Source organism: Solanum pennellii, chromosome 8 (genome assembly GCF_001406875.1).
Source record: "Solanum pennellii chromosome 8, SPENNV200".
Taxonomy (NCBI): domain Eukaryota; kingdom Viridiplantae; phylum Streptophyta; class Magnoliopsida; order Solanales; family Solanaceae; genus Solanum; species Solanum pennellii.
In genome coordinates, this window is record NC_028644.1 from 67748670 (window position 1) to 67858655 (window position 109986).

The following is a 109986-nucleotide window of genomic DNA, read 5'->3' on the forward strand; positions in this document are numbered from 1 at the left end:
AATTTTTAAGTTTTTTATTCATCCAAATCCAGAGAAGGGTAAAAGATTACTATGAAATATTTCTATTTGTGAATAATTATTTTAAAAAATTTGTCTTGAATTGTTTTTCTAATATTGTTCCAAAAAAGAGAACCTTTCTTTAAGAAGCCAAGGCCTGTGGATCAGAAAGATTTATCTGGCCCAATTACATTGAATAGTTGGGCTGGGCCTATTTGAATATGGGCTTGAATGGATACGAGGGGGAATCAAAATTGGGCTAGAGAAGAAGGGCCCTTTTCTATCTCCAAAACTTTTGCAATTACGGGGAATTTTACGCAAAACTCATAGCGTAAAGAGCTAATTATATTATATTTATATTTTTTTCAAATTATAAAAAAATCTTAAATTTTATGGAATCTGGATACATCACAAAGCATCCTGATACATCGCGTCCCGATTTCTAATTCATCGTCCAACATCCTAATACATTGTGTGCATCCTGATACATCACGTAAAGTGATTTACCCGAGAATAAGAGAAAATAATTTTTTTATAATTTTTTCAGATGGTAGAGAACTTAAAAAAGCGTGTTTAGGTAATTTTTCCTTACTATTTTTTTTTTATTTTTTTTTTGCTATTGATGGATTTATATAGTAACTAATTGTAACTGACAAATTGTAATAACTTATAATTGTTTTATTAGTAGTTGTCATTAAAATATCGTGTTACGTTATAATTTTAGGATAAGGTTTTATTTATGTAGTTTATAATTATATAAATAATGAAGGTAAGTATTATATAAAAGTTTGAGATTAGTAAGTATCAATATATGTCATGTTTTATATATTTTTTATCATAAAAAAACAGTATAATTCATAAAAATCATGATCAAACATATTTTTAACTTCGATCTAAACTTGAATCTTTCAGAATATTCGATGGAAAAATCAATATCAATATTACGATTTGCGTCCAATCAATTAAATCTGCAATATTTTCTTTGTCAAAAATGATGGGACAATTAGAAGAGAGGTCCACATGTGATTTCACTACAATAAAGAATCTCATATCTTCAATCAATTGAAAACAGAGTACCCACAACTTTCCTATTTTGGGATAGTGGAATTGTGGTGGAATTATGTTTTGTATCGTTTCGATTTTGATTTCAATTTATATAGACGTATTTAATTGAACACAAAATTTCAAAATAATTTTTTTAAAATATTGAATTATAATGTTAGATTAATAAAAAAAATAAAAATTTTAAATTAATATCGCATTTATCATATAATAAAAATACAATTTTATGTTTCCTATGGAGCGTAATTATGCAAACTTTGCTATAGCATATAAAGATGAAATTTTTTTTTGCTATATGTGAAAGTTGCCCAAAAAAAAAATCGTATTATTTGCAAAGAGTTTAATTATTGGGTACTAACTTTAATTTTAGGACCATATGTGGTATGATTATAAAGAAGGGCTTTACTTTGGCCCCAATATGTTTTAAGTAAATTGCCACCTTTCTAAAAAAAATCAGACAATAGTTATTAATTATTGGCCCCAATATGTTTTAAGTAACAAGGATGGTATTTCTGTATTATCATTTGGATACATTAAATTTGATGTTTTGGAAAATGAATTAGATAGTAACAGCAAGAGTAAAACAGGCACAAAAGGATAAATTTTTTCTTGATTTTTCAAACTGAATGAGTAAACAATTTTTAGTATAATGAACGAGTAAATATCAGACATATGAATATTGTTATTATTTTATTTTATTTGAACACGTTTTTTCCTAAAATTTCTTCAAAATATTTCATACTTTATGCCTCTTGGATCAATTCCTTCAAAATATTCTAAAACTAAGTTTGCCTTAGTATATTTCATTTACGTCAAATTCTTTTAATTTAGTAAATTAATCTAAACAAAGGATTAGATTAATTTATGTTACTTATCATGTATACTTCTAATCTTACATATTTAATTCCCATCATCTTAATTTTTATCATTTGCGTGACCTTGAAATTAATTTTTTATTTTAGTTTGAGATAAAGAAGTTCCAACTCATTTTTCAAGATAATATGTCCTTTCTTTAATTTATTCTTATCCTAGAAGATTAAATTAACCATTTAGTGGGAATCTATGTTCATTAAATTTTAAATTAAATAATCAAAAGATTAGATTAGCTTGTGCATATCAGATAAGCATGAATGAACTAACAAAAATCACTAAACTTTTTGATCATGGTGGTAATTTTAATTACATGACTAGGAAATACCACTAAATGATTTGATTAATTGAGTGGTGTCACCTATTGCCATTAACTTATTATCTATTTTGTATTTTCTATATTTTCATATTAGTTTTTAAACATTATTATAAAGATTCATTTTAAAATATTTGTCATATTACAAAGAAAAATACATTCATTAACTTTTTTCCATTTTGCATTTATGGTCAATGTTGTTACATGCATGCATTATTAAGGGGAACAAGTGGAGAACAAAGTTACATGGCCAATAAATCTATAAACATGATAACATATTCAGTATAATTTTATAAGTAAAATTTAAAAATATTTATATATTAATAAGAATATTTTCGACACTCACAACTTAAGAAAATAATAATTCAAAACATTCATCAAAAATATTATTAAAGAAAAGTCTCTTAGTAGTAATCATATAATAAACAAATTAATTAATTAATGATTTGATTCTAGCTCTTTGAGTAGCTCTTTTTTTTCCCCAAGAAAAACTTTTATAGTGCATATTTTTTTTCATGTTGAAAAGCTGACCAATAATGACTAAGATTATTCTTTTTTTAAAAAAAAAATTACTTTATGAAACTTTTTATTTTTTTTACTTTTTTGGCATTTAGCTTGATTATTTGATGTGATGTTTGTTTTGCAATAATTCAGTATATATATATATATATATATATTGTGAAATATATTTTTTCATTTATTGAGCAACGCATCGTTACATTGATTTATAGATTTTATAAATCAATACATGCTATATTATTTAGAAAAAAAAAAGAATCATAGATATATTGATCATTGAAACAAGAAATCATCAAAAAAAATTGCAATTCTTTATAAAATTTGATTGAAGGTCTAATTTTGAAGAACTCAAAATAATCAGAAGATAAATAACTTGAATAAATGAAGTCCCTGCAAATTAAAGAGAAACATTACAATATAATTTACACAACATTATTTTATAGTACTCCTTTTCAAAGATTAATTGGATATCTATCTTTCATCTTTATGGTTTACCCTACTTCTGTCTAATGTCTAATTTTATAACTTTTTAAAATGATCCCCACCAATTAAAAAAAAAAAGATTCTAAGTGTTCTCAATTTCCTTTTCTTTTTTTTTTCTTTGGGTAGGGGAAGAGCTCGACTTATAGCAACATATTTAGTAAAATTGTATAACTGATGTTTGAGGAAAATATATTATATGCAGGTCTTATCATTATTTCGTAAAGATAGAAAGATTATGTATAATTTTAAGCAGTCATGTACGAGACAAACTCTTTTTAGAAAATGTACATAAGATATAATGGCATATTCCAACACATTAAAATATTCTTTAACTTTTATTTATATAAAAAAATTAATAGGCAATCCAACCTATTTCATATGATTTTCCGATATCTTATATTAAGTTGAAAAGTTTCCAAGTATTGAGGGGAAAAACAAGAATTTATTGGCACCATATGCTAATTCTTGTTCGAATTAATATCTTACATATGTTCCTTTTTTTTAATTTATATATGTCTCCATGTATAAAAAAATTAGCAAACACTTAAAAAGTATAGTTTCGAGAAAAGAAAACTTATTATATTTGACCATTTTTATCTCTTTCTTTAATTTTCCTGTAGAAAATTTATGATTAGAGAATAGAATTCAAACCTTGTAAGAAAAAAACTTATCTCTTAATAATGAATTATATATGATTTTGGGAGAAGTTAAATAGAAAAGTGGACACTAGAATTAAAGTCACAAGTGTAATTTAACGTGTACCAATAGAATATACTACTAGTTGATATTTTCAAACTTATCAATATTAAAGATATACAATATTTTGCACTTAAAAATTTTAAATTTATGAGTTTTAGATTCTCGTAAAAGAAAATTATTAGATTTTTTATACAAAATTGTATCAACATTAAAATTATTAAGTTCTGTCGAATCTCTGATAAAAAAGGCTAGCTCCTCTTTGAGCTAACACAATTATTTTAAAGATTTTTAAGCTATGCTTTTATCTTCCTTCAATCAGCATCTTTCTAACATATAATTGATTTGCTTTTGCATTCTCATCTCCCACTAAATAAGCAGTGGATAGTGTTACGAGGGACCGCCTAGGCCATGTATATTAACATAATAATACATTAAAAAAAATACTCAGAATGAAATTAATATGAACCTACTAAATTCTTTTTCAATCTAATTTAAGTCATATATACTAATAATATACATGATTTTTAAATTATTAATGCAAATTAACCAACTATAATAGGTAATTGTTCAACTTTTAAGTTTGTTATATTAGACTTGTATAGAGGAGATGTGATTAAATAGGACATGACACAACTTAATATTATTGAGGACGCGATCTTAGATAGAAGATTATAAAGGATACATATAAAGGTAGAAGGTTAGTAAGTAGTTGAGTCTTGTCTCACTTATCTTGCGTACCAATAATCACGGTATTACTCTTGTAATTTATGTTATATCTTCGTATTATTTTGTTTTTCCTTCAAAATTCTTTGTCATACCTTATTTAGTATCGGAAATGACTTTTCTACCTACCAGGTTAGGAATAAAATCTACGTATATACTATCTTTCTCAAACTCCACTTATGAAATTATATTGTTGTTACAGAGAACGTGATGATATAAAAAATGAATATAAAGAATACACAAAACTTAAAACTCCTGATTGCTTTTTTACCTAATTGGCCGTTACAAAAAGGGCCATTCTTTTTGTGTCATCTTTTACAAAAAATACAAAACCTTCACGATACTAATCATACCCCTCATGCACATTATCAAATTGAATCATCAATTATTTATTTTATTATAAGATAAGAAAAAACTGAAACAAAAAAAATCATTAAACTATCTTTGCCAATAACAGGAAAAAAAAATGCCATCTTCACCACCAAATGTGTCACAAAAATGGCCAAAATACTCAATCCTAATCCAAAATACCCTTTCAGAGCTAAAATTGCAAAGAGGAATATTACTTCCTTTGATTGCTATGAACTTTACATGGTTTGCAAAAACAGCCATTACAACTGCATTTCTTGGTAGGCTTGGAGATGTTTATTTAGCTGGAGGTACACTTGGTTTTACATTTGCAAATGTAACCGGTTTTTCGATCTTGAATGGCCTTTGTGGTGCCATGGAACCAATTTGTGGACAAGCTTTTGGGGCTAAAAATTATAAACTTCTTCATAAAACACTTGTTATGACTACTTTGTTTTTACTATTAATAAGTTTGCCTATTTCTTTCTTATGGCTAAATGTTGATAAGATCTTAATTCACTTTGGCCAACAAGAAGATATTTCAATTATAGCCAAAAGTTATCTAATTTACCTCCTCCCTGATTTAGTTGTTACCTCTTTTTTATGCCCTTTAAAGGCTTATTTAAGTACACAAAATGTTACTATCCCAATTATGTTAAGCTCAACTTTAGCAATTGCTTGTCATGTACCAATAACCATGTTGTTATCAAGAAGTAAAGGGATTATAGGAGTGTCAATGTCAAATTGGATAACGAACTTCTTGATTATGTTATTGTTGGCTATTTATGTTGTGATCGCGGAGAATAGTAAAGGGGGGAAATGGAAAGAAGGAGGATGGTGTGAACAAGGATATCGCGATTGGATCAGATTGCTCAAGTTATGTGGACCATGTTGTCTTACTACATGTCTTGAATGGTGGTGTTATGAAATATTGGTTTTGTTAACTGGACACTTACCAAATGCTAAACAAGCTATTGGTGTTATAGCCATTGTGTTGAACTTTGATTATTTGCTTTTCTCTGTTATGCTTTCGCTATCAACTAGTGCATCTATTCGTGTGTCTAATGAGCTTGGTGCAGATAGTCCTGGCCTTGCGTATCGTGCAGCCTATGTATCGTTAGCTATGAGCATTGTCTCGGGGTTTGTTGGTGGCTCTGTTATGGCAGGGGCAAGGGGTGTTTGGGGGCCATTGTTTAGCCATGATAAAGGGATAATAAGTGGTGTTAAGAAGATTATGTTGATAATGGCATTGCTTGAAGTTGTTAATTTCCCTTTAGCAGTTTGTGGAGGTATCGTTCGAGGAACAGCTAGGCCATGGCTAGGGACATATGCAAATATATTTGGATTTTATCTATTGGCATTGCCATTAGGTGTGGTTTTGGCATTCAAGATTCATGTTGGTTTGGCTGGATTGTTGACAGGGTTTGTTGTTGGTGTAGCTTGTTGTTTGGCCTTGTTGTTGGTGTTTATTGCTAGGATTGATTGGGTTCAAGAAGCTAAGAAAGCACAACTACTTTCTTGTAATCTTGAAGAAATTGTTAATAATGATGAGAGAAGTTAAAACTTTACAAGTAACTGAGTAGGACTCGTGAGTCGGGACTATAGTCATGTTTCACCTATAATCAGAGGCGGATCTAGAACAGAGGTGAATATAGAGCAGGTTCAGGTTCAGTTTATTAGTTCAAGTGAACGTGTTTGCTTTTGACTCGAACTATGTATACATATGTAAAAAATGTTTATCCTTACTCCTCTTGAATTCACAGCTGCCTACAACTATTGTTAGACGAGACAATGTTAAGGGAAAACAATTCACAAAAAAATACCAACTGTTAGTATATTTCTAGTAATTATAAATTTAATGATGAGTCGTGTTTAATTTTCTGCCTAAAACTATTGTTAGACAAAACAATGTGAAGGAAAAACAATTGACAAAAAAATATCAAACTGTTAATATATTTCTAGTAATTGTATATTTAAATATGAGTCATGTTTATTTTTCAGAAGACTAATTACGTAATCTTGTGCAATCAAATAACTACGCATGGTTATATTATATTTTTTGATCAAGTCATATCTTCATACCTTATTTTCGTTATTAACGAGTTCTTAAAATTGTGTACATGATAATCGCACAAATTTTTATAAGATTTAACAATTTTATAACTATACAAAATTAGATTGAAGAAAATCACATCACAGAGAGGCTAACCAAAAAGCAAAAAGCTAAAGCATACAATAGGTAAATGCTTATTTTGAATTCATACTAGAATCCGTAGCAGTATGAATTATCTTATTTTGAATTCATACTATGAGATCCGTCGTATGAGTTAGCGGGACGGCTCAAATAAATTGTTGGCATAAAGCCAAAATTTAGAAAAGAAAGTTACGGTTATTTAATTTTTTTTATATATATTTTATGCTCATAAATTCTAAAAAAATATTATAATTGTTCATAATTTAATAATCAATTTTACTTTTCCAATTGACAGTATAACATTCTGTAATATCTTGTAAGACAACAATAAACATATATAAATTATTATATGTTATAGAACAACACAAATGTTTAAATCTCTCTTATTAATTATATTTTCGAAAACTTTTTCAATAAAATAAATTGTTACATAAACTAACAATATTATTTTAAAAGTGATTTTTTTAAAAATTAAGACATCACTACATTGAATATGCCAATCAAAGTATCATCTTTTTACTTATACAATATTTCATAATATTTTTAATTACAAAAACCAACATTATAGTAATTGTTACCTTAGAAGACATTCAAAGTTAAGACAATATTTTTAAAATTTAATTATTTGATAATCTAATTAGTTTGAGTTTGAAATGTTTACTATAAAACATTTCAAAGAATTGAAGACAATCTTACAAAGTCAATATTAAAGTATGGTTGATTCAAATTGAAGTAGATTAGTCAAATTAAGAAATATAAAGTAACTATAAATTTAATTGTCTACATTATTCAATTATAATTACATCTACCTATAATACTTTGTTCGGATGATTATTACGTATTGTTTTATAATGTATCGTGTTGTATTATATTGTATTGTATTGTTTAATTGAATACAATGTGCGGATAGTTTGTATGTTCTCCACCGTTACATCGTGCCACATATTCATAATTTGAATGATAAATTTATATAAAAAAACGTAGAATACGGATAGAGCTACTATGAAACGGTATAATATGTAATTATTAAATAATAAATAAAGAAAAAATGAAAAGAACTTGGCAAGGTGTTTCTTTTGGGCCTGCAGTAGGACCAAAGAAGTCAGTCGGGTCGCCTGCAATAGGGCCAAAGAAGTTGGCAAGGTGTTTCTTTTGGGCTTCATTAATGGCCCAATTAAGAAGGCCCACTGGAAATTAGCATGTCCGCGGGTTGTGAACTTCTTTTCCTGGAGAAGAAGCAATAACGGTATCTTAGGAATAAGCATCAGCTAATTCTGTGTCAGCAATCGCGGTAATACAGAGTATACAAGTGTTATCCAGAATGATTAGGCTCAAAGTGTAGGTGGCTTTTTAAGTATGTCATCAATCCCAGGGCTCAACCATGAACAGACGATGTGAACTATCAAGCTGGAGTTCGGTAGGGGTAAAGGAAATTTTTGGTGGAGCTGTGGAATGCATAGAGATCGAAAAAAATACCAACGGAAAAGCACTATGCTGGCCCAACATGGGTGGCCCACTTCTCGGATAGCCCATTTACCTTTACTCAGTACTATTCTGGGCCTAAATAACAAGCTAGGCCCTTCGTACTTGTATCTATTTTTTTCTGGGCCTGAATCACAATCTAGGCCTCCTCTACTCCATCCCTTTTTAAGGATATTATTTGAATTTTTGTTCATATATCTTAAAAATGGAAAACTACCTTATTGCACGTACATCCACATCATATATATTCATTCTATCTATACTTTCAAATAATTATGTATCTTACTACTTATTAAAAGTTTTTTAATATATATTGAGGAAGATACACCTAGATATGTGTATTTTTGTTGCTAAATACACTAATAGGGAGAGAGCCGAGCGAGATGGGGAGGGAGGCAAACAAGATAGTCATGTATTTCATATACACATGAATTACACCAAATTCATGTATTTGGAATATCATATACATTGGAAAGTGATGAGCGCGATGGCGGAGTAGAGCGAAAATTGTCCATATATCCCAAATATGTGATAATTCACTTGGATACAATATATTTATATTAAACTACACTTAATTTTAACCTCATATATCCCCAGTTACATGTATCTAGACGCACTAAAATTTATTAAAATTCACAATACTATAAATTAGAGTAATTAGCTTCTAAATTAGTAGAATCTCTACAATTTTTCCTCTAAAAATTGTGCAAACACAACTTTACGACCGACAAAAATATCAAACTATCGTCATTTATAAATATTGACTAACGTTTTCTCATAAAATTTTCAATTTGCTCAAACGAGATTGTTAAACCATGATCTAGTAACAAAACATTTCTGCACTTAAGTACCTAAAATACAGGCTTTACTAACTTTTATGCCATAATATGATGTCATTTCAACTAACAAACAACTAGACAATATATGCCCAACTTTATTTTCTTTTCACTGATACTTTAATTTGGACACTGAAAAAGTCTCTCCATATCAAAATACTTTTTTTTTATCAGCACAGATTTTAAGGTTCTTGTTTTGTATCCATTTTGTTGCGCATATTTGTCATTGAATCAGCTTTTGTGTACGTTAATTATTTTATCAGATATTTATTATTGAGTCACACTTCTATTGATTTAAATATGTGTGATTTTTTTATATGATTTTAGACAATTTTATTTTTTACGAGCAAATCGTCCCAAACATAGGTATCTAAAAAAATTATTGAAAATCTTGTTGACATAATTAAGCTCTAGGACATATAGCAACAACGGCTCAGAAATTATTTTCAATTCCAATTATGATATTCCTACTTTTTTTTAATCATCTTTTAAATAGTGTAATTTTTGGCTCTATCTTAGCTTAAACTAACATACTGACATGACCTATATATAGCAATCACTCATGCATATATATTAGCCTTTTTTCTATAATCATCATCATCATCATATATATATATATGTTGCCCAAATCATTATAAATAGTTAAATTTACCAAAGTGTAGCAAGGTGTAGTAAAGCTAAATCACTATATTAAAAAAGATTATTAGCAGGAATTAATTTTTAATTATTGTTATATATGTATTTTTAATGACAATTAGCATTTTTTGTGTATATTCTTAAACTATTTAGCGATATTAATTTTAATGATACTCAACTAATATCAATAAAAATTTAAATAGTATTTATTAATATCAATATTTAATTCTGCTAAAAATTATTTTTGTTCGGGTGAATGAAGGAACCATGTGACTATTGGAACTTTTTAAACAAAAATTGCTTTAAGTGTTTATTAACTAATCTTGTTGTCTTTTCAAAAATTATGATGACCAAAAGTTCCCTACTTTCTACGTAGCTTCTTCATATATTAAAACACTTTCTGCTGGAATAATAATTCTGTTACATTTATATATTATAATGATTCACTTTTAATTATCATAATTTCAAATAATAGTAATTTAATTAATATTTGTTATATTTTTATTATATTAATATGTAAAAAATAAGATTTATAGTACTTTTAGTATAATTTTTGAATATTTAAATTTTTATTCAGAATATTGAAGTAATGTAATTTAATTTAATTTTAAAAATTAATTAAATTGATTTTTAATAAATACAATATAACAATTAAAAGTGGACATACGAAGTATCAGTCAAAGATAATTATTAGTAATATACTTTGTTATCAAAATGACTTCTTTTTTGTGTGTTGAAGTGACATAAATTTGAGTATTGTCTCTGAATTAATGTTTACATGTTACCTTAACTTTTCTGTTTCATTTCCATGTTTTTATTGAAAATGTTCACCTTTTTTAGTCTTTGTTTTGCTGATTATATTTTTAAGTTGGCTATTGAAAGTTCTTATATCCTTTATAAATTTTTCAACCTTTTTTCATTGCATCATCCCTTAAAGAAAAAAGACGATACTAATTTAGTCGAATGAGTTTTAGAATTTAAAGTTCATGAGTTTTTAGAGATCTAAGATTGTTTAATTTGTTACTCGATCCTCAATATATATTTTTTATATTTTTTAATATAAATATCAAATATGGGTGAAAGTTACTAAGGTCAAAGCTCTAGATCTACATGCACTTGTATTTAGGTGGATGTGATCAATTTAAGTGTCTCGCACTCTTGTCCGAGTTATAGATGGAATTAAAATTTAAAATTTTATTTTTTTAGGGGTTTTATTGAATTTATGTCTTGTTTTAATTACTAAGTAAGTTAGTTATTAAATATTTTACAAATTTAATAAATTATCAAATAAAAATACAAAAAGTCAACTAAAATTATTGAATTCATCTGAACTCATGGTTCATCTTTAGTTTCTTTTCCAAATGGTCTTGGTAAAATTCACATGCACTAGTTCGTTCATTAATTGTAAATGAAGCCGTTGAGATGGAGTAAATGATCTTCCTATATACATATTTTTATAATTTTAGAAAAGACAACGATCGTTCATATAAAAATATAATCTCTTATATTTTACTTATTTATATATCTCTTTGTGTTATTTATTATCAATATTCTTAGATGGAATGAAAATGAAATATGAATAGGGGTATGTGGTCCTTCCCATGCTTTGAAAGTGTTAAATATTCTTACTTTCGTATTTTAAAAAATTGTCTTTTTCTTTTGAGTTGTCTCGATTGTTATGTTATTTTCCGTTTTTAAATTGATAGTTTCTCTTTAAGATGACTTAGTTAGTTTAGAGACTGATCATTTACATGAATAATTCGAGATTGATTTTCCTTAATGTCTTCTAATTTGAAATTGCCGCATAGGACTTACCTAGTACGGTATACATCCTCTATGATTTGCACGCTATTACATTCTGGGGGGGGGGGGTTAATTATTCGGTGCACACAGAGTACTCACTTGAAGGGCAGAGGGTTGTATATCTTGTAACAGTTACGATTATCTTGGGGTTCCAAAAATTAAAATGATTATTTTATATAGTATAGTAAGTACCACCAAAAAAATAATTAAAGGCTCGATATATCTATTTGTTTTTATTATTATTAGTGAATTATTTATATGTATGTCAATTGATCAAATTGTGTTAATTTATCATGCTTCTTGTTGATAGTTTTCTCTTTTTTATCTTATGTATCATTGTCCAATATGATTGTGTTAAATTTTCACATGACACCTAATAATTTTAATCCCCGCAGTCCGTGAAAATCTCTAATATAAGGTAATGTTGTGTTGATGTTGGAGTTACATTACAAACAAGTCTAACGATGAAATGTCTACATAAAATTAAAGATATTAAAAGAGTTAGAGGGGTGGTCTTTTTAAATCAACCAAACCTATTTCCATAATTAGGTTCGCGTTTGAACACAAAAAATGTGAAATTTAAAAAAAAAAAAAAAAAAAAGGGTAAAAGTGATCTTTAAAAATTAAAGTTGTGTTTTGTACTTTTATACATAATATAATTTGAAATTATTTTTAAAATTTTTTATAAGTGAGCAACAACTTTTTTAAATTTATTCAAACTTTAAATTAAATCGAAAAATTATCCTCTATAATTATACATCCAAATAGTTTTTCGAAATAATACTTCGAAAAAGAGGGGAAAATATTTATGGACAAATAGACTACTTAACGTAACAAGGATGACAAGTTGGACAACTCATTTTGGTTTCTAAATATATGAGCAAATTAAATTCATTTCCAATTGCGTATGATTCTAAAATTATTTTATTTTAATTTGTGATATCCTAATATGTGAACAACTTAAATCACTTTTCTAATTGTGTTAGATTTAAAAAAATTTACGTTACTTATGGTCACCATATATATGTATTAGGTGAGTAGTCAATTCTCTTCCTATCATAAAAAATTCCTTTTTTTTCATCTATCATAAATAAATTCTTGATTGCTTCAAAATTCGTTCATTCTGAATGAGGAGAAATATTGAAAATTTCTATAAATTCGGCGTGAATTATTAGTTTAATTTTTGAACTATTAACAATCTTAAAAATATATTTTTACTTGACTAAATATACTTAAATACACTCGCGATCTTGAAATAAGAGTGAAATACACCCTTAAATTTTTGTCAACACTTCTCTCGATTTTTTATCAAGAGTTTCAATGAGACCACTTGCTATGTCTAGTGATAGATCGGGGTGTATCTAATTTTAGTTAGTCATGTAGAGAGGTTTTTTTAAGGCTGTCAATAATTCGGGAACGAAACTAATTAATAATTTGCGTTAATTTTAGGAGTGTTTTCTATATTTCTCTCCTCTAGATACATCAAATTAATATTACACTGATTTTTACATGACTTAAAAGGAAAGATATATATATATATATATATATATATATATATATATATATATATTTAGATAGTAAACATGAAAGAAATAACTAGGTACTCCCTCGTCCCTTTTTACTTGTTCACTTTTACTTTTATAGTTGTCCGTAATTACTTGTCCATTTTGACGAATCAAGAAAAGACAATTTTTTTAATTTATTATATCCTCACTTAAATGACTAACTACTTTGAAAAATGTAGAACTTTCGTCCATTATATAATCAATAAAGGTAAAATGGTAAACTCACTACGTCATTAATTATTTTTTTAATAATTGTGCCAATTCAAAAGTGGACAAGTAAAAAAGAACAAAAGGAATATTAAAATTTCATTTAAAGCCTAGTGAAGGAACAATTATTTGATATTTATATTGATGGAAGATAGTAGATATTCAGTGAAATTAGCAGAGTTTTGAATTCTTAGCACCCAACGGCCAGAAAAAGTTTAAAAATTAATTTTTAAATAATGTTCCTTCCACATAATGGTTGTCCAATTACAATGAAAAAAAATAAATAAATCAAATTGACTCCAATCAATCTTCTTTAAAATTGATGGGTCTATAGATAGTTATTGTTTGATAAATACTTAAATTCCTTAGAACAGTGTTTGTTAGTATGTCTTTATACCCTTTTATCTACATTTATTACAAATTTATTCATTGTCAAAACAAATTGACAATTTAGAATATCCATCTTTTAATATGTTGTTATTTATTAATATATAATATCTGTGACATTATATTAATAATTGGAAAAATAACTTAAATACACAACTATAAGTTTTATATTCTCTAATTTTCCCTTCTTTTTTTAAATATTACATAATTCCCTTTTTTTTAATTTTAGTATAAGTGTATAGATACATAACATTCTCTCTCCTATAATACACAATTACCCATTTTAATGCCTATTTTTTCTCCATTAAAACACTCAACCTTTTAAATCAGTTTTTGGATTTTGAATTTTCTCCATTAAAACACTCAACCTTTTAAATCAGTTTTTGGATTTTGAATTATTAATTTTAATTAATTTTAATTAAAACACCCAATTTTGAAATTTTGAATTTCAAAATTTAAAAAATTTGAAATTTCAAAAATCTGGACAATTTCTCTCCCGTTCAGTTCTTACTCCATCACTTTTTCAGTTCTTCTCTCCCGTTCAGTTCTTAGTCGATGCATTGATACATGAATTAGATGTGTATCATATGATTTCCTATGTATCAAGAGCTTTTGAAAATTGTTATCATGTATCAGTCAATAAGTTTAATAACTGCCCCATCAAGTGTGCTTGCTGATACATATCGACTCAGTGTGTTATAGTGTTTAGACGATGTATTGATACATGAATTTGATGTGTATCATATGATTTTCTATGTATCACGAGTTTTTGAAAATTGTTATCATGTATCAGTCAATAAGTTTAATAACTTGATGTTCATAAAAATGTCTTCAAACTAGATGATATAATCTTGAATTTTCAAAATTTGAAATTGTTATCCAATTACGTGCTGAATTAATGCTTATTAATGAACTGTTACCGTAATTTAAGCTGATTTAGATAACAAATTTAAATGTTCCATTTTTTCCCCTTTTAATCTTAACAGTTTTAAGTTACTGTGTATCATTTACCATGTATCACAACATACTAATGTATCACGCCACAACAATTATAAGGGATTATTAGTAAATACTAAATTTGTCGGGACAAAATGTAATTATTGTATTACACTATGGGATTCCTTAAATTTATACTTAATAATTTGGGAAGAAAAATCAGTGGCCCAAATCTATCCCTGTGGTCATGTTCACTGTTTAGCAATTTTCAATTGGCACCCATTTATAAGCACCCATCACCTACCATATTAAAAAGGAATTCTGATATATTCAATACATTAAATATTTTATTACTATTATCTTTTTTATTGTATTTTGTAAAATATTTTACCTAAGTCAAGGGTGTATTAAAAATAGAAAAAATAATCAAAGTTATCTCTTAATTTTGATTTATTAGTTGAATATATCGTTATTATTAAAATAAAGTTATTTTTAACCTCATCGCTATTATACTTGTCATTTGTACCACTCAATTAGATGGAAAATTCAAATCAACTAAAATTACCCAACTTCAATTAAAATGACTGATTTTGTATATTAATTCAAACCCGACCCACTAAATCAAATTAAAATTTCATACGCATGCCTATCCCTTTAATCTCCGTCATGTCCTTGACACCGTATTACTAAATTGATATCAAAACAGTATACTACCGAATTGATATGAGTTATCGTGTAGTTGAGAATTTCATAAAATTAGCATCTCGGCTCTTGATTTTATAGGTATATAATACCTTCCGCAAATAATTCCATTAGTTAATATAAATTCAAAGCATTATGATATAATTATTCTCTGTATTAACAATCCAAAATTTTTATTTAGTATAATAAATATTTGATATCCGAACATGAAGTTAATATCCAAAAATCTATTTAATACAATAAATATTTGATTACTATCGTTTCATATTTTTTTCCCCATATTTTATAAAACTATTTTCTTGAGGGAGGACTCTAAGTCATTAAAGTCAATATTTATTCCTTATAAGTAAAATAATACAATTTATTTATATTTCACTCTTCACAAATTTTAGTTATAAAAACAAGTAAATATACCTCTATATCTCTTATATTTTTTTTCTATATCTCTTATATTTTTTTGAAGTGGTATCTGAGGCGAAGCTAGATGAAAGTTCATAAGTTTGGATGAATTTATTAGTTTTTTCGTAGATTCTATATTTGCATAAAAAATTATATATATTAACTTGTGAATCCTTAAATGAATTGATTTAGAACCCTCAAACATCTAATTTTAACTTTATATCTGCGATTCCGCACAATTAATTGTTTAATACTAAGTACAACTACTCTAGGAACATTTTTTTGCATTAAAAATGACGAATGAAAGGAACTTGAGAGAGACAAAAGGGGACCCTTTTTTTTAATTTCTTTCACAGAACTTTATAAGTAATAGAGAAACTACAAACCCCTTAATCCCAATTGACTTTTCTCTTTTTTGGAATGAACTTTATCATTACCTTTTAAAGCCTATTTTATCAATTATAATCAGGAGTATCAAATGATGGGTTTTTATGTTAAAATATTTATTGTATTTTTTATTTATACATCTCTTAAAAAAATAATTTAAAAGAGTTTGCTCTTGATTGTTGAGACATTAATAATCATGAAAAAAAACATTTGCTTTTATCATTTGTATTATTCTTTTTGTCCTATTAAGAGACAAATCTAGAATTTATAGTTAATTATTTTAGAATAAATGTAATCTTATTATATATTTTTAAAAAAAGATTCTTGAATATGTACACATAGGTGTGAACTGAAATAATGTTAAAACCCATCCTTGGTGAAATATTGTTGAGTCAATGATTCTTATGAGGGGATTTTCACACTTGTGTGTATGTTGATTTTGTGCATTTGTTTATTTTAGAAGTTGACTCTTTTACATTGTCTAAGTGCTTTGTATCTCTTTTGACCTTATATGTTATTCTCATTTTAGTTTTAATAAAAAAAAAATTATAATCATATAAATATTATGACAGGTTTATTATAAGGTTCAAAGATTTTCTATGTATATAAATATTATTATTTCATATTTAAATTATTAATTTCAAAACTTTTTTACTTACCTTGTGTTGATTTAAATTATGTCAAATAAATTAAAACAAATGAAATAGAAAGTTTTTGTTTGACAATGTAAATTTTGAAGTTGAAACTTGAAAATTTGAAGTTTGTGAATGAAAGTCACAAAAACTGACTTAAATAACAAATCAGTTTTCAAAATATTTGAAAATCAATTTTTTAAAACTAATCGAATTTCATAATCGAATAAATATTTAAAAATATATTTTTTCAAAACCTATGATAAAACTCTAATTAAATATCTAAGAAATAATAGGGACGTAGGCCAAACTTACTAAATAGTAAAAGTAGCACATAATAATGACCAAAAAAGGTCTTGGTGAACAGAATGCAATTAATCTTGACTTAATAACGAGAATAACTTTTTTTTCTACTCAATATTTAAAATTCACCTTGAAACTCTGACTAAATTCAGATCGTGCTCTGCGATCCACCCTCACAGAAAGAGTAAAATAAGAAAAAGAAACTTTTATAAGACTCATTCAATTCAACCTAATTTTTTTTTTCTTTTTTTCCATTTCATTGATCTTTTAGGTATCTATCTGTCTATAAGGAGTGTCTGGTGTGTAGTGATGTTAATGGTGGCTTGGTTGGTGAATAGAATAAATGCTTCTGTTCTTGCAACAGACCCTACCATATGATTCATACTCACACTGTGGTCATAGTGAACCATGACATATAACAAATTGGCTTCTCCTTTTGTTTGTTATCCACTTGAAAATAAAACAATTTAAGTATATATACTAATTACTTCTTTTCTATACTAATCCATCAAATTTATAATCAAAGAATTAGGTGAGATAGTTTTAAAATTGTTGTTGCACTCGTATCGTATCTTTTTAAAATGTAGTACTATTTTTAAAGAATCTGACATGTATCTGTGTGTGCTTTGTGTAATTTTGTCTACGTACAATTTGTATAATCTTGTTATATACTTTTAAAGGAATATACATATAATACATTGACATTTTTAAAGAGCAAGTGAGTCAAAGATTATTTAGAATCCATTAGTTTGAGCGAACTTGTATATATACATCAGAAGACATGGTTAATGCAACCTTGTTACATGTATATATATAATTTACTTTTGAAGAATCTCACATAAAGTTACCGACATTGTTAGAGTTATTCCATCAATCGGAGTGATATCATGTGTATATATACATGTATTTTTAATTAAAAATAGAGAAAATGCATAATTATTCTCAATCTATGTTCAAAATCTCAGAGACACACTTATACTACATGAAGGTCTTATTACCTCTTGAATTTATTTTATAATTAATTTCCTACCTCTTTTCGATTTACGTGGCACTATCTTGTGGGCTCAGCGCGTGTTGATATTTTTTTCGAACAAGTATCACGTAGGCCGAAAGGGATAAAAAATTATTTATAAAGTAAATTCAAAGATAATAAAATTTTAATATACTATAAGTGTACCTCTAAAAATTCAGATATAAATTAAAAATACTTATATATATTTTCTTAAAAAATAATAAATTCAGTTGAACCCGTAAAACTCGCCCTGAATCTTTGATTCTTGAGTGTGGTTAAAAGGAGAGGATGACCATGTGGAGACAACCGTCAAAAATATTTCAGCAGTTTCTCTATTAAATTAAAACAAAAAAAAAAAACTGGCAGATCAACAACCTTTTTCAGCAAAGCCAGGCATTTTCACCTTGCATCCCACTAGTTTAGTACTCTATTTTGCATGTCATTGCCAGCCAGACTAGTAATAGCAGCTCTAAAAATCTCATTTTTTTGTTTTGGGGTTCTTTCTTCTTAAGCCCACTTTCTTGAAATCTTCATTTTTCTTGAAATTCTGCAAAATTATAGAATTTAGGGTTAGTAACTCCAACACCAGATGTACAAAATACCCAAAGTTCCAAACTTTATTGTTTCATTCAAGAAAAGAGTACCAAATCATAGAATTTTAAGCTATACCCAATAAATGCACTTTAATTACTTTCTTGTTTTAAGAAGATACTGAGTATTAAAAATGCTTTTGTTTAGTCAAGATCGAAATCTTGTATTTTTGATAATTGAACCTCATTTGAGAAAAGGCAAAAGGGTGTCTGGAGAAGTAGAGATCAACAAGTTCCAAGATTGGATCCAGCTATGATAATGTTTGAGTGTTTGTGCTGGGGAACATGAGAAAATTAGGTACATTTGTTCATTGTGTTGTGTTAGTTTGGTGTTTTTGTTTGCTTGAATTGGAATTGGTATCTCCCATCACTGAAAAGGAGATCCTTCTTCAATTCAAGGGTAACATTTCTACTGACCCTTTTAATAGTTTAGCTTCTTGGGATCCTAATGGAACTCCTTGCCTAGACTTTAGTGGTGTTTTCTGCAATTCTGTTGGAAATGTGGTGAAGATTGTGTTGTGGAATACTAGTCTTGGTGGGGTTCTCTCCCCTGCCTTAGCAGAACTTAAGTCTTTGCGCATCCTTACCTTGTTTGGGAACCAATTTACTGGCAATATTCCTGCAGAGTATGGGGGGATTGATTCATTGTGGAAGATTAACTTCAGCTCTAATGCCTTTTCTGGTTCAATTCCTGAATTTCTTGGGGATTTACCTAATATAAGGTTCCTTGATTTGTCAAGAAATGTGTATAGTGGTGAAATTCCTGTGTCTTTGTTTATGAATTGTAACAAAACAAGGTTCATTTCCTTGTCCCATAACAATCTTTCAGGTTCAATTCCAGCATCAATTGGAAACTGTCAGAGTCTTGAAGGAATAGACTTATCTTTTAATGGTTTAAGTGGAAGTTTACCTTCACAAATTTGTGACATTCCAGGATTAGTGTACTTGTCTGTGAGGAGCAATGCACTATCAGGACTAGTTCAAGAACAGGTTTCTCCATGTCAAAGGTTGGAACTTTTGGATCTTGGTAGCAATGAGTTCTCTGGTTTGGCTCCTTTCGGGGTTCTTGAGCTGGTGAATCTTACATATTTCAATGTTTCAAATAATGATTTTGAAGGGGAGATTGTTAACTCTGGGACTTGTAGCCAGAGACTGGAAGTGTTGGATGTTTCAAGGAATAATTTTTTTGGCGAAATTCCCTTGAGCATCTCGAAATGCAGCGCGTTGAAGTACTTGGACATGGCATATAACAGAATTAATGGAAGTATCCCTATTGAGCTTGCAGATTTGAAAAGCCTTTCCGTTATTCGATTGGGTGATAATTTGTTAGGCGGGACAATCCCAGCCGAACTTGGTAGTATCGAATGGCTTGCAGTTTTGGACCTCCATAATCTCACCCTATTTGGTGAAATCCCATATGAGATAAGCAACTGCAAGCTTCTTCTTCAACTGTGAGTATATTACCATCTTAGTTTAATTTGTTTATTTCGTCATTGCTTTGAACTGGAATTGAAATGTTGAACATTTGCTGCAGGGATCTATCTGGGAATCTTTTAGTAGGAGAAATACCAAAAAACCTGTACAACTTGTCAAACCTTGTATATCTTGACTTACATCATAACCAACTGAATGGAAGTATTCCATCAACCATTGGGAATTTGTCTAACTTGCATTTTTTGGATTTATCACAAAATCTGCTGTCTGGGTCAATCCCTGTTGCTCTTGGGGATTTGCAAAATTTAACTCATTTTAATGTATCTTACAATCTTCTATCTGGTGCTATTCCCTCAATTGAGAGCATCAAGAAGTTTGGACCCTCAGCCTTTTTTCATAATAGTGGTCTTTGTGGTGATCCTTTAGAAGTTTCATGCACTGCCAGTGGCACTACTCTAGCAAAAGGGAAACCAAAATTGAGTGTCTCAGCTATTGTTGCTATTGTAGCTGCTTCAATAATCCTAACAGGCGTTTGTTTGATAACCATCATCAATATGAAGGCTCGACGGAGAAGGAGGAGAGAAGATGAAACATTTGTTCTAGAGAGCACGCCACTGGCTTCAACAGATTCAAATGTCATTATAGGAAAGTTGGTTCTTTTCAGCAAGACTTTGCCTTCAAAATATGAGGACTGGGAGGCTGGCACAAAAGCCTTGCTAGACAAGGAGTCTTTGATTGGTGGGGGAACAATTGGATCAGTTTACAGAACTTCCTTTGAAGGTGGTGTATCAATTGCAGTGAAAAAGCTTGAGACATTGGGGCGAATCAGAAATCAAGATGAATTTGAGCATGAAGTTGGCCGGTTAGGGACCCTTCAGCACCCCAATCTTGTTGCTTTACAAGGGTACTACTGGTCCTCTAGCATGCAGTTAATATTGTCGGAGTTTGTTCCGAATGGAAACCTATATGACAATTTGCATGGACTTAGTTATCCTGGAACCAGCACTGGTGCTGGTAACCCAGAATTGAATTGGCCAAGAAGGTTTCAGATAGCAGTTGGAACAGCTCGAGCGCTCACATATCTTCACCATGATTGCAAACCTCCTGTCCTTCATCTTAATGTCAAGTCCACTAATATACTCCTGGACACAAACTATGAAGCCAAATTGACTGATTATGGCTTGAGTAGGTTCCTTCCCCTGCTAGACAATTATGGACTAACCAAATTTCACAATGCAGTTGGTTACGTTGCACCAGAGTTGGCGCAAAGTCTGAGACTAAGTGATAAATGTGACGTTTACAGTTTCGGGGTGATTCTGCTGGAGTTGGTCACTGGGAGGAAACCAGTAGAGAGCCCAATAGCAAATGAAGTGGTGGTCTTGTGTGAATATGTTAGAGGATTGATAGAAAGGGGTGCTGCTTCAGACTGTTTCGACAGAAGTTTGAGGGGCTTTGCAGAAAATGAGCTGATTCAGGTAATGAAGTTAGGCTTGATTTGTACTTCTGAAATATCCTCAAGGAGACCTAGCATGGCTGAGGTAGTACAGGTTCTTGAGTCCATCAGGAATGGCTTGGGATCATAGTAAAGAATCAGTAGAGCCATAAGACTATTTGAAACAGCATCTGTTCATAGAATGAGAAAAGAGTAGTCTGGCTAGACTCACTACTTATGAGATTCGACGAGGGAATCAGAAAGGGTCTCAAATAAGAGAGGCGCGCGCAGACCAATTAATAGTATCAGCCATGTTCTTGAATTTGGAATCAGAGTTATTAGGAGATGACAGCTTTTGGTACAAAGAGAAGATTCTTTAGTATTTTGATTTGTGATTCTTTTAATCAATTGGTCATTGTAAGTTTACAATAAAGTCATTCTTTTCCTGTAAGATCCAAAGGCATTTTGTTGTCTCATATGCAGCTTAACAACTGCTTTTTATAACCATACAATATTGCTCTTCATTTTACAGTTAAGAATTACCTTTGACATGCATATATCAACAACCTTAGAAGGGATGAAAGAAATTGATTCATTTATCGAATTACATATCTAGTGCCAACACAAGAATGAATGTGAACAAATAATGAGTCCATACATCTACCTGTAACTATACAACAATGAGAAATAATAAGAAAATATCAAGATTTAAGACCTTACTTATTGACTATGCACAAAGAATTTGGAAATGGATTTCATTTGAAGCCATTTCTATATGCTATATGTTTTTCCTTGCATAAACTTTGACTGCTAATTTACCTATCTTCAAAATCCATAAACTGGGAGAAGAAATGCATTTGTGACAAAGTTGGAGAGGACCAAGAACACACTTCTGGAATCATCTGCATACAAATTTGGCCTTTTAATTTTGTTTTCTCTGCATTTAGTTCTCAGAGCTGCTGCATCCTGACCTCATTATCAGGACATTGATAACTTATGGATCCATTAAAATCACATAACACGCGACCCTTAAAATCTCTGCAGAAGTTTTGGACCTATGATTACGGTTGACTACTGTAAGGGATCATATCATTAGCAACTTAACTCAGAGACTTACGTAACTCCAAAACTTTCTGGATACGTTGCATAACTGCGGAAATGTCCTTCTCACTTAATGTTGAAAAACATAACCTGAACCACCCAGGTTCAACACAGTGGCAGGAAGAACCAGGAGTTGCATTGATCTTAGCTACATTTAGTAGATTATCCCAAAGCTCAATCTCACCCTTCTCATTATACGACCGAATTAACCTGCTCATGTCAGCCCAACAATAGAAGCCCCCACTACTTCTGGTGCACTCAATTCCCAGCTGCTTCAATCCACTGACAAATAGAGAAGACATCCTTCTTAGCCTCTCTCTGTTCTTTTTGATAAATTGTTGTACAAACTTTGCATCTGATAGCATTTGGATGATTAAATGCTGTGTTGGGGCTGAAATGGATGAGAATCTTGTCAATTTTTTCGCAGCAGCTAGAACATTTTCATTGCAAGAATAGATGACCCCCACCCTGAACCCAGGAAGAGAAAGGTCCTTAGAGAGACCATACACAATGTGTACCCTGCTCCTGTCAAAATCTTCAGAATCAATTATCTCTGCCATGCTGACAAATTCTTCATTTCCATAAGTTGACCCTGCCAAGATTTCATTGGATATTACATGGATGTTCTTCTCAGTTGTAAAGTCTAAGAGGTTATAAAGTGTCTCCCTAGAGAAAATATTGCCCACAGGATTCGAGGGGTTAGAAATGATAATCCCTCGTACTTTAAGACCACGTTTCTTAGCTTGGTTAAAAGCTCGGTCAAGAGCATCAATGCTCAAGTTAAAGTTGTCTGCACTGCGGCAAGGAACAGGTATAATCTCCACTCCAGTTCTCCATTTGACATCCCTATCAAGACTGCAAATGCATTGAGCTCATTTTATACACTAAATACGTAAAAATGACCAAAAGATCGAAATTTCTTTGAGGCAGAATGAGACTTACTCAGGATAATATGGTGAGGGAACAAGAAAAGCATTTCCAGGATCAGCTAGGCAGAAGCTCAGTATCTCAAGTGCAGGAGTTGCACCACCGGTAAGAACCATTTGTGAGGGGCTGAAGGACACTGATCTCTCTAGAGCTTGAGACATAAATTCTCCCACAGCCTGCATACAGGTGAGAAAACATAAAAATCATTTCAAAGAGATACCATAATTATGTAGAATCACACAAAACACTTATTGTTTTTATGAATCAATCTTCATAGTGACTCAAAGATAATTACATATGTTGCTGTTATACAATTCTCAAACACACAATTTTATAAGGCAAATCCATCAGATCATCTCCCACCCATATGATACCTGATGACAAAGGTAGCCAACTGATATTTCAAAGAGGCCAAAATTGCCTTCCATCTTCAACAGGCAAATCTAGCAATAGATCCTTCGACAGGTTACACAATGATGAGTATCAAGGTGAGTATTAATCAAGGAAATAATAGGCCACCTCTCAGAACAACTGAGTCCATTATTCACTATTAACTTGCTCAAAACAAAAACCATGCAGAATAAAGCAGGTTAAACTATTTTCTAATGTGCTGAAATATCGAAATCTAGATTTTTTTATCATATCACACTGCAAGGATCCTATTGTTCTGGTCAGCACAAACATCACCGTAGACAATTATCAAAAGCTTAAACAACATAAATATTTGAGCTAGATCAACAACAATTATGTGTTTCCACTCAAGTTTTACCAATGTAATGTTCAAGTAGGAGAAGTTTTAACAATAATTACCCTCTGGATACGGTTTTGGTGCTTTGTCTGGTCACACACTTTCTCAGGTTTCAAAATTTTCCTATCATTTCTATAAAACATTCAGAGCCGTGTTTATTTTTCCAAAATGATAATTAGCGTCGATAGCGTAGAAGTTAAAGCGTTGACAAACTTTTCAGAAGTTAATTGGCAGTTGCACTGTAAAATGAAAGTGAAGCTTACCATTGCTTTTCCTTATGTTTGTTGTACTTTATACACTTAGAAAGCTCAAGATGGGACATACAATACCCTTGTATACGAAAGGTAACTTTGGGATTGTCAAATGCCATTACCGATCCACAGCCAGGGATTCACATTTCAAATTAAATCAGCGAAAAAGCACACAGAACTAGAGGATGGGTGATAATTGATATGGAGTAACTGTTATACAAGCATATAGACATGACATGAGTCCGTCCTAGGTAATAATTATAAACTAATACCACCCGAAAAGGTATCTCATTGATTTATTCCTATAAAGTCTTGATTCAAATTACCAACTTTAAGTTTTTATAAACCTTTTCAAGCAATTTTTTTGTTCAATTTCCTTCTCTAGCCTGTAAAAACTATTAACCATATGAACAACTACTAGTACTTGAGTAGTTCAAGAAGAACCATCCCTAGTATGCAAGGAAAAACTAAAAAGCTTACCACTTTCAGCTCCAATAACCCGTCAAATGGCTGATAAGTAGCTATTCCGGTTATACTCGAATCTTGAGTCATCATCCATCTTGACACATTTTCTGCTAGCCATTCTTGAACTAAATCCAGTGACAACTATAACCATACAAATAGAGACAAAATTCAAAATCATCAAAACAACAAACAAAAGTAGAAAGGAAAAAAATTCACTTCCCCAACAAGAAACGTATTGCATTTGGTACATTTCTCTAGAAAATGATTCAATATATCCGAACATTCAAAATTATTACCTTGTTTTCTGCTAATCCTAGCTGAATAACACCATCTGGATTACTTGACTCAGCATAAGGGTCCTCTGAAGCTCTTTTCAATCCAACATAGTAAGGGCTACTATCAACTTGTTTAGAAATAATCGAATTAGCTCTAGCAGATACTTGAGATTGCCCAGTAGTTCCCTTCGGTGACAATAACAGACGTGAATGAACCCTTTGTAACCCAGACCCAGAAGACACTTCTGGCAAATGGGTCGACGATGGTGACCTCGCCGGTTCCGTAGATTCGCCGTTATTGTCACCACCGGAGGAACGATTTCGTTTTAGGTAGAGTTGCCAAAAATAAAAAAGAGCACAGGGTATTACTGAACCTAAGAAAAGACCACCCCGACCTTGTACTACACCTTGTAAGGGTACTATCACCCTCATCGCCGTCGTGGCTCCTCCTCCGTCTCTGCCGCCGGCGCCGCCAGTTGAAATGGTTGTTGTTGTTGTTGTTCTGGTTGGTGAACGGTTCCGTGACCTTGTCATAACTGTGACATAGTGGAGGCGTAGAGAAAGACGTCACCTTGTCGGCGTATGACGTCAGTCAGCTACCTGGCCGGCGAGATGGTGGTGGACGGAGAGTACAAAGGGAGGTGAGTGATGGAGAAGAGATTTGGAGAAAATGGTGGCAAATAGTTGGTCGAATTATTATTATCTTTTTGTCCGCCTAAAGTTTTTTTTTTTGTTTTTTGTTATAATAAGAAAGAAATTCAAAGAAAATTTTAATTTTCGCGCTTTGTCTTGCTTCTTTTGTGGCATGGAGTTGGTATTTGTCTCGGGGTTTTAGGTCACATATTTGAGTCGTGTGAATTAAATTTTCATTCTCAATTAATTATAAGTTCTGAAAAGAAGTTAAAATTTAAATAGTTGGTGATGATAATTATTAATAGTCATCGTTAATGATGGTAATTAATAAAGGTGACAGTTGATTAAAGTGATTGACAACATAGTAATAGTTAATATTGGTGAGCAATATGATAACTGATAAATGAATATAATTCGTGAAATTCTTTGAATGAATATTTTAGTAAAGATTTTATCATATATTTTAATCATTTTGATATATTTAAACGCATTCAATTGTTTGTAACATAGAAAGGAGAAAAAGAAAACAAAATTGATGATTTAGATCTAGATAAGTAAGATTCAAATCTAGAAAAATAAATAGATTTAATAACCGAGAACCGAATATTTTTTTCAGATAAAATGCAAATAAATGTGCACTAATTATCCCTTTAAGGTTCTTAACCCCACATTGGTCTAACTATCTTTTGTCCATCTTGAATGAGTAATAATGGCCTAACTATCTTTTGTCTAACTTGAATAAGTAACTAATAAGTGTTTGAGGGACCTTTTAATTAAATTAAGAGGAAATTCAAAAATAAGAACTAAGAGGTTTTTAATTTTCTAGATGCTTATTTGAACTAATAATTTTTTTAATAGATAAAACAATATTTCTCTATTACTTTGGAGTTCAAATCTCTTGAGTAAACATGCCAAAAAGTGAGGCATATCATTTCTTTAATGTGTGATGACAACATAGTACTAATGTACAAGTAGAATATGATGTGTTTTATGAGTTGAGATCCCAAAGTAAAGTTAAGAATATGCCCATCATTTGGTCATGATCAACAAGTTTAATTTCAAAGCTAAACACTACTTCTACTTAAAGACAAAAAGAAAATAAATTTTCGTCATCTTCCAATCTCAATTGTAAACCACAAAGCTAGAAATAATAAAAAGATCACTAATCCAATCAAAAACCATTTCTTATCATCATCTATCTATGACACATTCTTATCGTTTTATCAAAAATTTAGGAATAATGTATAAGTATCCTCTCAATCTATATCCGAAATCTCAGAGACACACTTATATTATATTAAGGTCCTATTACCCCTAAACTTATTTTATTAATAATTTATAACCCCTTTTTTGTCTACGTGACACTATCTTGTGGGTCCAACAATGGTTGACTTTTTTTTTCAAGTTAGTGCCATGTAAGTCGAAAAGAGATAGAAAATTACTTATAAAATGAATTCAGGGGTAATAGAATCTTAGTATGGTATAAGTGTATCTCTAAAATTTCGGGCATGGGTAGAAGGGGTACTTGTGCATTTTCTCAAAATTTTATAAAAATTTGAATTTCATTTTTTAAATTTAATATTTATACTTCGGAATGAATGACTCAATTATTTATATTTTTGTATCTTTGTTATTAAGTAGGTTATATATTGTACATTTAAAATTATAAATTTGAAAAAAAATAGTATGTATTAAAACAAATAATAATTTATTTTACATGTATATCTTATGTTATTTTGTTTCAATGGCTTGAAATGACCATAAGATAAGAGGAATATTCAAGTCCTATAGATTGGAGCCACAAATATTAATGGTGCGTATGCTTTGGATCTAGGGCTTTTTGTCACGTGCTACCATGTTCTATTTATATATTCTTCATTTTATTTTATTTTCAAGAATTTAATTTATAATGTAGTACAAAAAAATAATAAAAATTGCTATGTAGGACGGAACGAGACGTAAAGAAAAATATTATCTGAAGGAAGGTAAATTAAAGTCAAAGTTGAATCGAACTCGCAAACGCCTCGCCCCGCTTCATTGTTGTTTGGTGTAGGTTTTATTTTTTACATTAATGTTTAGTGTTTGTATTTAGTACTTGAGTTTATTTAATACGAATCTATGCATTAAAAGACTTATTTCTGAGATCAATATTTTTATAAAAAAAAACTTGCGATTAATGTGCGGGGTTCTAATCAATAAGTTCCTCTTTTCTTTATGATTTCCTTTTCTTCCTGTCTCCAAAGTTGAAAACAAAATCAGCTAAAGAGTTTTGAATCATATTTTGACTAATTGGCCATAAAGAATATTTTGAAAAAAAAAATCAAAATAACTTTCCACTTTATTTGAAAATTAGTATTTAGCTATAAGAAAAATTCAAAATTCGATATATTTAAAAAAAAAATTTAAAAAACAATTTATAATTTACTGAAGTTATGAAACTTCATTAAATATGTTATTATTTGAGGTATTAAAAATTGTTAAATTGTCTCAGAGTATGCACTTTTTTATTTCACAATTTAGTGGACCTATAGTACTACATGATATTTACTCCTAGTACCAAAACTGTCATTTATCTAAACTTTTTTTATATACTCCATATAGAATATCCACAAATTTTAAGGTCCAATTTCTTGTCATTATCTTTTTTTATTATTATTATTCCCAATATATATTCTGCATTTGCCAGAATTGTGTTTGTGTACGGCTAAATTTTTATTTGAATTTCTTCAAAATAAAATATTTATCTATAATTTAATTACAAACATTTTTTGGTACTATACCAAACAGTTATGAAAAGTTTTCTTGTATTTCAAGAACAATGACTTACACCACGAAAATTCCACCAAAGTAATATATGGGATGTAACTCATGTAAGTATTTAATTATAAATTTATACGTAATTGAGTTATAATACAAAGGTATTTAGTATAGTTAACCCTTTTTTATATGATTTGTTTATTATAAAAACAAAAAGAAACAAGTTAGAAGATTTGTACGATACCGTCGTATTAACGAGGATAACAATTAGGAGGTTGGAAGCAAGTTTTTTTTAGTTATTATATATTTACGCTAATACGTATCACTATCAACTATCATAATTGTTACGTTGCTGGGGACTATAAACAACTATTAGTATCCACAGGTGTCAATCATAACCATAGTTATCAACGTGTCTAGTATCATTTACAATCATCACTATCAATCATCATTATCATCAATCACTATTATCAATCGTACGAATACATTGTAAATTGCCCATAATCGTTCACCATCACAATTAGACATTACATATCATTATAATATATCATCACCAGTCACCACCACCACCGACCGCCACCATCACCACTACTACCTACGATCAACATCGATCATCCCAATTATCGGCACAAAAGGATTTGCAAATTAGATACTTTGGGCCAACGTTGAGTTTGTTGTATTGCATTTGGCCCAAACATAAGATGGTCCTCAAATTATTACATTTTACATTTTTATGATATTTGATTTTGATTTTTTTTTGTTTTCTAAAAATATAGATTTAACAATTTTATTTTTGGATTAAAAATTGATATTAAAATTAAATAAAAGAAATAGCATTTAATTGTTTTTTTTTATTTTGACAATTATGTTTAATTATTATGGTTACAAGTGCAACACTGGTAAAGAGGAAAAATACCAAAAAGTAAAAAAGACAAAGCAATAAGTTAAAATTAGCCGTGTAAATCTAGTAAATGGAGAGTACAAGGGTAAAACCGTGGGGTAACTTTCTGACTTGAAAAGAAGAGAATCCTAAGAAGCACCTTAAATGATAAAATAAATGCATTTCTATGTCGATATCTAGTTTGGTCTCACGAATCTTTCACATCTTTTTATTTAAGATTATATTTTCGATAAGTTATAACTGTGTCATTTTTTATCTAATCACCACTTCTTAATACTTATTCCGTCTACATCTATCTCTTTTGAATCCATCCTTAGTCAACTTCTCATGCCTTCACAATGAAACATTTTCATTGTGCATCTCCCTCATCACATGTTGAGATCATCTCAACCTCGCTTTCACATTATGTCTTCCACAAAAGTCATACCCAAAAAATAATGAATACATTTATGATATAATCTGTTGCAATTATACAAAAAGTAGGATTAAATTTTACGTACAATCTATACAATCTATTATTCTGAAATGTAACTTCATTCCTAAAATCACGCTTAATATATTGTTTTTGTTATAATATATGCTCAAGATCAAATGAATGTTTCTTTTGAAATAGCTCTGAGAAATTTTACCAACTAAATATAAATGTCAATATTTATTAGATTTTTTTTACACAATAATTTTCGTAGTATTAATTGCGATAGCCATTATTCTGATTTCTGAATTTGATTTCATTTCCAAACAAGTACTACCCTAGTAAATGCCTTAACCTTTTAGAGCCAAGACATAAATGAATAATCTGAAAGGCTTTAAACTTTTACCCCAAAGTAGGTCATGTAATTGCATAACCATTAACATCTACAATAAATTTCTCATTTGAAAGTTCATAACGTTTTAGGATTCAAATAATTTCTAGTGTCGAAAAATTATATGATACATATAAAATCAATCTTTTATGAATATATAATAAATCTTAAATTTTTAGATAAAAAATTCTTCTTTGTTATCATCTAATTCTAATCTACATTTACTTACTAAACCTCGCAACAGAAATAAAATTACATTTTCAAATAACTCAAGACTATTCATTGGGAGAGATCTTATTATCGTTTTTATTTTTAGTCAATTATATATACATTTCATTTAAATTTGTCTATTATTAGCGCTTGAATTATGATTTCTTTTTTAAATTCTGTACGAACGAAAAATACTTTGTGCATCTAATTTTTTTTTTAAAAATTGTTAATGTCCTGGATGTTGCATTCACAATTTCACACTGTTGCTATAATATTTCTTTCACGATATAACATAAAAGTCAAATTAATATTCCAGTATTTTCATATTCAATTAAACTTATATAGTTTACAATATAATAATAGTACTTCTGATCTATCTTTTGATAGTTTTAAAATTATTTTTCATTTGAAATAGATAAGTCTGGTGGGACCCACATTTGAAAAGCCTGACAAACGAACAAACCGTTAAGGGGTATAATTGCAATTAAATTGAAAAGAATGGGTTAAAAATGAACCCATGTCAAAATTATGAGACTTGTTTTGACAGATTTGAGCCGCCCGAAACAGAGCTCAAACTCCAATGGGAATTGGCTTTTCTGCCCAAAGACAAACAAATTATCCTATTTGCCCCCCAAAATGACAATCCAATCCCTATCTTGTTTTAAATTTCAAAAATTCACATCCGTTTCTTAAATTTCAATAATTATTTGGAACTTTTTGTTGAAAATTACTTGTCACTGCTCTACATGATTTTTGAATGATTTTCTCCACTTCTGAAATTAAATGTTTTTCTAGTTTATGATACTAATAGATAAATTATTAATGAATAAAAAAGTTTGTAAATTATCGTTATAATCTTAATAAATACGTTATTATTATACCAATAATCCTCCTATTTGAAATCAAGCTTTCAGTGTGACAATTTAGGTGAGATTCATCTTTCAATCTATTTGTGAGATTGGATTTATTCGAAGGAGACCACCATAATTCCTCTTTCTTTCAGAATTGATACATCTCTTATTATGTATATCTATCTCTCGAGCATAGATTCAGGTTCAACAAGAAAACAAAATAAAGCACCTAACAATACAATTCAGAGTCCAAGAATTATCATATTAGCACCTTCAGGTAACACTTTTGCCATTTAACAACATTTGTCGTTGAATACAAAATAAATCACATCTCTCAATTCAAACAACACTTATTTTTTTTAAGATGTCTCCAATTCAAGTGCAGTGACGATGATATTATATAATTTTCTTTCATTCGCCTTAGCTTTGTGGGATAGATTTACCTAATCAAATATGACATATAGTTAAATAATTGAGATACGTGCACGCTCGTGAATTAGTAGAGAGTTTTAACTCAAAAGTTGACATAAAAAGAGAGAAGGGCATAATGGTAAAAGCAGAAAAAGTTTTCTAACGTTATATAGCCCAACCCAATCGGACCCGCCCATACCCATCTTTTCAAAAATTCGGATCCTTCTGAAAATAATCAGTCGCCGCTACCAACAAGTCTCACACTACTTACTGCTAAATTGTACTCTCCTTTTTTCTCTTCCCAAATCTCCATGAATCGTTACGTCTCTTCTCTTCTTCTCCTTCTTCCAATTCTTTCTCGTTTTTCTATGCACTGACTAGGGCTTTTTCCTTCTCCATTATCATCGATTCCAGTGTCTTTTTTTCTTCATTATCTCGTTCCTCAAGATCACAATCGCTGTGTGAGAAATCACGCTTCAGTTTCTGTTTCAAAATCGACGGTTATCGGAAACTGTGCGATAGGAGAAATGGAGGAAGAAATGGAGGATATGGTTGAGTATACTTTTACAGCGGTGGAGATTGACCTCGATTACGAGTTTGATGCACCTCGTTACTTTGATTTAGGTTGTGAAGAGGCTTTGCCTGAGACTCGTCAAGCTGAGAGTTGGTTTGAATCTGCCGGAAGCTATCCTCCTTCTCGTGAGTTTTTTTTTTTTTTTTACGGTGCTAAATTTTGGTGTTTATTTGATTTATTAGAACTTGTATTTTATTTTCCTGCAATTTCTAAGCTGTATTTGTTAAGGAACTAGTGTTAAAACGATTTGATTAGACGTTGTCTGTTTTTTTGCATCGAAGCTGTTTGTGTATGATTCAGAACCCGTGACTCACAGGTCGCTTTTTAGGATCAACTTCTTATGGTGCGATGATGCCAATGCTATATTTTTCACGTTATATATTTTGTATTTTTTCGCTTTTTACCGACAATATTTTAGCTTTTTCCCTGTTCATCTGGTTTTGAAAATATTTATATTTTTGTAACTAATGTAGTAAAAGCTTAGCCTGGTGCAATAAGCTCTCGCAGTGTCCGGGCAAAAGCCTGACCACAATTGTCTATTGTAGGTAACCTTATACTGCATTTCTGCAAGCGGCCATTTACGTATCTCGAACCTGTGACTTTTTAGTGGCATAACTGTGGTAGTATATGGGAAAATTCTGTGTTTTCTCACCTTTTTTATTTTTACTTAAGTTTTGGAAGATTTTAGTTTAGAACTATGTCTCTAACTCTCTGCTATAGGAGCTACGTTCTAATAAAAGGAGCTGGTATCTCATGTATACTATTTTCTTTGATGTACTGAGCATTGTAAGACACTGTTTTCTTTTCTGTTTGTTCTTTGCTTTGGATTTGGTAAAGGGCCTCATAACATTCCTTAGGTTAAAGGCCATTCTAGTAAAACTAAAATTTGGAATGTGAATAACGCTTATGTTTTAATTATCACCTCCGTGCTAGAACATTGTTTTTGGAACAATATGACTGATAATACATTTGTTCTCTGTTATTCAAGCTTTTGTCACTAGGTTAATTTCGAAGGAGGACAGTTTCCTGGAAAACATTCATGTATCTCCGAAATCCAAAGTTGTGAATATGAGTTTGTCGGATAGTGATTCTGATATTGAGGTTGAGCAAGAGGTTCCTGCTGTAATGGAAGGTGTTTATTCTGCCTCTTTTAAAGTTAAAACTCTCATCTTTTACTTGAATTTTCTGCTTTGCTGTTGTAAGGGTGATGTATTATTTTCATTGTTGTTGAGCATTTGCTTTTAGAAGTCCATAATCAATTTGGATATCCCATATTTTTGCATGTGGAAGTATCCTATTGACTGAAAATTTACTGAAATGCAAGCTAGTTCTTGACATTAATTATGACTCTTGAGATAAGTAGAAGGTAAAGCTAATAAGAGTCTAAGGGAACAATTGGTTCCTTCACCTAATGCTGATGAACTGAGTAATTTATCCACATGGTCCTCCTTTTGCTTGATGTATTTTTTTTGTTTTCCTCAAAAAGATTTAGTGTTTTTCCTAGTTGTTTACTTTAATTATAAGCTGGCTTTCAGGATATGCCACAACTTTCTTGTACTGATGTTGATACTAGTAGCTGGTATCATTCTGATATACTCAATTTTTCTGTCTGATCTTATTTTGCAGAAGGCGTGGGCAACAATGCAGAAATTTCTGCTAACTTAGGAATTAGCAATGCTGAGAAACTTTTAAATCAGCTGAGACAGCTTCCTTCAGGTGCATATCTAATTTGACAATTGTAAATGTCTGCATTTCAATGTTTGTCTTAATGAACTATCTCTGAAATGATTAATATTCTACTCCTAAAATTAAGAATATATTTTTGTCCTGTGTCATGGTTCATGTTGGTTGCTTGAGTGATAAGTACGTGTTTGTGAATAGGCAACCATGTTACACTAGGTACAACAGTTTTGTCATGCAACCATGTTACACTAGACTTATATTTGATGCATTTGATTGGCAGGGCTGACTTTCTACAATCACATGGCTACAGGTGCCACTGCCACAACAGGTAAAACAAGGTGCTCAGGGAAGCCATCATGTCCCAGGGGTTCAACCCTCATGAAACCAACCGCAAGTCACTTAGCCAAGCAAAACCTGCCTCGTCCAATAGGTGAATCGAGGTTGGTGCTGACATGTTAGGATCTTTCTTCCTGATGCATGCATCATCTTGGAATTCTTGATTTTCTTTGCATTCTGTGTTTTAAGTGCAGACCATCTTTTATTATTTTAAAGTGTTCTTTTAAAAAAATTTCAAGAGTGAGTATCTGTAAATCTTTAAACAGTGGGTCATCTTCTGTATGTGTTTTGTTGTTTTTCATATTCCACCTTTTTGTGAATGGTGAGCAAGCTCTTGCAACTTTGCATGTAATCTGTTGGGAATGACCTTGTTTGATCACGCAGCTGCTCATCACCGGCTAACTAATTTACTGGTCTGTGTTTCTCTTTGAACACCTTTCTCTTGTATTAGGTTACCCACATTCTTGGTTGAGAAAAACGGAACCAGTTCAACTGTGATCGAGACTCAAGCTGCCAAGAGACAAAAGCTTGAGAGTGGTCATCTACGGAAGGTAGTTTTTGTATGTTCTGCCCTATGGATTTTGCTCCTTTTCCTCTGCATTATGCTATAGTAATCATGAGTCTCTTTAACTATTAATTGCTTCTTCCAATTTAGCATTTCTTTTACATTAACAGAATCAACTTTATGAATTTGTGGAGTTAAATCTGCTGCAAATTAATTGAATAGAATTATGCTTTTAAGAATTTTTATGGGGATGTATTACATGTTGGAATTCCAACATTTTTAAATATTGGAAATGGGCTAAAACATTACTACACAAGTTTAGTTCGTTCTCTCTGTAAGGAATACAACCCTTGCCAAAAAAGTACATTTTTGACATTACTTCTTCTTCACATCTAATTACTTGACCAAGGTTCTTCTCCAGCTTTGCAATCTTGACAACAGCGCAAATGCTTCATCTCTTCCTTCTATTGTATTCAAATTCTGTTCACTTGTATATGGACTTTTGGCATCTCTCTAATGTTAGGTTGCTCCAATTTTTATGAAAAAGTATCTCTTTCTGCATTACAGGTTGCCGAAGCGAAGCCTGTATTTAGTTTTGTTCACAAGGCACCTAAGAGAGTAAGTATTTGCTCTCCATTCTATTTTCTATTTACTCAGGAAAAGTTAGGAGTCTTCCTCCTTGTACAGTTAAAGACCTTAAGTGACTATCTGTTTCATTGTTTTGATCACGTCTGTCCTAATAGTTTCCTTTCACCTGTGATATCTTTTGTTGAGTTGACCTTCCCTATACCTATAGCAATTTTCGTTGATTTGAGTAGTTCAAAGTGCGAGCTCCCATATTTTTTACTTAGAAGATGTCTCTAGTACGAAATTATGCGTAATCCCTAGTCTCTAGAGCTCTGGGTTTATGAACCTTAACCATGAAGAACTTTTTGGTGATGACTGGATTTTCTGCTGGAGTTCTGACACAGTTTGTGAACTATCTTGCAGGACGGAAAAGTCGATGGCAACAACACTTTGGCGAAGCCCAGGATTACTATTCCTAGAGAACCTGCACTTCAAACAACTCATAGAGCACAAAGAGCAAGGTCGGCCTCATTAACTGGTTTCATTTATCTTATCCAGTTTGAGATCCATTTTCAACATTTTATCATGACGTTTAAATTTCAGGCCAAAAGATAGTGTACAAGCAGAAAATTTGCCACCGACGGCTATACGTAGATTCAAAGCTCTTCCACTAAATAGAAAGGTTAGTAAACATAGTTTCCTTGTGGCAATCAACTCATCTGCATGTTATCGACAGCTGACTATTTCACAGATCTTTGAAGGTCCTTCTTTGCCTCCTAAAAGAAGTAATCCACAACTTCCACAGTTTCAAGTAAGTATTCAGACTGGTGTCTTCGCTTCTCGTTCCTTTTCTAAGATTACCAAGCTCCATTCATATCACTTATATTCCATGACTTTTCACTTATTGTAAACATAGTTTCACAAACAAGTGAATTAAAATTTCTACCTTGATGCTTTGGTTTTCAGGAATTTCACCTGAAAACGTCAGAGAGAGCCGTGCAACATCGTTCAGCTGTTTCAACTTCTGCTGCCAATTCTTCTTCTACTAATAACAAGGTTACATATCAGTTTTTATCATGAGGAGTTTGTTCTTATGCACAAACACTCTACTCGATTTAACTTATAGTCTGAACCAGTGAAATTGGATAATTATAGCGGCAACAACATGACAACATTTGGAAACTTTGTAGTGTTACCTTATTTTTTATGGCTTCTTCCAATGTGGTTTTTCCCTGCCTAAAATATTACATAAATTGCACCGTTGGTGAAGTCTAAGAAATGTTCCCACCATTTTTTTTGGAGTCTATCTGCATCTATATTTGAGTTTGATAAAATTAAGAGGTTCATAAAGAAATTCGGTTATTTGAATTCAAGTTGTTTGCATTATTATTACTGATTGATAAAATATTTTGTTGCAGGTATTGCAGAAAGTCAGTTCTAATTCAACATTGGAATGTGGAAATAGAGAATCCAGAAGGTGAATGTTGACATCCTTGTGTGTGTTGAGCAGCAGCCGTCTTTGTTGTTAGCATAACATTCTATGTTGTTTTTCTTATTACATTCTTTTGTTTATTTTAGTTTCAATTTAAAATATTGGTTGTCAATGCTTGTAAAATGTAAATTACTTTTAAGGTTGTGGGTGACTAAAAAACGTGAACTTTTGTACGTCAGATTCAATCACGTAGAGGCTCCAAAGCAAGAAGAACCGGTGTCCACCTACAACTTCAAAGCTCTTCCCCTTAATAAAAAGGTACATTAGGAAAGATTGGGGAAGTTTTGATATATGGAGTTCTGGGAACTGAACTTTTTGTTTCATGTAGATTCTATCAAGTAAAGGAGATATTGGAGTGTTTCGAAATACCAAGAAGGAAACCACAGTGCCAATGGTAATCCAAACATGTCTAGTTTTTTCAGTTGTTATTGTTATCTTTGAAGTTCCAATAATAACACATGAATTGCTTTGCCTCTGCTACAGGAGTTTAATTTTCATACTGTAAAGAGGATTCATCATAATCCACCAATTGATTTGTTTAATAAGGTTGGTAGTTTTACATTTTTGTATTGGTGTTTCAATTCTGTACATTGTTTGGTGTCTCTCTTTGGACACAATATTAATCTTTCTTGTTTTTTTATCAGCTATCTCTTATGTCCGAGCCTCAACATGCTGCGGGAGTTCAATCAAAAGCACAACGACCATCCTGTCTTCCGTCAAAGGTTCCATTTATTTTTTCATTTTTCTTTCTGATCTTATTTAGTTAAGCATTGTCTGGATTTTTGATTTTGTATGGCTTTTTGTTACAAGGGTTCTAAAGAAAATAGATGGGCTTATTTCCAACAGAACCATGAGGTAAGCACTGTTTATTCCGTTACTAGCTATTTCCATCTCCATCAGCTTACAAAATTCTTCTTTTTAAGATAGTACACACAGAGACCGGAAAACTAGCTGATCTCAAAAGCAAAGCCAATTTTGTTCGGTAGTGATGTGGGCCAACTGAAGTTTGTCAAGTCTCTTACACCATCAACAGGTACAAGCTTTGCTTTCTGTTTTCTTTATAATCGAGAATTCTCCGAGGGTTTAAGATGTGACATGCGTCTAACCCAAACATCTCTAACACCGTGGGGGAGTTTTGCTTTTCTTCTTATATGATCCAACTCAACAGGTATATTTGAATTCTTGTAGGTGTTTGGCCTTTTTAGGAACAAAACACAGCACATTTCTGGACGTTGATGGAACACTGTTTTTGCTTGATTCAAAAGGCAGACTGAGATGATGTAGCAATGCCAATACACAACAATTGTCTGAAATTGTCAAGTGCATTCGAATATATAGAAGCTTTATAACTTTATGTAAAAATCACTGTCTACAGATGTAAACCATCAGATACGAACAACAATGTTAAACCCAATGTGAATAAAAATGAGCAAGTTTTTGTTTTAGTTGGAAATGTTCATCTTTATTTTACTTTGATTTTGCCTTATATGTGACTGATTCTTTATGACATAGAATGCTCTTTACAAATTTAATTGAATCCTCTTGGCTAATTTCATAGTTCGGAGAGGTGGTCTCGATTACATTCTTACTATAATGCCTTCAGGACAAATTGCTTGATACCCTTATATATTGCTGCTAACTTCCATATTATACATTTATGCAGCGTGATTATTATTGAATTACAATCATTTCTCCTCCTCAGAGGCGCACTCTTTGTCTCCTGAGTTATGTTTCCCTATTGACGTGACAAATGAAAGAGGTGAATGTTTTGTCCAACGCTTCATCAAAGGCTTCCTATCCTTGCTGTTTCTTTTCTTTGTTATGGCAATGGCGAGATCATTGGGAAACAAGGTTTTCCAGACAAAAGCATGCAGAAGGGTTGAGACGAATAATATGCAGACCATTGTTGTTGACATGAACGATAGGGCCAAAGCCAAAGCCTTGGTAATGAAAGATGGAACCTCCTCTGCATACTTTATGGTTGCTATTGAAACTGTGGTCATTGGAAAAGTATATGACCACCATGCAACTGAAAATCTGCAGATGGTCAAGATATTAGATCAAGTTCTCATCAAAATATTGAACTCTTGTCCTGTTATCGTATTTCATGGACAAGAAAGTTACCTGAAACCTGTGAAGAAGTTGGGACGTACAACCAATGATAAGTAGAGAAATAATGAAATGAAGTAGCAGGTTCTTGCCAAGCCATCAAATTCATCATATATAGCCCCCCAAGCAAGGCTAGCTGCAGCTGGAGTGGCAATGAACATGGAATAAACAGGGTGGAGTTCCTTAGGCAACGCTTCACTCGTTGGCAACCTTTGATATAATGTGACAAACACCACAAGGTAATGTGCAAATCCAATGGACCATAAGAACTTTCCAGGCTCCTTCCATCCCACTTTAGCAGCCAAAATAGCTCCCACGAAATTCCCGATTACAGAGAGGTGAGATGAGGGGTTGGCTACTTTACAGAGACGTCGTTTCCCTCCTGAAAGCCATTGGCCATAGATTTTGAGATTGAGGAAGAAGATCGGGGCCATGAAGACACACCAGATGGCAGGGTGAAGTGTTCCTGGTGCTGTTTTAGGAGGTGCACCTATAGCTAAAAACATGCATACAATCCATGGAGCACAAAAGAAGTTGACTCTCACTGGGTGAAAGTATTCTCTCTTTATAGCTTCAAAGTAAAGAGCACATTTGAACATGTAGGTGATGAAGACTGCAACGAGAACCCCCACTGCTAACAGCCAAACCGCGAAGTTAATGAAAAGTGGAACATGAAGGAATTTGGTGACAGGACTCAGAGCAAGTGAACGCCACAGGATGGCTTGACTACTAAGGCCTAGGCATATACCGAAGCAACCAATCGGGAACCTGAGTAGAAAAGGCCATTTTTCATCTTTTGGAAGAAGAATGTCCTCAGAATCCTGCAGAAAAGATTGTTACCAACACTTGAGTTTAGCAACATCTGTGCACCGACAGCGCAAAAGATTAAATAGACATTTTGTTATCTTAAAGTTCAAGACCACAAATACAAAAGTTTCTTTTACTTTCTGACATTACGTGTCAAGTCAAAACCAGACAAACAAATTGAAACAGAAGGAGTACGGATAATTACCTTGACTTGATCAAGTTCAGGTCCTGTAAGAGCATCAAAGTATCTTCCAGCAGGTACACTTTTCTTGACATGATCATTGAGTCCTTCTTTAACATTATTGTTCTGAAGTTCAATTCCACTTTCTTTTCTAAGTGGTATCTTTGAAGATTGCCTAGCAATAGTTGATTTAGTTCTGAACATGTTGAAATCTCCTTTATTTCTTGCTTCAATACCATTTGTTCCATTAACACCAAATCCTCCAAAACTATTTCCACTTCTTCCGAGTATTTTTCGTCCATTTTTATCTTTAGATGTCTCTCCATTGAGTACAGAGAACCCTGTCTCTAGTGACACTTGCCTGCTGAACTTCCTAGGAGGCCTTTTTATTTCTCTATTTTTCATAGGCCTGTTGAATCGCGTGTCTGGTTTATCAGCATTCATCGAAATGTTACTGTTTTCTTCCTTGTGATCTTCTTCCTCTTCATGCAAGACTTCATTGATATCAACTAAATGGTTGTTTCCAACATTCATTTTGCACCCCTTCTATTGTTCGCGATAAGTGGACGAAATGTAATAATTCACTATAATAAACTTGCATTTTTATTGATTGTCAAACATGAGATGTATCACGAGAAATGTGAAAAAAAATGAACTTTGTTGGTGGTGGTTATCAACTTGGTTCTTTGATGGGGTTTCTCGTGAGGAAGACTTTGACATAAGTAATTTGTGGTGTTTAGAGAGAACACACTATTAGATTGAGGTATTCAAGTTGAATATGTTTGTAATTTTATGGTTTGTGTCTTTATGAAAAGAAGTGATGATTTGTGTTTGAGAGGCATATTTTCTTGCATTTCACGGGTCTAAAGACCAAAATTAGTGGCATTGGTTGTGAACATTTACCTCATAACTAGGGTGGTCTAGGGTTAGTATAAATAGTGTCATTTGGCCATAATGAAGTAGGTTTAAGTTTGTTTTATGTTTTAGACGAGAGACAGATCTAACATTTAAAGTTTATGAATTTTTTTTTAATAATGATCTTATATTCATATATACAATAATAATAGAGTTCATTTTTAAATATTTATAGATATTTAGTAGATTCCTTAATACATATATGTAGTTTGATTTATAATTAGTGAATTCACGTGAATCCATAGACGACACACTAGATCAGCCTCTGACCTCTATAGTTAGATCCACGGCAGAGCTAAAAGTTATAACAAGGGAATTCAACATACTTCAACAATTCGACTTATATAAGTTAAACTTCAAGATATTGTACTAAAATTATACTTGCACTACTTGGAATTTTATGAAATTTTGTGAGACTATTTATCAAATGTTTTGTGTGATTTGCTTTTAAAGTGTTGGATATATTTCAATTAGCAGCCCTAAACCTAATAGTGTAGGTTACACTTGCCTTTTTTACTACAACCATTTTTTTCAGCCTTATAAGTTAGAAAGTAGCCAATGTTGTCGATTTTCAACTTTTACTAGTGAGATGACATGACAATATGTAATTTTATTTGTTGAAATTTTAGAATAATGACATTACCAAATTAGCTATTTGTAGTCTTATGGGCCAAAAAAAAATATTCTTGTGATAATGGGCCTTCCAGACAATCCATCCAAAAACATGCATTCTATTAAGAGAAAATTTCGCAAATAGCCACTATAAATAATTTAATTGGGCCTTATAACTATAGTTTGCTAATCATGATTCGTAGCTACACGTTAGAGGGAGGAGAGAGGTGAGTGAGATTAAGAGAGGGAGGAAAGAGGCGAGCGAGAGAGGGAGGAGAGTGGAGAGAGGTGAATTATATTTGTATATCTGTCGAATTGTATATGTTATGCATCAAATAGTTGTATATATGTAACTAGTATACATATGCATTTGTATATTTGACGATCGAGATTGGGAGAGGGAGGACAGAGTCGAGTGAGAGAGGGATGAGAATGGAGAGAGACGCATTGTATTTGTATATCTTTCATATAATTGTATATTTTTATATGTATAAGAGAGGAGAGAGGAGAGAGAGAGAGGAAGAGAGGAGAGAGACTCACGTAATTATAGCTAAATAGAGATTGCGAGTGGTAATTAATTCAAACTATAGCCATATTAGCTAATCAACTAGTATATGTTTAGTTATTCGCTTAATTTCCCCTTCTATTAACAAGGCCTATTCTAACGAATTGAGTTCAACTCATATCAGTTATTTAATAAAGAAAACGTGGTGAAATAATCATGTCAAACATTATTTTCTTAATAACAAAAAAAAAAATTATAAGAAAAAGGCACATTTACAAAATAGTCTACCTTTTAACACTTACTTTTACTTCTCAATCTGCCTTTTTGAAAAGGTAAAATTATTCTCCATTACTATTATTTTAATGATAAAAAGTAATATTATCTTCTCTCCTTAATTTGATAAAATAAATAAGTAAAATATATTCTTTTTTTTATTAATTATAAAGACCAAGTAAAATAAAATCGAAAAATATAAAAAATTTCCACTTGGATGGGCAAAAGATTAGATGTTAATATAATTAGCATTGTGACATTCGGCAAGAATAAAATTAGGATCAAATAAAAAGTCATTATAGACACATACGTTTTTTTTTCTACAATTCCAAAAGCAACATATCAAATACCATATATTAAATTTAATTCAAACTTTGTTATTTTCTCAAAAAATAATAATGCCGCTATTAGCCGGCTACCCTTCTTAATCTTCAAAAATTAACAACCTATAAATACATCCCCTAACAATCAATAATTTCAAATCATATAAAACACCTTATTATAACTACTTATTTTTCAAAAAAAAAATTAAAAAAAAATCTCAATGGCATCGACATCTTTTATGATTGCAGTTATTATTGTTGTTGTTGCCATTGTTGCTACTCCAGCAATGGCAACTGATCATTGGGTTGGTGATGATCAAGGTTGGAAACTCGATTTTAATTACACAGCTTGGGCTGCTACGAAACAGTTCCACGTTGGAGATAAGCTCAGTATGTACAGTACATTTATCATATCTAGTACTATTTTTTTAGTAGTTGTGTAATCTTTTTAAAGTTGTCATTAAAACATATTTTCAATACGTGTCCCTGAAGCTAAGCCTGATTTATTTTGTGATTGCAGTATTCAAGTACAAGAAAGACGTTCACAACGTGTATAAAGCAGATCATGAAGCATTCAAAAGCTGTACACCAAGTAGCGATGTTACGCCATTAACATCTGGAAATGATGAGATTTCCCTGGCTTCGTCAGGGAAAAAATGGTACATTTGTGGTGTAGGTAAACATTGTGAAAAGGGAATGAAACTTGCCATTAATGTTTTGCCAGCAGAATCAGTATCCCCTGCTCCGTCACCAAGTAGCCCTGGTTCTTCTTCTTCTTCTTCATTTGCATCTTCAATTTCTCCCGATTCAAAATTTGTTGCTTTGTGTGTTGCTGCATTTGCAATCATCGTCATGATCATGACTTGACGATGAAATTAGTTCATATGGAGGAGGGGTGAGCTGATGATCATTTATCAATTTGTTGTCGTTATTTGTTTTCACATTTTGAATAATTGTAAGATAGTTGAGGCAATCAGGACTCAGGAGTAGTGTCTGAGGCTCCTGGATTTTATGTTAATTTCTTTTACTTTGTTTGTTTTATTGAAGATTTGAATATGTTTGTATCCTACCTGATTTGATATATAATTTATTCTACGATTCTCTCATAACTTATACATATATTAGTTATGCGGATTTCTAATTGCAGATCAAACACATGATTCAAAGGACCCCAAAACAACTTTTTTTTCTCTCATCAGCATTTATATGTATTTAATAACATTCATATGTATGGCCCCTCCCTCTATCTCTTCAAGTGGATGAAGTTTCTTAGACATTAATGTGATGTTTGAAATAGGATATTTCCTACAATTGCAACATCTTGTCCAAGTGGACCTGCTAATCAAATACCTTTCATATTCACTGTTTCTCTTCCTAGTTGATTGCATTTATCTGTTGCTGCTGCATTGTCCATGTTCTCTTAAATCTTGGTTTTTAGTGTGTGGAGGCCCACTTTTATTCTTTTTTATTTATAATACATTTACTTTTTTGAGTATTCTAAATATCTATCGGTCTGACTAATTTAAATTTACATCCACAAAGCTCATTGAAAAAACGAAATGCTCCAAGAACTTTTATATTCTCATGATTTGCATTTGAAAATTTTGATTAACAGTGAGAGGATTTTATTCATTCCATCATAAGTCGATAGCTTTTGGTAAACCCTTGTGGAAATATTCCATCAAATATGATAAATATTTTACAAAGGAATCTAATTATTATAGTAGTATAAACTTGAAGTCATTGTCTCACTTAGTTGAATCATTGTAGTTCTAACATGCTTTTGATCTTTAATTTGTCCTCTAGCAATCGAACTTATACACAATGAGACATGAATCGAACTTATACACAATGAGACATGAATTGTTAAGAAACTGAAGTCATATCCGAACATAACTTATAAATATTATAATACGAAAACAGAAATTTATGGGGGAAAAAAAAGAAGTTAATTAGTATGAAGGATACTAAGACCTACACAAAGTAGGGTTAAAAGAGGCTATCATAAACACCAAAAAAAGGTTGAGAAAAAAGAATATTAGAGAAAGTTGAAAGTTACACCTTTAACATTTTATTATAAATTAGTAACCAATATAAAATTTAAATTATATTAAATATATAATGCTAGTGGGTGGAGAATTTTAATCATTTTATGCTTTTTATCTATTTGGTTGAGAGACAACTTCTTTTAAGTCATTCTAAAAGTAACATGCCTAACATGCTTATAAAGAAAAACAACCAATATTTAGCTTTATGTATAGCTAACTAACTCTATATGTTTCACACAAAGAGTAAAGCAAAAGCAAAATAACACATCTCATCTACATGTTTCCATAAATAGTAGTTTTCCTCTACTATTCTACACAAATCGTTCACTCGATACAGAAACTTACCTGTCGTTGTAGGTCAACTTAACGTATAAAGTTCTTTAGACTGTTAGTGCAACAGTGCAAAAATCCCTTGCCAATGGCTCTCCTATACCGAAAATTCTTACATATACTTTCTAGGTAGTTCTTCTAAGAACCTTGATATGAAGCTTAATAGCAGTAGATTCATGTCAGATTAGACTAATGTATATGCTCCATCAGGGTATGGAGTTAGTGAGGGCGGAGATGAACCTCCTTCACCGGAAAGTAGAAGGTTCACTATCTATCAACATTCTTGAAGTTAAAGCTTAAAAGCAGTAGGTACATTTCCTATCAAGTCCCTTATGTGCAACAGACATACTCAATAAATAGGAAGGTTTAGAAGCTACAGACATGCTCCAAATGGTTGAAGACTTGAAGTCATTCTATCTATATGGAAATTAGGGTGGGGCAACGAAAGAAACTTGGCAATGACGACAGCAACATGTGAACTAAGATCCACTTAAGAGACTTGCCAAATAATACAAACAATCAATGCAACTATGACTATTTTGCACCACAATTTTCCATGTAGTCGTTTTCTAAAACAATCAGGGACCTCAATAGATACAACATTTCCATGTTTCTTGGCTGGCAGATCAACTATTCAAAAGTAAATTGACCTAGCATCATCTTGATTATTGAAATATTTGCTATACATCTGATTGATTACTTACGTCTTTACAGGAACCCCAGATCGCCAACTTTTTATAACAAGGATCGACACTAAAAATGTTATCTTGAGAATCAACTAAAACATAGCAGAGTAGGAAAGTAAACTTGAGTTTGGACAAAATATATTGGGAGGACAATTCTCCCACAAGAATATTACACATAGAGAACAATATCTAAAGAATCAGTCTTTCTTTGTTGTAGTTGCATCAAAGGAGTATAAAATTACAGAAAGGGGAAAAGTAAAAGAGACAACTTTATTCTCTTCAAACCACCCCCAATCAAGAACAATTATATAGAGGAAAAAAAGCATAGCACATAAACCTTTTTCCACTTTACCCCATCTTTGTTCCTATACAGTGGAATATAATCCAACCACTTAATCTTCCCCCACCCCATCCAGAATGAATACTAATTAGACCAAAAACAAAAAAAGATTGTACCTTTGTGTGGCATCATCAAGATTGAATCTTTCAAACTATCATCAGTGTGCTGTTACTTTAGATCTTTTCTTTGCCTCACTGTAAAGCACCACACCCATTACAGTCACAGCAAATCCTGTTATGCCCATGATGTTCACTGGATTCCTGAATATCAAAACTGACACCACTGCAGCCACTGCAGCCTTGGCATTCCCCAAAACTTGCAGTGTCAAGGCACTTGTATGCTTAGTAACCAAGAAATTAGTCAAGTTCACCAAATAAGCAACTGTGGCATTACTAATCAACAAGAAAACCATAAATCCATCTCCCTTAGCTTTCTCCACTGTAACGGCAGCTACATTCCCCTCTATGTATAGTGTAAAAGGAAGCAAAATCATTGCTGCCATTGGAGCCATGTATAATAACAGATTCATAGAGTGTAATTTCTCAGCATCAGAGGATAACAACAACCCCTGAACAACAGATTTCAAGGCTCTCCCAGCAGTTGAACCTAAAGCCATCAAGAACCCAAACAAATGGAACAATGGCTCACTATTGCTAGCCAAAACAATACCAAGAACCACAGGGACAAGAGCTAAATAAACCTCAGCAGTTTCTTTCTTACAAGTAATCACAAAAGCAAAAATAGCAGTAAAAAATGGGGTAGTAGCACCAATTGCTTGATTAAACGATACAGGAAGGTACCTCAATGAAGTATTACCACAAACAACAGAAAAACAAAAAATAGCACTCAAAGCAAGAATCTTGAAGAACTGTTTCCTGCTATGTATCTGCTGGAAAGGAACAACTTCCAGCCACTTAATAGCAACTAAACTATAAGTAGCACATGACAACATATGCAACATAGTCAAGAATATTGGGTAACGATAACCATAAAAACTCAAAAGATACTTGTTTAGCAACAACACCCCAATATTTGAACAGTACCAAGAAGCAATTATAAGAGCAGTAAGTACATTAGGTGACACCAGAGAAGCTATCCCACCATTAGAATACTGTTGCTGCCTGATTTCAGCAGTTGGGGTTACTGGCATATCCAAGACTTGATCTTGGGGTGACTCCAATCTTGGATTGCTTCCCCTTCTTGTAGTCCATGACTGTGCCTCCACCATTACAATGCTTCTAACAACTTAAAACAGTGTAAAGATTCAATTTTTATGAATCTTGATACTACTTAGTATACTAAATACCCAATAGAATTTCAAGAAAATATAATGGGGTTGCTACTTAGCTGTAGTTTGAGTATTTGTCTAAATGGGGGTTGAGATCTGGGGGTAGTGAAGAAGATAGGGTAGGTTGGTGGGAAAATTTGGGGTTTGATCTAATTGAAGGGTCAAGATTTAGATTTCAAATGAAGGAAGTAATCCTGGCCATTGAATGAGAATTAAATGAGTAGAATAATACTAATAATAATAAAATAAAACTTAATGATTATAGCTGTGAACAAAGTGTCGGTACCATATTGGGTGCTTTAAGCTTTATGCACTGTCCCACCCATGAATATGGTTCTTTTTTTTTTTATCAAACATCTCGAGTTCAAATTTCAATATATAATTTTATTAACAAGAAACGTTAATCTCAAATAGAGAGATAGTTGAGTTCTAATAAGGATATTAGACACCGATAAGACAAAAAAACAGTTGAGTTGTAATAGTGGACCAACAGAAATTATTTATCTAACATTCCCCTATATTTCATCCTAGTATAGGGGGGATTTATTTTGTAGTCATTATTTAAATTTCATAAGATATATGTGGTTTAATTAGTCAATTAAGGTCAAACATATTACATTGACAAAGAAACTGTTATTTGTTTGTTTATAGAAGTTTTGCATTTCATGTTGGAGACAAGTAATATATACAAAGATGTAAATGTATATGAAGTGGAATTTGATGTAAAGTTTTTTTTATACATTTTTGTATGTTTTTTTTTCCAACCAATGCTTCAATAATTGGCAATCCAGATTGTTACTTGCCTCTTTAAAGTCAATATTGGTCATAGAAAATGGGTTAGAGAAAGTAATTAACAATCAAGATTGTTTGTTGACAGAGCAAATGACATAATCAAGAAGATCATTTTAATTGACCTTTCAATTTGCTAAACAAGAAAGGAAAGATTAATCATTATTATAGCCTTCTATTAAAAGATTGTTGCATTTAATAGTATGACTAATGATGGATACAAATTTGAAAATTATTATTCCATGTGAAATTGTTTGATTTGACACAAAATTTAAAAAAGAAAAGAATATTTTTAAAATTTATGATATAAAATGAATGATAAAAATTTATATCGCTATAAATCATTTCGTTAAGAATAAAATGGACATTTTAAAATTATATATAAATGTGTTATTCTTTTTAGATAGACTGGAAAAAAAAAAGTAAGTCATATAAATTGAAACAGAGGGAGTATATTTTTTCCACTTAGTTATGTCTTGGGGAGCATTTGGATATCCAAGTTATAATCTCGAGATTATAATTTTGGAATAATTTTATTTTGGACTAAATAACATAGTTGAGATATACGTAAGTTGATATAAATACTATCGTGTGATTAAAAAACGACTAGATTCATTGTCAAGTTCATTACATTATACATATTTCAAAATCAATTGCTTCCTCAATTAAATCGTAACTAGAAATGTCATAACATAAAAAAAAAAAACAGAGAAATCATTTGAAGAATTACACACATCTCCAATAGAACAACTTCTACTAGTAATAATTAATTCATTGGTAGACCAATGGACAAAGTGGTTGTGTCTGGTTCTAATTATGATCTATGTTGTTCGAACTTTTCAAAAATATCAATGGTGGCATGTCAGATACTTTACCAGTAGTGCATTTTTGATGAATCTGACACAATTGTGATAATATTTTTGAAGAGTCTGAACAACATATATCTCTCGAACTTGTTAATTCCACACACTTTCTTGAACGCTGGCGGCCTCTATGCATATGTTTTTCACAATATTTCTGATTTTGGACAACACCTTTGCTACATCTCCATTTCTTGCCATCAGTCCTCTTACATCTCCTTGGCTCTGGTTCCATCCTACTTTTATGTTCCCAACACATGTGTCCATATCCCATCACTACAAAAAAGAATCACGAAATTCGATTTATATTATCTATCTTTAAAGATTCTTAGACGCGTTAAAAAAAAATCTTAAGTTATATGCATAAATAACGAAGCATAAGGAGGTTCAAATGAACCTTTTGCGAAAAAGTATACTACTAGTTTGAATTATTGTCTTCACCACTAATTACACCATCAAGTCACGTTTACATGTTGTAGAAGGTAATATGTATTAAAAATCTGTCTAATTTCTAGTATTACAATTTATAATTCTCACATTTTTAAAGATGGTAGATATTCTTTAGACTACATTGACAATGAAAATATTTTTCAAATATTAAAATTTAAGGGTACATACATATGATAATGAGCAAGATTTTACCAATATTTCACTATACATGTTACTATGAATCTATCAAAATCAAAGAAATCACCTCATTGGACTAAGCTTTGATTATACGCGAATTTGAATAAAGGTCAAACCATGATACAATCTTACCTTATATTAAGAGTTAATAACTTTGACGGTCATTCAACTATCAATTGTTTTCAGAGAAAGTCACTCAACTTTCATTTTCAACTCAAAAGACACTCAACTAAGATTTCTTTGTACAGAAAGTCACTCAACTTTTATTTTTAACTTAAAAGTCATTTAACTATGACTTCTTTGCACAGAAAGTCACTCAATCTATTTACTTATTTTTTCAGAAAAATTTAATGACATGAAATTTTAATATTATAAAAAATTTTAAGAATCAAATATATATATATATATATATATATATATATATATATATATATCCATTTAAAATATTTAATACCCACCCATTTAATCAAACCTGCTAAAAATATGATATTAAACATTTTATTTTACGATTAATTCCCTAGATCATTCCCCGTTGAACATTGAACATTTTTATTTTACCATTAATTCGCTAAAAAAATATTGGAGACAAGGGAGAATGATTTAGGGAATTAATGGTAAAATAAAATGTTCAATATTATATTTTTAACAGGTCGGGTTAAATGGAGCGGATCATTATATGGGTATATATTCGATTCTTAAAATTTTGGTTAATAATTAAAATTTTATGTCACTAATTTTAATGAAAAAAATAATTAAATAGGTTGAGTGACTTTCTGTGCAAAGAAGTCATAGTTGAGTGACTTTTAAGTTGAAAATGAAAGTTGAGTGGCTTTCTGTGCAACTAAGTTATAATTGACTGACTTTTGAGTTGAAAATGTAAGCTGAGTGACTTTCTGCGAAAACAATTGATAGTTGAGTGACCATCAAAGTTATTAACTTCTTATATTAATGCAAAAGATTATTTTCACATCTTAATTAACCTCGTGACATTTATATCTAACTGTTATCATTACACTAAGATTTTTGCCAGTTAATGAATGTAAAAAAATGCTAGAAGGTTAGGTGAAGACTTACCATCATGAAGACCTTTTAAAGAACAAGTAAAAGACTTGTATATAGGAATAATTAGATGTGTGGGAACAGGTAGTCCTGCTTCTATATACTTGTAGATGAAAAATTGTTGCTCTAATTCTTGCCTTTGTGGAAATGTAAATCCATATCCATTTGTACTAAAATTTGAGTAGCTAAGCTCAAGATTTAACCCAAGTTCAATTGAACATTTTTCACCTCCATTTGACACTGCACAAAATTAATAACAACAACAAAAAAAAAAGAATGAGATAATAAAATAGTCATTTTTGGCCTAAAATGTACACACCAAAAGAAAGTAGTACCATTGTAGCAGACTTTTTTGGTAGCAATACTCTTGGGAGGTGAGATTTTGAGTTCCATTGGCAGATGAAATATATTATTTTTTTGTTTATTTTAATAATATTAGCACTACTAATTGTGTGTTGCTCATATTGTGAGATTCAGATAAAAACAATGATATACTGGCATAGACAGCAACTCTTCTGACATAGTCAGAAAATTTTGGCAGCTCTTGTTTTTGAATGGTAGGGTTTTTTTTGGGTTGGTAGTTATATTGAAGCATGATTAAATTTATATTTGTATATTTTAGAATTTGTTTCTAGGGCGTAACACTTTCAATAGTGTTTTTTCATTTTTAAGGACTTGAACTCGAAATTCTAATTAAGAGTGAAAGGATACTGAATTGTTCCGCCACAAACTTTGCACTTAGATTGTGTATAGTCCAAGATAACGATAACAACATCATACCTAGTGAAAATCTGTATGGGCAATCTTTATTCTATTTAAAAGGATTTAGGAAGAGTAGAGTATATGTGAATTTTATCATTAACTCGTGGAGGTTGAGGGACTGTTTCGTAATATCTTTTAACTCACTATAACAAAAACTAGAAAATGAGAAATTTTACATTTTGTTTTGTTTTTTTTCTCGTGGAACTTACTATACTTTTCATATTAACTATTATGCTTTATTTATTATCTTTTTCTTTTCTACTTGAGTTTGATATACTTAATCTGATGGTATTTTGAAATCAACTTTCTTATTTTCACGAAATAGTGATAAGATTTATGTATACTTAACTCTCCCCAGAGTCCACTTAGTGGAATTCTATGGAATATGTTACTGTTGTGGTGGTGAATTATGAAATATGAACAAATTTATTAGCATTTCTCTCCTAATTTTTCTCTGTTGAAGATTTAACTTGTGAAACATTAATCTGAAAATTGAAATCTAATGCATAATTCAAAAAAAAAAAATGAATATGAAATTTTAAATTTAATCTGTGATTAAAAAATCCAGACAGACTATTAATTAAAATTTTTTGAATTTACCCAACTTATGACCACCCCTACTTACGATAATCAAACACAGTCGTTTTAGTTTTATTTACATACCTTTTAATATTAGAACTATTTTTAACACAAAATTATTAGATTTCACGTTATTATTTATTTTTACTCCAAAGTATTTTGTTATTTTCTCACTTAAAAATGGATAATACGAAAAGAATTTCTTGAAAATTGTGTCAACTAGAAAAAATAAAAGTTACTCTTTACGTCACCAATTTTCTTTTTTTTTTTCCACAAAATTGCACAGAAACTGTTAAATTGGACGAAATTGCTCCAAATTGTGTCTTCTTGTAATTAAAGATTAAAGATTCCATTTTTTTTCACCTAAAATTATTAAAAAAAACATTTTTTTTTTGAATCTTGGTGTTTATGGCCTGGGACTCAAGTGACAGCTTGTAGAAGAGGTAAAGTTTCGATTTTTTCTATGTGGGTGTTTGCGATTTTCCATGTTTTACTTATTGTGGTCGATTTTGTTTCATACATGTGCATAGAATTGCTGTTAGATGGTGAAATATAAGTGTTTCATCTGCTGAACGCTTACTGTTCGACGAAAGTCCTAAGAGAGGTTAATGTTGTTAAGAAGTGTATATTGTTTGTTTTCTGAGTCGTTTCTGACTAATATTTGCCGGACTACTACTCTCTTTTTATTGGTTTGCGCTATGTGTTGAAACTAAACTCTTGTTTAGTCATCAATTTTGAAGTTGAAACTCGAAAATTTGAGCTTTTTGAAGTTGTGATTTTTGGTATATGAAGTTGTGTTTGGACATGTATTTTGCTTGGAAAAAGTTTCTAAGTTTTGTGAGTGGATTGTGGAAGTCCCAATTGGGAATTGATTTTTTTGATCAAGTTTCATGCAAACAAATATGTGAGGGCAAACTTTCAAAATCTATGACCCAACGACAAGCTAAGATTTAGGAATTTAGGAATTTTGCTCGACTCTACTATTCCATTACAAGTTCCCTTTATTTTAGCTTAAAATTCTAGTTGATTACAGAAGCCTTAGGTAGTCAGTGTTACTTTCTTCCGAAATGTGAAGGATTTCCGTTCTCACTCTCTCATGCCGAGCTAATTGACTTATTGAATGACTCCTCTCTTTACTGTCAAGTGGCTTTCAGCTCTTTTTTTTTTGTTACGGGAAAGAAATTTAGGAAATCGTCCTACTTGTCATGAGACACTATTGTTTGTTGCATATTGAATTTGAAATTGTTAAGGAAGGAATCCTGACCTTATCTTTTTTTTAGTATCCTCTTCCCTTTATATCTGCTCAGAAAACTGGGGAAAAAATATTATCTATAACTTTCCTCATTATTTCTTAAAAGTAACTAATTCCATTGATTAATAATTTTATCAAGATGCTTGAATATAGCTAACCCCCTCTGCTCTTTTATCACAGCTTATAAATGAGATAATCCTTTTGAAAGCAAAGCATTTACTAGTTACTTCTGTTTCTACATTCACTGTTGTGATAAATATATGTAGTTCAGGTCGTGGATAACTTTCAGTCACCTAAATCTTGTACTTAATTTGGATCAAATTTTGTAGTGATTAAGGTTTATTGATGAGACTTCGGTAGAAAATTAGTGGGGTCTTAGCTATGTCCATTATGCTTTAGGGAATTTGCAGTCTTTTTTAATTTATTGCTTGCAATGTTTGATCTTGCAGTTGCATAATTTACAGGATGGCAAAGAAACCTGAATCTGTATTCCTTGAAGAATGGCTATGCAGAATCAGTGGCACCCAGGAGAACGTGACACTGAAACATCCTTCTTCGGCATCAGCCCAAGCTATCATCCAAGCATGGGCTGATCTTAGGGACTCCCTTCAAAATCAAGCGTTCCACTCAAATCACCTCCAATCCCTAAGGACCCTCGTTGATGCTCAGTTCTCTCTCTATATTGCTGATCCACAAGCAAAAATTCTGTTGTCTATATTGTCCTCTCAAAAAGTCTCCCTTCCACAGGAATCTTATCCTTTATTTGTCAGGCTTCTATACATTTGGGTTCGGAAATCATTTAGACATTCTCCTGGGGTCATTGATTCAGCAGTTGAGGTCCTTTTGCACCTTTTCTCTGGGCATATTCATTCAAACAAAAGCTTATCTTTCTTCTCTGAAGGTGTTCTTCTCCTTGGTGCTCTTTCTTTTGTACCTTCAGCATCCGAAAAATCTAAAACCGTTTGCTTGAAATTGCTTTGCCAGCTTCTTGAAGAAGACTATAGATTGATCCATTTGTCTGAGAGGACAATCCCGAATGTTCTTGCAGGAATTGGCTATGCTCTATCTTCTTCTGTGAACACATATTTTGTTAGAGTTCTCAGTTGTTTAATGGAATTGTGGGATAAAAGCGACGGCCCTTTTGCTAGTTTGTCTAATGGGCTCATGATACTGCATCTGATGGAGTGGAGTTTCTCAAATTTTATCAATTCTAACTCCGCAGAAAAGATTGATCTTTTCAGAAGAGAGGTATTGAATAACACACGACCAGCATTCTCTTTGTTTGCTGTAGTCATGGCTGCTGCTGGAGTACTGAGAGTCATCAATAGATCTGAAAAGAAAGCACTAACTGACCTTAAGATTTCTGTTGAGGAACGAATCGAGACCATTGCATGTGGTTTAGTTTCTAGTGCTGTAGATGCTGATTATGCTACAATGGAGCCAAGAAACTCCTTTCTGTTACAGTGTATATCATTAGCTTTATCTAAAAGTGGACCATTTTCTTACCAACCTCATGTGTTTCTATGCCTTGCTACAGCTTTATTGACTGAAATCTTCCCCTTGCCACACATTTATGTAAAAATCCAAGAATCACCTTCTGGCAACTTGGTGGGATTAGTTCTCAATGACGTGCAGCAACACCTAGACAGCATTATTTTTAAGGAAGCAGGGGCAATAACTGGTGTTTTTTGCAATCAGTATGTCATGGCTGATGAGGAAAACCGAAGTGCCGTAGAGGATATCATATGGAATTACTGTCGGGATGTCTATATGTGGCATCGGAAGGTTGCTTTGATGCTTGGAGGTAGGGAGGAAGCGCTGTTAGGGAATCTGGAAAAAATTGCTGAATCTGCTTTCCTCATGGTTGTGGTCTTTGCCTTAGCAGTAACAAAGCAAAAGTTAAGTTTAAGTGCTCCCCAAGAAATTCAAATGAGACTTTCAGTGAGGATATTGGTTGCATTTTCTTGTATGGAATATTTCCGCAGAATGCGTTTGCCAGAGTACATGGATACAATTAGAGCAGTTGTTACAAGGGTTCAGGAGAATGTACATGCCTGTGTCTCATTCTTGGAATCTATTCCATCTTATGATGATTTGACAAACCAAGCTGGTTGTGACTTTCTCCTGCATATTTTAATTGTCAATATGTTTGCTATATTACAGTCTTTCACAAAACATCACCTTTTTCCTTGCAGTACCTTCTAGCTTTCAGAAAATGGAATATATGTGGACTACTGATGAAGTGCAGACTGCTCGGATCTTATTTTACATGCGAGTAATTCCAACTTGCATAGAATGTATACCAGCCTCTGTATTCCGCAAGGTGCTGGCTCCAACCATGTTCCTGTATCCTGCATCAGATGGTTAAATCTAGAAACAAATAGGATAGTCAAACCTGATTGAATTTATAAAAATTTCCTTAATGCATTTAACCAGATACATGGGGCATCCAACTGGAAAATTGGCTAAAGCCTCACACTCGGTGTTTGTCGCTTTCATGTCCTCTGGTAAGGATGCTGATCCAGATGAAAGAGATACATTAAAGGAGCAACTTGTATTTTATTATGTCAAGAGATCTTTAGAGGTAATAAAAACTACCAAAGTTAATTGCTGTGATGCTTGAACTTGTTCTCTGATTTAACTGAAAATTTAGGGATATCCTGGGATTACTCCTTTTGAGGGAATGGCTTCTGGAGTTGTTGCACTGGTTAGACATCTGCCTGCTGGAAGCCCGTCTATATTCTATTGCATCCACTGTCTCATTGAGAAGGCTGATAGCCTTTGTAGTTCAGTCGATACTACTCCAGAAACTGACTTGTGGAAGAGTTGGGATGGAGAGATGGAGCCTTTCAAGATGTTGGATTTACTTTTTCGTCTCCTTTCTCTTGTTGATATACAGGTAAAAGTGGTAACAATGTTTGTCTTCAACTGGGCAACCTAATGATGTGCAGTTACAAGTTCAATCATTAGAGAACACGTGCCTTCCATGGATATGAAAATATTCAATATGAGTGATACTTCACTTTAATTGTTTTACTTCTCGTGTCTTCCTTCGTTAGAAAATTTGGGTAATTGGTATAATTTGTAGGAGCTCTTTCTTGTTACATAAAAGCTTTGGAAAATGGATAGATGTTTCAACTATGTAAATGCTGATTTGTCTTAGGTGTCATAGCCCGATTTATGCCTACTGTGCAAATATAATGCACTCGACGTGGCTGATACTTTTTTTTGCCTCTCAGGTTCTACCTAGTTTGATGAAGTCACTGGCACAGTTGGTCGTTACATTACCACCAAGTGGCCAGGATATCATTCTCAATGAATTATATCAACATGTTGCAGAATCAGATGATGTTACACGGAAACCGACAATGGTTTCGTGGTTGCAGTCACTGTCTTATCTTAGTTATCAAAATACTAGCAAGAAAGCACCAAAAGTGGCAGCAAAAGAAAGACATGATTCAATGTCAGGAACTACAGACTCATTAAGCATGAATAAAATCAGTGCACGTCTATAGAAGATTGAGGTATACAATTCTCACTTAATTGTTGGTAATATTACACAAGAATACATGTCCACTGTTAATCACTGGTCCCTTGAAATTTCATCACATCACACATGAATAAAACAAACAATCGTGGACAATGGTTATGCAGGAGTCATGGATACCCGAAATGTGTAAGATGAGGTTAATGCTGAGATTGGTGCTCTTCTTTAATCTGATGAGAAAATGTTCATTGTTTGGACTGCATTTGACTTGCAATTCTGTGCATAAAGGAATGTTAGGTTTTATTGCATTGTTGTTTATAAATAAACTTGTATTACAAAGGGATCAAATGAGGAAGAATTCTGAAAGACTTCTCTTCTATTTATCAAGAAGTGATGTGACAAGTCACAAGTACTTGCAATTATAAATGTCACACAGGAGTGAGGATCATGAATTGGCTTTCTGGTGTTATATCCCACATATTTCCGTGTCTATGATTTCTGGATCCATTCAATTTTGAAGTTTCTTCGCAGAATTATCAGGATCTGTTGCCAGTAATCCAGGGCGAAATTCAACATCCAACGCCAAGGGGTGAGTTCTCACTTCCAAATGCTGCCTCCAAAATTGGTTTGTGGATAGCCATAAACCTGTATGGTGTAAAATATGTTGGCTTAGTGGCTGTATCCTTTGAGATTTACCATTTGTTCATGAAGACTTGGGTCTGCTTTGAGATGGTATCGACACAAACTTCATCAGATTCTGTTCAACAAGCCAAGAGGAAGTATGATGCAGGGTGAAATTGTGCTTGCCATATCTTGCTCTCACTCACTTTATCAAGCTTCCCTCACCTCAGCTTGTTCCTGCTTTACTTGGTATATATGCCGAATTGTGAAGCAACTCTGCCACTGCTCATCCTATACCATATCATGATGCCCCTTCCTCCAACGAACAAATGCTGGAAAAGATTGAAAATGTTGTAACATAGACATTATACAACTTCTTGACTATACACTTATATGATTGATTATACTGAATTACAAATATTCTGTTAGCATAAATGGTCAAGAAACACTGAAGTATTCTTCCCTCAGTTCACTCTTCTAGTAGGACTGGATACTTTCAGAGATGTATATTTAGCTGCCTTCCCTTGGTGTATGCTTGAGATTGAATAAAATGTTCCTTTACTGAATGTAGTGGTTTTGACTCATATTTTTGTTCTGATAAAGTTAAGATCTTTCATTCACTAAAGAGCATCAAGTAGATGCATAGTTACAAGGAAATTAAAAAAGCATTAACAGAAGTACAAATGAATCTCTTTTCAGTGTATTTTGGGGCGAGCTTTTTAATAATGTTGATAATTAATATGAGACGGAGCGAGTAAATGAGTAGAAAATACGAAAGACTATTGTTTTTGGTCTTTTCGATTTTATTATTATACTAATAAAACATTCCACAAGGGAGTAGTTGCCAATATTGCTGGAAAATGAGAGTAACAGTGCCACGTTTTGGACTTCCATTCTTGAACCCTCTCTATGAATTCCCCTTTTCCTCTTCTTCTTCAGCCCTTTGGCCCAGAAATTGTTCTGGAAGCTTCTCTGTAAAAATGTCAACAACCCCACCTTCTCAAATCGCTGACATCATCAATCTTCCAACCCAACTCGACCAACCGGTTTCTGTTGTCGCTGCTCCCGGCGTCTCCGATACTCACTTCAGGCAAATCCCTCAACTTGTTATTTCATTTGCGATTCTAGATTTAGCTATCAATTCACGCAATTCTTACTTAATAGGGCATTTGTTGTGTGGGTTTTATAAGTTTTTCATGATTTTTTAGAAAAAAAAAAGAAGAAACCTTTTTTATGATAAAGATTAAGCAGTTTTCTTGGCATGAATCCATTTGGATATACCTCAACATGTTATTCTTTGTTTTCTTTCCCTTTTTGGGGTTCTACTTTCATCTATCAATTTAAGTAATTCACACTTGATTCTTGTTATGTCCTTTTTTTCTTTTGGGGGTTCAAGTTTTAGCTTTCAGTTACGTAATTCACTAGTATGCCATTTGAGGTGAGGTTGTAGAAGTAAAGATTTTTAGTTATGTTAAAGATTAAACATTCTCTTGGGATGGCTTTGGATTATGTGGGCTGTTTGGATGCCATTTGAGGTGAGGATTGTGCATAATTTTCAGAAAAGGAAGCATTTTTATGTTAAAGGATGGTTTGAGTGAATTGTCTGTTTTCTTGTAGGAATGCTATTGAATCCTCATTGTTCAAACAGTGGTTAAAGAACATACAAACTGAAACAGGACTGCTGGCTAATGGAGCTATGTCTCTAAAACAAGTTCTTATCCAGGTTTCTATCTCAAGCTGTTCTGCTAAACTATGAAGATAGTAACCTTTACATGGTCAGTAGTTTCGATGAATTATATTGTTGGCTAATGGGATCGTTAGAACACAAATTGAGTTGCTTGAACCCTTCTAAATTTTTTCCACATTGGACAATTGGAGGAAAATGGTCTGTCTTCTGATCTTAACTGATGCTGAGGCTCTTAATTATATCTTTATTGAGTATGTTTTGTCCAATTAACATTTATCAAAAGAATGGATATCTAGGTTGATTGTGCACTTTATGCTCCTTAAAGATTCCTATGCTTCCCTAACATAGTTGTCAGTCGTGCTCCCTCCTAAAGAGGATAAAAAGGAAATCTTCTTGATTTACGTGTCTGGATTTTTGGAATGATGTTAACTCGCACTATCAGCGACCAAGAGTCCAAGAATAGTGACTATCACAGGATTTGAAACTGCTTTTGGTCCTGTTACCGCAAACATTAAGTTTGCTTTACAGCTTACATTCCTTTTAATGTGTTGGAGCAGGGTGTAGATATGTTTGGAGAGCGTTTGGGGTTTCTAAAATTCAAAGCAGATATTATTGATAAGGAAACGGGTCAAAAGGTATCTGATTAGAATCTCTCCATCCCATTGGATATATAATTCATTCAGCCGGACTATGAATAGCTTCTCTGAAAGCTGTGTCCTCGATTTATTTTGCTTTGGTTTTTTGTCCTTGTACCTTAGAGCAATGGACATTACAGTACTCGTGAAATAGCTCGACAATACTAGCATGACAATGATGTATTACTTCCATTTTCCTTTTTCCTAGCTTATCCTTGGTTGCAACAAGGGAAACTTCTTTCCTGTCACTATCACCTCTTTTGTGTCTAGGTTCCTGGTATTGTCTTCGCACGGGGTCCAGCTGTTGCAGTTCTAATCCTTTTGGATTCTGAGGGTGAGACATATGCTGTGCTTACGGAACAGGTAGGTCTTCCAACTGTCAACTCCTCCATTTTTATAACGTCGAAAAATAGCTCACAGTACAGATATTATGAGGAAATTTATGAAAGTTTTCTGTCTCTTTTACTGTTTAAACTCTAAAATACATTCAACCTGTTTGGAAGGTTAGGGTCCCAGTTGGGAGGCTAATTTTGGAATTGCCAGCAGGAATGTTGGATGATGACCAAGGCGACTTTGCTGGAACAGCAGTTCGAGAGGTCTCTCTCTCCCTTTCTATCAAAGCACTATCCCCTTCTCAAAATTTTCTCAAGTGAGACAAGCTGTCCCCTTGTTTTTTCGTGGTTCAGTTCCCTAGTATATTAGTTTATTATTGCATAATGAACTGGATTCCTCTTATCGTGTCCTTTTTCAACAAATCACTGGAAGTTCCTTCGTTTCTGAGCAAGTTCAATTGAATCCAGAAATCTGCTAATGAAACTATATGCGTGAGTAAACTGAAATCCTTATAGGAACATCACAACTTCCTTATCAAAAGCAACTATTTGTTTTACATATTTGACAACTTAGTTGCACTCCATTGTATAATTAAGTATTGAATACTTTTGCATTTGAATATATATCGGTTTTAGTGCATGGACGGAAAAATCAGAGAGTTTGACATTGCTTGGCTTAACTTATAATTGAAGTATTTGATCTAATATGATTCAGGTTGAGGAAGAAACTGGAATACACCTGAATGTCCATGATATGGTCGACCTGACGGCTTTTCTTGACGCATCAACTGGGGGCAGAGTTTTTCCTTCTCCTGTAAGCATTCCACCATCTTCTATAAGACTCAGACAACTCTCACCGCATGCTTTCTTGGATTTTGTATTATAGGAACAGAAAAAAGTAGAAATATTTGCATTAACAACTAGTTTCTGCTAAAATTCTTATGGAAATGTATGTGTTATAACATAGTTTGTGGTTATATTTCTGTTAGTCAATAATTTTGATTCATTGCACTGCTTGCTTTACTGTTTGGAACCTGTAAATTGTAATGACATTAGATATTGCTCCATGTGCACTTGCAATTAGTGGTATATTTGTGAACCTTGCCCATTGCACTGGGTAGGACTAGACCTGACTTTTTTTGTTAGAGAGGGAAAGGTTCGGAGTAGGCGCAACTACATTGGATGGGTGTATTTTTCAATTCAAAGATGAGGCCTTCTGTGACTGTTTCTGCCTTTATATCTCTCTCAACACTATATTTCTGTGGTTTTGTTGTTCTTTCAATGTTAGGGTGGTTGTGATGAGGAGATGAGTTTGTTTCTATACAGAGGAAATGTCAGCAAAGAGAAAATCCAACAACTGCAAGGGAAAGAAACCGGACTACGAGACCATGGTGAGCTGATCAAAGTGCATGTGGTTCCATATGATAAACTATGGCGTGCCACAGCTGATGCAAAGGCTCTGACCGCCATTGCTCTCTACGAGATGGCTAAAAAAGATGGACTGTTGTCTTGATCGACGAGTTAATAATTTCTCCTCCATTATATAACAACCTACGATTGTATGCTTTGCTGAAAAGATGACGACTCTCTATTTTAGGCAAGTCTGCTTCTACAGTATGAGCATTCCTAGGTGAACGCTCCTGGTAATTGCATCTATTGTTGCTTGGTATTGAATTTTTGTATATTAGACACAACTGTTCTGCATAGAACAGAATTTTATTGTTTCGAAAAAGAAATTTAAAAGGGGAAAGAGAAGATTCTTCCTTGTTATCTATCAGTATTCAACACGACTACCACCAACTGGAATTTGAGCTTTGTTTGAAGTTGAATTCCCTATCTTTTCTCATTCAAATGAAGAGGAGCAGATCGTCACACAGGAACCAAAGAAAGTGAGAGCAACAAATGATTACATTTATTTTGATACATTAGCTTGTCCATCCAACTTAAAAGCATCATGAATGTGAATGATACAGACGTATTAGTATACAATGATCAAATGATTCTAAAGATAATAAACTGTTCAGATTTTGCTGGTTGCTTCCCAGATAGTTGTACCATCACAAGTGCAAAGCTTCTTGTAGTTCTCACCAACTCCGGCACTTCTAGCTATCACTGCTGCTGTAAGTCCTGGATCTGATTTATCTTCAGTAGCATACACAGCTATAGCTCTCCCAATCAGGTCAGCAACTCTCAGCTTCTCTTTAGGACCGGAATAAAATGCCTCCCCTTTCTTGTCAACATCCAGTGTTCCCAGGTCACCAAGTGGCTGAAAGATGGAAAAACACATCAGAAATGCAGTCAATAGTCTGTCTAGTGCAACATACATTAGACATAAGTAAACCAATCATTCATTAGAACTTTATCCATATATTTGTCTCCTTTTGACAGTCCAACAAAAGGAAAATTACAACATAACAAGCTTGATAGATGCTTATTTCACCTTCAGAGGACAAAGAGAAAGGAAAAGTTTCAGAGTCCTTTCAGACAGTTACGATTCCATAACTAATAGCATGGTATTAGATGCATTTCATATGACAAAGAACCACTTAAAAGCATTTATATTATAGTCCAATCACTTTAAGCATCCTTGAGTGAGATTAAATGAAACATGATTGCATAATTAATATTATGGATCCTGATTCTCTCTTTCTCAATGCAAGTATATTGCAGAATCCATGCCCCCAAGAGACAAAGGTTCATAGAAAGAAGATAGTACAACATATTCAACATAAATAAAATGTTCTTTTGCGTGTTACTTACGGGGCTGTACAATTTTCCAGTACTAGCTGCCCCCCTCGTCAAATCACCAAATTCATTAATAGACCAAGCATGCTTTCCAGGTGACAGGCCACTGAAGTTTGCTTCAATCCTAGTTAATTCCATATTGACTTGAGCCAAGCGAACAACACCAAAAATATCTGGTCCTTTGAGTTCGGCAACAGCAGCAGATATAAGGAAATCTACAGGGCATGGTTCAAATGAATATAAAAGTAAGATGCATCGCATAAAATATAAAGCAGATAAAGCTAAGACGACCGAAGCTCATGAGAGAAGTGCATAATATCTCTTTTTTGCACTCTTAAGAAGGCCATTACACACTACAATCATAAGTATGTGTACTTCTGCTCATCCTCTAAACATAGCCAGAGATGTGAAGACATAATGCTTCACAAATTTTCTATAATACTAACTGAGGAAACATGACAGATGAAATTAGATAAGATTGGAGCATACCATCCGGTACTCCTTGCCCAATCAGACGGGCTTTTCGACCTGTTTGCTCCAAGGCTTCAGTCATAGTCTTCACAGGTGAAGATCCAAGAATTCTCACTACTTGATTATCAAGGTCCACATCCACATTCTTAACTCCTAAAAGCCACACAAAAGATTTCTTTCAACACCAAAATGAATTGATGAAGTTAAAATAAAGCCCCAGGACAAGGCATGTTTTCTCTTCTTTCTTTTTTTAGCATTTACCTTCTACAGTTTGCAATTTGCTCTTGACAGCATTAACACAGCCCTGACACGACATGTCCACCATAAACTCTGTCTGTCACCAGTTTGTCAATACGATCAGTTTAACGTGGAAAAAAACAACAATATGCAACATAATATATCAACTCACAAAGAAACCAATAGAAACAAACGCAAACCCCAAAACCAAACCTTCAATAACCTACAAAATGAGCTACATTAAGCCATTGTTATTAAAAGATACCCCATTAAGCCATCAAGTTTAAAAGATACCCCCTCCCTTTAAAAGTCATCATCTTTGAAAACTAATCACATTAGAACCAGCACAATCAATTTACCTCAGCAATTAATCAAGTAGAGAAAGATCCTCCACGTATTACCGGCAATATAATTCAAAAGCAGAGCTACAGATTTTTTATTGACAAGTGAATATTGTTTGTAGAGGCATTATATAAGGCTCTTGTCCTCTCTTCTCACAGAAGATGTTAGTTGATCTACCTAAAGCAGAGGCGAAAAAGATTGATATTGTACTACTCGAGTTGTACATTTCCTTATATCAAATGTTGTACTACTCACAGTACTGTCCAAAGTACAAAGTTACTAAATTTATATATCTAGACTCTACAAGTACAAGAATCCCTAGTTATTATACAACTCCACACACGCAAAAAAACACCAAAAAATTCCTCATTTCTCCTCCAAACAAAAATAACATAGAATTTTTTTTCGTACGAAAGAACTTACCAGCAATTCAGGCAGAACGACTCCATTCTGCAAATGAAAAATCATATTACTTGATTAGAACAATAACATCCATTTATTGCCAAATCGATAAACCAAAAAAACAAGAAAAAAGTTAAACATATTAGATTGTCATTCTGGATTTAAAAAAAAAAAAAGAGAGACGGATCTAAAATTTAGCGGTGGAAAATTGCAATACAAGTAAGACCTCCCTAAACCCTAAATCCTCGCCAATAAGGTGAAAATTCAAGTAGTCAACCAGGTGTAAGATTCTCCAAATAATTCAAAAAATTAAGAAAAAAAATAGAAGAGCAGAGAGATAAATTATTACATCGGAGGAAGTTTGGTGATTTGAAGAAGGCGTTTCCATATGAAGAGCTGAAGGAGGACTCTTTTTCTGTAGATTCTTCGCGAAGCTTAATTGGAGAATCGAATTCGAACTAGAAATTGAGCCAAATTTTAGATTTTTCAATGGACGTTCAAACTGCGAAGAAGAAGAATGAGAAATAGAAGAAACAGCAAAAGCAGCAGCTGGAATAGCCGCAGCAATGGCGGTTGTTTTTGCAGTCACAATGGACCTCAAAAATGCCATCTTTTCACTCTTCTTATATTCAGAGTTTTGGTCATAGAGAAGAGAAGTCGATGCCTGAGGCAATCTAGAATCATCTATTTCATGTAATCACTTAATTGGGCTGTTTTTAAGTTTTATTGGGCCATATATAACTACTTGGGTTGGTCCAAGTAGACCGAAACTATCTAATAGCACAAATATTCATACGGTATTAATTAGGAAAAATTATGCGGTTAAGTAAATTTATACTATTTAATTACTCATTATAGCTATAATTTGTTATAATTATCACTCGTGACTAACATTACACATTAATTACGTGTTGACTTTGAGTTTGTATAATTAGTCACGATTGTATATGTATAATTCGACAGAACATGCAAATACCTATGTAATTATACAATTGTCTAACCGATATACATATACAATTTACCTCTCTCCTACTCTCTACCCTCTCTCGCTCGCCTCTCTCCTCCCACTCCCGATCTCGCTTGCCATATATAAAAATACATATGTATAATATACAATTATCTAACCGATATACATATAAAATTCGCTCGCCTCTCTCCTCCATATAACATATAACTATGAATTGAAATTACAAACCTAGCTACACAACAACTCGGACTCAAGCAGAGGATCTAGTTCCACAACAATCCGCTTATCTGCTTTTTCGCCTTTCAGAAGGGTGGCCCACACACGGACAGGGGGAAGGGGGGGAGACTAGCCTCATTACTTCCCACTGGGCAAGAGGTGCACCTAACCCTATGGAGAGTAATTATGCTATTTTTAAGTGACTATATGTGAAAGTTTCCCTAACTAACTCTCCATACAGTTTGAAATAACTATATTTATATATCTCTAATTAATAATTTAATATAAGATTTCAAGTCAAATACACCTAAACATGTCTTTTTTGCATATATTGAAATAAGGAGAAAGACGAGCGAGATTTGTCTATGTGTTCCAGACATATGCGAATCACACTAGATACATGTATTTGTATGCATCAAATGTGATTTGATGTTTATGATATACCAAATACATAGGAGAGTACCGAGCAAAATGAGAGGGAGACGAGCGAGATTTCTCTATGTAGCATAGATACATGCGAATCTACTTGGATACAATGTATCTAGAGCAAATTACACCTAATGTTGACCCATATATCTTGAATTACATTTATTTGGATGCAGAAAAATCTGGTAAGATTCGTAATATTGTAAACTAACGTGTATCTTAGTAATTAACTCTGAAACTAGTGAAATTTCTGTAAGTTACCCTTTTATTAGCGCGTTTGGTAGAAAATAAGTGATTTGCTTATATATTTTCTAGTACTAGTCATGGACATGTGCGTTGCAAGTGTGAGCCATGCTAAGTTGTCTCATTGTCTCGATAGAGACTTTTAAAGCTTATGAGTGCATGCAATAGTATTGATTTATTAGGCGTGTGCATTTTGTTTAAAAGCCTTATCATGTGTGGATGGCTTATATTGATGTCGTTAAGGGCTAAAGATTTAATTGATGTATTTAATAATATGTATCATATTTATGTGGTAAATCATAAGCGATATAATATACTTAATATGAAGTATCATATAAGAAGCATGAAGTGCTGTAAATTATGAATAATAATAATATTAAAACATTAGAATGAAATACAATATGATCAAACAAGAAACGTCAACATTAAAGCATAATGAAACAATATAAGAGACAACAGAATAGACCATGGTGTGACGCATTGAAGAGTATGGGTCGAGGTTTAATTGATTATGTTTGCATAGATCTGTCTGTGTCTTCTAAACCTAATAAATATTTCAAGCAATGTAATGTTGTTAGTATTTTATGATTTGTAAATAGTTCATTATTTGTGTTAGAATGAACATATATGTATATCATACCTAAAACTTCCTTATAGATGATGTTCTTTGTGTATGTTCCACTGTGGCGTTTCGATTGCTCGGTTAGGACAAGTACTTTTGTTGTGGACATAGATATCTCTCTAGAGAGTGCCACGTACAACTGACCATGTGAGAAAACATTTTGAGGCAAATACAATCCAACAATTGGAATTGTTTGACCTTGCACTTTATTTATAATCATTGCAAAGCAAAGTCATATCAAAATTTTGGTGGTGATGAAAGCAAGAAACCCGTTAAAAGTATTATAACAGGAAGAGATAGTAAATGTAATTTCCAATGAACTAAATTAATAAAATAGAAACAAATTACTGCACCGAAAGTATTACAAACTAAACGACTTCAAAATGGAAAAGTATTTGGCCGACAATCTTTGGACTTGTTATGGCAGAACGTGGATATCGCCAAGAAAAGCTGAGTATTGGAAGATATTACAACAATAAAGCTCTATCGACTAAAGCTTTGGCCAATTAGGAAGAAATCACTTCAACTTATAAGAAAAAGTCATATATGTCTCTTCTGTTTTAGGATTGTGGCAATGCTAATTAATTAATGCAAACATCTTGTAGTAATATGGTGTTTCTTGTGGTACCTTACCATACATGATTTTGGTAAAAGCTAATGATGTTGTACCATTACTGTTCTAATTGCGGACTGTATTGAAGTTTTATGCGAAAACAAACCATAGACAAACAGTATTGAAGGTTTATGCAAAAGCAAACCATAGACAGGTGGTGAAGTTAGTTTGTTGTTTGGAATTTTTTTTTTTGTAATATGCGTAGAGCTGTACTATGCCCTGTATTATGCTCGTTACTTATGGCCTTGTGATTTAGGATAGATATTCAACTAAGTATAGAGGAAAATTACAATGAAATTTCTTTTATTAGGAAACTTACTATGTCGACTATTTCAAAACATAAAGTTTATATTTAATCAGTAAAAATAAGAGGAAGGTAAACAAACGACAAGCTCCTTGCGGAGCAACAAAAAAAGAGTGCCTGAATTAAAATCATGATGGATTTTTTAGGGCTATCTGAATCGGTGGAGGATCGAATTAGTGCAAAAGTTTGAAATAATCTGCTGTTAGAAGCTGCATATTAAAGAGAACCATTAGGCACAATATTGCTAACTACTTTTGCAATTGACAGAGATCCCAGCCGTGCCGATCACTAAGCGAAGAAATTGATAGCAACTGAAAATCCATGCTTTCAGGCAGAATCAAGAATGAAAAGTAGAATTTTACTTTACTAACCGTACTTATTCATTAAACAACAATCTGAGGAGTACTTTACTGTCCTTAATTTTTTACTTATTTAACAACAATATGAGGATTTTTTTTACCTGATTTATTTGATTGAGGCACAGAAACGATAACAGATTAATGGGCAATAACAACTTCTTGGAGACATTTATATAAATGATACGCCTGAAGTATCTGAAAAGCCTGCTGAAGCTGAGTGTTGAAAATTTTTCGTCACACTGATCGAAGAGTTTGAGCAGAAACTTGGACGATGAGGATGAGGCAACGTTTAGTTTCTGGAGAATTAAAGCAACAACTCTACGTCACTGTTACATTGAACATGAGGCAACAGTTGGTATGTGGTGAATTTAAAGCAGCACTTCTACGTCTCTGTTACATTGAACATGAGGCAACGGTTGGTCTGTGGAGAATTAAAAGCAGCGACTCTTCGTCTCTTACATTGAACATGAGGTTAAGGCTGAGGCAACGGTTGATGTGTGGAGAAATAATTTAGGTATTATCAGCTAATTTATAATAAATTAATTTATTAAAATTGTAGGGATAAAACGATAAATCAACTTTTGGGTTAAAAAGATAGTAACTCAAAAGAATTTATATGTAAGGTACCAAAATATTATGAGGGTTGAAGGTGGGGGTTCAAGAGTGGTCAAGACTCAAAGGATGGTGTTGGAGAAGTTGGGTGGGTAGGGAGAGGATAAAGTAGTTCAAAGTTACTTGTTTTTTCTACTTTCATATGTTCTTCATTTTTAAGGAGATTGTTTTGCTAGAAAAAAATATTTTGACCGTCCAATCAAACATGAAAAAAATTGGAAACAAAAAATGTTCTGCTGCCCACCAAAAAAATAAAAGAAATGATAAAAGGAAAAATTGATTACTATCACTTAGGATATGCATTTATTTTCTTCAATTAGGTGTGAACAAACATTGAAGCAGTATTTAATATTAAAGACCAAATAATTATCAATATAGTACTGTAGTTTAAAAAAAAAAGAAGCATATAGTGGAAAGAAACAGAACTTTCACTATAATCAAATGTTTGAGTACTTTATATAACCAAATTTTCATTGGATCAACAAAAGTGCAATTGGACTTCTCACTGAGTGCCTCTTAGAAGTCCACTTCAAGAATCCCTCAACAACCTCAGGGTTTGAGCTATTAGTTGTCTTGGAAAATGTCACTTGGTATGTCAACTTCTGGTTCAACTCGGAGAAATTTAGCTCGGAGGGTTCAACTTTGATGGCAACGCCTTCTGGTGAAGCTACCTCCACTTTGTAAGATGATTTAGCATCACCAACATTGGTCACAGTTCTGGTATATGTCTGAGGAGTTGATCCAAGTTCGTATATGGAAAACGAAGGATAGTTTAATTGTGCTTCAAGGATACTTTTCACCTCCGAGCAATTCACCTTGCGTTGTAACAGGTTACCTACCTGTCGATTTGTGTAGTTCAAACCACATAAATAAGGTACATAGTCCTCGAATGGTGTATCATAAACTAGTCCTGGATCATTTGCCCTCAATGGATTAACATGTCCTGCACCGATTGCATAAATGTCAGCAGGAAGGAGCCTTTCGTCTAGTATTGGACTGTTGGCAAGGTTTAATGTATCAGCTGTTGTCATCATTGCAGACTTAATAGCAGCAGGAGACCAATCAGGATGTGTGCTCTTCAGCAGAGCAGCTACGCCACTAAGGTGAGGGCAGGACATTGATGTGCCTGATATGATATTGAATGTGGATTTGGTGTTTTTGTTATCATCCACAGAGGTAGGCCAAGCAGCAAGGATATTAACACCAGGACCGATTATGTCAGGTTTCAAGATGCCAATACTAGCTCCACTTGGTCCGCGAGACGAAAATGCAGCTATTATGGGAGCATTTTTATCTCCAATTATCGTTCCTTGGAACGTGATTGTAGCAACAGGGTTCGATGTTGAGTTCATATAAGCAAGGATTTTTGTTCCATCTGCATCAGAAATATCCAATGCTGGAAGCACATGAGCATCGGCTGATTTAGTGACACCAGAACGCTGCTGGTTGATTATAATCATGCCAACACCTCCAGCATCCTTTACAGCTTGCCCTTTATCAACCCTCGGAACTCCACCACCTGCCAAACATATGACTATCTTTCCTCTTATAACGGGATCAGTAAGTGACCCTGATCTGCAATAAGGTGTTTCAAATTCGTCACTTGCATTTTTTCCAGCATCAAATAGAGCGAAGAATGTTGAGTTGGAAATCTTTGGACGATAAGCAGATTCTCCTTCAAATTCCTCTCCATTTCCAAGCTTAACAGTAGCTTTTAGCTTTCTATCATGAGTGCTAGCGCCTACTGTAAGAATCCACGGGGCTTCATTTCCTACTGAGCCAGTAGAAGGACCATTATTGCCGGCAGAGCAACTTACAAGAATACCTCTTTCTGTTGCACTATATGCCCCAAGAGCAATAGGATTACTATAGAAATCACTCGAACCACCTCCACCAAGAGATATAGAAAGGACATCTACGCCATCATCTATAGCTGCATCCATAGCAGCTAAGACATCAGTGTCAGCACAACCATCAGAATTACATACCTTATATACCGCTATGTGGGCAAAAGGGGCAACACCAGCAGCAGTGCCATTAGCATTACCAAATACATTGGCACCATTCACAAACACTCCAGCTGCTGTGCTTGCTGTGTGTGTGCCATGTCCATCATCGTCTATCGGGGAACCATTGCCAAGTTGGTAAGACCTGGCTCCAATGAGCTTGTTGTTACACTTGTTTGTGAAATTGGACTCACAAACTCCTTTCCACTTAGCAGGCGGAGGAGGCATCCCAACGTCACTAAACGAAGGATGATCAGGAAGAATTCCAGTGTCTATAACTCCGATAATCACGCCTTTTCCATAGTTGGAATCCTTTCATACACCCATGTTCTGCTGCAAACCAAGAAAGCTTGGAGTATGAGTAGTATCCAAGGACAAAGTCCTCTGTTTCTGAGCAGAGACAAAGCCGTGTATCTTCTCCATTTCCTTCACTTGTGCGGCAGTTAATTTTGCTGCAAACCCTGTCATCACATTGTGATAAGAATAGATCATTGTAGCAGCCTCTTCATTTCCACTAGAGCTAATTGCGATAGTAGTTTTAGGCAAAAAAGAAAGGTAATAGCTATCTAAATCCGTTAACGATGATTGAGTAGAAATTAGGCTTTCAGGGGATTCATGTTGGGTTATCCCACATCGGAAGTGGAAGGGGCTGGTGGTCAATTTATAAGTGTGAGGGAAAACCTTAACCTTTGAGCTAGCTTTTGGGTTAAGAAGACCCAAGACCACCCAACATTGGTATCAGAGCCCAGGTTGTCAACAAGTCTCAGCCCACCGGGAGGAACTGGGTTGTCGGGAGATTGTTGGGTTATCCCACATCGGAAGTGGAAGGGGCTGGTGGTCAATTTATAAGTGTGAGGGAAAACCTTAACCTTTGAGCTCACCCAACAATTCAACAGGGACGATATAAGTCTCGAGATTACTCTGAATGGTAGGCCATGGGAGGCCATGGGAAAGAGCAAAAGATGAAAACAAGAAGGATTTTCAAGAATCCCATGGCTTGCAAATGGTATAGTAATAGTACTTAAAAATGTTATAATTGGAAAATGAATTTGATGATCTTTTGAGATTAGGAGTTATATATATACATACATATATATTGCTTTTATACTTGAAGTATACACATTAACTTTTTTTTTGCTCCACTTGCAAAGTCATATTCATGAACTCTGAGTGTGATGCGTATTAATTGTTTTTATGAATGATTAATGATTATTTTCATCTAACTTTAAATCATCAATTGCAATCTTTTTTTTTTTTGCGTTTAATTGCTTGATTGAATCACAATAATTAAGTTCTATTTATTATGTAATGTATATGTTGGAGATATATTGTTTTTAGATTAGAAAAGAATTAAGCAGGGCATGGTCTAATTCCCTAGAATTAGGGCAAGTATTTGCAGCTTAGATAGTGATATATCTAGTTATCCTGTTCAACCAACTATAGTAAGAAAACATTAATTCTATAGGTGATAATCTATTTTGATTAGGTGAGTAGAAGTTCCTATGAAATGGGGTCAAATAATTAAATGGGAAAACCCTACCAAGGTTCTTGGTAGGTGTATGTATTTAATGTCGGTGAAGATAATATTTTGTGTGGTGCAGACAAAATAAATTTATATTTTGATAATTTGTTCATATTTTAATGGGTTGGATGAGTGATTTTTTTATATGCATAAATTCACATAGTGTTAAGCCGTAAAGAGTATCTTTTAACGTATTTGTCAGCTTGTGTTTATAGGCAAGTGTTTAATTGGAAGACAAGTCCCATTTTCATTTTAAGATAACGGTTTGTTTTACTAAATTTTTCTCATTGATTATCTATGTTGGTATTTCAATCAAAAGGTCTTGAAAATCATCCTTATTAGGTTATTTTCTTGATACTTCAATCAAAAGATAACTTGAGCAAAGTTTAAAATATTTGAAAAGCAAGGAGAAACTATAGATTATTTGTCTCCGCGAAATAAATAGCAACATTACACTTCAATCAAAATGAGTAATGGTAGCTTGTTTCACTAGACCAAACATAAGAGCAATTGGACTTCTCACAGAGTGCCTATTAGAAGTCCATTTCAAGAATCCCTCAACAACACTATCGTTTGAGCTGTTTGTTGTCTTGGAAAATGTCACTTGGTATGTTAACTTCTGGTTCAACTCAGAGAAATTTAGCTTGGAGGGTTTAACTTCCATGACAACGCCTTTTGGTGAAGCTATCTTCACCTTGTAAGATGATTTGGCGTCACCAAGCGTTGGTTACAGTTCTGGTGTATGTCTGAGGAGTTGATCCAAGTCTGATCGAAAATGAAGGATAATTTAGTTGTGCTTCAGGGATACTTTTCACCTCTGAGCATTTCACCTTGCGTTGTAACAAGGTAACCTACCTCTCGACTTGTGTATTTCAAACCACATAATAGTCCTCGAATGGTGTATCATAAATCAGACCTGGATTACTTGCCCTCGATGGATTAACATGTCCTGCACCAATTGCAAAGATATCAGCAGGAACGAGCCTTTCGTCTAGTATTGGACTATTTGCAAGGTTTAACGTGTCAGCGGTTGTCATGATTGCAAACTTAATAGCAGCAGGAGACCAATCAGTATGTGTACTCTTCAGCAGAGCTGCTACGCCACTAAAGAAAATGTATTTGATGAACTTTTGTATTTTGAAGCTACACTATTTATAAGTAGTTTTACCTTGAACTTTTCACATTCAATTTTATTTTGCTCTTCTTGCAAAATCAATTTGGATCAACTCACACTGTAAATTTACACTTACTAATTGGTCTCTCAACAGGAGGGCCTTATTAATTTTGACTAGTATCATTATTATGAACACGACTTATAATTTCACTTCTAAAAACACGTGAGTTTCTGATAAAAAAGTTATGCCCTCCTTCGGATTTCTCATCGCTTATTTTTATGTTTGGACACCATGAAAATGTTGCTAATATCAACTATATTATTAACTAAAAAATATTCAAATATCACTCACCATTGGTCATCTTACGATATTTTTCCTTGAAGGAAAATATCATAACGTTATTAAATTTGGTGGTCCGTCTTCCCTTCTTATCGTAATGTAACATCAAATAAATTACTTTATCTTAAATTTAAGATCCATATTTTCATTTATTATTTGTTTCCAACTAAATGTGACGCTCAAATTGGTATAGAAAAAGTCTACAACTTTTTGTAACGACGTGGCTATAGTGGCAAATCAGTGGCTGTTGTTATCTCTCTTTAAAAAAAAAAAAAAGTAATTCAATAAAAATAAAATATAATATCACTACGTAGTCGAGAGAGAATTTCAAATTAATCGAGTTATGAGACTCGGTATGAATTAACAAGTTTTATGTTGATACATAACTCTACTGCAATCTTCATCTTTTATCCGAACTTGAGACCGATAATGTAAGGAACCTCACACACATTGAGTTTTGAAAAAGAAAATCAAGTTCTAAAAATAAATGTATAATTGGAAATTGATGTTTGAAGTATTAAGGGATCTGAAAAATAAAAAGGGAAAACCCTACCAAGGTTATGGGTAGATGAATGTATTAAAATTTGATGGATATATACTTTATAACATGTTGCGAATTCATGGTACAAAAATTATTTGATTTTCAAGGTTTAAAGAGTAAACATTCATTGAGCCCAATTACAATCCTATACTTTCCTGGAGAAGTAAAAGATGTGACATAAAACATATACTGAAAAAAAACAGCAATCCACTATGATTAATTTCTGCACTTATTTTTACATTTTAGATTGAAAGCATTTTAGTTTTATTCAGCAGACACTCTAACTGCAATTGGACTTCTTACAGAGTGCCTATTAGAATTCCACTTCAAAAATCCCTCAACATCACTGGTAGTTGAGATATTAGTTGTCTTGGTAAATATCACTTGATATGTCAACTTCTGGTTCAACGTTGAGAAATTTAGCGCGGAGGGTTCAACTTTCACGACAACTCCTTTTGGTGAAACTATCTCCACTTTGTAAGATGATTTGGCATCACCAACGTTGGTTACGGTTCTGGTATATGTCTGACGAGTTGATCCAAGTCTGATGGAAAATGAAGGATAATTTAGTTGCTCTTCAGGGATACGTTTTACCTCCGAGCAATTCACCTTGCGTTGTAACACTTTACCTACCTCCCGATTTGTGTAGTTCAAACCACATAAATAAGGAACGTAGTCCTCGAATGGTGTATCATAAACTAGTCCTGGATCACTTGCTCTCGATGGATTAACATGTCCTGCACCAATTGCAAAGAGATCAGCAGAAATGAGCCTTTCGTCCAGTATTGGACTGTTGGCGAGGTTTACTGTGTCAGCTGTTGTCATCATTGCGGACTTAATAGCTGCAGGAGACCAATCAGGATGTGTGCTCTTCAGCAGAGCTGCTACGCCACTAAGGTGAGGGCAAGACATTGAGGTTCCGGATACTATATTGAATGTTGATTTTGTGTTTTTGTTGTTATCCACGGAGGTAGGCCAAGCAGCAAGGACGTTAACACCAGGACCGATTATGTCAGGTTTTAAGATGCCAGGACTTGCTACGCTTGGTCCTCGTGAGGAAAATGAAGCAACTATAGGAGCATTTTTGTCTCCAATTACAGTTCCATGGAAGGTGATTGAAGCAACCGGATTTGAAGATGAGTTCATATAGGCAAGAATTTTCTTTCCATCAGCATTTGAAACATCCAATGCAGGAAGGACATGAGCTTCAGCTGATTTAGTCACACCCTCTTGTTGTTCATTGATGAGAATCATGCCAACACCTCCAGCATCTTTTACAGATTGTCCTTGAGCAACTCTGAGAAGACTTATACTTCGCAAACACAAGACTATCTTACCTTTGATAGCAGGGTCATTAAGTGAGCCTGGACTACAAAAAGGCGCGCTAAATTGATCACTTTCATTCTTTCCAGCATCATATAGAGGGAAGAATGTTGAGTTGGAAGTCTTTGGATGATAAGCAGATTCTCCTTCAAATTCCTCGCTATTTCCAAGCTTAACAGTAACCTTCAGTTTTCTATCATGAGTGCTGGCACCAACAGTGAGAATCCACGGGGCTTCATTAGCTACAGTGCCAAGCGATGGACCGCTATTGCCTGCAGAGGCACTTACAAAAATACCTCTTTCTGTTGCACTGTACGTCCCGAGAGCAATACCATCATCATGGAAAGGTTTTGTACTTCCACCAAGGGAGATTGAAAGTATATCTACACCATCATCTATAGCTGCATCCATGGCAGCTAAATATCGCTGTCAGAACAACCGCCATCAGAACTACATACCTTATATACCGCTATGTGGGCTAGAGGGGCAACACCAACAGCAGTACCATTAGCATTCCCAAATATATTGGCACCTTTCACAAAGGCTCCAGCAGCTGTGCCTGCTGTATGTGTACCATGTCCATTATCATCAATCGGGGAACCATTGCCAAGTTGATAAGACCTGGCTCCAATGAGCTTGTTGTTACACTTTGTGGTGAAATTGGACTCACAAACTCCTTTCCACTTAGCAGGCGGGGGAGGCATCCCAACGTCACTAAATGAAGGATGATCAGGAAGAATTCCAGTGTCTAGAACTCCGATGATTACACCTTCTCCAAAATTGGAATCTTTCCAGAAGCCCATGTTCTGTTGCAAACCAAGAAAACTTGGAGTATGAGTAGTATGCAAGGAGAAAATCCTCTGTTTCTGAGCAGAGACAAAGCCGTGTTTTTTCTCCATTTCCTTCACTTGTGCTGCAGTTAATCTTGCTGCAAAACCTTGTTGGGTTATGGGCCTTTTTCCCTTCCTATGTGGATAAATAAAAGCCCAATTTGGACCAACCCGTTTTTGCCCATAGGCCCATTCTTATGAGGCAAATATAAGCCTATTTAGGTCTTATTTTCAGACACACAGAGAGTTTTTCAGCAGCCAAAAAGAGAGAAAGAGAGCAGATTTTCGCAGTCAAAAATTCAGCCCTAACAGCCAACTTCAAATTGCGATTCCCGCTTCGTTTCTTGTCCGATTGAGCTGATTTTTGGACAGCATATTATATTCATCTCAATCTTTGATTAGGAATTGACAGAGTTGGATTTGGTGGCCTGCAGCTTCAGTTTTGCTGTCGTGAACAGTAGCTGCAAAATTGGTGATTTTGCTCCTTTAATTCTCTAGATTTGGTGCAATCTTATTTTGTTGTTGCTTGTTGTTTGGCACTTGTTTTGTGGCCAATTTTGGAGAACAATATTGTAACTCTTGGTGATTATAGTGGAGCTCTTGGTCCCGTGGTTTTTTACTCTTCACATCAAAGGGTTTTCCACGTAAATCTTGGTGTCTTGTGTGATTTGTTTATTATTGCCTTGTTATATTTGTTTGGTTGAATTACTTGCTGCCTTACTATCATATTGCTTGTGGTTGTTTGTCTTCTCTTGGTTCAAAGCGAAAAGGGAAAGTATAGACTTGGGTATTCTTCCGCTGTTATCCTGTCAGACATTTTTGTTAGTGCCTTGTCTTTCCCAACAAACCTTTCATCACATTGTGGTAGGAGTAGATCATGCTAGCAGCCTCTTCATCTCCACTCGAGCTAATTGCGGTAGTAGTTTTAGGCAAAAAAGAAAGGTAATAGCTCTCTAAATCCGTTAATGATGATTGAGTAGAAATTTGGTTTTCAGGTGATTCAACATGTACTATATAAGTCTCAAGATCACTCTGAATACTAGGCCTTAGGAAAGAGCAAAATATGAAGATAAGAAGAATTTTCAAGAATCCCATTGCTGGTATAGAGTAATTGGAAAATGAATTTTATGAATTTTGAGATTTAGAACTATCTATATATCTATATATAATGGTTTATTCTTGAAAAGTTCACATTTATTTTTATTTTGCTCAACTTGCAAAAAAATCAATTTGATGAACTCGCAGTTGAAGGCTTATTAATTGTTTATGAAAAGCAGGCCCGTTGTTTGGTTAGTATCATTATTATGGAATACCAACATATGTAAGGAAGAAAAAAAAAGCCACTAGTACAAAAGAGACTAATAACTCTAGTCAAACTATATCGTATAAATTCATAATAACAAAACTAAAATTGGTATAATTTGAAACAAGTACTGAAATGTGTTTATGGATTAATTTGATAAATATGAATATTGAGCATGTAATTATCAGTTGCCCAAAGTTCCCAATTTTTTTCAAGTGGCACAAGGGTTGGTGGGGGTGGGGGTCGGGGCGAATGGGGGCGAGGGGCCTAGGTAGGGGGTGAGGACGGGAAATGAGGGGTGTTAGAGGGTGGCGAGTATTGACCAGGATGCAATTAGGACACTGCTAGAAAATCGCTAATTTTCATGAAGCTTAAATACAAATAATTTTGTCTCGGAACAAAATGAATCGTTTAGAGTGAAATAATATAGGTATACGTTACTATTGAGAAGATAACATATCATAGTTTAAAACTTGTTATGTGATTATAACCTTTTGAGATTTGTAAAACACTATTAGAGAATCGTTAATTTTTCGCTATCGAAAATTTGATAGATGTTTATTACTTTTCTTTTTTTAGAATTAAACTACCAGAACTTTGACTAACATTTTATAATGCACCTTTTCATGATATTGATACGCAAAAAGTTGCATATTATAGTACTTTTCGAGGGGGGTTGTAATTAGTAGAGTACTAATATCAGCCTGAATTAATGATCCATAAGAATTAAGAAATAGGATGTCGACGTTTTGACGCAACGGTTCAACGAAATAAATTGGGAAAAGCCCTACGAAGATTTTGGGAAGATGCTACTAATTTAATCAGAATTAAAGACTGAGTCCAATTATCCATTTACGGTTACTACTTTTTTTTTTCTTCAAAATAACTGTTTCATATTCTAATTGATATAAAATATCATAAATCACCATTTTAATAGTTTCATGTATTTAAGTATGGTTTTGTCTTGAATGTTTGGTGTACAAAATCAAATCAAATCAAATCGCAAATTGAAAAAACTCGATTAGTGGTCGATTTTGCATGCGTCTAAAGTTTCGTTCTTGAAAAACAACAAACAAAAAAGAAAAAAATAGTAAGCAAATAACAATATTTGTATTTGAATTTATGCGAATGTTACACTCTTTATGAAATCTTTGATTAAAGATGTAATTCTTTGATTTTTCTCTTCACGGATGTCTTGATAGCCAAGACTTCTTTGTATATGTCTTGATAGCCAAGACTTCTTTGTATGCGGAAGACTTGCAGATTACCACTGAGAAGCAACTATGCATGTATTTGTGTGTATTCTTTTGGTCAGAAGAAGACCTCTTTATATAGGCTTGAGTTAGGGCTTCAGGGATATTTTGGTCCAAGCAATTTTGACCCCCGAAGAACATGAGTCGGACTCATCTTGTCAACTTAATGGACTGACCCAAGTGATTTTGAACTAAATTTAAGTTATACAATTTTGAATTAGATATTAATCCGACTTTATCAACCAGTAATTTGACTTGGTCAACGTATGATGAATTTAAGATTTAATCCAAATTTAATATGGATTTATCAATAAAATTTCATTGTCTACAGGTTTGACTTGGTTTGGTGTTAAAAAAAGACTCGATTATATTTAGGTTGGTTTGGTTTTGACTAAAAAAAATAACCCGACAATGTATATATAATTTCAAAATTTTATTTTATACACAAAAATATATACTTTGATATAATTTTTAAATATTTCGTATACTTTTTCATGAATTTTTAACCAAACTAAGTCATTATATAAAACAATTTACCAAAGTAATACATTTTTCTAAAAGTTTACAAAACTAGTATAAACGTATTTCACGGTAACGTTTTAGGGTATATTTTATTTTTAAAAAACTAACAACATTAGGTTGATATACGTTACCGTGAGTAACATATATTAATCTGACGCCATCAACTTTTAAAAAATAAAATATATCCTAAAACGTTACTGTGGAATACGTTTATACTAGTTTTGTAAAATTTTAGAAAAACATATTGTTTTGGTGAATGACTTTATATAATGACATAGTTTGGTTAAAACCTCCTTTTTCATAGTTCTTATCTTTTAATTTCAAGTTTGAAAAATAAAATTTTGAATGGTTCCATAAAGATTATAGTCCACATATGTTGGTAATTATAACAAAACTTAAATATAAATCAAGTTAATACTAATGTAAGAAGAAAATTAATTTAACACTAAGAATGACAATAATATTGAATATTTGTTCTTTGGTTTTACATTGGTTTAGACAATTGAAATACATAGTCTGATTTTGATTTCCTTTAATATTTATTCATGTAACTAATACTAATTAAACTTATTTTAGCATGATTTAGTACTTTTATATTATGATTATTTTTATCATGACTTACAATATTTATTTTAAATGATGATTTCATTATTATTTTTTATTAAATACTTTTGTGTCATCAATACTCATCTCATATTTTATGTTATTTTTTTTTAAAAAAAACACCTTAAATAATAATGGAGGGACTAAAAATATTATTATCCCTAAAAGGAAAGTCCAAGTCTTTGGTGACTTCAAGAAGTTATTGAGACGTTGATATTTTAACTTATTAATAGGGCAAGAAAAATAATGAAGACATTCCTACGAGTTTCCTAGAAAAAACGTAATTGATTCACATCGATACCTTTGAATTTTTTTAGCATATTGTGGCCAAATAAGAAATCTCTAACCAACTATACATGTCAAAAAGACCAAGTCCAATTTCTACAATTATCCATGGCAAAGTCTTGCAATAATTTTCACACAAAAAAAACATGAATTATGAAAAGCATTATTGCTATTTGTGAACTAAAAAAACCCGTAAAAGTTACCGAATAGAGTAAGGATTGTTCAATTCGGTATAAAGAAACATTCTTATTATAAAATAGATAATGTGGGAACATAATACAAATGCCTCTAATACCATAATCAGGAAATGAATTTATCTTGATTCTAATTCAGCTTCATGATATCTTATGAGGGGACAATTATCCAAGATCATAAAAAGAGGGGCTTCTTACGTAATTGTACGACTGCAAAAAAAAAATTGACTAAAAAGGTTGATTCTATAAGTAATGTATCAATATTGTACGAATAGTGTATAAGATGTATATACTTGTTTATATAATATTTATACATTGCACCAATTCATTTTCTACAACAATGTTTTATTTTTCAATTCCAACCAACTCAAATCTTCTCTGAACACCCCAAATTTTAGATATGAACTCGACTCTATTGATATAATTCACTTAAATAGATGTATTTTTTTGAGAACATGGATTGCAACTTCATTTGAACATAATATTTGCAGCTTTTTATTACAAAGTTAAACGTTTATTAGATAAACTGTTGGAGAACAAATTTACAGTGGATGGTCTTTTGGAAAATCTACAGCTTCAGTTTAGCATTCCCATTCACACTTAGTGGCCTTTCTTTTCTTTTTTTTCAATAGTACTTTTAATTTTCTTGTCCACATTATTCTTTTTTTTTCCCCACTAAGCTAAAATAATGTGATGAGCAAAGAATCACTATAAATAGACAGTTATATCAAAGCAGATAAATTACTTCTTGTATTTGCAGCCATGGGATTCTTCAAAATCCTTTTTGTTTTCATCTTTTGTTCTTTCCCATGGCCTACTATTCAGAGTGGTCACGAGACTTATATAGTCCATGTTGAATCCCCCGAAAGCCTAATTTCTACTCAATCATCGTTAGCGGATTTAGAGAGCTATTACCTTTCTTTTTTGCCTAAAACTACAACAATCAGCTCAAGTGGAAATGAAGAGTCTGCTAGCATGGTATATTCTTATCACAATGTAATGAAAGGATTTGCAGCAAGATTGACTGCAGCACAAGTGAAGGAAATGGAGAAGAAACACGGCTTTGTCTCTGCTCAGAAACAGAGGATTTTGTCCTTGCACACTACTCATACTCCAAGTTTTCTTGCTTTGCAACAGAATATGGGCTTCTGGAAGGATTCCAACTATGGGAAAGGCGTGATCATTGGAGTTATAGACACTGGAATTCTTCCTGACCATCCTTCACTTAGCGACGTTGGGATGCCTTCCCCACCTGCTAAGTGGAAAGGAGTTTGCGAGTCCAATTTCACAAACAAGTGTAACAACAAGCTCATTGGAGCGAGGTCTTACCAACTTGGCAATGGTTCCCCGATAGATGATGATGGACATGGTACACACACAGCAAGCACAGCTGCAGGAGCCTTTGTGAAAGGTGCTAATGTATTTGGGAATGCTAATGGAACTGCTGTTGGTGTTGCCCCTCTTGCCCACATAGCCATATATAAGGTGTGTAGTTCTGATGGTTGTTCTGACAGCGATATTTTAGCTGCCATGGATGCAGCTATAGATGATGGTGTAGATATTCTTTCAATCTCTCTTGGTGGAAGTCCAATCCCTTTCTATGAAGACAGTATTGCTATGGGGGCATACAGTGCAACAGAAAGAGGCATTCTTGTTAGTTGCTCAGCAGGCAATGATGGTCCATTCCGTGGCTCAGTAGATAACTCAGCCCCGTGGATTCTTACAGTAGGTGCCAGCACCCTTGACAGAAAGATAAAAGCTACTGTTAAGCTTGGAAATAGAGAGGAATTTGAAGGAGAATCTTCTTATCGTCCACAGATTTCCAACTCAACATTCTTCACTTTATTTGATGCTGCAAAAAATGCAAGTGATGAATTTAAAACCCCTTATTGCAGACCAGGGTCACTCACTGACCCTGCCGTAAGAGGAAAGATAGTATTATGTTTAGCATTCGGTGGTGTAACCATTGTTGATAAAGGACAAGCTGTGAAGGATGCTGGAGGTGTTGGCATGATTATCATCAACAGTCCAGATGACGGTGTTACTAAATCAGCTGATGCTCATGTTCTTCCAGCATTGGATGTTTCAGCTGCAGATGGAACAAAAATCCTTGCTTATGTGAATTCAACATCAAACCCTGTTGCTACAATCGCATTCCAAGGAACAATAATTGGAGACAAAAATGCTCCTATGGTTGCTGCATTTTCCTCAAGAGGACCAAGTAGAGCTAGTCCTGGCATCTTGAAACCTGACATAATCGGTCCTGGTGTTAATATTCTTGCTGCTTGGCCTACCTCCGTGGATGACAACGAACATACCAAATCTACATTCAATATAATATCAGGAACGTCGATGTCTTGCCCTCACCTTAGTGGCGTAGCAGCTCTGCTGAAGAGCACACATCCTGATTGGTCTCCTGCAGCTATTAAGTCTGCAATCATGACAACTGCTGACACGTTAAACCTTGCCAATAGTCCAATACTAGACGAAAGGCTCCTTCCTGCCGACATTTTTGCCACTGGTTCTGGACATGTTAATCCATCAAGGGCGAATGATCCAGGACTAGTTTATGATACCCCATTTGAGGACTATCTACCTTATTTATGTGGTTTGAACTACACGAATCGACAGGTAGGTAACCTGTTACAACGCAGGGTGAATTGCTCGGAGGTGAAAAGTATCCTTGAAGCACAATTAAACTATCCTTCATTTTCCATATCTGAACTTGGATCAACTCCTCAGACATATACCAGAACTGTGACCAACGTTGGTGATGCTACATCATCTTACAAAGTGGAGGTAGCTTCACCAAAAGGCGTTGCCATCGAAGTTGAACCCTCCGAGCTAAATTTCTCTGAGTTGAACCAGAAGTTAACATACCAAGTGACATTTTCCAAGACAACTAGCAGCTCAAACTTTGTGATTGTTGATGGATTCTTGAAATGGACTTCTAATAGGCACTCAGTGAGAAGTCCAATTGCAGTTGTGTTAGCCTAGTCAAAAATTGGCTTTATGAGTGCATTAACTACTCATACATTTTATTTTACTGAAAATGCTGTTTGTTTTCGTTATTTACTTCATGTGAGTAATTTGGGTACATGTGAAAAAGTTTCGTAATGGTGAAGATATAAATGACCGCATAGTATAACGATAACACTATTAAATGAAAGTTAGAAAAAATATTTTTGACCCTTTTACCATCTTAGTAGTAGGACAACAAAAACAAGTCCTAAGAGTTTCCTAGAAAAGACATTAGGCTAACGTTCGATTCCGTTTACGAAATTCAGTTCAGTTTTTGATTTGGTGAAAATGTCAATTCAAACCAAATCAAAATAAATTTAGTTTGGTTCGGTTTGATTACATTATCATTTTTTGAGATTACATTAAGTGTTATTGAACAAATTTACCTCCAATTCAACTTCTATCATCGAAATGTGAGAGTTTATTATTTAGGGATTTCAATTTTCAGTCATGAGAGTTTGAAAATTTAGGGTTTCAGAATTGGGAATTACGTAATAACTTTTAATGGGCTATTGACATTGGATAGGCTGGACTATCAGTGTAGTGTAGTGCTAAAATTCGTGTATTCGGTTAAATCGAATTAATTTTTTAAAAAATTGAAAAATCAAATCAAATAAAAAAACCGATATCGAAATTTAAAAAAATCCCAAAATATGCCCGGGCCTAGTTGTAATTAACTCACATGTCCGGGATAAGTATTTCTTACACGTAAGTGGTTTTAAAGGTAAAAAATATATATTAAATAAATCATACACATATACTGTACTAACAAATTTATTTTTTTATTTGAATTCTATATAATTTAGTAAGATACAATAATATTGATGTATTCATTGTACTTTATGCATAATAAATTTATCTTTTATGTGAATTCAATGTTAATTAGAAAGATACAATAATTTTAATATAATCAAAATTAACCTTCATTGAATTTCAATACATGACTCTTTAAATTAATAAATATTAGTTTATGAGTAAATAATATTTCTACTAAATAATAATATTTTAACGCAACTAAGCATAAAAATAAAATAATTACAAACATATACCCCTTTACATTCATACCCTTACTAAATACTTACATTGTATACCCCCAACTAATTTAACAAATATTACTTGAATGACTATGTGAGAATTTCGGTTCAATACTTAAATTAGGACGTTAATGCTAAACTTGTTAATATGACAAAAAAAAATGGCAATTTTCACATATAGCAAATAAAAAATTCATATTTGTATGTTATAGCAAAGTTTGCATAATTGCGCTCCATAGCAAACATAAAATTATATAATTCGCTATACATATACAATTGTATAATTCGCTGGCCTAAATTGTATAATTCGCTGGCCTATTTCGCTACAATTGTATAATTCGCTATCCTATTTCACTGCAATTGTATGATGCACAATTGTATAATTCACTGCCTATTTCGCTGCAATATTATTATAAAATTTGCTTTGCATACAATTGAATCGAATTAAAATGTATGTATATTGCATAATTATAAGTGTATAGCAAGAAGATGTATGTTTTTCTCTCTCGCTTTATACAAAAACAGAAACACAATATATACACTTCTGTTGTATAAAGCTAGAGAAAATTGTATTTCACTGCAATTGTATAATTCGCAATTGTATAATTCGTTGACCTTTTTCTCTGCAATATTTGTATAAAATTTGCATTTGTCTACAATTGAATTGAAGTAAAATGTTTGTAAATTGTATAATTAAGTGTATAACACGAAGATATATGTTTTTGAATGTGTATATACAATTTTCTCTCGCTTTATACAAAACAGAAACAGAAATTATACACTTATGTGTATAAAGCGAGAGAGGCGAGAATGAAAAATATTTTCTTTCTTTCGAACGCACTCTATACCAAAATACCCCTTCACTTTATATGTAATTTTCAATCACTTTAATTATTAATGGAGGATATATCATTTCTATGCGGAGAAATGTATGATTTTTGAGTGTTTCACGTCTAAACTTTGACTGTTTAAATTACGTCAAATTTGAGACATACATGACTTTAACCCATAATTTCCACCTCAAATTACACAAATTTAATTACTCTTCTTAAATATGAATAGCGTTCATAATTATGATACTAAGAATATAAACCAACACAAAAGTATAAGATTCACTATCAACAAAAGTTTCTCATTTTTTTCAAAAAATTAAAAAATACTTAACAATTATTTTTTAATCTTAATTTCGAATTTCAGACTCCTAATTTCGACTCCACCTTCGCGGCTTGGACGGGCTTGTTAATCACACTTTTGACGTGGTCATTACTTTTACTTTATTTTTTATGGAAATAATGAAATCAACTAGTCTATTATTTGTGTAAAACAATTTTACATACTTTCTCTTTCAATCATGACTTTTTTTTTCCCACACGATAACACAAAAATGTCTCATCGTGAGTTTTAACGTGTAATGGAGGGCATATTTTAACGATAACGGCGAAATCAAGTAAGAGCAAAGGGATTCATTTGAGTATTTTTTGGTGAAAAAATTATATTATATATATGAGGTTAGATTTTTTTTACGTTGATTTTTTTTTTTTTTGTGTGTGTGTATTTTTAGTTCATTACATATACATTTGTGGGTGAAAATCATATGACCTTATCACTATTATTGACAACCCCTTCCCTTTTATAGATACTTAAATTATGTCGTTTCGAATTTGCGAGTGTGGAGGAAAATGAAATTAAGTTAACGTTGATAGTCTTATAAGGACAAAGCAATATATGTGAATCTGATTTTAATCGGATTAGTGGACGATAAATACTTAATAGTGAAGCTTAAAAAAGAAAAACATATAGTTGTTTGATTGAGATAAAGTGGATCATGAAAGGTCGTGGACCACTTTGTTGTGACACTTTTTTGTGGAAAATTAGACGGATAGATTGGTGGTTTAATTATAATACGTGTGGAGAATTTTCTCGATTTTTTTATATTTTAATTATTTTTAATGAAAATTCATGTTTTGCTACTGATCACCAAAGCCAAAATATAATGTAATAAGAAATGAATTTTGGAATTTTCCCTACCTAAACCCTTATAATAATTAATAGAGTAAGGATTGTTCAAATTCGCATAAAAAAATTTATTCTTAATTAGCCCCTTTCTGCACGCCAACTGAAATTGAATGAATCAAAAATTAGAATGAATTTGACTCTAATAAATATCATGATTAATTTTATTATCTTAGTCCTAACTCGGCCACAAAATAGCTCATGAGGAGACACTGCCCAAGATCGTAAAGGGAGGGCCTTATGCAATGTAACAATATTGTATAATTATGTATATATGATGTATAACTATGTATCAAAGATGTATATACATCCATATACTCTGTTTGTACAATGTTTATGCATTGTATCTGTTCATCTTCCTCAACAATGTGTTTTCTTGAATCTCAACCAACTCAAATCTTCTCTAAATATGACTCAACACTTAACAGACGCGCATAATTTTATACGTATCGTGCCCCAAAGAAAGGGGAAAAAACCAAATTTTTTTTAACACAAATAATTGATTGAATTCATTGTTTACTTTCCATTTTTGATATACATAGATTATATTATTAATTATACACTTATTATTCATGATTTAAATACATATGTTATCTATCCATCCACTAATTTTAATTTCATTCCTTGGATTTCCACATATAAAAACAATATTTTTTTCTAGCAGCCCCTGTTGGTCCTTTGTGCCCCCACAAGGAATCAAGTGGACTGAAATGTAGTGCCAATTTTCTCTAGGAATTTCTGCAATTTAAAGGAATAAATAGATAAATATGGATTTCCACATATAAAAACACAGCACAAAATTAATAAAAGTTTAAGTTTGTGTTGGGATATTAGGTCTTGGGTCAACTTTTGTTAGTTAAATGAGTTTGATGATTAGAATACGCCATAATTATTATGATAATAATAGTTTAAAAGTTCAAATGAAACATGGAGTCAAAATTAAGTGTAATTTTTCGTGGATTTACATTTATCTAATTATCTCACTCGTCATTTTCTTATGTCGATCACCACTCTCCTCTCTCGCTTGCCTCTCTTCATGTATCTCTAGTATACATGTACTTAATACGATTCTCATGATGTTTATGGGGATGATTCACATATATCTGGATACCTCGGTCGCCTCTTTTCTTTTTTCGCTCGTGTTTCTCATTGTTTTTGTGTATTTTATAGCAAAAATACGTGTACATAGATAAGTGTATCTGATCTAAAATCTGGTACAAAAGTATTAATTATTGAAACAATATATAATTAGTTCAAACTATGAATAGAAATACTCAATATGATAGACACATTTATCTTTCTTTTTTTTTTTTAACTAAGAAATTTTCGTTAGTAAATAAAAGAACTTTCAAAGAAGAGTAAAAACAAGGGAGGCTAGACCTTACCTTATCGATTCCATTGCATTTATCTTGTTAGATACTTTTACGTTTTATTTCTCGGATGGTTCTCACTTTAGAAAGTACCAACTTTGATTGAATATGTCATGTTTCTAATGTTCTTATCATATTGAAATGCATGGATGTCCAATGAGCCTTTTCTCAATCGAAAATGACATAGATAAGTCAAACTTTAAACGGATGTCATATATGAGCTTTTTCCAAAAGTTTAACAACAAATTTGAGCTTTTTTCCTTTAAGAGATAAAACGAAATTAAATTATATTATAGTGGATGTCATTTGGAAAATAAAACTATAGAATATAATTTTCTGATACTGGAGAAGTGATAATTTTGTTCATACACATGGTCTTTTTTCCACAATAATTTTTCTAGATGTTGAATAGGTCAATAATAAAACACTATAAATAGACAGTTGCTTCAAAGCAGAGAAATTCATCAAATAAATCATACTTCTTGTATTAGCTAGCCATGGGATTATTGAAAATCCTTCTTGTTTTCATCTTTTGTTCATTCCCATGGCCTACTATTCAGAGTAATCTCGAGACTTATATAGTCCATGTTGAATCCCCTGAAAGCCTAGTTACTACTCAATCATCGTTAACGGATTTAGATAGCTATTACCTTTCTTTTTTGCCTAAAACTACTACCACAATTAGTTCGAGTGGAAATGAAGAGGCTGCTACCATGATCTATTCCTATCACAATGTGATGACAGGGTTTGCGGCAAGATTAACTGCAGAACAAGTGAAGGAAATGGAGAAAAAACATGGCTTTGTCTCTGCTCAGAAACAGAGGATTTTGTCCTTGCACACTACTCATACTCCAAGTTTTCTTGGTTTGCAGCAGAACATGGGTGTATGGAAGGATTCCAACTATGGGAAAGGCGTGATCATCGGAGTTATAGACACTGGAATTATTCCTGACCATCCTTCTTTTAGCGATGTTGGGATGCCTCCCCCGCCTGCTAAGTGGAAAGGAGTTTGTGAGTCCAATTTCACCAATAACTGTAACAACAAGCTCATTGGAGCCAGGTCTTACCAACTTGGTAATGGTTCCCCGATAGATAGTAATGGACATGGTACACACACAGCAAGCACAGCTGCAGGAGCCTTTGTGAAAGGTGCTAATGTATATGGCAATGCTGATGGAACTGCAGTTGGTGTTGCTCCTCTAGCCCATATAGCCATATATAAGGTGTGTAATTCTGTTGGTTGTTCTGAAAGTGATGTTTTAGCTGCCATGGATTCAGCTATAGATGATGGAGTAGATATTCTTTCAATGTCCCTTGGTGGAGGTCCAATCCCTTTCCATAGAGACAATATTGCTATCGGGGCGTACAGTGCAACGGAAAGAGGCATTCTTGTAAGTTGTTCTGCTGGAAATAGTGGTCCATCCCTTATCACAGCAGGAAACACCGCCCCTTGGATTCTTACAGTAGGTGCCAGCACGCTTGACAGAAAGATAAAAGCTACTGTTAAGCTTGGAAATGGAGAGGAATTTGAAGGAGAATCTGCTTATCGTCCAAAGATTTCCAACTCAACATTCTTCACTCTATTTGATGCTGCAAAAAATGCAAAAGATCCATCCGAAACCCCTTATTGCAGACGAGGGTCACTCACTGACCCTGCTATAAGAGGAAAGATAGTATTATGTTTAGCATTCGGCGGTGTAGCCAATGTTGATAAAGGACAAGCTGTGAAGGATGCTGGAGGTGTTGGCATGATTATCATCAACCCATCACAATATGGCGTCACTAAATCAGCTGATGCTCATGTTCTTCCAGCATTGGTTGTTTCAGCTGCAGATGGAACAAAAATCCTTGCTTACATGAACTCAACATCAAGCCCTGTTGCTACAATTGCATTCCAAGGAACAATAATTGGAGACAAAAATGCTCCTACGGTTGCTGCATTTTCCTCAAGAGGACCAAGTAGAGCTAGTCCTGGAATCTTGAAGCCTGACATAATTGGTCCTGGTGCTAATATCCTTGCTGCTTGGCCTACCTCCGTGGATGACAACAAAAACACCAAATCTACATTCAATATCATATCAGGCACCTCAATGTCTTGCCCTCACCTTAGTGGCGTGGCAGCTCTGCTGAAATGCACACATCCTGATTGGTCTCCTGCTGCTATTAAGTCTGCAATGATGACAACCGCTGACACGTTAAACCTTGCCAATAATCCAATACTCGATGAAAGGCTCCTTCCTGCTGACATCTATGCAATTGGTGCAGGACATGTTAATCCATCAAGGGCAAACGATCCAGGACTAGTTTATGATACACCATTCGAGGACTATGTACCTTATTTATGTGGTTTGAAGTACACAGATCAACAGGTAGGTAACCTGTTACAACGCAAGGTGAATTGCTCGGAGGTGAAAAGTATCCTTGAAGCACAATTAAACTATCCTTCGTTTTCCATATTTGGACTTGGATCAACTCCTCAGACATATACCAGAACTGTAACCAATGTTGGTGATGCTACATCATCTTACAAAGTGGAGGTAGCTTCACCAAAAGACGTTGTGGTGGAAGTTGAACCTGCCGAGCTAAATTTCTCTGAGTTGAAGCAGAAGTTAACATACCAAGTAACATTTTCCAAGACAAGTAGCAGCTCAAACATTGAGGTTGTTGAGGGTTTCTTGAAGTGGACTTCTAATAGGCACTCAGTGAGAAGTCCAATTGCAGTTGTGTTTGCCTAGTCAAAAATTGGCTATATAAGTGCATTAAGTACTCGGACATTTGAAAATGCTGTTTATTTACACAATAAACTTTATGTTACTTTTTCATATATATTATTAAATGTATTGTTTCAATAAACTTTATGTTCACAGTTGATTGAAGAATGCAAAAGAATGTCCTCTTTGATGTTAGTGTCCATGCACTGCTCAACTTTTCTTCTTGATTCCATTGACTTCTCGAGATAATAAATATTACTTGAGTGATCATGTAAGATTTTCACTTTATATTTAAATTTGGGAAATTTGTTGTCACCCTTTGATCCAGAATCTTGACAGTGACTTCAAAAATAAAGTCTAAGTCTTTGGTGACTTCAAAAAGTAATTGGGACGTTGATGCTTTAACTATATTAGTAAGACAAGAAAAATAATAGAGACATATCCTATGAATTTCCTAGAAAAAACGTTGTAATTAATTCGAACTTACTTAAATTTTTTGACATATTGTGGACAAATGAGAAATCTATAGCCAACTATACATGTCAAAAGACCAAGTCCAAATTCTACCATTGAAGGGGTCTAATGTACATCATCCATAGTACATAATTTATCTTCCAAAGAAATTAAATTAACCAATACATATTTAGTTTTGTAATAATTTTCACAAAAAAACAATAATTACAGAATGCATTGTTGCTATTTGTGTGTGGCCCATATTGTATTGGTAGCATTTTTATACTAGTTAATAGAGTAAGGATTGTCCAAATTGGTATAAAGATATCATCATTCTTAATTAGCTCCTTTCTGCTGCACGCCCAGTGAAATGGAATGAATCAAGAATTAGGACGACGTATATGACTCTAATATAATAAGAAATGAATTTGCCCTACCTAAACCCTTACAACTAGTTAATAGAGTAAGGATCGTTCAAATTCGCATAAAGAGATATTCTCATTCTTAATTAACCTATTTCTACACGTCCAATGAAATTGAATGAATCAAGAATTAGAATGGATTTGTCTCTAGTATCATAATTAAAAAGATGAACTTTTCTTAGTCCTAACTCGGCCTCAAAATAGCTCATGAGGAGACACTGCCCAAGATTATAAAAAGAGGGGCTTCTTATGTAACTGTACATCTCATGACAAAAAAAATTCCTACTAAAGTGGTCGTATGTATATGCAAAATGTATAATTATGTATATATGATGTATAACTATGTATCAGAGATATATAAATATTCATATGCTCTGCTTGTACATGCATTGTATCTGTTCATCTTCCTCAACAATGTGTTTTCTTGAATCTCAACCAACTCAAATCTTCTCTAAACACTCCAAATGGTTTTGTTGTTGCCTAGATCTTATTGAATTGTATATCTTTTGCACATAAGAAAAAGATTTGATTATGATATAAGGACTCAACACTTCACGATAGCGAATAATTTTAAACGTATCCTGCCCTAAAAGAAAGAAAAAACAAAAAAACTTTACTCGCCTCTCCTATTTTACTCGCCTCTCTCTCTCTCTCTCGCTCACCCCTCTCCCTGTATCCGGTATATATATGTATTTGGTGTGATTCTCATAATGTATATTGGGATGATTCATGTATACCAAAATTGAAGGAGATCAATGTACATCATCCATAATTCACGTTTTGTCTTGCAAATAAATTAAAGTAACCAACTTTAGTTTTGTTATTAATTTTTTCAATCTCGATCAACTCAAATTTCCTATGAACACCCTAAGTTTTAGATATGAGCTCCTCTCGATATTTCAAGTCTATTGTTATATTATTCATTCAATACGATTCATATTTACAACATGTTAAATTTTAAAATTTGAGTTTCAAGCTCTTTATATGTTAAAGTGCTTGGATAAATGACTATTTAAATTAATTCTTGTATGTAGAAAGATGTTCATTGTATCCAAGGAGTATAATTAAGCAAATTTACAAATTCATTCAATTTAACTAAGTCTATTCACACTTAGTAGCCTTTCTTTTGCTATCTCTTTTAATATTCTTGTCCACATTATTCTTTTTTTCCCTCTAGCCAAAATAGAGTGATGAACAAATAAGCTAGAGAGTTTGCTTTTAGTAGATCAAATTGTGATTTATTTTTTGATTTTTGGTTGCTTCCATTGAATCTTTTAATGTATTTAGTTGATTTTAATTTTTAAATTAATGTATACTTGATTTGTTTCACCTTTATGATCTATTACAATTTTATCGTGTATAATATATCCTTTTCAAATATTAACTTTTATACATAATCCTAATTTATTGAACACAAATTAGTATATATCGTGTTCATAGTTATGTATTGGATACACAATTATTACAAATTTCATTTTCTTTTACTACCAATACATACACCCAACCTTATTCAACTAGTAGAAGACTATTATTTCTAAAATGAAAGTCTAAAGTCCGCTTGAATTGACTTAAAAGTTGATCAAATCTACTTTTAAAGTTCTTTTTTTATTTTTGAGAGTTTTTGACAAAGCAGAAAATAACTTAAAATAAGTTAAAGATAACTTTTAAAAAAAGTTTTAAAAATTACAAGTAGCTACTTACTTACTTTTCATTTTTTAACTTAAAAGTTACTAAAGTTTAACTTTAAAAAAAATAGGGAAAAAAGTCTGAAGTATATTCAAACTTTGATCGAAATTATAGTAACGATATCGAACTTTGGAAATGACCTTTTACCCACCATGCACTATTTAATAGTGTATTTTAAAGCTATATATGTGTCCACGTGAACATCACAAATATTGCATCATTATAAATAGTAATGTGTCCACGTGAGCACCTATATACCTTTAAAATACACTATTAAATAGTGAAGGGTAAAAGATCATCATAAAGTTTGATATCGTAACAATAATTTCGATCAAAATTGAGATATTTTTTGGACCCTTTTTCCAAAAAATACTTTTTATGACGAGAAAGTAACTGGGATGTTGAGTCGTTGACGCTTAACTTATTAATATGACAAGAAAAAATAGTCCTATGAGTTTCCTGGAAAATACATTATAATTAATTCACATGGACACTTTTTATTTTTTTTTAAACATATTGTGGCCAAATGAGAAATCTATAGTTAGGATTTCAAATTGGATTTTTTTTCATATATCCATTTTAAAAAAATTTAATATACTCCATGGCTATAATTTGATAATTACGATTTGTAGCTATATATAAGAGAGAGGAGAGAGGCGAGCGAGTGAGATTGGAAGAGGGAGGAGAGAGGGTAGAGAATGGAGAGAGGCGAATTGTATAGGTCTATCTATCGAACTGTATAAGTCTATCTGTTAAATAATTGTATATTTTGTAGCTGGTATACGCATGTACTTGTATATCTGGTGAGCGAGATTGGGAGAGAGGCAAGTGATAGAGGGTAGAGAGACGAACTGTATCTGTATAGCTGTCAGAGGCAGAGAGTGGAGAGAGACTAATTGTATTTGTATAATTGTAACATTATTGTGTATATATATATGTATAATTTATAGTTGTATATGTATAAGTGACATAATTACAACTAAAATTTAGCCGTAAGCCATAATTTATTCAAACTAGAGCTATATTAGCTAATTAACTAGTATACCTTGCTTATACGCATAATTTTCCTTTTTAAAAAAAAATTAATTTGTACATATTTTTTTATTAGTTTGTTAAAACAAATATACTGTTTGAACAAAATCTACTGAATTCAGCTGATCCCGCATGTAGGTAGCTCTACCCTTCACGACATGCCAACTATACATGTCAAATGTCCACGCAAGTCCAATCTCCATGTAACACGTTTCGTCTTGCAAAGAAATTAAATTAACCTAACTTTAGATTTGTTATTAATTTTTTAATCTCGATCAACTCAAATCTTCTTTGAACCTCCCAAATTTTATATATGAACTCATCTCATATTTCAAGTCTATTGATATATTATACGTTCAAAATATTTACGTTTGTGAGATGTCAAATTTTAAAATTTGAGTTTCAAAGCTCTTTACAAGTTAAAGTGCTTGGATGGATGACTACTAAAATTGATTCTTGGAAGAAGGATCTTGAATAGCTGCATGTTTTTGAGAACATGCATTGCAATTTCATTTAGACATAATATTTGCAACTTTTTATTACAAAGTGATTTTACAGTTAAAGATTTGTATGTAGAAAGATGTTCATTGTATCCAAATATAACTAAGCAAATTTACAGAAGATGGTCTTCCGGAAAATCGACCAATTTCATAAAAGAAAGTTCAGTTTAACTAGTCTATTCACACTTGGTGATTTAAAAGAAATTGTAGACAAATAGTTGAGAGACAGTGAGATTTATTAATTTTAACTATGTTGTCCACATTATTCTTTTTTTCCACTAGCTAATAAAGTCATGAGCAAAGAAGAACTATAAATAGACAGTTGCATCAAAGCAGAAAAATTCATCAAATACATTATCTTTTCAGCCATGGGATTCTTCAAAATCCTTTTTGTTTTCATCTTTTGTTCTTTCCCATGGCCTACTATTCAGAGTGATTTCGAAACTTATATAGTCCATGTTGAATCCCCTGAAAGCCTAATTACTACTCAATCATCGTTAACGGATTTAGATAGCTATTACCTTTCCTTTTTGCCTAAAACTACTACCGCAATTAGTTCGAGTGGAAATGAAGAGGCAGCCAGCATTATCTATTCCTATCACAATGTGATGACAGGGTTTGCAGCAAGATTAACTGCAGAACAAGTGAAGGAAATGGAGAAAAAACACGGCTTTGTCTCTGCTCAGAAACAGAGGATTTTGTCCTTGCACACTACTCATACTCCAAATTTTCTTGGTTTGCAGCAGAACATGGGTGTATGGAAGGATTCCAACTATGGGAAAGGCGTGATCATCGGAGTTCTAGACACTGGAATTCTTCCTGATCATCCTTCTTTTAGCGACGTTGGGATGCCTTCCCCGCCAGCTAAGTGGAAAGGAGTTTGTGAGTCCAATTTAACCAACAAGTGTAACAACAAGCTCATTGGAGCCAGGTCTTACGAACTTGGCAATGCTTCCCCGATAGATAATGATGGACATGGTACACACACAGCAAGCACAGCTGCGGGGGCTTTTGTGAAAGGTGCTAATGTATATGGCAATGCTAATGGAACTGCAGTTGGTGTTGCTCCTCTTGCTCATATAGCCATATATAAGGTATGTCGTTCCGATGGCAAGTGTCCTGACAGTGATATTTTAGCTGCCATGGATTCAGCTATAGATGATGGAGTAGATATTCTTTCAATCTCCCTTGGTGGATCTCTGGACCCTCTTTATGATGAAACTATTGCTCTCGGGGCGTACAGTACAACACAAAGAGGCATTCTTGTTAGTTGTTCTGCTGGAAATAGTGGTCCTTCACCTGCCTCAGTAGATAACTCAGCCCCTTGGATTCTTACAGTAGGTGCCAGCACGCTTGATAGAAAGATAAAAGCTACTGTTAAGCTTGGAAATGGAGAGGAATTTGAAGGAGAATCTGCTTATCGTCCAAAGATTTCCAACGCAACTTTCTTCACTCTATATGATGCTGCAAAAAGTGCAAAAGAACAATCTAAAACCCCTTATTGCAAACCAGGATCACTCACTGACCCTGCAATAAAAGGAAAGATAGTATTATGTCGTGCAGGTGAACTTTCAAATATTGAAAAAGGACAAGCTGTGAAGGATGCTGGAGGTGTTGGCATGATTATCATCTACCCATCACGATATGGTGTCACTAAATCAGCTGATGCTCATGTTCTTCCAGCATTGGTTGTTTCAGCTGCAGATGGAACGAAAATCCGTGCCTATACAAACTCAATATTAAACCCTGTTGCTACAATCACATTCCAAGGAACAATAATTGGAGATAAAAATGCTCCAATAGTTGCTGCATTTTCTTCTCGGGGACCAAATACAGCTAGTCGTGGAATCTTGAAACTTGACATAATCGGTCCTGGTGTTAATATCCTTGCTGCTTGGCCTACCTCCGTGGATGACAACAAAAACACCAAATCCACATTCAATATTATATCAGGAACCTCAATGTCTTGCCCTCACCTTCACATCCTGATTGGTCTCCTGCTGTTATTAAGTCTGCAATCATGACAACCGCTGACACATTAAACCTTGCCAGTAGTCCAATACTAGACCAAAGGCTCCTTCCTGCTGATATCTATGCAATTGGTGCAGGACATGTTAATCCATCAAGGGCAAATGATCCAGGACTAGTTTATGATACCCCATTTGAGGACTATCTACCTTATTTGTGTGGTTTGAACTACACAAATTCACAGGTAGGTAAATTGTTGAAACGCAAGGTGAATTGCTCGGAGGTTGAGAGTATCCCTGAAGCACAATTAAACTATCCTTCATTTTGCATATCGAGACTTGGATCAACTCCTCAGACATACACCAGAACTGTGACCAATGTTGGTGATGCCAAATCATCTTACACGGTGCAGATAGCCTCACCTAAAGGCGTTGTTGTGAAAGTTAAGCCCAGCAAGCTAAATTTCTCGGAGTTGAACCAGAAGTTAACATACCAAGTGACATTTTCCAAGACAACCAACAGCTCAAAGTCTGGGGTCTTTGACGGATTCTTGAAGTGGAATTCTAACAAGTACTCTGTGAGAAGTCCAATTGCAGTTGAGTTTGCATTGGCTACAAAGTATTCAGACATTTGAAAAAAATGCTATTTGTTTACACAATAAACTTTATGTTACTTTTTCATATATATTATTAAATGTATTGTTTCAATAAACTTTACGTTCACAGCTGATTGAAGAATGCAAAAGCATATCCTCTTTGATATTGGTGACCATGCCCTGTTCAACTTTTCTTCTTGATTTCATTTTTTTCGACAAATAAAGTGACTTCTCGAGATAATAAATATTAGTTAAGTGACCGTAAAAGAATCTCAGTTCATAATTAAGCACCCTTTGATCCAGAATCTTGACAGTGACTTCAAAAATAAAGTCGTAGTCTTTGGTGACTTCAAACTTATTAATAAGACAAGAAAAATAATAGAGACATATCCTATGAATTTCCTGGAAAAACTGTTACGTTGTAATGTTACGTAAACCCTTACAACTAGTTAATATAGTAAGGTTCGTTCAAATCCTTATAAAAAAAAAGATTCTCATTCTCAATTAGCCCCTTTCTGCACCCCCAATGAAATGGAATGATTCAAGAATTAAGACGAATATGACTAATATAATGATAAATGAATTTGCCCTACCTAAATCCTTACGATTAGTTAATAGAGTAAGGATTGTTCAAATCCATATGAAGAGTAATTCATTCTTAATACTCGGCCTCAAAATAACTCACGAGGAGGAGGGGCTTCTTATGTAAATGTACACCCGACAAAAAAAACTTTCTTACTAAAATGGTCGTAGTATATGTAATATATCGATATTTGTATGAATAATGTATAATTATGTATATATAGTATTTATACATTGTATCAATTCATCTTCCTCAATAATGTGTTTTCTTGAATCTTAACCAACTCAAATCTTCTCTAATCATTCCAAATAGTTTTGTTGTTGGCTAGCTCTTATTGAATTGTATATCTTTTGTATATATATATATATATATAAAAAAGATTTGATTATGATATAGAGACTCAACACTTTAAGAGTCGATGTTCATTTGATTCCCTAACAATATGAAATAGTAACACTTTCTTTAAGCAAAAAGATAAATTATAAAATCAAATTAAAGAGGATTGATCAAAAAATAACATTAACTTGTTGATGCTCAGCTTATTCATATGATGACCCAAAAAAAAAAAACTTCGAATTTCCTGCAAAAGACGTTGTAATTAATTCACATGGATATTTTTTATTAACATATTGTGGCCAAATGGACTTACTAACACAAATATAATATAATAGTACTTTCCTAAATTAATATTCGGTATATTAATAGTTTATCTAAGACAATAGGTTTTTTCATGTCTTGATTTGTGTCAATGAAAAAAATCACTCATTTTCGATACGATAATATGACAATATATTTTCAGAAGATCCTATATAAATATACTACCCACTAATATTATCTTTAAAAGTATGAATATATCTAAGATAATTTAAGTGAAATGTGATTTTATTATCTTTCTTAAAAATTTAAATCTAGTTAAAACTCATGTCTAACTTTTTTATTACATCCAAAAATTCTAGTGTTGTCACGACTACGAATTATCTTCTTGAATGCACGTGGAATGGTCTCCTATGTTGACACATTTTAAATGAGAAGCCATTTATGCATATGATTACAAAAATTTCGTATGTTGCTTATATAATTTATCCTCTCACCATCATACATCGAATGTTTCTTGTAAAGATACACTGAATAATATTTTGTTATTAAGAAACAATGAACATTATATATAGTGAATTTTGTTTTTACAATGAATCACTGAATTTTTGAATTTATTTTATAATGAATCATTAAAAAAAAAATATTACCGTGATTCATACATATACATTGTGCTTTATGTATAATGATTTTTAAAAATATAAATTCAATAAATATGATGTATAATTTAGTAAGATACAATGATTTTGATATACTCAGTGTACTTACTATATATAATAAATTTATTTCTTATGTGAATTCAATAAAAATGATACAAAAATTAATAAGATATAATTATTTTGATGTAATCAAAATTGACCTTCATTGAATCTCAAAAACACTCTTTAATTAATAAATATTAATTTATGGATTATATAATATCTTCGTAGAATAACAATATTTTATGATCTCACATATATTAATTTAATGAGATTTTAAGGTATGCAAGCAAAATCTACTAAATTCGATCAAACCTGCGTGCAGGTTACTAGCTCTACCCTTCACGTCATACCAACTATGTATGTCAAATGTCCACGCAAGTCCAATTGAAGGAGATCAACGTACATCATCCATCATTCACGTTTTGTCTTGCAAATAAATTAAATTAACCAATTTTTATTTTAGTATTTAAAATTAACCAATTTTAGTTTTATAATTAATATTTTTAATCTCGATCAACTCAAATCTCCTATGAGCACCTCGAATTTTAAATTTGAGCTCCTCTCTCGATATTTCAAGACTTGACATATTATTCGTTCAAACTAATTGATGACTATTTAAATTAATTCTTGGAAAAGGATCTTGAATAGTTGCATGTTCATGCATTGCAACTTTATTTAGACATAATATTTGCAACTTTTTATTACAAAGTGATTTAACAGTTAAAATTTGTGTGTAAAAAGATGTTCATATAATTAAGCAAATTTACAGTGGAAAGTCTTTTGGAAAATCTACAAATTCATAGAATAAAGTTCAATTTAACTTTAGTTTCATTCACTCTTAGTGGCCTTTCTTTTCTTTTCTTTTAAGTATTACTTTTAATTTTCTTGTCCACATTATTCTTTTTTTCCACTTGGCTAAAATAATGTCATGAGCAAAGATGAACTATAAATAGACAGTTGCATCAAAGCAGAAAAATTCATCAAATACATTATCACTTCAGCCATGGGATTCTTCAAAGTCCTTCTTGTTTTCATCTTTTGTTCTTTCCCATGGCCGACTATTCAGAGTGATCACGAGATTTATATAGTCCATGTTGAATCCCCTGAAAGCCTGATTTCTACTAAATCATCGTTAACGGATCTAGACAGCTATTACCATTCTTTTTTGCCTAAAACTACTACCGCAATTAGCTCGAGTGGAAATGAAGAGGCTGCTACCATGATCTATTCCTATCACAATGTGATGAAAGGGTTTGCAGCAAGATTAACAGAATCACATGTGAAGGAAATGGAGAAGAAACGAGGCTTTGTTTCCGCTCAGAAACAGAGGATTTTGTCCTTGGATACTACTCATACTCCGAACTTTCTTGGTTTGCAGCAGAACATGGGTGTATGGAAGGATTCCAACTATGGAGAAGGCGTGATCATCGGAGTTATAGACACTGGAATTCTTCCTGACCATCCTTCGTTTAGTGATGTTGGAATGCCTCCTCCGCCTGCTAAGTGGAAAGGAGTTTGTGAGTCCAACTTCATCAACAAGTGTAACAACAAGCTCATTGGAGCGAGGTCTTACCATCTTGGCAATGGTTCCCCGATAGATGGTAATGGACATGGTACACACACAGCAAGCACAGCCGCGGGAGCTTTTGTGAAAGGTGCTAATGTATATGGCAATGCTAATGGCACTGCAGTTGGTGTTGCCCCTCTTGCCCACATAGCTGTATATAAGGTATGTAGTTCTGATGGCGGTTGTTCTGACAGTGATATTTTAGCTGCCATGGATTCAGCTATAGATGATGGAGTAGATATTCTTTCTATATCCATTGGTGGATCTCCCAACTCTTTCTATGATGACCCTATTGCTCTTGGGGCATACAGTGCAACGGCAAGAGGTATTCTTGTAAGTTGTTCTGCAGGTAATAGAGGCCCTTTGCTTGCCTCAGTTGGAAATGCAGCCCCTTGGATTCTTACAGTAGGTGCCAGCACGCTTGATAGAAAGATAAAAGCTACTGTTAAGCTTGGAAATGGAGAGGAATTCGAAGGAGAATCTGCTTATCGTCCACAGATTTCCAACTCAACCCTCTTCACTCTATTTGATGCTGCAAAACATGCAAAAGATCAATCGGAAACCCCTTATTGCAAACCAGGGTCACTCAAGGGCCCTGTTATAAGAGGAAAGATAGTATTATGTCTAGCAGGCGGTGGCGTCTCCAGTGTTGCTAAAGGAAAAGTTGTGAAGGATGCTGGAGGTGTTGGCATGATTGTCATCAAAACATCACAATATGGTGTCACTACAACAGCTGATGCTCATGTTCTTCCAGCATTGGATATTTCAGATGCAGATGGATTAAGAATTCGTGCTTATACAAACTCAATATTAAACCCTGTTGCTACAATCACATTCCAAGGAACAATAATTGGAGATGAAAATGCTCCAATAGTTGCTGCATTTTCTTCTCGGGGACCAAGTAGAGCTAGTCCTGGAATCTTGAAACCTGACATAATCGGTCCTGGTGTTAACATCCTTGCTGCTTGGCCTACCCCCGTGGATGACGACAAAAACACCAAATCCACATTCAATATTATATCAGGCACCTCAATGTCTTGCCCTCACCTTAGTGGTGTAGCAGCTCTGCTGAAGAGCGCACATCCTGATTGGTCTCCTGCTGTTATTAAGTCTGCAATCATGACAACGGCTGACACGTTAAACCTTGCCAATAATCCAATACTAGACGAAAGGCTCCTTCCTGCTGACATCTTTGCAATTGGTGCAGGACATGTTATTCCATCGAGGGCAAATGATCCAGGACTAGTTTATGATACCCCATTTGAGGACTATGTACCTTATTTTTGTGGTTTAAACTATACCAATCGAGAGGTAGGTAAAATGTTACAACGTCAGGTGAATTGTTTGAAGGTGAAAAGTATCCCTGAAGCACAATTAAACTATCCTTCATTTTCCATATTCAGACTTGGATCAACTCCTCAAACATATACCAGAACTGTGACCAACGTTGGTGACGCAACATCATCTTACAAAGTGGAGGTAGCTTCACCAAAAGGCGTTGCCGTGGAAGTTAAGCCCACAGAGCTAAATTTCTCTGAGTTGAACCAGAAGTTAACATACCAAGTGACATTTTCCAAGACAACCAACAGCTCAAACTTTGTGATTGTTGATGGATTCTTGAAATGGACTTCTAATAGGCACTCAGTGAGAAGTCCAATTGCAGTTGTGTTAGCCTAGTGAAAAACTGGCTTTATAAGTGCATAAAGACATTTGATTGTAGTGAAAATGCTGTTTGTTTTCACAATATACTTTATGTTACTTTTACATTATTAATTGTATATTTACAGCTGATTGAAAAATACAAAAGAATATCCTCTTTGATTAATGCACATTAATTTCTATTAGTGACCATGCCCTGCTCAACTTTTCTTCTTGAACTAGACAATAGCAAGCACGAGCCTTAGGTAAATTAATATGATTATAATTTAATTGATTTAAATAATATTTATTAAGTTGAATTCATTTAATTCGAATATGATTTGTTATAGTTCTATAAGTTTGAATTTAGGTCAATGGGTTGATGAGTGCTTAATCTTCCATAAAATGAAGGGTTTAAATTTCAGTAGCGTTTTATTCTTAACATTAATTACTTATTCTCTAAATTATTTTTCAAGAATTAATACCTCTTAGAAAAAATAGTAGGAAATGTGATTGACGAAGAAGATGGATTGAGGCGTGTAAAATCACTTTATTTAAAGAGATATTCCCCGTATACATATTGGAAAATACAAATAAATCCCTCTTGGATACAATAAAATCCTATATTTATACATGCAATTTTTTCTTAGACTACTTATAGAGAGTCTTTATTATATTTGTTGAACTTAAGAGATAATTTTTCATAGTCATGTTCTTTCACGAACATATGACTTTTCATAATAGTCATGTCCTTTCATGAAAAGTTGTGTCAATTTAATTTAAAAATTTTATATATTACAAAATATTCGACAATACTAACATCAATTATTAGGATTATTAATGTGGTAAAATAGTCACGTCAATCATTATTTTCTCAATAAATATGTCAAGTTCAAATATGATAAGTAAAAAGTTAACGAAAAAGTATTGAAAAGAATCAAAAGGTAAATTAGAAAAAATAATCTTCAATGGTCATATCAATCATTGTTTTCTTAATAGATATGTCAAGTTCAAATGTGATAAGTGGAAAGTAAATTAAACGAAAAAGTATTAAAAGAGTTAAAAGATAAATTAATAAAAACACTCTTTTTGTTTATGATTTTTTTAAAAGTGTGTAAATAAAATGTAAACTAATAATATGAAGGAATAGATTCATTAATAATTGTGCATAGATAATTTCTCTCTTAATATTACTCACATATGGAATAAACCAAAAAAAAGTTTTAAAAAAATAACAACTAATCATGAAATGACAAAGCACACATTTTGATACCTCAAATTTAAACTCACTCTTCTATTATAGTAAATTTAATTATTTTGAACATATAAATAACTTTTTGAGATAATAAATATTATCTGAATGACTCGATAAAAATTTCAGTTCATACTTAAATTTGGGAAATTTGTGGTTACCTTTAGTGACTTTAAAAATAAAGTTTTTAGTCTTTGGTGACTTTCGAAAAGTAATTGGAACATTAATGCTTAACTTTATCAATAAGACAAGAAAAATAATAGAGACAATATCCTATGAATTTTCCTAGGAAAAACATTTGTAATAATTCAAATGAATGCATTGTTGCTATTCGTGTGTTGCCCCTCATGTATTAGTGGCACTAGTTTCAGCACACGTGCGTTGCACGTGTATCCTATGTTAATTTTTTTTTATGTTTCATTATAACAATTAGAATTCTACGTGTACATGCATGTAACGAATAACAAAATCCAACAATTACAAATAAAATTATAAAATTGTGACAAAAACATCAAATGAGGAATCTTATTTTAATGTATAAAATTTATCTAACAAACTGTAAATTTAGAACTTTAGATAGTAACAAAAGATTAACTTTAGCCTAAAGAAAAATACAATTAAAACAATCAAAAATTTATGGAAAATCAAATTAAAGAAGTTTAATCACAATAACATCAAACGAGGAATCTTATTTTAATGTATAAAATTTATCAACAACTGTAAATTTAGAACTTTAGATAGTAATTAGCCAATCTGCATTATATATAGTCACAAAAGATTAACTTTAGCCTAAATAAAAATACAATTAAAACAATCAGAAATTTATGAAAAATCAAATTAAAGAAGTTTATAGAGAGAAAACACATACAAAATAAACAAAGAAAAAAACATGCAACAACATACACATTCTTTTGAAGACTTTAATCATAACAATATGTATATGGAAAAAAAGAAATACAAAATCACTATATATTTTTTCGAGTTTTTGGCGACACTTCTCCCATAAACAATTATAATTCAAGAGACTTCTTTATTTAGTTAAAGTATGAATCAAATAGAACAATAATGATATAAGTGGCACTATTTAAACTATAGAATGAAAAAAATAACCTTAGTTAGAATACTCATGAAAGAAATAAAGATGTATATGGATAAAAATAGAGTAATTAGATGGTGTAGGTTATGAAGATGAATATGTTATTCCTTATTACAATGAAAAGAAAGAATACAATAACTGCAGTTGTTATTCAAAATAATAGTAGCAATTAAAGTTGCACCAAGTAATTTGTCTAAAGTATTATTGTGAAACAATGCAAATCTTTAGTGGGCATTGATTATGGTCTTTATATATTGATTTAACTCAATGATCCCATATTAAAATAATTTACATTTTAGTATAAAGAAAAATATTCAGAGAATTGGAACTATTTGTCTTTAAAAGGGTAGAAATGCCTAATATTTATTTATAAATATTGTCTTTCAACTTTTTGACTTTAACCAAAATTTTTAATATTTAGTGTGGCATATAGAATGATTACTATTTATAAATAAATATTTTATAATATTTTAATTTAATACAGGATAAAATGATAATCTAATTTTATACGCTATTATTTAAATATTTTTTTACCCTTCAACCAAAAACAACCTCCACAGGCAAAAAATAGACAAATACAATGAGAACTTATCACACAGTGTAATATAATACCAAAAGATTGAAGAGAAGACGCCATATCAGAAAGAAAATTTATGCATTAGTATTGTATCATATATAGCCAAAAAGAACATACACAATGAAATTAATTTTATACAATGACTATTAATCAAAGAAATATAATTTTTTTTATGAACATCATATCTCAAAATTGTAGTCCACCTTACTTTTTTTTCTATTAATATATCGACATATTATTAAAGTATAACAAAAAATCATTTAATATAGAAGGAAGAATTATAATTAACAAAACTAAAACGGGAAGAACAAGGAAAAAGTTGTAATCTAAATCGTGACTTACTCTTTCAATAGATTTATTGTACGTTCATCTAAATGTTAACATAGCATTTTCAAATGTATTAGAACCATACTGTGCCATCACATAGTTTCATGCAATAGAGAAGACCAAGAAAATTTTCAAAAAAAGGGTTAGAATATGAATTCTTGTACTTTTGAGTGCTCTTGATTTGTATTGTTATTTTCTTTCTCTATGTCTTAAATATCTATACATTTCAATAATATGTGGAAGATGAAAATAATTTAAGTTCATTAAAAAGAGTGAAGTAACATATGAAAGTTCAAAAGGGTGATCTTTTCATTTACAATATTCATTGTAATTAATGTAAGTTAAGTAGTGCCTTCAAAATTTAAAACTGAAAAAACCTTTCAACTTCAGTAATTAAGTGATGCATGAATAAATAAGAGTAATAGAAAGACTTTAGGAATCTTATTGATTATTTTTCTAATTGAAAGTCATTGACTGAATTAACTTTAAATACTTACGAAAATTAAATAGATATACATATTATTGTGTAATTAAAATATTTATATTTAATTAAATAATAAATTAAATCTTAATTTAGTAAAAGGGCAAAATGGTAATTCAACTTTTCACTATAGAGCTTCCCACTTATAATAATATATGATTATTTTATACTTAGAAATAAATTTGCACTGCCTAAACCCTTATTACTACTTAATAGAGTAAGGATTGTTCAAATCCGTATAATAAATATTTTTATTCTTAATTATCCTTTTTTTGTACGACTAGTGAAATGGATGAATCAAGAATTAGGACGAATATGATTCTAATGTAATAAGAAATGAATTTTGGAATTTTCCCTACCTAAACCCTCACAATAATTAATAGAGTAAGAATTGTTCAAATTCGCATAAAGAAATTTTCTCATTCTTAATTAACCCCTTTCCGCACGCCAAATGAAATTGAACGAATAAAAAATGTACATGAACTTGATTCAATATCATGATAAAAAAAAACTTAGCTTAGTCCTAACTCGGCCTCAAAATAGCTCATTAAGACACACTGCCCAAGATCGTAAAGGGAGGGGCTTTATGCAATGTATCAATCTTGTATAATTATGTATATATGATGTATAACTATGTATCAGAGATGTATATACATCCATAAACTCTGTTTGTACAATGTTTATGCATTGTATCTGTTCATCTTCCTCAACAATGTGTTTTCTTGAATCTCAACCAATTCAAATCTTCACTAAATATGACTCAACACTTTACGAACGCGCATAATTTTATGCATATCGTGCCCCTAGGGGTGTACAAAAACGAACAGAAAATCGAATCAAATCGCAAATCGAGTCAACCCCAAAAAAAAACCCGACTAGTAGTGGCTTGGTATTGAAAAAAAAAACCCGACTATATTTGGGTTGATTTGGTTTTAACTAGAAAAAACCAACCCGATATTATATATGTTATTTTAAATTTATTTTATATATATAAATATTTACTTTGATATAATTTTAAAATATTTTTTATACTATTTCATAATTTTATCTTTTAATATATTATTTCAAGTTTAGAACTTAGAATTTGAAATGTCCAATAAAGATTTTAGTTCATAAATGTTGATAATTGTAATAATACTTAAATCATAATCAAATTAATACTAATGCAAAAAGAAAATCAATTCAACACTAAGAATGACAATAATATTGAATAGTTGTTCTTTAGTTTTACATTAGTTTAGATAATTAACATACATAATTAATTTTAATTTTTCTTAAATATTTAATAATGTAACTAATACTTATTAAACTTATTTTAACATGATTTAATACTTTTAAATTATGATCATTTTCATTATGACTTTACAATATTTATTTTATATGATGATTTCATTATTATTTAATTGAATGTTTTTGAGTCATCAATACTCATCTCATGTTTTGTGTTACTTTTAACATCTTAGATAATTGTACTTTGGTTGGACTAAAGAAAATTCTGAAGCACAAGTTAATTATATGTTTGTATGCAAACTTTACCGAAAAATCCAAAAAACTGAAAAAATTCGAGGTTTATTATTTGGTCTGATTTATAAATTTAAAAATTCGACACAATGGTTTCGTTTGATATTTGAAAAAGCCGAACCAACCCGAGGTTGAAAAACCCAAAATATTCAAATTTTATTAGTTTGGTTTGATTTATAAATTTAAATTTTTTATACAAAAGGTTTGGTTTGATATTTAAAAAATCCGAACCAACACAATCATGTACACCCTTACGTGCCCCAAAGAAAGGAAAACAAATAATTTTTTTACCACAAAGAATTGATTGAAATTCGTTGTTTACTTCCCTTTTTTGATATACATAGGTTATATATTAATTATACACTTATTATTCATGAATTAAATACATACTCCCTCAGTCCTATTTTATGTGGCACCATTTTCTTTTTGGTCAGTCCCAAAAAGAATGTCACATTTTCTTATATGGTAGGGCAAGTATTTAAAGGTACAATTTCTCTTTTACCCTTGTTGGTCCTACTTAATTTTAAATAGTACTCTAATACATTTATGAGGAGAGAGAAACTTGAGTCCACTTTTGAAGGACAATTTGGTAAACAATTCAAAAAGTCTTCATTTATTTCTTGAACTCTGTGCCAAGTCAAATAGTGTCATATAAAATGAGACGGAGTGAGTATATTATATATCTATCCTCTATTAATTTCATTCCTTGGATTTCCACATGTAAAGACAATATTTTTTTCTAGCAGCCCCTGTTGGTCCTTTGGTGCCCCCACAAGTAATCAAGTAGACTGAAATGTAGTGCCAATTTTCTCTAGGAATTTCTGCAGTAAATAAATAGATAAATAGGGATTTCCACATATAAAAACACAACACAAAATAAATAAAAGTTTAAGTTGTGTTGGGATATTAAGTCTTGGGTCAACTTCTGTTAGGTAAATGAGTTTGATGATTAGTATACGCCAATTTTACGAGTAATTATTATGATGATAATAGTTTAAAAGTTCAAATAATATATGAAGTCAAAATTTAAATTAAGTGTAATTTTCTATCGATTGACATGTATGTGATTATCTCACTCGCCTCTTTCTTATCTCCTGTATACATGTAGTTAATACAATTCTCATGATGTTTATGGAGGATGATTCACATATATCTGGGTATCTCGGTCGCCTCTCTCCGTTTTTCTCTCGTATTTTTCACTATTTTTTCTATTTGGTAGCAAAAATACATATATATAGATTAGTGTATCTGACTTAACATCTGTAATGAAACTGTAAATTAGTTAAACTATATATATAGTTATTTCAAACTATAAAGAAAACTAGTAAATATTATAGAAATATTTATGTAATTAGATAATCTTCAGTTTTATTTCTCGGATGGTTTTCGCTTTAGAAAGTACCTACTTTCACCTTGGTATACCTCTATTGAATATGGCATGTTTCTAATGTTCTTTATCACATTCAAGTGCATGGATGTACCTTTTTTCAATCGAAAATGACATAAATAATCTAAACTTTTAACAGATGTTATATATGAGCTTTTTTCCTAAAGTTCATTAACAAATTTGAGCGATTTTCCTATTAGGGATAAAAAGAAATTAAAGAAGAATAATACTCTAATACTTTTCATTTTCACTGTTTTACTTTCCCTTTTTGGGTATGCATAGATTATACACTTATTATTCATAGACTAGGTACATATATTATATATCTGCAAATTTTAGTTTTAAATCCTTGAATGGATGTTTACTCTTCCAGGAAGGATCCGAAATAGCTGCATGTTTTCGAACACTTGCAACTTTTTTTTTATTACAAAGTGATTGTTTAACATTTAGGGTGTGTTTGGTATGAATGAAAATGTTTTCCATGGAAAATGTTTTCCTAGAAAATGTTTTC

The 109986-nt window shown here is 32.6% G+C and overlaps 14 protein-coding genes and 2 pseudogenes across 28 annotated transcripts; 9 read left to right on the forward strand and 7 right to left on the reverse strand.

Annotated features, from left to right (window-relative positions):
* The first annotated feature begins 5008 nt into the window (after positions 1–5008).
* Positions 5009–6879, forward strand: LOC107026979 (protein DETOXIFICATION 56-like). The gene has a single exon (XM_015228130.2). It carries the CDS (start codon positions 5136–5138, stop codon positions 6576–6578), a length of 1443 nt encoding a protein of 480 aa, XP_015083616.1. The 5' UTR covers positions 5009–5135; the 3' UTR covers positions 6579–6879.
* Positions 6880–18795: 11916 nt separating this feature from the next.
* Positions 18796–22463, forward strand: LOC107028420 (probable LRR receptor-like serine/threonine-protein kinase At1g12460). Its single transcript, XM_015229475.2, has 2 exons — positions 18796–20539; positions 20623–22463. The coding sequence occupies exons 1-2, from the start codon at positions 19374–19376 to the stop codon at positions 22103–22105; spliced, it is 2649 nt and encodes an 882-aa protein (XP_015084961.1). The 5' UTR covers positions 18796–19373; the 3' UTR covers positions 22106–22463.
* A 63-nt stretch (positions 22464–22526) lies between these two features.
* On the reverse strand, positions 22527–26481 carry LOC107028421 (probable aminotransferase ACS10). 2 transcript variants are annotated; one of them, XM_015229476.2, is made up of 5 exons: positions 25743–26481; positions 25462–25587; positions 24357–24425; positions 23998–24158; positions 22533–23910 (listed from the first exon to the last, which is right to left on the reverse strand). In XM_015229476.2, exons 1-5 carry the CDS (start codon positions 26253–26255, stop codon positions 23055–23057), a joined length of 1725 nt encoding a protein of 574 aa, XP_015084962.1. In that variant the 5' UTR covers positions 26256–26481; the 3' UTR covers positions 22533–23054. The 2 variants fall into 2 exon arrangements, with proteins under 2 accessions (XP_015084964.1, XP_015084962.1); XM_015229478.2 differs by lacking the exon at positions 24357–24425 and having other exon boundaries at positions 22527–23910; positions 25743–26437.
* Positions 26482–32493: 6012 nt separating this feature from the next.
* Positions 32494–38894, forward strand: LOC107029029 (protein TPX2). 8 transcript variants are annotated; one of them, XR_001457916.2, is made up of 18 exons: positions 32494–32986; positions 33850–33993; positions 34488–34577; positions 34825–34984; positions 35332–35440; positions 35953–36003; positions 36376–36473; positions 36556–36634; positions 36704–36763; positions 36919–37008; positions 37371–37429; positions 37624–37702; positions 37773–37838; positions 37928–37990; positions 38089–38166; positions 38255–38299; positions 38372–38477; positions 38633–38894. XR_001457916.2 is itself a non-coding variant. In XM_015230316.2 (18 exons), exons 1-17 carry the CDS (start codon positions 32815–32817, stop codon positions 38428–38430), a joined length of 1506 nt encoding a protein of 501 aa, XP_015085802.1. In that variant the 5' UTR covers positions 32494–32814; the 3' UTR covers positions 38431–38477; positions 38633–38889. The 8 variants fall into 8 exon arrangements, 5 of the variants coding, with proteins under 5 accessions (XP_015085802.1, XP_015085804.1, XP_015085805.1 ...); XR_003580110.1 differs by having other exon boundaries at positions 38265–38299; positions 38368–38477; XR_001457917.2 differs by having other exon boundaries at positions 38265–38299.
* Positions 38895–38963: 69 nt separating this feature from the next.
* Positions 38964–41240, reverse strand: LOC107029028 (guard cell S-type anion channel SLAC1). The gene is made up of 3 exons (XM_015230315.2): positions 40566–41240; positions 39569–40374; positions 38964–39481 (listed from the first exon to the last, which is right to left on the reverse strand). Exons 1-3 carry the CDS (start codon positions 41073–41075, stop codon positions 39130–39132), a joined length of 1668 nt encoding a protein of 555 aa, XP_015085801.1. The 5' UTR covers positions 41076–41240; the 3' UTR covers positions 38964–39129.
* Positions 41241–43306: 2066 nt separating this feature from the next.
* LOC107028085 (mavicyanin-like) lies at positions 43307–44276 on the forward strand. Its single transcript, XM_015229139.2, has 2 exons — positions 43307–43559; positions 43690–44276. Exons 1-2 carry the CDS (start codon positions 43391–43393, stop codon positions 44034–44036), a joined length of 516 nt encoding a protein of 171 aa, XP_015084625.1. The 5' UTR covers positions 43307–43390; the 3' UTR covers positions 44037–44276.
* A 2065-nt stretch (positions 44277–46341) lies between these two features.
* Positions 46342–48050, reverse strand: LOC107029050 (probable sugar phosphate/phosphate translocator At1g12500). The gene has a single exon (XM_015230345.2). The coding sequence runs from the start codon at positions 47799–47801 to the stop codon at positions 46731–46733; it is 1071 nt and encodes a 356-aa protein (XP_015085831.1). The 5' UTR covers positions 47802–48050; the 3' UTR covers positions 46342–46730.
* Positions 48051–49261: 1211 nt separating this feature from the next.
* LOC107027232 (growth-regulating factor 10-like) lies at positions 49262–51684 on the reverse strand. The gene is made up of 3 exons (XM_015228415.2): positions 51532–51684; positions 51212–51436; positions 49262–49786 (listed from the first exon to the last, which is right to left on the reverse strand). Exons 1-3 carry the CDS (start codon positions 51587–51589, stop codon positions 49461–49463), a joined length of 609 nt encoding a protein of 202 aa, XP_015083901.1. The 5' UTR covers positions 51590–51684; the 3' UTR covers positions 49262–49460.
* A 1079-nt stretch (positions 51685–52763) lies between these two features.
* Positions 52764–58481, forward strand: LOC107028361. 5 transcript variants are annotated; one of them, XM_015229391.2, is made up of 7 exons: positions 52764–52980; positions 54239–55899; positions 55985–56135; positions 56226–56373; positions 56443–56688; positions 57029–57313; positions 57444–58481. In XM_015229391.2, exons 2-6 carry the CDS (start codon positions 54255–54257, stop codon positions 57302–57304), a joined length of 2466 nt encoding a protein of 821 aa, XP_015084877.1. In that variant the 5' UTR covers positions 52764–52980; positions 54239–54254; the 3' UTR covers positions 57305–57313; positions 57444–58481. The 5 variants fall into 5 exon arrangements, with proteins under 5 accessions (XP_015084877.1, XP_027774804.1, XP_027774802.1 ...); XM_027919003.1 differs by having other exon boundaries at positions 57664–58481; XM_015229388.2 differs by having other exon boundaries at positions 52765–52980; positions 57808–58481.
* A 230-nt stretch (positions 58482–58711) lies between these two features.
* LOC107028363 (nudix hydrolase 14, chloroplastic) lies at positions 58712–62331 on the forward strand. The gene is made up of 7 exons (XM_015229394.2): positions 58712–58987; positions 59515–59620; positions 60142–60219; positions 60490–60582; positions 60723–60815; positions 61267–61365; positions 61840–62331. The coding sequence occupies exons 1-7, from the start codon at positions 58758–58760 to the stop codon at positions 62062–62064; spliced, it is 924 nt and encodes a 307-aa protein (XP_015084880.1). The 5' UTR covers positions 58712–58757; the 3' UTR covers positions 62065–62331.
* Positions 62332–62437: 106 nt separating this feature from the next.
* On the reverse strand, positions 62438–65408 carry LOC107028362 (copper chaperone for superoxide dismutase, chloroplastic/cytosolic). 2 transcript variants are annotated; one of them, XM_015229392.2, is made up of 6 exons: positions 65098–65408; positions 64770–64796; positions 64029–64101; positions 63786–63920; positions 63312–63511; positions 62438–62817 (listed from the first exon to the last, which is right to left on the reverse strand). In XM_015229392.2, exons 1-6 carry the CDS (start codon positions 65356–65358, stop codon positions 62572–62574), a joined length of 942 nt encoding a protein of 313 aa, XP_015084878.1. In that variant the 5' UTR covers positions 65359–65408; the 3' UTR covers positions 62438–62571. The 2 variants fall into 2 exon arrangements, with proteins under 2 accessions (XP_015084878.1, XP_015084879.1); XM_015229393.2 differs by lacking the exons at positions 64770–64796; positions 65098–65408 and adding an exon at positions 64364–64522.
* A 4031-nt stretch (positions 65409–69439) lies between these two features.
* On the reverse strand, positions 69440–71846 carry LOC107028779 (annotated as a pseudogene).
* Positions 71847–74716: 2870 nt separating this feature from the next.
* LOC107028780 lies at positions 74717–78004 on the reverse strand (annotated as a pseudogene). Its single transcript, XR_003580011.1, has 2 exons — positions 77635–78004; positions 74717–76893 (listed from the first exon to the last, which is right to left on the reverse strand). The product of XR_003580011.1 is annotated as a subtilisin-like protease SBT1.7 (transcript).
* A 3321-nt stretch (positions 78005–81325) lies between these two features.
* LOC107028752 (subtilisin-like protease SBT1.7) lies at positions 81326–84111 on the forward strand. The gene has a single exon (XM_015229937.2). It carries the CDS (start codon positions 81709–81711, stop codon positions 83941–83943), a length of 2235 nt encoding a protein of 744 aa, XP_015085423.1. The 5' UTR covers positions 81326–81708; the 3' UTR covers positions 83944–84111.
* A 4724-nt stretch (positions 84112–88835) lies between these two features.
* On the forward strand, positions 88836–91290 carry LOC107028751 (subtilisin-like protease SBT1.7). The gene has a single exon (XM_015229936.2). It carries the CDS (start codon positions 88882–88884, stop codon positions 91117–91119), a length of 2238 nt encoding a protein of 745 aa, XP_015085422.1. The 5' UTR covers positions 88836–88881; the 3' UTR covers positions 91120–91290.
* A 4156-nt stretch (positions 91291–95446) lies between these two features.
* On the forward strand, positions 95447–103040 carry LOC107028856 (subtilisin-like protease SBT1.8). Its single transcript, XM_027919079.1, has 2 exons — positions 95447–96661; positions 101747–103040. Exons 1-2 carry the CDS (start codon positions 95557–95559, stop codon positions 102871–102873), a joined length of 2232 nt encoding a protein of 743 aa, XP_027774880.1. The 5' UTR covers positions 95447–95556; the 3' UTR covers positions 102874–103040.
* Positions 103041–109986: the final 6946 nt, after the last annotated feature.

What these genes read in the sequence shown, in the direction of transcription:
- LOC107026979 (XM_015228130.2), top strand. Translation starts at nt 5,136, where the DNA reads ATGCCATCTTCACCACCAAATGTGTCACAAAAATGGCCAAAATACTCA.
- LOC107028420 (XM_015229475.2), top strand. Translation starts at nt 19,374, where the DNA reads ATGAGAAAATTAGGTACATTTGTTCATTGTGTTGTGTTAGTTTGGTGT. An exon ending in TGCAAGCTTCTTCTTCAACT is followed by an intron (nt 20,540 to 20,622) that starts GTGAGTATATTA and finishes CATTTGCTGCAG; the next exon opens with GGATCTATCTGGGAATCTTT.
- LOC107028421 (XM_015229476.2), bottom strand. Translation starts at nt 26,255, where the DNA reads ATGACAAGGTCACGGAACCGTTCACCAACCAGAACAACAACAACAACA. An exon ending in TAGGATTAGCAGAAAACAAG is followed by an intron (nt 25,588 to 25,742) that starts GTAATAATTTTG and finishes GTATGGTTATAG; the next exon opens with TTGTCACTGGATTTAGTTCA. An exon ending in TTGGCTACCTTTGTCATCAG is followed by an intron (nt 24,159 to 24,356) that starts GTATCATATGGG and finishes ACCTGTATGCAG; the next exon opens with GCTGTGGGAGAATTTATGTC.
- LOC107029029 (XM_015230316.2), top strand. Translation starts at nt 32,815, where the DNA reads ATGGAGGAAGAAATGGAGGATATGGTTGAGTATACTTTTACAGCGGTG. An exon ending in CGTCCAATAGGTGAATCGAG is followed by an intron (nt 34,985 to 35,331) that starts GTTGGTGCTGAC and finishes CTCTTGTATTAG; the next exon opens with GTTACCCACATTCTTGGTTG. An exon ending in CTCTTCCACTAAATAGAAAG is followed by an intron (nt 36,635 to 36,703) that starts GTTAGTAAACAT and finishes ACTATTTCACAG; the next exon opens with ATCTTTGAAGGTCCTTCTTT.
- LOC107029028 (XM_015230315.2), bottom strand. Translation starts at nt 41,075, where the DNA reads ATGAATGTTGGAAACAACCATTTAGTTGATATCAATGAAGTCTTGCAT. An exon ending in CTGAACTTGATCAAGTCAAG is followed by an intron (nt 40,375 to 40,565) that starts GTAATTATCCGT and finishes TCTTTTCTGCAG; the next exon opens with GATTCTGAGGACATTCTTCT. An exon ending in AACTTCTTCACAGGTTTCAG is followed by an intron (nt 39,482 to 39,568) that starts GTAACTTTCTTG and finishes GACCATCTGCAG; the next exon opens with ATTTTCAGTTGCATGGTGGT.
- LOC107028085 (XM_015229139.2), top strand. Translation starts at nt 43,391, where the DNA reads ATGGCATCGACATCTTTTATGATTGCAGTTATTATTGTTGTTGTTGCC. An exon ending in CCACGTTGGAGATAAGCTCA is followed by an intron (nt 43,560 to 43,689) that starts GTATGTACAGTA and finishes TTGTGATTGCAG; the next exon opens with TATTCAAGTACAAGAAAGAC.
- LOC107029050 (XM_015230345.2), bottom strand. Translation starts at nt 47,801, where the DNA reads ATGGTGGAGGCACAGTCATGGACTACAAGAAGGGGAAGCAATCCAAGA.
- LOC107027232 (XM_015228415.2), bottom strand. Translation starts at nt 51,589, where the DNA reads ATGGAACTCAAAATCTCACCTCCCAAGAGTATTGCTACCAAAAAAGTC. An exon ending in CAAAAAAGTCTGCTACAATG is followed by an intron (nt 51,437 to 51,531) that starts GTACTACTTTCT and finishes AATTTTGTGCAG; the next exon opens with TGTCAAATGGAGGTGAAAAA. An exon ending in TTTAAAAGGTCTTCATGATG is followed by an intron (nt 49,787 to 51,211) that starts GTAAGTCTTCAC and finishes TCTTTTTTGTAG; the next exon opens with TGATGGGATATGGACACATG.
- LOC107028361 (XM_015229391.2), top strand. Translation starts at nt 54,255, where the DNA reads ATGGCAAAGAAACCTGAATCTGTATTCCTTGAAGAATGGCTATGCAGA. An exon ending in CTGGCTCCAACCATGTTCCT is followed by an intron (nt 56,136 to 56,225) that starts GTATCCTGCATC and finishes GCATTTAACCAG; the next exon opens with ATACATGGGGCATCCAACTG. An exon ending in TTTCTCTTGTTGATATACAG is followed by an intron (nt 56,689 to 57,028) that starts GTAAAAGTGGTA and finishes TTTGCCTCTCAG; the next exon opens with GTTCTACCTAGTTTGATGAA.
- LOC107028363 (XM_015229394.2), top strand. Translation starts at nt 58,758, where the DNA reads ATGAGAGTAACAGTGCCACGTTTTGGACTTCCATTCTTGAACCCTCTC. An exon ending in ATAAGGAAACGGGTCAAAAG is followed by an intron (nt 60,220 to 60,489) that starts GTATCTGATTAG and finishes TTTTGTGTCTAG; the next exon opens with GTTCCTGGTATTGTCTTCGC. An exon ending in GCAGAGTTTTTCCTTCTCCT is followed by an intron (nt 61,366 to 61,839) that starts GTAAGCATTCCA and finishes TTTCAATGTTAG; the next exon opens with GGTGGTTGTGATGAGGAGAT.
- LOC107028362 (XM_015229392.2), bottom strand. Translation starts at nt 65,358, where the DNA reads ATGGCATTTTTGAGGTCCATTGTGACTGCAAAAACAACCGCCATTGCT. An exon ending in TGGGCAAGGAGTACCGGATG is followed by an intron (nt 63,512 to 63,785) that starts GTATGCTCCAAT and finishes CATGCCCTGTAG; the next exon opens with ATTTCCTTATATCTGCTGCT. An exon ending in CTGGAAAATTGTACAGCCCC is followed by an intron (nt 62,818 to 63,311) that starts GTAAGTAACACG and finishes TCCATCTTTCAG; the next exon opens with CCACTTGGTGACCTGGGAAC.
- LOC107028752 (XM_015229937.2), top strand. Translation starts at nt 81,709, where the DNA reads ATGGGATTCTTCAAAATCCTTTTTGTTTTCATCTTTTGTTCTTTCCCA.
- LOC107028751 (XM_015229936.2), top strand. Translation starts at nt 88,882, where the DNA reads ATGGGATTATTGAAAATCCTTCTTGTTTTCATCTTTTGTTCATTCCCA.
- LOC107028856 (XM_027919079.1), top strand. Translation starts at nt 95,557, where the DNA reads ATGGGATTCTTCAAAATCCTTTTTGTTTTCATCTTTTGTTCTTTCCCA. An exon ending in TCTATATGATGCTGCAAAAA is followed by an intron (nt 96,662 to 101,746) that starts GTGCAAAAGAAC and finishes AACATGCAAAAG; the next exon opens with ATCAATCGGAAACCCCTTAT.